The 129,387-nt window shown below is 39.0% G+C and overlaps 7 protein-coding genes across 8 annotated transcripts; 5 read left to right on the top strand and 2 right to left on the bottom strand.

Moving 5' to 3' along the window:
• The first annotated feature begins 15,880 nt into the window (after positions 1 to 15,880).
• chn1 (chimerin 1) lies at positions 15,881 to 27,637 on the top strand. The gene is made up of 7 exons (XM_037790293.1): positions 15,881 to 16,745; positions 18,480 to 18,564; positions 21,892 to 22,065; positions 23,449 to 23,526; positions 24,206 to 24,343; positions 25,908 to 26,013; positions 26,810 to 27,637. Exons 1-7 carry the CDS (start codon positions 16,494 to 16,496, stop codon positions 26,979 to 26,981), a joined length of 1,005 nt encoding a protein of 334 aa, XP_037646221.1. The 5' UTR covers positions 15,881 to 16,493; the 3' UTR covers positions 26,982 to 27,637.
• A 4,297-nt stretch (positions 27,638 to 31,934) lies between these two features.
• On the top strand, positions 31,935 to 40,751 carry LOC119500519 (acetylcholine receptor subunit alpha-like). Its single transcript, XM_037790292.1, has 9 exons — positions 31,935 to 32,154; positions 33,107 to 33,249; positions 33,340 to 33,384; positions 34,017 to 34,126; positions 34,596 to 34,791; positions 35,772 to 36,009; positions 39,584 to 39,807; positions 39,990 to 40,229; positions 40,313 to 40,751. The coding sequence occupies exons 1-9, from the start codon at positions 32,112 to 32,114 to the stop codon at positions 40,439 to 40,441; spliced, it is 1,368 nt and encodes a 455-aa protein (XP_037646220.1). The 5' UTR covers positions 31,935 to 32,111; the 3' UTR covers positions 40,442 to 40,751.
• Positions 40,752 to 42,214: 1,463 nt separating this feature from the next.
• On the top strand, positions 42,215 to 54,607 carry gpr155a (G protein-coupled receptor 155a). Its single transcript, XM_037789268.1, has 16 exons — positions 42,215 to 42,456; positions 43,361 to 43,845; positions 45,520 to 45,919; positions 46,266 to 46,434; positions 46,553 to 46,708; positions 47,108 to 47,191; positions 47,312 to 47,432; positions 47,549 to 47,633; positions 47,994 to 48,084; positions 49,157 to 49,355; positions 50,871 to 50,960; positions 51,119 to 51,249; positions 52,318 to 52,413; positions 52,500 to 52,564; positions 52,735 to 52,872; positions 53,910 to 54,607. The coding sequence occupies exons 2-16, from the start codon at positions 43,413 to 43,415 to the stop codon at positions 54,103 to 54,105; spliced, it is 2,454 nt and encodes an 817-aa protein (XP_037645196.1). The 5' UTR covers positions 42,215 to 42,456; positions 43,361 to 43,412; the 3' UTR covers positions 54,106 to 54,607.
• A 544-nt stretch (positions 54,608 to 55,151) lies between these two features.
• Positions 55,152 to 59,152, bottom strand: scrn3 (secernin 3). Of its 2 annotated transcripts, none has more exons than XM_037789272.1 (8): positions 59,004 to 59,152; positions 57,946 to 58,118; positions 57,637 to 57,818; positions 57,299 to 57,498; positions 56,814 to 57,026; positions 56,557 to 56,719; positions 56,282 to 56,462; positions 55,152 to 56,171 (listed from the first exon to the last, which is right to left on the bottom strand). In XM_037789272.1, exons 2-8 carry the CDS (start codon positions 58,099 to 58,101, stop codon positions 56,010 to 56,012), a joined length of 1,257 nt encoding a protein of 418 aa, XP_037645200.1. In that variant the 5' UTR covers positions 58,102 to 58,118; positions 59,004 to 59,152; the 3' UTR covers positions 55,152 to 56,009. The 2 variants fall into 2 exon arrangements, with proteins under 2 accessions (XP_037645200.1, XP_037645201.1); XM_037789273.1 differs by having other exon boundaries at positions 56,309 to 56,462.
• Positions 59,153 to 59,689: 537 nt separating this feature from the next.
• cir1 (corepressor interacting with RBPJ, CIR1) lies at positions 59,690 to 67,685 on the top strand. Its single transcript, XM_037789270.1, has 10 exons — positions 59,690 to 59,761; positions 62,631 to 62,725; positions 62,968 to 63,041; positions 63,182 to 63,195; positions 63,345 to 63,397; positions 63,498 to 63,546; positions 64,313 to 64,433; positions 65,646 to 65,752; positions 66,047 to 66,132; positions 66,539 to 67,685. Exons 1-10 carry the CDS (start codon positions 59,690 to 59,692, stop codon positions 67,248 to 67,250), a joined length of 1,383 nt encoding a protein of 460 aa, XP_037645198.1. The 3' UTR covers positions 67,251 to 67,685.
• Positions 67,686 to 69,193: 1,508 nt separating this feature from the next.
• sp9 (sp9 transcription factor) lies at positions 69,194 to 72,578 on the bottom strand. The gene is made up of 2 exons (XM_037789271.1): positions 72,260 to 72,578; positions 69,194 to 71,038 (listed from the first exon to the last, which is right to left on the bottom strand). Exons 1-2 carry the CDS (start codon positions 72,278 to 72,280, stop codon positions 69,731 to 69,733), a joined length of 1,329 nt encoding a protein of 442 aa, XP_037645199.1. The 5' UTR covers positions 72,281 to 72,578; the 3' UTR covers positions 69,194 to 69,730.
• A 2,931-nt stretch (positions 72,579 to 75,509) lies between these two features.
• On the top strand, positions 75,510 to 126,496 carry LOC119500649 (obg-like ATPase 1). Its single transcript, XM_037790491.1, has 11 exons — positions 75,510 to 75,643; positions 75,752 to 75,843; positions 82,449 to 82,592; positions 84,238 to 84,365; positions 99,590 to 99,765; positions 103,397 to 103,477; positions 103,830 to 103,927; positions 117,252 to 117,392; positions 117,945 to 118,041; positions 123,469 to 123,591; positions 126,036 to 126,496. The coding sequence occupies exons 1-11, from the start codon at positions 75,629 to 75,631 to the stop codon at positions 126,135 to 126,137; spliced, it is 1,197 nt and encodes a 398-aa protein (XP_037646419.1). The 5' UTR covers positions 75,510 to 75,628; the 3' UTR covers positions 126,138 to 126,496.
• The last annotated feature ends 2,891 nt before the right edge of the window (positions 126,497 to 129,387 follow it).

Below are 129,387 nucleotides of genomic sequence, written 5' to 3'. Positions count from 1 at the left end.
CCTATCTCACAGCAGACATTTGACTTGTCACAATAGGAAGTTGTTATATTAACAATGGCTCTATTTTATTTACGTTCCACTGTGTCAGTTTGCACAATAGCAGCAGGGCTCAGGTTTTTATTGCAATGACCTGTTAATATGTCTGCTTTCACAGGAAAGGAATAGAAAGCAGAGAACATGATATATTGTGTTTTTTCAGATCCTTTTTTTAAATCAATATTTATGGTCTCAAAGTAATCTTGTAGGTTCTCCTCGACATTATTTTAGACACGGTGAATATGGAGATTTGCTTTTATTGATCCACCGTCACAATATTGTCATGCTGATGAGAGCAACTGTGTCTATTGTCTCGGCTTTGTTAATTAGATCAGCCACTATAAAGACGAAGAGACCTTGTTATCCACAGACATAAATTGGTGATCATGCATCATTTACATCTGTTTACGAATAACATCTTGCATGCAAAATAACCCTCAAGAAGACACATTTTATGAATAGTAATTGAAACTGGCAGTCACAGAAAAACGCACATGTAGGAGTCTTAGATTGTTCCCAAAACCTGTGACATGAATGTACCCTTTGTTTTAAATGACATCAAAAGATGACATCTCTTTAAAGCATAACAAAGAAATCTAATCCTTTAAAGTGTTTCAAGTGATTTGGAGGAGTAGGTGTGCACGGAGAATACATTCAAACATTGATCCAAACAGCAACATAAATCAGTTTATTTGATGCAGCATGAGTCATCTTGTTCCTTATTTTTACTCCTTTCACATCTTCTATTTTCATTCCCTTCTTTGGATGTAATTCGATGTAGATCTTGAGTATATGATCCAGTATCTCTCTAAGTAGGACATGCAGTGTATGTAAAGCATGATACAATTCTTGGCACAAAGCACAAGATTAAAATTTGAAAACAACAAAGACATGATCACCATATGAAAAAATATATTGAATCAGTTTTTTCCTCTAATAAACCCGTTAAAAAGTCCACGTTCTTGTCCTGAAATCGTGATCGATAGTTTTGTGCTCTATAATATTTTTCCTTCAGGCAGACAGATTTCCGTGTTGTGATGATTGTTGCCACTGATTAGCAGACTTGCAGCTGCTTGCTTTCACGCCAGCGAATGAATTAATCAAGACAACAAAGACGAGCTAATCACTGTTTTAACATTCCCCATTAAATGAAGTGATGGCTAATTACTGTTTGTGCTTTAAGACAGGCTTTCAGGAAATTTCAAATTGCTTTGAAGTCAGACATCATCTTTGATTGATTTCTAAAAGATCTCTTATTTTAACGTTACACTGATGCTCGCATCTTTTTCCTGTTTGTGTGTACAGAGATACGAAATCCACTTTATTTGGCAGAGCGCAATTAAGTCCTGCCCACTTCGGGGGGGGAAACAATTAATCGCCCTCCATTGACTTTGTATTGCGTGATGATGCCTCCTTGTCACTTTCCTCTGCTAGCAAACAACAGAAAAATGCCTAAAAGCTGCTATGTGGTGGGATGCAGTACCAACAGGGCAACACATAGCTACAGTGTACAGTGTAACTTTAGCTCGCTAACAGCTAACTTGTCTCATCATCATTATAGTTATCAACTGGACCCCTAGTAGACATGTAAAGGATAATGTACAGTGAGCCAGTCATTGTTGTGAAATAAACCCCGACAGGGCGATGAGCCCAGAACCTGAAGGGGTTTATTTCACAACAATGACCCGCTAGCTGTACTTTATCCCGTTTATTACACGGCTACTTACTTAAGAAATCAATAATTTGACACAAAAACGGTTCGCCAGAGTCAGTCATCAGAACAGCGTCCATAGCAACGGTCTGTTATGCATAGCAACAGTCTGCTATAAAGAAATAACAGACCGCAGAACGCCGTGATTGACCAATCAGAATCGAGTATTCAACAAAGCCGTGTAATAAAGGGTGCTAAAATAATCTTTAATAATCCTTTGACATGCTGAAATCAAATGTTTTTAGCTATCTACAGGCATTTTGTCAGCGTTTCTGCCCTGGTTGCATATTGTGCCTCTGATTGTTTTGCCCTCCGGTGAGCGTGGTTTTCAGAGTATGACACATTGCTTTCTCTCTCTATGTACAGTATGTGTTATGAACATTGAACTAATTTCTTCAATAAAGGTACAAATACTTACAATATGTCGGAGTATTTGGCACGTTCAGGGTTAGTTCACCCAAATTACAATAAAACATATTGTCCTACTTCTGTCCTACTATTTCTGCTCTATAGTGTCTGGCCATGCAAATTGTTTTTCTTTACTTTGTCCAGGACTTTAATCTCAATTTTTCAGCCAATATGGACTCAAGAACTCATTAAATGTTCTCTATATGGAATTCAGAGCATATCTATTACCTCCACATGGCTCTCAACATGGTGAAGGCTTAGCCGGCGGGTAGGCACCTTCTTTCTTTCTTTCTTTCTTTTTTTGATACATTTGGATGATCCATTTATCTGGCATAAGTACCCAACAAAGGAGAGATGTTTAGTTCATATATTCATGTTAAAGGATTATCTCACCCAAATTACAAATAAAAACATATCTTGTTTTATCAATGACCAGTTTTCACTGGAATTACTTTCTAACAAAGAAAAAATAACCATGAAAACTGTATTTTGTTGATTATCCAGACAAAGTAACTGGAAAAGACACACTACTATGACATTTTTATATATAATTTCCATGAATCCTACTATAGGAAAGGCATAACCTGCCCTACTCCGCCTCTGATTTGCTCACCATGATATTGTTACCCTAAACATAACCAATCTCACTCCTCTTAAACCTAACCAATCCAACCAATGAAGGCAGTGAGTACTAGCCAATCAGAGGCAGAGTAGGGCGGGCCATGCCTTCCCTATAGCAGGATTCGTAATTTAGCACAGAAAAAATACCACCAGAGGTAATTGAGAAAATATATATTTTTTAATAATAATATTGGAAAAATGACCTTATAAACAATTGTTAAACACTTAAAGTTGGATTACTTACAGGCAATCCGATGTCCACCAGCTGATAGATCATACATATCTAACAGCAAGCATTAAACAGTCAAATTGTTACTTATATTTTTTAGTCAGCAAATCTAACAAAAAAAAAACGTGGGATGTTATAAACAATGTTACTCCATTTATAGTACGTCTGTTCCTGTTAGCAACGGTTCCTGTTACACTCTCCTTGTGTAAACATGCAGCTCTGGTTAATGTCAGCCATGACAGATATTGATCAGTCCAGACATGTGGTGATATTTTCACCCTTTTATTACATTTTGGTCTCTGCGCAAACAAACCTAATGCCTTTCTACTGTGTGTCAAATCTAAAATTGCAGTTTCCCACTATTCCCTGGTCAGGGAAGCAATAATGGGGGAATTAGGGCGACTTTCTCGACAATCTTTCTCTCCACTTCATAAGCCAGGCCTTGTAAAGACTCTGACATTGTATGTCGCAGAGTATGGCCTAAACAGTACACACAGCAGGAAAATGATTCATAGAAAAGGCAAACGCTGTATCTTTATTTTATATGCATCACAATTGTTTTTCTTATCTACTGCATTTCTGTATTCTTCATTTCATCCATTAATAATCAATTCAGCTCCTCGGCTTTGCTGACTGGCTGGTTGCTAAACAATCAGAGCGGGATCAATGTCGGTCCGTTCTGTTCATCATGAGAAGAGGTCGGCCCGAACATTCAGAGAGAGGAGGCCCCGATAATCAAAATGAAAAAATGGTTTCCACATCACTGCCCACCAGGGCGAGGATAGCCGTTTATATGTCAGTTCACATGATACAAAAGTATAAATTGTACATGCATTGTATTCTCACACAGAAACATAAAGTGTTTTTGTCTTAACCTGTAAACTGGGACTGCATATGGGAAGTAAAAGGGGACTACAGAAGTGATCCCTGAAGCACAATGGAAGATATTTTTGGAAATGATGTAACAATGGCAGCAGGCTATCTACTGATCCACATGAAAGAGGTTTTGTTCCGAGTTTTGATGTTTCAGATAGCTGTAGACAAGTAAGACCTTTGCGTCTTCGTACTGAACTTTAACACTGATCCATCATGAGTTTGAGCGCACGTTGTTTACTCATCCGATGGATACAAAGGATGGTAAATTAGCTCTGAGTCTCACAGAGAACGACCTCTGGAGGAAAATTCAGCCCTCTGAAAACAGACAACCAGCCACAGGCAAGCGCGTCGACAATGAGCGAGATTGTCCTTGCTTAACGGCGCGGGAAGAGATTACGTAGAAACTGACAATTTCACATCGCTTTGAAATAAATTCAGAGACTGGAGAATGGTTCAGGGCGATCTTTGCGGCTGAATTACCACTGCAGCAAACTTTCCCTTTCTTCTGCAGTGTGTGTTATGTATTCCCACAGTGCAGAGGACTCATGAAAGAGGTTGGATAATAGCGGCGGTGGAGGGGAGTTCAACCTCAAAACAAAGAGAAACTCTGTTTGAAAATCTTGGCAGATTACATTCGTTAGCTCACTGCTTGTGTAACGTCTTATTGTGGGTATTACATAAAGTGAAGGTGTTTTTGTGTGGACTAGACAAAACAATATTTTTTACAGCTCAAATGATTATTTCTGCTTTTTTCCATCTCTCTCTGTCTGACTAATGCATTTCTGTCTTTGATATGCTAACAGGCTGCGTGGGGAGAGGATCATCCACAGACACCGGTTGACCAGATGTCCACCAGTCGCTCTGCTCTGGGTAATTTTGAATGATTTCATATTCATGGCCTACTGATTTGGAAACGGCCTCGAGCCAAATGCCAGATATAAATACATATACATTCATTCTTAACTACTGGCTTGTTGTTTATGCAACAACCAACGTCAATCATCTTGTCTTTGGCAGCTGCCGTGATACCACAACACTGCAATACTGTTTGACTTCGGTACCTCTGTTAACAATATGTTTTTTTAATAATTAGTTTAATATGTTTGGCCATTATTTCTATTGGTTATGAAAACAGCAACATTGTATTAAAATATCCAACAATAAATTAATAATCCAACGTCCAACAGGACAAGAAACACAAGCATCCAGACAATCAGGTATTAAACAAGTCAGACAGTTCAGACAGATTATCTAAACCACTTTATTTGGAGGTGAAATGAAAATTGCACGCACCCATAATATCAATAATAATCCCTCATTGAACATAAAACTGTGTGTGTAAAACTACAGCAAATACGGTAAATCAAAGTTTGACCAGAAAGGTGGATTGTGAACTTTTTGATGAAGTCAGAAATGAGTTTGACTTTTGGGTTATTTATTATTTATTATTATTAATTAGAGATATGGTGATATACCGGTAATGACAATAACCAGGATATTTAAAAAAATAAATGTAGATATCATGATAATAATACACATATGATAATAATGTCTAAATAATCCAGTGACTCTTTTAAATCACGCTTTTGTACATTTATGTTTACAGACTCTCTCTCCACCTCCCTACACTCATATTTTGAGTGTAATTCATTTGGCAAAAAAGAGATAAAATGCAAAATAAAGCCAGTTAAAGATGACTTTGACTGATAGCATTATTATTATTATTATTTTAAAATGTTCTATATATTGCGATAAGTTCGTTATCGTGAATTATTTTCATTCATTCTTTTGGCCATGATAATCAAGTCAAATTGAGGCACTCGACCAATCTGATTTACTTTATTTTAAAGGTCACAGTCACAGCATCCATCGCTCAGTCAAACTCAGGAAGTCTCTGTATGTGAAAAAGACTCATGCTCGTTTGAAAAGGATTTGCTAGAAGAACTTCTCCATAACAACTTCTCCAGCCTGCACTCATTTGAAAGGTGTGAAAAGCAGAAACTGACAAATAATGAAAAGAATCACACGTACAGGCTTCATTTTACAGCTGATTATAGGGAAGATAGACGACTATTGTGCGATCATGACACGATGTAGCTGTCTGCAGTATGAAACTGTCCTGAGTTCAGCAGTAGTTCAACAGAGTTAATGTTACAGTGAAGCTATCACATGTTTTATGATGACAGGACATATTTGTCATTCTTAGATGATTCATCCTAATGACCTGACTTTTTCTCTGATGCCACAACCTGATTAACCTTGTGCAGAGTGAAATGTCTAATGGATGGATTGCCAAATGTTGTCATTCATGTTCCCCTCAGAATTAATATTAAATTAGGTGACTTCTGACTTTTATCCAACACCATTATCAGGTCTACATTTTAATTTGGTTTATGACCAAAATTCAGTTTAAATAATGCCATTTCCATCAGCCTCAGCTGTACTACTGTACTACTAACAAACAAAACTAAACATGATTAACCTGCAAAACAACAGCATGTTTGCATTTAACTCAAAGCACCGCAGTGCCAGAGCTACTAGCATGGCAGCCCAGTCACCTGCCGGCTTCTGCAAAACACGGATATGTTGTTGGTTTTTTTTCATGTTTTTGCATCCGGGCAGAGCAAGTGATGTATTACAACAAGGGTCGCGCAGGGAAAGTTACGTAATATATGGAGTCGCCATTATTGAAAGTTACGTGGTATAATAATGAGTATAAAGAGCTTGAAAGTCCATAAAGGGTGGGATGGGAGTGGCGGTGGATGGGTCAAACAGACACAGGACTTTTACCCAGGAGACCGCTGTACGTGTAAAACCAAAAGTAAACATTGAGTTTACACTTGTTATGCAACGTTGTTATGTTTGTTACGTAAAATTACGTATCATTACGTAACATCTCGTAACATTATGTAAGAAAGTCCCCTAAGGGCGGTTATTATTATTTATTTACGCCAGTTGCATTGTTGCGGTTATTTCATTACATTGTTACGTTATTATTTTAACACAAACTTTGATCTTTTTTCTAACCATAACCAAGTAGTTTTGTTGCCTAAACTTAAGCAATCGTTTCACAATATTAACCATGTGGAATTGTGAGTTTCTGCAAGCGTGATACAAGGCTGATAAGAAATATATTACGGCTGCCTCCTGAAAGTCGATGAGTCGAATCATTGTCAGTGTCCCCTCAGTCGACTTGAAATTCTTGAAGTCATGCCACCGTTTTTTTTAAGAGGCTAGATCTATGAAGAATTTTGTGCTCTTGTAAACTATTTTGTGCTATAGCAATAGCAAACAATTTAATCATAAAGACATTGGTTGTATAGATATGAATGGTGATGACGCAGAAAAAAAGTCCCGTGGCGCACCGTGGCGCACTGTGGCGCACCGTGGCGCACCGTGGCGCATCGCGGCGCCCTCACCCTGACCCGCCGTGTTAAATCCCCCCGGGCAGACTGCACGAACACCACCGGTTGAGAGGTGTAAAAATATTTTTGGTTCATTATGAACCTGTGGCGGACCGCATTTGACTATATTAATGTGGTCAAAATGATCACTGATATTCAGGCCAATGGACTTTTTGATTGCCAGATAGTCTATATGAAGAAAAAAAAAGAATGAATAGTCAAATCTTTGTACTGAATAGCCAAATCTGAGTCAAATCAAAAAACTCTGATTCAGGTACAGCCCTAAAATATGTTAATGAAATGTATTTTTGGTTCAGAAACATCAACATTCAACATAACCGTGGTTTGCAGAAATGTACAATGCCAAAAAAAATTCTGGAGACTGGGTTGCAACATGGCTATAGATTCATAGTCATGTTACAATGTCCTTATTTAATTTGACAAAAAAAGGAATTTGAAGCTTCAACACAACCAGAAACACAAAGCTGTTTTTAATCTCAACTACTTAATTCATTGGCTCATTTTAAACCAATCTATATTGCCAACAATTCTTGCAATTTTATATACACTTTGGTGATGGCCCAAGCTTTGCAACATCGAGGAGGGCAATAGAGCACCACAAAGGTACACTAACTTGATAAGTCATATTCAGGCAAAACTATTGCTGTATTAAACATTAACCGTAAAGAATGATGTAATATGCTGCAGAGGTGGTGTGAGGCGGCTCTTCACCGTTGACACTTACTGTGATGAATTCAAGCTGACCACAGTCGCTTTTTCTCCATGTAGGACAAAACTACCAAATGTTAGCACCCTTTAGGCTGTCAGTGAACGAGTCATTAGAATGGGGAGTTATTTTTACTCAACTGTCATTCACCGCAGAGGTGTTCGCGTTGCTACTGTCAGGCATTTTCACGAGCTGAGACCAGAATATTTTCAGGGATGATTTTGGCTGCAGGCTAGCTGCACTGACAGAGTATAGCTCTCATAAAATGACATTATTAGGTCTCATTGTGCTCTCTCACTTTTATTCTTTCCTCCTGGTGTTATTTACAAATGCGAGATGCATTTTCTTTTAACATAAACCACCCACTCTGTTGTTCAGAATGCAATATGTTTGCAGTGCAGCGTAGTATAAAACGCACTAATCAAATTATTCATACATCAGCACCTCTAAAATATCTATTAACACCGCCTCCTCATGGGACCAGTCAGCTAATTTGAGCTGGTAAGATAACCAGCAGTGTATAAAAGAAGTCCACCGGCTCAGAAACATTGTTCTCATGGGAACCTGGCACTCTAAACATATGCTGTTCTTTTATAGCAAGTGAAACATGATAAGACACAATATGGTCAGCACTCTACAGGTTTGTGTCCTCTTCAGCCAGAGCAGACAGCCAGCAGACTACTGATCAGAGAGTCGAGCCCTGCTGCCAAGATGTGACTCTGGGCCACCTGTCCCCAAACATTGAAAAATAAAGGAGCAGGAGCAGCTCGTTTTTATACTGAAACATACATTTTTACATTTATTTTATGTTATAGCATGCTGTTTGAGTCTGTGAACACAACTGTCTGTTCACAGGTGGGAAGCTGTTGAGGAATCATGTTCTTGTTGCAGAACTAGTGAGATAAGAGAGACTTTATTGTCATGCATCTATATCATACTTGCCAACGCGCAGTGGTGCCGTTGTTGCGTTGTGTCTGAATACTTTCTGAGTGGTCTGGTGCCATCTGTGTTCATTCAACCATAATGCATGCTGTAACTAACAGGATATGACTGCAAGGCATGATGCAATGGGCCTGAAATGATCATTCAGATTAAATCCAATCCCTGCTGCACACCTAGCTGTTAATCTGGATGTTTAAACGTGTGTGTGTAAATATTCCTTTGTCTTGATTCAAAGACCAGAATGTACCTCTGGTTCTGATGCCTGTTTAGGCAGGACGGAACCTGCCGAAATAAAAAATGTATAAATAAATTACTCGATAAATAAATAAATATGCCATTAAATGTAAATAATATTACAAATAAATGTTGGCATTAATTAATTGATAAAATGTGATATAAAGTGATATTTCTGTTTTAATTTGCTTCTTTATTTATTTAACTTTGTATTAATTCCCCTACCTATCTACTCTTCTATTTAATTTCCCCTTTTTTATTATTTATATATTATTTTATTTTATTTTTTTATGAAAGTTTACATTTATTTATTTATTTTTGCATTCATTTTTTGTATTAATTTATTATTTATTAGATTATTTTATTATTTATGTTACATTTTATCAAGAAATGAATGCCTACACTTATTTTTAATATTAGTTTTGGTACATTTAATGGCATATTTATTTATTTATCAAGTAATTTATTTATCTTTTTATTTTTTTATTTTGGCAGATTCCAGGGACTTCTAGCCTTATTCTCTCCAGGGATGTGGAGGAGTAAGGTACAGTTACATAAGAGGGAAAAATACATAGCTGATATAGCTGCTCTATCCATCCATGATTATGCATGACAGGCGTGTGATGTTCTGCACTCAGATGTTCCTCATTGGAAGCTCATATAGGGAGCTTTTCAAGCATTTGCAAGGCATTATTACTCACACAGGGTTATTTGCAGAGATCTTGATTTTTTTTCTTCTCTTTTCTCTTTTTTTCAGGGGTGATGCAATATGCTGTATTTGAGCCCAGAAAGTCCAAGGCATATGGTAGGAGACGTTGCCTAAAATCTTTACGTTTAAAGACCAGTTACTGATAAATAATTATCCACTCTCGGAAAGAAACAGAATTCCCCAAAATGTTGAACTATTCCTTTAAGAATATATGTGAAAAGCTTCACTGCTGGAAAAGTAAATGAACCCAATCTCTTTATACTCTTTATACAAATTTAACATTCCTTTGCTATTCTGTTAAAACACCCAAAGACTGACCAAATATTTCAGGCATTACCTAAATCATCCTATCCTGTTATCACCACCCTGTTGCCAAAATAGCCGACGCACAATGAGCCATTCATCATGCTCTCAGCACTGGTATTCAGACTGTTGTTGGGGGAAACTGCTCTCTGTAGAGCCACACAGAGATAAAAGACCACTCAAGCCTTTTTAATTATTCCTCACAACCATTTGTCATTCTATATAATACAGTCGTTCTTTATAAAAGTAGGCGATTCCCAAAGTAGATGGCTTTGTGGCAACCAAATTGTTTCTCAAGACAGGATTAATGGCAGCATTTGTACGTGACTGTGGGACCTCCACTAATTTACACAAGTATACAATATAAGTATATAAAGTGATATCAGTGTTTAAGACTATTATCTTCAGGACTGCTGTGTGTAACTTTATTATATTTATGTGTGAACAGAGAATACACATTTTAAAGGTTATGCTGCTCATTGAGAGTGTGAAACGTGACGGAAGTAATGTGATCGCTGATTTGCTTCAACGTCATTGAAGCTCTGAGTCACTGCTTTTCTGACATTTTCAGACCACACTCAGAATCATGGGTTTACTGCCAAGCAGGTTTTCACATGCAAGAAATTTGCTTTGGTATTTTGGTGCATAATAATAACCATAGTGAGAGAAAAGAACAATAATAATAAAAAATACTACAAAAGTCAAGAATCAAATATAAGATGTACAATAAAAATATAAAAGATGTTTATAAAAAAAAATGTAAAATCTATATTTTAAAATAAAATGTGCATTTATATGTGCATATACGTGTGCATATATACATATATATGTATACAGCATATATATATACACATATGTGTGTATATATATATGTGTGTGTGTGTGTGTGCGTGTATTAGGGCTATCAAAGTTATCGCAGTAATAATGCATTAATGCAAATTTGTTTTAACACCGCTAATTTCTTTAACACATTAATGCTACTTGCGATTTTTAGGTTGTAGCAGGCTCATTTTTAGAGCTAGATTGTTAATTGATTTCCAATAATAAATATATACGTACATTTGCATAAAGCAGCATATTGGCCCACTCCCATGTTGATAAGAGTATTAAATACTTGACAAATCTCCCTTTAAGGTACATTTTGAACAGATGTGCGATTAATTTGCATTATTAATTAACTATGGTCAAACGTGATTAATCGCAATTAGATATTTTAATCGATTGACGGCCCTAATGTTTGTGTGTGTGTATATATATATATATGTGTATACTGTGTACTGTATATATGTGTGTATATATATGAATATATGTGTGTATATATATATATATATATATATGTATATGTTATTCTGTACAATGCGTCTATCAGGACTGGTTCAGTGAGCAAATATTCCTCTATATGGATCTTTTCCTAACAGACAGGTAGCAAAGATCTAACCATTGCAATATATTTGTATATATTTTATACAGGTTTTTGCTTCTCAAGAGTAAAATCACACACTAGGGTAAATCCACAGTTTAAAATGCAGCTGTGACTATAACCTCACACTATATTGGGACTGTGTATTGTATCTTAGTGTGTCCTACGTATGTTGTGACCTTGCTGTGTGCATAGCGAAGCGTGGTAGCCGCCTCCCATACATCACTGTCAAAATGCAGACTGTTCCAGCCACATCCAGGTAATCTATTTGTCCCGGTAAAATATGGTGTAATTTGCTCCGGGTTTCTTGCAAGCCCAGCAAAAAAAAAAAGCCACGATTGTAGCTGCATCTTATGCATATGTGGTATTTTCCAGTGCTGGTGGCCAAATGTATGTAGCCTTTCTTTGTCTGTGATTCACATTGTCCTCTTCCCTTCTGGTCCAATGATGAATGATTGTACAAAGGTGTTATTTGCTTATAAATGCCAATATAAATGGCTTCAAAAAATGTTAAAGTATAGTCACTCCTGTCACAGTGTGAAGAAATGCATGACGAGATTCAAATTGCTTGTGCTCATTTCACAAGTTTAATGGCACATAGCTCTACTGAAAGCTTTCAGTGTGCAGGCACCCTCATTCTGACATCAGTCCTCTATATTCTTGGACTCTATTATAACGACTTGGCTCTCACTCTCGTCATCATGCGGTTATATAACATTATGTAACTTGATGATTTGCAGCTTTACTCAAGGATGAGGTTGGTGGATCAGCTGCCTTTTACATTAATTTGAAGTCTTTCAGCATCTAAAACTGCATCTCTAATTTGGCATTTGCTTTGGCTGTGAATTATAACCTATGGATTTAGATTACATCAGCTGTTATTTAACAGTGTTACGTGAGAGATAGAAATCATAGCCCTGAGAGTTCACAGATCATGAGAGGAAATATCGCTGTCCTCTTAATGGGTCTTTGTGTCAGCGCTGGGTCAGCAGTGCATTAGAAGAACATTTCCTTATGTAACAACACTCCTAACCCACAGAAATAGTCACTTCACCAGTTTAAGGGCTCACAAGAGAGTGAGGAAATAAAGTTCTAACGAAGAACATTTTGAGATTATTCAGGTTTCTGGGTTAAATCAGATCAATCTGTTTAATAGAAATATTGAATTGTTGTTTAAATCCCAAATGTGGCTGGATTCAAATATTCAAATAGGTGTTATCGGTTGCTATAAGCAGCATAGATATGGGTCAATAGGGGCCTACTACACCCAATATTAGGTTTTATCATCAATTCACATGATAGAGCACCGAAAGAAGGTATAAAACAACACTACAGTGATCGTAGTAATTATGACAGGAGTACATGGAGAGCATGAAATTCCATATAGGGTGGAGGTTTGCGGCAATAGATGGGAGACAAAACACACAGGTTTCACTCAGGAGACCGGGGTTTGCAATGCATCCCATAGTTGTCTTTGTGATCGCAAGTGAAGTTTCACTTTCACTTTTGAAACTTAGTTATTTAAGTTAATTAAGTGGTTTTGTTGCCTTAACCTAAAGAAGTCTTTTTGTTTGTGTTCAAAATCTAACGTTTCATTCAGTCTTAAAATGTGTTAGAATTAGGGATGTCAAAGTTAATGCGATAATAACGCGTTAATGCAAATTCGTTTTAACGCCACTAATTTCTTTAACGGATAAATGCAACTTGCGAATTTGAGGTTGTAGCGGGCTCCGTTTTAAGCTAGAGTGAAGATACTGGCATCACACGAAACTAGAAACCTAAGGAATCCATTGGTACCAACCATGTCATACTAGCTTGTCAGTAAGAACGCTAAATAACGGTCCAAACTTAAGCTAAATTTTGACGAGGAAAAACTGGCGTGGCCATTTTCAAAGGGGTCCCTTGACCTCTGACCTCTAGATATGTGAATGTCAGCACACTGACACACTGACAGCTCTTGTTTCCTGTTGTGCTTGAGTTTGCCATGTTATGATTTGAGCCTATTTTATGCTAAATGCAGTACTTGGGAGGGTTTTTGGACAATATTTGTCATTGTTTTGTGTTGTCAATTTATTTCCAATAATAAATATATAAATACATTTGCATAAAGAAAGCATATTTTTGTACACTCCCATATTGATAAATAGTATTGATAAGTGAGTATTAAATACTTGACAAATCTCCCTTTAGGGTACATTTTGCACAGATGGAAAAAGTGATTAATTTGCGATTAATCATGATTAACTATGAACAATCATGCGATTAATAACGATCGATTGACATCCCTAGTTAGAATGTGTTTCTTTTAGGTTTCGCTTTCACTTTTACAACATAGTAGGCCCCTACTGATCCACATCTATGGTGCTTATAGCGACCGATAACGCCTATTTAATGCCCTGATAACAGTTGAATCGGGTGCAAGCTCTCACATGTCCAGGCTGGACACCGATGGACATCACAGAGCTCTAAAAGATACTGCTCTGTATACATCCATCCTCCAGAGTCCCATCTCTGGACATGTTTGGGAAACAAGCAAATCAATCAGTGTCAATTAGAGCTGCGTTCAAAGTAAACCACATCCTGAGAGTCAGACTCTCGTTCTGCACTTAACAGCAGGCAACGCAATTACGCTGCAAAACCCTGTAAAGTGCTCAGGGTCTGAGAGGATGAACGGGTGCATATGAAAGACTCTTACTGTCTTTTATCTAGACCACTTTCAGGTGCCCTCCTGAGCAGAGACTTTTCCCTGAGCATGAGAGAAGAGAGCTGCACTGGAAGCTCTCTGTTTCACGTCTTTCATGTTGTGATCCACACCCCATCATACACCACGGTTTGGGATGCCATTCTACATAAGTACACTGATCTTCAAAGCCCCCCTTTCTGCTGTTCATCCTCTCATTTTGATACCTCTCTGCTGAGGTAGGGGGGCTATAACAGTCCTCATTGATTTCTGGAGTCACTTCCTCTCCAGCTGTCCTCTGTAAAAAAAAAAAAAAAAAGGTGAGAACGTTGCACTTTTAACAGCTGAGTCTGAATTAGACTCTGAGACACGGGATCATAACCACATTTGACTTGCAGTGTGAATTACAGAAGCAGGTTGCGGATCCGTTCTCCCACCTCGCTGTAATGATGCTATATTTGATACTTCATTTGCATGCATACAACGCAACGCCTGTATCAGGGAAAAGAAAGAAAGAAAAGGCTCCCAGCTTCCAGACATGTGTTGTTTAATTCTTCATTGTATATTTTATCATAATGTAAGAAGGATGGCATAAGCTGCTGCTGGTAACAGTGAATATTGATTCATAATACAAATGATTAAACTGCATAATATCTTATATGATTTGAAATGTATTGTATAATTCCTTTAGGGTGATGTTTGCATGTTTTATTTGTAAGGCAGGGGCAAGTTAAGTTATATAGCATATTTCTTAACAAAGGCAATTCAGTGTGCTTCACGTGATGCAAAAAAAGACAATTAATCTTTCTTTCGATTATAAATCAATTATTTGTTTGGTCTATAAAATGTCATAAAATGCCAAGATGACGTCCTCAAGTGTTTTGTTTTGTCCACAACTCAAAGATATTCAGTTTATTGTAATAGAGGAGTAAAGAAACCAGAAAATATTCACATTTACGAAACTGGAATCGGAGAATTTTGACTTTCTTTTTCTTAAAAAAATGACTCAAACTGATAAATTGATTAATTTAATAATTGACAACTAATCGATTAATCGTTGCCGCTCAACACAAAATAGGGGAGTCTTCTCAAGCAGAGCATTGGCATGTGATTTTAATCTGTTTTTGGTGCATAAAAATGTCTCAAAGTGGAAATTTCCAAGCTGTTTAAACACTGTGTGGTGGATTATAAACAATGCTCAAACATAAAACTGATTGTTTTCCAGGAGTTGTTTCTATATTCTGTTTATTCTTCATCAATTTATGTTTGATTTTCTCTTAATTTGTCTAACTGCTAAATGTCAAATATGATTATTTTGTTATTTGTTTGAAAACTATAGAGCATCACTTTCTATCAAAGCATGCATTCATATCAATGATCTCGTATTTCGCTTGGTGCTTCTGTGTGTGTGTGTGTGTGCTCATCCTGGTCCCAGTCATGAGACCGGTTTCTGTGGCAACATGATTTTTGAAAATAGCTCGTCTCCAACAGCCCACTGCTGTCGCAAGTTATGCAGGCAGCAGCAGCCCACTCTTGATGCATGACTCATTCATTGCTCATTATCATCCCACTCTCATTTCAATCCTACCCAGGGTCCCCTGCTTGGATATCTGATGGAGATGGCTGTTGTGGGGGGCGGGGTAGTGGCTACTATAAAGCCGACGTATCCACGCTGTGATTGGTTGGTGGGGTCCATTTAATCTGCTGTGACTACTACAGGATCCACCCCTCCACTCCTCCCCCTCACTCTGCCCGCCCTGACGGCATCCATACACAATAGTGTGCTGTCTCTGTTCCAGGGAGAATATCAGCTCTGCACAGGGAGGAGAGGATTAGCGCGACCACTCAGCTCATCTGCATACACGTTCCCAGAGAACCACATGAGCACCCAGGGCTGCACCTCTTTTGTATAAAAACCTGGCACTCCTATCACAGAGGCTCCACTTCATCTACTGTAACTGCTGTGAGAGGATTTAATAAGGACTTTTTGGATTCTTTTTAATTATTTTCACTCTTTTTTTTAATGATTTGCTTTTTTTTTTTGGTCTGTGATGTCTCTCTTTAATTGGGACAATGCAAGTAATATTTGATATAGTCTTGCTCTGAGCATCAAAACAGTTTCCCCCCCTCCCTTTTTGGGACTTTTCCACCGGGGTTGTTCCTTCATCTGGTGTGGGAGACCACAGCACCAGAATGCCATCTAGAGAGTCCTACGAGGTTCACAAGGAAGAGAAGTCCCTGGTGCAAAAGGCCAAGCGAGAGGCCAATCAGGAGGATATTCTGGCGGCAGCTCTGGGGATGAGGATGGGGCCACAGAAACCTCCAGCCACTTTCTGGCAGCCACTTAAACTATTTGCCTATTCACAGCTCACCTCGCTGGTCCGCAGAGCAACGCTGAAGGAGAGCGAGCGGACGCCCAAATCTGACAAAGTCCACAACTTCAAGGTGAGACTTAAAGAACTCTTTATCACCTGTCTCCTGAAACGTTGCTTTAATTTCATCATGTGTGGCCAGAGGGCTGCTTCTCATGCTTCCCTTGTGGGAGATGGGAGGAGGAGGAGGAGGAGGAGGAGGGGGTGAGTGTTACAGAGAGGGAGAGAGGGGATGAAAAACAGAGCTGTTTTGGTCTGTCCAGTGAGCCTTTATCAAAAGAAAATCTGTTGGGTGGTCTGTGGACCACTGCTGTTAGTTTGAGCACCAGATGGAGAGATTAGGCCGATGGAGAGGGCAAACAGTGGAGGAGTGGATCCCTATTTGGCTCTCTCTCCTAGTTTGGCTGGTTAATGGGATGGAAAGCAGCAGGTGAAATATTACCTTCAAGGCTTTCAAAGTGCTGATGCTTAACAATCTATTTCTGCTGCTTTGTTCGCTAGGACTGCTGAATGCTGCATTTCAACATGTTAGCAGTTCTTGTGTTGAAAGCTCCCACAACTGAAGGATGATGAGTGAATTTATAATGTAGAGAGTATCAACAACATCTGGGCGCTAAAACAAGTCTGTCTATTTCAAACTTAAGCTCCCTGACAACTAAAAGCCACATTTATCAAATTAAACTACTCCTACATTATCTTACATTAAATACTATTAAAATAAATGCATTCACCGCCTGTATTTAGATGTTTTTCTTGCCTTTAAACAGAAAAGAAAGACGTGATACAGTATGTATCACAGACCAAACAAAGAGTAATTATATGATAGGGGTGTAGCTATTCACAGATCTGGATCGATGCGACGATCAACGATCCAATATCATCGATGCAAAGTGTAAACATCGATACATATCATCTTTAAGATACGCTTTTCCAACCAATTGCACCTCCTCCCTACAAATTATCAAATCATATTTTAGTTGCTTTTTGTGAGTTGATATAAATGTAAATGATTGTGTTAAATAGTCATATAATATCGTCTAATATCGATCGCAGGCCCCTGAATTCAATCAAATTGTAATCGTATCGTGGGAGACTTTGTGATATCAACAAATATTGTATTGTCGTCCAAAGAATCTATATTTGTATCATGATGAAACATGTGAGTTGCATCCCTATAATAAACAGCACAAATTGGTTAGATACATGTGAAATTGTCATCCTAAGCACAACCATTAATGATGGCAGACTGTCAAAGAACTTCTTAGGTGACCGACGTTTCATGTTTTTTAACACAATGATCAAACTGCACAGTGTTATGATGCCAACCAGAAGCCAGCAGTTTTTTTTTTTACCAATATGGCTTGTTTGTTTGCCTCATCTGCTGTTGACTTAATGCAGGGAAAACAGGGAGAGTTGTGGCTCGCTCTCTCGCTCCCGGAGGCCTTTCCTGATTGGCTGGTGCTGTTGTCACCTGGTGGCGTGTGGCGCTCCCTTCCCTTCACCAGCAATGTGGCCTCCTACTGTTTCCATAGCAAGTTTCCCTGACAACTTGCACCTTAACTCTGGCGAATTGTCACATCCTACTGTGCCATGATGGCAAAACCTCCGCCTGTATTGTCAGTTTGAGGGTCTGTTTGAACAACAATCCTCCTCTGCCTCATTTAAGGTGGCAGCACCTACAGGTCTCCTGGCAGGCTAAAGATGGGAATATGGTGTCAAATGGCTGCAGCTCCCCGTTGTTCTCTCTCTCTGTCTTCTCATTGTACTTCATCACTAATATGTGTCACTGTCCTCCTCTCTGTTGTAGGTCCACACCTTCCGAGGGCCTCACTGGTGTGAACACTGTGCCAGCTTCATGTGGGGACTGATGGCTCAGGGGGTCAAATGTGCAGGTACATCTTGTTCTCAGGCTGCTTCAACACACTCTTATATAAACTGCTTATATGGTACATTCATGGTGTACATAGCGGGAATTAGTGTGTATATGGGTTACTTGGTTTTTAGTGCATCTGGGGCTGGATTATTGAGTTTTAATCGAAAATCCCAACAGTAGTTTGTGGATTAGGGGTTGTATAATAGAGTGGGCCTTATAGCTATGATGTAACGTGTACACTATGTTAAAACCGTATTTTTGACCTACTTTGTTCCTCGCTGGGTTTGTGAATGGAGTTCAAACAAGCAGAAGAATGAGTTTCACCATCAGTCATCACTGACAGATTATTTTTAAAAATCTAAAATTAGCTCTTTATTCTGTTTGGAAATAATATCTACTTTTTTTGTTTTAGCACATGGCTTGGGTTGTTCTTCACATCTTGTTATCATTATTACGATAACAAAGGCTATCTGTGTTTCCACTTCCATGATTTTGATGATGGATAAACATTTGCTCCATTATAACGTAGTAAACACGCAACAGTGGGCTCAAATAATGTGATTAAAGCTCAGTTCTTTGTATTTGTCTAAAGGCATTTTGTCATTATGTGCTCCACAGTGTGACCATATTTTGAAAAACATTCACTTTTCACCAATTTTCACTAGAGTTGCGACGATTAATCGTTTGGTTGTCAGCTATTAATTAATCACCAACTATTTTGATAATGGATTAATCGGTTTGAGTAATTTTTTAGGAAAGAAATAGTCAAAAGTCTCTGATTCCAGCTTCATAAATGTGAATATTTCAGGTTTCTTTACTCCTCTATGACAGTAAACTGAATATATTTGAGTTGTGGACAAAACAAGACATTTGAGGACGTCATCTTGGGCTTTGAGAAACACAATTTTCCACCATTTTCTGACATTTTATAGACCAAACAACTAATCGACTAATCGAGAAAATAATCCACAGATTAATCAACAATGAAAATAATCGTTAGTTACAGCCCTAATTTTCAGTCCTTTATGAACCTTCCTTTACTTTGTGTGATAGATGTAACGTACACACATTGTTATTGTGAGGTAAATGCTTCTGTTGTATTTACCCGTTTGCTTGTCAAACGCTCTGATGAGATTTCTGTTTCGCAGTAGCTGTTGTTGGCATCCGTTTCACATCCCAGAATAGTGCTATAATATAGTCGGATGTGTGTCTTTGATGTTTTATTGATGCAACAAAGTATGTCACACAAATCTGTGGGAGCTCTGGCGTTAATTATTAACGTCTCAATTTCTGAACGCTGACAACAATCAAAAAAAAAAAAAGGCACATATGTTTGGAGCCAGTCTTTATAAACTCTTGTGTTGCCATTCCTTCAGTGTCGACCACAGCCACCAGAATCTAGGGCAGCGAAGTCTCACATGATGCTCACATTTGCATACCAAAAAAAAAATGTTCTCCCACCCCCTTTTCTTTTTGTGTGTGTGAACTGGTTTTGGCCGCGTGCCAGTCAGCCAGCCTCTGCTTGTGCTTGTTGTGCCACATTTCCTCATCAGAGTACGCCCCCCCAGCCTCATCCCATCATGCCCCTGAAGGAAAACAAAGCTGGCATGTCTCTTTAATGAGGAGCAGGGCTCGGAGCGTGGGGAAGGACCTCTGTTTCCACACACATTAAAATTCAGCGGCTTCAACCAAAGAGCTGGGTCAAGCAGCTCAACCCCTATTTCACTTAAATACTTGGTTAAAAAAAAATACAAGTGGTGCGTTTTGTTTTCAGTCCCAGTCAGAAAAGGGACCGGTTTAAACTGGTAACTCTGCCGGTCGACATGGTGATAATGTGCTGATTAGAAATTAGCAACCAGACACCATTAAACCTCTTCTCAGAGCCCTTTTAGCCAAAACGGAGCCGCAGCCTCCTCGCCATAGCAACGGAGTCGGAGCTGACGGTGCAGTAAAGCAGCATCCCCTGTCTCCTGGCTCCCGGTGTCCCTGGGGCCCCTTTCTCACCCTCACCCGCCCCACCTGGGACCCCCATCAGCGTGCTCACATGGACACCAGGAGCTCAACAGACTTGTGTCTGATGACAGGCCGTCCTCTATTATACTGCCTGTCTCATATCCTTAAGAGAATCATCTCTTAGAGTAATTACATTTCTGCCTCAATGCATATAAATGCAGGCAGTGTGAATTTCTCCAGGGATCCATATTAATCTCAATATTGTCTGAGGTCCTCCAGAAGCAGAGATTCTTTGCTTTATTTAAAATTTTAAAAAAGTAGCGATTCTTCTGAGGGATCAAAATGTTATTTTTTTAATGTTTTTGGAATCAAAAAGCAGACCGCGTTTGTCAAATAAAAAAACCTCTTAGAACTTGGAGACGGCTCAAAAGATCTAAGAGCTTGAAGAGCTGCCCCCATTTTAGTCTGGGAAACTAGGTCTAGTGTAGCCCGCAGCGCCTCAATTGCTGCTTCCACAGCCATTGTGTGCGAGCTTGGATTTGGAGAAGAATAGAGCACACAGCAGCAGCAGCGCTCCCTATCCCTCCTCCAGGCCACAGCGTTTTCACTGTTCCTCTAATTCCCTCCATGCGTCTCCGTTACAAAGCGGCGCTGCAGTCTCTCTCTGCGTCTGCTCTCCACGGGCTCCTCTGTTCCCGACAAGGTGAATCCTGCCCTGAAACAGCTGTGCCTCGGGCCCCATCCGCTGTGACTGAAGACTAAACGCAATGTGGGATACTTAAACTGCCATCATGACTAATATGCCATTTGAACACTGTGTGGTGCATCATGCGTCTGAAAATATCATATAGGAGAGAAAGGAAGAGAATTTCCCCACATTTAATAATTATCAAATGCCTGTCGTTTGAATTACTATGAAATGCTTTCATGCAAATTGAAAAAAAGATGCACACAAATATTCCTTGTCATGTGGTTTATCATTGTTTTATTTTACTGTTTTTAATAAACAAATGGCCCTCTAGAGGTGCCTTTGGATCCGTCCAGTGCTCAAGGTGACTTCAATGCCGTGCATGGTGGAGGGAGAGAAGCTCTCCAGTGGTCTTGTGACATTTAGGGGGCAGACATTGATCGAGGGAATTAACACTCTTCTGCGAGCCAAAACACACATGAAACCAGCCAACCAAACCCAAATGAACCCAACGTTGAGTGTGAATTTGCATAATAGTCCTCAGTTCAGAGATAAAACGACTGACCTACAAGAAATCATTTAGTTGACTTTGTATTCTGGTTGACAGATTTTACTCTACAGTATATAGAGTCTTCCTTTTTGACTCTATTCATGAACTAAACCTGCTGTATGTCTCCCTCTCTCTCTCTCTCTCTCTCTCTGTAGATTGTGGTTTAAACGTCCACAAACAATGTTCGTCTCTGGTGCCCGACGACTGCAAGCCAGACCTGAGACACATCCGTAAAGTCTACAGCTGTGACCTCACGACCCTGGTGCAAGCTTACAATACAGCGAGGCCCATGGTGGTTGACATGTGCATACGAGAGATCGAGTCAAGAGGTCAGCCTACGACGTGTGTGTGTGTGTCTGTGTGTGTGCATGTGATTTATATGTGTAGCTTAATTTATTTTCCCCCTAGATGTATATATGTGTTTTTGTGATAAATGCAGTTTAGTTTAAATACAAATTGAATCCATGGGCTTAACCCTAACAGCTATAAAACTAGACTCTGATTTGTTGACAGTAATTGGCTGAGTGGAGGCTTTCTATTGAAGGAGTATAGCTGACATGCTGCAAACAAAGAAAGAAAGAAAGGCTGTAATAATTGAAGTCACTCCTGCATACTTAATGTTGACCTTTAAATGCAGCTGAATTTATAGCATTGAAATATCTATATCTATGTCAATCTGAATTTATGTGGTGTGATTTCTCCTCTGAAATTGTAAAAGTAAATTTCAAGTTTGTAATCTGAGGAACTTTGATATTGGACACATGTTCTATCAGTGAAACCTAATCAAATTAATAATTAATATACAGTTTTGGAAATTGCATAAATTACCCTCTGGAAATGTCCACATTCAGATCGATGATTTCCAAAGTACTATATGTGTTAATAAAACTATGAATTAAGTAGCGTTTTAATTTCCATATTGAGTAGTCAGTAGTGATTCAATTTCATAAATAGGTATTCAATTTATTATATGATCAAAACATTAACTGCCATTCTTTGCCTCCATAAAGACATTTAATAACTATTCTAAATTCATTTCCAGACAGGTCAGGAAACTCTGAAATTATGTATTTTTAGACAATGCAATGTAAACATAATTACTTTTAGCATTTTTAGCTGATATTATGCAGGAGCCCCCTCAAAACGACTCCTTTGAAATGACATTTAAAATTAAGTTTATGGATCCTGTTTACAGTATTTTTCTCTAAATTTATAGTAAACAATCTACAATATATTCTACTTAGTTTGAGGTGTTAAGCGTCTGCTTACGTTACTAACTGACTTAATGTTTTCTGGGCGGGGGTATGACTGAGAGGAGTGATGAGTGTGCTGGTAATTGTGGACGTGTAATGAGGAATACATTACTCTGTTTCCTGCTGCCTTATTTGATTGCATTTCAGTTAAATCACTCAACTATGTAGGAAGCTCATTGCTCCCTCATTGTCTGCCCTCTAATACGTGTCTGTAGCTAAGTTTGATTTATGTCTTTATTATTTTGCCCAGTGATGCAGAAAACTATTTGCATTTGCCCACGTTGTTCCACCGTGTGACATTGTGGGCATTTTATCCTTAATTTCTTATGCATATTTAAGGGTGCTTAATGGTATTTCCCAAATTACCCAAGGTAGTGAATTTTTCTACATTACTCGTGACAGCCCTGAGGGTGTCTGAAAGGTTGTTTTTTTTAATTATTATTATGTTTGTTCCTCAAGGACTGAAGTCTGAAGGCCTCTACAGAATATCTGGATTCACTGATTCGCTGGAAGAAGTCAAGATGGCGTTTGACAAAGGTGTGTGTTCCTTTATAGATTTCTGTCAGCTGATGTTTGACACCACATGCTTTGATATGTTTACATAAGACACACTTCAGATTAATGAGAAAGTGACACATTTGTGAAGGATTACTGTCCATCTGGGAGTGCAGATCCTATCCCGACATGTCCCTCTCACGCAGGGTTTCACAGTGTGGACAGACAGGGGGGTGACCTCAGGGGATACAAACCATGGATGTACTCTCACTGCCTTAAACAGAGCTGTGTTGGGATTCAGTAGTAGACTTAGTGAGAATGAGCCTGTCTTTGCCCAGTGCAGTGTGAATTTTAACTGTAAGAAAAAGCCTGCAGCAGTGGGCTAAACTCTTCTCCAGATCCGCATGTGGGAGATCATCCATGACAGAGTGTCATTCCAGCTCACAGCGCTGTGATGTTCAGTCTGCCAGCACAAGTAGGCCACGGCCTGCTCTGGAAAGCATGCATAACCGAGGGAAAGTCAGAATAAAACAGGCCAGGCGGATGATAGCAGCTACTTTGCAAAAATACAGAGCGAGAGAAGATCTTTTTATACTCCACCCACAGTAACACAATCTCTTTATTCCTCAATTCACACGGTGATGGGAAAGTGTTGATGTCAGCCATTCTTACAGTGTGAAAACTCTTCTCGTCTCTCTTATTCCATCACACATCCTCACAGATGGCGAGAAGACAGACATCTCAGTGAATGCCTATGAAGACATCAATATCATCACGGGTGCACTGAAACTTTACCTCAGGGATTTGCCTGTTCCCATCATCTCGTACGATGCTTACCCCAGGTTCATCGAGGCTGCAAGTAAGTCACAACGAGACAAATTAGTCAGAAACACACCTGTTTCACTTAAAAGATGGCAAACAGTCACTAGTGAGCTTTATTACACGGCTTTGTGGAATACTCTATTCTGATTGGTCAATCACGGCATCCTACGGTCTGTTATTTCTTTATAATAACAGAACGTTGCTATGGGCACAGTTCTGATGTTAGACTCTGGCTGACCATTTTTGTGTCAAATTATTGATTTCTTAAGTAAGTAGCCGTGTAATAAGCGGAATAATGCACAGCGAGCCGGTCATTGTTGTGAAATAAACCCCTTCAGGGTGATTGAAGTGCTGTCTCGCCCTGTTGCAGTTTATTTCACAACAATGTCCGGCTCACTCTGCATTATCCCTTACTTACGTTGTTTGCTTCATATTGTGGTCACACAGTGAGTCACATTACAGACAATAAAGGCATTAGTATTTCTTTATATTTGTTTGCAGAAAATGCTTTGTGGGGCACACATGATAGATGTTAGCAGTATATTGGCCTAAGGAGGGTGGACAAAATAACAGAAAGACCTATATGTGATGAAATCGAATGCAATAACCTCAAATAAATACTAATGTTTGATTTCTGTCAAGACTGAGTCCATAAATATGAACATATATGTATATAATGCATACATTCGTGAGGCCGTAGTTTGCAGGGTTGTTGCGTTGGACTGCACTTTGATGCCAGCACAACCACAGACAGTCCTTTTCTGTTATTTAAAGGAGACATATTATGCTCATTTCCAGGTTCATACTTGTATTTTGGGTTTATACTAGAACATGTTTACATGCTTTAATGTTCAAAAAACACATTCTTTTTCTCATACTGTCTGTCTGAATATACCTGTATTCACCCTCTTGTTTTAGCGCCTGTCTCTTTAAGCCCCCCTCCCAAAAAAGCCCAGTCTGCTCTGATTGGCTTGCAAGAAAACTATGCCACACCTTTGCAAAGGTCGTTTTCAAGCTGTGGGTGATATATTCTAATGAGACTTCATGTGACATAGGAAGGGGAGCCAAATCTGAATGACTTGTTGGATCATATGTTTTCTGATCTAGGCAGCCCACAAACAACTGACTGGGTTGTCTTATTTCACTGTTTGTGAAAAAAATGGATGTGCAAAAGCACTGACAAAGTGAGTTGTTCATGATATGTCTCCTTTAAAACTTCACCTACACAGATTTTATGGTTGTTATTGAGAAAAAGGTAAACATTCATTGGTAATTTTCCTCAGTTGCAGTTTGAACTGAACTGTGAAAATGCAGCTTTATACAACTTTAATCAGCCGATAACTTTCAAAACTCAACACTGACCCTAAGTCTTGAATAAGTATTCAACTCCAATTGTGTCCCCAATTTGCAAAACACAACAGTCAAGAAGACATTCACAATGTTAATTTGCATTAGCCGTCTCAGGCAGCCTCAGACTTCCTCTCAGAGACTAATGGCTTTTATTACCCCGCAGGAAATAACTACATTGATTTCTGCTTGTGTCCTCTGAGAGTGTATCCTGGCCTCTCTAACAAAAACACTTCCTTTCTGTTTCTGTCCAGAGCTCTCAGACGCAGAGAAGAAGCTGGAAGCTTTCCGCGAGTCTCTTGCTTTGCTGCCTCCATCACACAGTGAAACTTTGAAGTACCTCATGGCGCACTTAAAAAGGTCAGCAATGCAGTCGAACTCTGTAGAAGATAAGGGACCGTGTGGAAATTAATAGGAGGAAGGGGTTCCAGAAAAGGGGGATGATTATGTATTTTTTTCTTCTTGATGAAGGGAGTATATTGTAATATATTACTATAAAAAAATTATTTACTATTAAAAAAGTTTAGATTGGACGACACTATCTCAAATTCTTTGCACACTTTTAATTATTAATTGCTAAATAAATTATCAGTCAATAGTTTTATTATTTTTGAGATAATGTAGGAAGGGTATTGCAAAAAGGAGACGGTCCGATATAGGGCTGTCACAAAATCAGATTTTCACTACATGATTATCGTGGCAAAAAGAATTCACAAAATGATCGTTTGAAATTTTGAAAATAATAAAATTAAAATAATGCTTTCAGTCAAATGTATCTTTAACTTTGTTTATTGTGTGTTTTTTCTCTCTTTTTGAAGATAAATTACGCTAAAAATATGAGTGTAGGGAGGTGGAGAGAGAGTTTGTAACCATTAACTGTATATATAAAATAATTTAAGAGGTGCTGGATTATTTACAGAATATTATCATTTGTGTATTATTAGCAGGATATTAATATTTCATTTTTTAATATCACGGTTATCGTCAATACTGGTATATCGCGACACCCTTAGTAATATTAGAAAGAAAAAAGAAAACTAATGTTCAGTCCTCCTCCCCACCAAAATTATTTTCATACATTCCCTAAAACTCTTTATTTCTACAGTCAGTCTATGTTTCTAACTTTTTTCTTTTTTCTTTTGATACATATTCGCAGGGTGACACAGAATGAGAAATTCAACCTGATGAACGCAGAGAACCTCGCCATCATTTTTGGACCCACCCTCATGCGTGCACCAAACCTGGACGCCATAACAGCACTCAATGACATCCGCTACCAGAGACAGGTGGTGGAGGTGCTCATTAAAAACGAAGATGTGCTCTTCTAAACACAAATCAGGACTTTTATAGAACAGCTCTCTAATCATTCTTTTGTGTAAAGACTTGAATGACTGTTTGTATTACATTGATTGATACATTTTTTTTAAAATGCCCTGCGTATGGACTAGTGCTGACCTAACATCTGTCCTCCCCTGTATCGGGTGTGGGCGATGAACTTTACACTTGTACGTACTCTCCCCATTTTTGTCGGGGGATTTTCAGAAGCTGACAGGCCAGCATGCATGGTGCAAGGTCTTTGTTGCTTTGTAGTCGTAACCCAGCATGTGTTGAGATCGTGTAGCGCTGTGATTTTTGCTTTTGTCTGTTCTGTAGTAGTTATAGCCCACATTCCCAGCTGCCTGCTGTGCGGTTTTGTTCTGTTAAACATTGTATAGCTGGATGTAAAAATAAGCTACTGATATTTCTGGGGTAATTTCTATGATGCTGTATTTTTTTATCCCCTCAACGTTTTTTATGTAACCTGAAGTAGTGGAATGAGCCTTTTCCTCTTAATGTGTACACACTGGTGCATTTGCGTGACCTTAACATTTTTATCGTGTTATAAACAGCATTATTTGTGAATTTAATTTTTTTATTGTAATGTTTTTGTACACAACTTGTGCATGATCACTTTAATTTATTAAACCTTACTCTGAGAAATTAAGTGCTTAATGAGTCATCTGATTTACCATAATAAAGATCTATCAAACTGACCCTTCACTAAGCCCCGCCCCAGAACGGCCACTGGCCAATCCTACGTTAGCAACCGTAACTAGGTGCAGGAGGCCTGTCACGCTTTCAGCGGTGTGTATGGAAGCTGCAAGTCTGACAGTAGATATCCTCAAAGTTTAGATTGTCGTATATTTTTGCTTTTCTGAAGCCAAAAACGCAGGAAGAGAATATAATAATAAGCCCCATGTGCGGGCAATATCCTGGCATATTCACATGCTGGGGGTGAAAGCTTGACAGGCCTATATAGCAACATTAACCAATAGGGTGGGGGTAGCAGAAACAAGCTGTAAACACAACTTATAAGTTGGTATGGCAAACATGTTAACAAACAGCTACTTATTTACAGATTTAGCAGACATGGAGCATCATTATCATTCATTTGGAGTCGTGTTTCTGGCCACCTGGCAATTGTTAGTCCGATATTTGCTCTCTGTTTAGCTCTGTTTTTGGTCTCCACCACCTCCTGAGGCTTTAGCTGCTAAATGCTCCACTATGTTCACCAGCTAGTTAGTATCTAACTGTATCTGTCAGCCGCTTTGTGTGAGGGACATTGTGTACTGTCTAAGACCTGCTCTATATTTAAAGCGTCTCCAGATAACTTCTGTTAAGATTTGACGCTATATAAAAATAAATTGAATTGAATTGTAGTTTTATCAGCTTGTAAACATCTGCCTGCTGCATCTTGAAACAACACTATGAGAGTGAAGCAAAACAGCAAAGTTGTGGGCCAGTCAACCAAGACAATGATCCGTAAATAGTTCAAATAGTCATTTAATCCATTGTTAACATACAGCTTATAGCAGCTGTAATTTAGCTTTTGAATGTCAAAGTTTTGTACAGCAAATGTTTCATGACGGTAAACAACAGTCCTACACACGTAGGCTCTGCCCAGAGATAGTGACGTCTGACATGATGCAAATGTAAAGCTGCCTCTGAAATCCCATGTGAACCTCCTTCAGATGACTGTCCCATGTCTCCCTACACCTCCTCACTATCTGTTTTTACTTGTCTTTGCCCTAAAGGATAAGGCTGGCAATATTTTATATTTGTCGTATTGTCAACAAATCACATAAAGTCACAAATCACATAGAGACCAAAACCAACAATTTATTTATCTAACAATACACTAACAATTTATATAGTTAATTACTCTGTTGTATAAAACACCTCAACGTACTGGGTGACATATTCCATCATTATTATTTACTATGCATGGATAATGTAGATTATTTTGTGTCAGTCCCACATACTGCCATAAATGTTCACTAGAGCACCAAATGTGTATTAATCCACCGCTAAAAATAGTCCCCAACAAATGCACTATTTATTCATGTTTCGGTAATGTTAGCTACAAACTACAGTACCTAGCTGTTTTAGGAAATTACTCTGATTTTTTAAATAATAAAACTACATATTTGAGACCCATCTTTAGGGAAAGGGAAGTCAGAAATCATCAAGACACAGACAAACATATTTTGGTCTTTTCATAGGATTTGTTGGCAATAAGAAAGATATACAATAACAGCATCTGTATCCTTGAAAAGGCTAAAGAATATATACATATTTAACACTGCTTAACCCTAGCAACATTTATATTTGTGGCTGCAAGATGTCTCTGGCAGATAGGACTGATAGTCTGCATATTCAGAATGACAGGTTGTGCCTAAAAGCCACACGTCATGTGACTTTACTGTACATAAGCCCCTCTAACAACACATCAGTCACACTGATTCATGGTGAGATTAAAACCAAACACGCAACACCTAAGGCAACACCACTCGGGAGACTGTTAATTACTGGATATATGTGCAAACAATGTCACATTAAATTTATGCATTTTAGGTTTAATTACCCACAGGTAATGTCTTTCCAAGCAATTTCTACGAACCAGCCATGCACAGCCATCAGTGGCTCATTATATGACCAGTTTTGAACTGTTTAGGCTCCGATAGGAGGTAATGGATAGAGTCCTCATGCCACATTTTCATGTTAAATTATAATTTTTTCTGTAGACGTGAGCTTTTTGGTGTGATGATTATTTACATATACAAAATCTGTTTCAGTCGTTCCCTGCGTTTAGGTTTTTTTGCGCTTTAAATTTCCCCACAAAGCATCTGAAAAGCAATCACCGCTTGACATTTAATCACTCGGGTTTTGTGACCACATCACATTGAGTTGATGTAAGCCAAATTCAGACTTGTCTCTGGTGATTGTGTGGCAAAATTGGATTTTCATCCAACCGTTTAGCCTCCCCCGCCATTATTAGCCATTTTAAATATATATCATACCTTCATCATACATCAGGCATTGACTGTGAAAGGAGGTAAACCACACCAATAAAGCTATCGAGCTTTCTATCTTCCAGTCAGATGCTGTGATAACACCGTGCTGGGGTAATGTCTAGCCAGATGCATTGTGCGGTGGATGTGCCTCATTCACAGTAATGAGACTAAATGTGAAAGGCTGTGATCCATGAGATAAGTGACCTTTCTCTGTTGACTGGATGGTAATGCTTTCCTCCCTGCAAACAGCTGAACTGAATACATTTTCAAATGTTAAAATATAAAGAAATATTCAGTTCACCCATGTGAAGTATTTGAAATGGCAACATGTTATTCTGTTTGATATAATCAGGATTTCTTTTGTATTTCACATAGAACTAGATAGATAGATATATAGATAGAGAGATAGATAGATAGATAGATAGATAGATAGTAAAAGAGTCATGAATGCTGCTGCGCTTGGGCTAATGTAAATTTATATTAACAGTGATTTTACATTTTAAAATACTTCCAAAAATATGAATTGCATACTTGGCAACAGTGAAGCCATGTGATGGTTTAAGATAATGAAAATATAAGATTGTCTCTTCCAAGGAATGTTACTAATGCTGTCCAATGTTTGACGTTTCTATATTTATTTTGGGACATCATGTAAAATAAACCACAAACACACATCATAATCTCTTCTATGAAAACTATAATCCTCTTAATCTTCATTGAGGCATAAACATCCAGTATGGTGTCCAGTTTCCATCCACCCCCCCTGCAGATATTACATGGACGCTTTCATTCAGATTCAATGAACATTTAATCACTTACAGAGCAGATATAAACACACGGCTCATATAGTCCTCCAGAGACTGGAATCGTGGCGTGAGCCTTCAAAGTGTTTTAATTAACACTGGACAGAGCATCAAAAGCGCCTGGGACTACAGGTCCACTGAGCAGATACAATGCTGGCTTGTCCCGTGCTACATGACAGACTTGAAGACAGGCAAAGCGGTGCTTACATGGTGTAAATTCAGGTGGCCTGAGTGATTGGAGATAGAGAGGGGGTGGGTTGAGAGAAATCTCTCTTAATTCAGACATTGCCAAAATGGTCATTTGTCCTTAAGTGAGATGAATGAGGCGGGCGCTTGAGTGACTGGCTGATGGAACGGATTCGGGATTTGAGGAAATTGAGTTGCCTGACCCATCACAGGCCCGAAAGGGTGGGGTGCAGAGCAGAGGAGGGAAACATGGGTGTAACACCTGCCCTCCAGCCCCCCACCACCAGGAAACACACAAGGCTGTCTTAAACATCTGCTTTATCTAAAGGCTGGCCAACACTAAAAGACTTTTAGACAAGTAATATTCCTGGGTGTTGTTGCTTTAATATGTTCCTTACAAAATAAATCCTTACATGTTGTACACAATTCCCAAATCTGAGTTATCATAACCTCAAGTTAATGTTGCCTGATCATGCATTGCTCAAACTGACCGAGCTTTTGACAAAACAACCTCACAACAAGCTCCATTCAGTAGCTGTTTCGACTGCAACGCTTGATCTTCCTCAGCAGATAGATATTGATCATGTGATAAGATTTACAGCTCTATAACAGCTACTAAATTGTGTCACCCAAACTAAATGGTCCATCACACATAGGGCTTTTGGAACAAACAGATACAGACATGTGAAATCATTACTCAATGTGTGTTTTCAAGGGGCTCAACATTATTATATGGACCTGTGTATATACAGATTTAAAGACAGCATGGATAGTTTATCACCGATACAAGAAAAAGAAACCGCAAGCCTGCGCTGCGTCTCTTCTCACCTCGAGGTTGTGTGTGGCCAAGTTCAGGATGGGATATTTCAGTGGTGGATTACTGCGGCATGTTGATCTTGTTACAGATGAAGAAGAATGTGGCCCTCTCAAATGACACGCATTGGCAGTCAGTCACTCACATCCGCTGTCGGACAATAACAACGAGGCTGCCAGTGGACAGCTTAGAGCTCGTACACTAAGTCATTTGCCGGTGCTGAAAGAATGTTTTAGGTGGGTCAAACCATTTTAATTCTCAAGTGGTCAACGGGCAGCGTGCTGAAGTTGGATCTTGGTTTTGGATGGTTTATTGGCAAGAATGAATACTGTATTTTTCATTTTTCATCTAGTCATTCTAGCAGGTAAGAACTTATTATTAAAACTAAAGAAATGTGTTGGTAACCTGTGGAAATAAGTGTCTGTCTGCTTTGCTTGAATTACTTTTAGTGTTTAAAAAGTCTATAAAGTCTATAAAAACAATTACCTAACCATGTTTGCATTAATTATGTTTATGTATTGAGACTGCTCTCAGGTCAGTGAAAGCTGATCCAAATCAAACAACAAAACTAATGAGCACATTTTCATTCTGTGCAAACCGGCTCTTTGATTGACAGGGGCATGTGTGCTGCTCTCACTTTGCTTTTCAACCTTTTGTCGGTCTGTCACCACATGAAGTCACCTGCTTAATTATGCTCATGCGATTATTGAGTTTACTGAGTTGAATGTCTGGAGAATCACTCAACCATTCAAACAACATGTTGCCGTAAAATGACCTTTGTTTCAAGGTCAGCTGAAAAGTGATCCTGCTCTGGCTTGTGACGGATATGTAGCAGAAAGAAACATAGGAAACGTCTCTATTAACAACCTTACAGGAGTGCCATCGCATGTTTGAATGCAGTATCTCCAAAGTTAGACCTCAAATAGGCTATATATACACTGTATACACAACGACATACATTTACACTACAGGCCAACATGCGCTTGAATGCAATTCCCTCATGGCTATCTCTGCTAAATAGCCTGGGTATTAAAAGTGGTTCTATCTACTTAAAAAACAACATAGTACATGCACATAGATTCCCTAACACCTTAAGCCTATAGTATGACACTTTTTACGTCTATTTTTAACACATATTAAATGAACTCACCTCAAGTATCAGATGTTCTTAAAGTGATATTCAACTTTGGCACAACATGATAATTTTTCTAGCACACTCAAGAGGCAGCTTGAGGAATATTTAACCTTCTAAATGCCTTCAATAAAGTAACAGCAAACAACAATGAGCCTGTTTGGTGTGTTTTTATTTATTTTAGGTGCTGCCTGGGCCTCCCTTGATGAAACACGCCTGGTCAAAACTCTCTTCACTGGCTACAACAAGGTCGTCCGTCCTGTCAATCACTTCAAGGACCCGGTGGTTGTGACTGTGGGCCTTCAGCTCATCCAGCTCATCAGTGTGGTGAGGTCTCAAGTCACACGTCACATCTCCCCCGTCTGTACTAACATTCACTGTCATCAACTGTCTAAACACATTTATCTGGATTCACAGGATGAGGTCAACCAGATCGTCAGCAGCAACGTGCGCGTGAAACAGGTTTGATTATTTTTGTTGTTGTGATATCATAAAAGAAGAAGAGACACGTCATCATATAACAGAAAGCCTCAATAATGTTGTAATAAAAATAAGTAAGAAAGGGATGGGCAAAAAATACATCTTCATGCTTCGAGCTATACAAATTATAAATGTCCCAAATGTGAACAAATGAATCCTGATGCCAAGAAATTGAATTATATATACAAATATTTGATTTAGGAAATGCTGAAAATACACTATAAACATTTGAAGAGTTATAAACAAATATCTTTTGTCTTGATAAGTAAACCATAAAGACAAACCTCAGCTATACAATAGGTGTACTGCAAAAATACTTTCTTGTACCGAGTATGGAGGACAGAATCTGCAAAAATACATAAATAAATAAATGACTCCATAGATAGATAAATAAGTATGCCATTAGACGAACCAAAATAATATTAAAAATAAATGTAATTAATTAATTGATCAAATGTGACATAAATTGATATTTCTGTTTTAATTTGCTTCTTTATTTATTTATCTTTGTATGAGTTTCCCTATCTATCTACTCTTCTGTTTGATTTTCCCTTTTATTTATTTATATATATATATATAAGTATTGTTCATTGTTCTGGGTGTTTTCTTTTCAGCAATGGAAAGATGTGAACCTGCAGTGGAACCCAGAGGATTACAACGGCATCAAAAAGATCAGAGTTCCCTCCACTGACATTTGGCGGCCTGATCTGGTCCTCTACAACAAGTATGTCACCAGGCTATATTTGATCTATGCCATGTCCCCCTTTTTTATTTCTTTATAGGACCTGTTTTGTTCATTACAATAAGCTCTACGTGACCTAATGCATCCAGACCTCTAGAAACAATTAACACACCTACTGTGTCAGTGATGTTCTGAATCACACTTACCTATACTCCAGTATGCAGTGTGTGAAAGCTCAGATTTCATTAGGCTAAATTTGGACTCTGTATAGCAGGGCCCCCCCCCACATCCCCTTCCTCCTCTCACCATATGCTGCGTCTGACATGCTGCTTTTTTTCCCTGACAACCAGCGCTGCTGCCACAACAGCTCGTGCCAAGCAGAGCGCTGGTTGGCTCTGGTGTGACAGCAGCATGCACGACCCATCCTCAGGCACTGATATCCCCCTGCGTTAACATTTAACTTATTATCTCCCATGTTGATGCTGCTGCCTGTGTTTTTCTGTGCCCGCAGTGCTGACGGAGACTTTGCCATCGTTCACGAGACCAAAGTGCTGCTGGAGCACACAGGAATGATCACCTGGAACCCGCCTGCCATCTTCAAGAGCTACTGTGAAATCATTGTGCTGCATTTCCCCTTTGACCTCCAGAACTGCAGCATGAAGCTCGGTACCTGGACCTACGATGGAAACCTGGTCGTCGTCAATCCTGTAATTCCATTCAGGCCATTTCTTTGGAGGAATAGCTCAACATTTTGGGAAATGTGCTCTCTTTCGCTGAGAATTAGCTGAGAAGATCAATACCACTCTCTTACCTATCTACTGTATATAATATAAGGCTATCAGCACCTCTAAAGCTCACTAGTTAGCATAGTATATCTTGTTTGTTTCATCAGCACAGAAACCGGAGGGGGGAAAACTACATATTATGGTTTTACAGAGGGTTTTTTGTGCCAGACTATTCCTTGGCCGGGAGCAGTGACTTCCTGGAGTCCCATAAAACCAGTTTTTGTACAGATTAAACAAAACAGATATAACATGTTAATTCAGGCTGTTCTCATTCACTGTTCATACTTATACCTACGAAAAGTAATGCACTATAATTCGAATATAACCCACATAATCGTCAGCCAGGACATGCAAGACTGCCTCTAAGGAGGTGACGTACTATAAAGATCAACAACGTCTGCGTAGGGAGGAGGTCGGGGTGGATGGATCGGTCAAACAAACACAGGACTTTCATCCAGGACACCGTTGTTTGTGTCCCGTGTAAAACCAAAAATCAACGTTGACTTATTTGACTTTACTTATATTACGTAACTTATGTACTTAACTAACGCAACATACGTAAGTTACGTAACAAATGTATTTACTTTGACCCAAACCACAACATTTTACTAAACCTATCCAAGTTGTTTTGTTGCCTAAACAGGATACCATATCATATTTGGACCGAGCCAGGCTAGCTGTTCAGGTTAGCTGTTAGAGAGCAAATAAATGTATTTCCCAAAATGTCAAACTATGTCTTCAACAATACAAATTGTGCAAATCGCCACGTGTGAGAAACGTTTACATGATACTTGACTGTGAAAATATATTTGGGCAAACACCACAAGTCCTTTTGAACAACATCTCCAACATTTCTAACAACTTGTCCTTTAATGACCCTGTTTATTGCTTCTCTCCACCAGGACAGTGACCGCCCTGATCTGAGTAACTTTATGGAGAGTGGAGAGTGGGTGATGAAGGATTTCCGCGGCTGGAAGCACTGGGTGTACTACGCCTGCTGCCCGGACACCCCTTACCTGGACATCACCTACCACTTCCTCATGTTGCGGCTCCCGTTGTACTTCATTGTCAACGTCATCATCCCCTGCATGCTCTTCTCCTTCCTGACTGGCCTCGTCTTCTATCTCCCTACAGACTCTGGTATGTTCACACTGATTACACATTTGTTTCTTTTAACTCAGTTAATAGCAGAGAGACAACAAAGAAACAGTGCACAGTTGCTATTTTTCTGATTTTCAAAAAGCACATTCATCACACACAATATATACTGTATAAAATAGCTCTCATAATAATTCTGATATTCTATATGCCCATTGGAATATCTCATCTCATTGTCTTTATATGTGGCCACAATTCATTTTGAACCTTCTAAGCTGCTTGCTACATTAGTATATATGCAGTACTCTACAACAGTTATCCATACTTTATTACACAGCTTTGTTGAATACTCAATTCTGATTGGTCAATCACGGCGTTCTACGGTCTGTTATATCTTTATAGCAGACTGTTGCTATGTATAACAGACCGTTGCTATGGACGCAGTTGATCTCACACTCTGGTGGACCATTTTTGTGTCAATTTATTGATATCTTAAGTAAGTAGCTGTGTAATAAACAGGATAATGTACAGTTAGTGGGTCATTGTTGTGAAATAAACCCTGTCAGTGTTTATTTCACAACAATGACCCGCTAGCTATACATTATCCCTTACATAACAGTATTTGTTCTGTATTTTCCAGTTAGTTAAGATTGTCCTTTTTACTGAAATGCAAATATAACAAGGCATTGTGTTTGCTTTTGTGCTATGCTCTTGAGATGTTTTCCAAGTAAACATCCTGGAATCAAGGGATCTGTAGACTAAATGTAAAGTAATAGTTTGACATTCTGGGAAATAAGCTTATTTGCTTTCTTAGATGGGAAGATCAATACCACTCTATCTGTAGGATAAATATGAAGCTTAACACAGGAGTTGGCTTAGCTTAGCACAAAGACTGGAAACAGGGGGGAAACGGCTAGCCTTGCTTGGTCCAAAGGTATAAGCTCACTGAATAACACGTTACATCTCTTTTGTTTAATCTTTACAGGAACTGTTGTGGTTTTATGGGACTTCAGGAAGTCACTGCTCCCAGCCAAGAAATAGTCTGTAAACTGTAATATGATGTTTTTACACTTTAGTTTCTGTACGGATTAAACAAACAAGATATAAACATGCTAATTGGTGAGGTTTAGAGGTTCTGGTAAGCACATCTTTACCTTTGGACAGAACCAGGCTAGTTGTTAGCCTTGCTGACTACCAGCACCTTTAAAGCTCACTTATTGGCTCACTATCTGGCACCCTCACGGTGACAACAAGACTCCAGGAAATCACCACCGCCAACAAATAGTCCACAACACCCCATGAAACTACAAATTGTCAATGTCACTCTTTTTTCTGATGGATTAAGCAAAGCATTAAGTAAATGAGATATACTGTAACATGGTAATTAGTGAGCTTTTCTGGTAGGCGCATTTTGTTGTCTTTGGACAGAGCCAGGCTAGCTGTTTCCCCCTGTTTCCACTCTTTGTGCCTTGTTTCCTTGTTGTAGTTTCATGTTTGGCCCAAAGACATGGAAGAGGTGTTGATATTCTTATCTAGCTCTCAGTAAGAAAGCAAATTTATTTCCCAAAATGTCAAACTATTTCTTTAACATGGATGACAGTAAGTGTCTGTCTCTCCTGAAATATCTGGTCAAGCACAGTAGTCCAGATGTGATATAGACTACTATGATAGGCTCACCTGAGAAGTACATACAGTAGATGCACTCTGTATATGTTAATTATAAGGGATATGCAAAAAAAAAAACTCTGAAGTGATTACATGCAAATTGTCAAAAAGCGTTCATATCTACTGTGAACTTGCTACATTTTCTTAATTATCTTCATTTTCATAATATGATATGAAAACACAGATATATTATGATATCATGCTGGACAAATCCTAATTCAGAGGCGTCCCTACATCGACTGCTGCAGTTGTGTGCACATCTGGCCGTGTTCCCAGTGTGTAGGTCTGCCTCATTACCCAGGGTCCCTCTGTGCTGTCATGTCTGAAAGCAGGCCTTTGCTTTAATGTATAATACATCACTTGATCCCAGTTTCTGATGTGACTGCTGACAGGAAAGTGTGGAGGAGAAGCCGTTGCCAAAAGATGCTCTCTCCGGGATAACTGCTCTCACTGAGCAACAAAAACAACATGTCTGGCATTTTACTTGTGAAATGGTGTCAGAGTCTGTTTACTTGTGCTATTGTTGGGTTTAGGAACAACAACAACTTACTCTTTAAATGTGATTTGCTGGTGTGTTGCTGCATAAATACTACTGTAGAGGTGGGATCTTGATTGGATGGCAAGGGATAGGAAGTATTTACTCATAGCAACAGCTCTCCCTTGTGGCAATGTATTAAGATTGCATGTTGTTGGTATCATGAGCCAACATACTGTTTAATGTAGCAGCTCCATATTTCCCACTCTGGTTTCAGGGGTATTTATTTCAATGTGTGTTTTTCAATAACACAATTCTATGCAGAAATATCTTGATTATCTTACTGGAAACACAACTTGTCCTCTTTAACTTCATCTATGTTCATTTAGAAACCTTTTTGGGACAGACGTCATGGTCTAAATTTAAGGATTCCCAACCGTTTTGCTTTGTGACCCCTCAAAATTAAGCAATGCTGATTTATGACCCACCATCCTTGGTGTCATATATGTCTACCAGTTGTGACCAGTTCAACTGAAGAACAATTTATTTTTTAAGGATTTTTGATGATTATTTGAGTAAATTGAGTAAATTGAGTCCTCAGGAGGTGATTTTATTTTTCTAGGTTTATTTAAAGGAACAGTTTTATTAGTGTAACATTTATGGGGATCTATTGGCAGAAATGGAATATAATATTAATAAGTATGTTTTCTTTAGTGTATAATCACCTGAAAATATGAATAGTTGTGTTTTCGTTACCTTAGAATGAGCTGAAAAAATAAAATAACTACTTTTTCCAAATTTTAAAGGGACAGCGTGTAGCATTTAGGGGGTTCTATTGGCAGAAATGGAATATAATATTAATAATAAGTATGCCTAAGTATGTTTTCTTTAGTCTATAATCACCTGGAAATAAGAATTGTTTTCTTGAACGAGAATGAGACGTTTATATCTACATAGGGAGCACGTTCTCTTCACGCAGCCAGCCGCCATGTTTCTACAGTAGCCCAGAACAGACAAACCAAACACTGGCTCTAGATGGGGCGTTTCACATTTTCGCGTCGGCCACCGTAGTTCTCCGACATGCTTGGCACACGAGAGACACTGCTAGATGCCTCCAGATCCTGCAAACTGCACCTTTATGTTAATTTGTGACCTTAGAAACAGCACCTGTAAAACAATCACATGTCAAGATCCTTTCAGTAGTTCTTTTTTTTAAAGCTTTTGATCATCACATGAGCAAAATCTATCTGCTGATGAAGATTATGTGCTACTAAATGGACCTTGAGGTGATAGTGTTGTTTCTTTTCTGCTTTCTGGTACTCATCTCACGACCCTTCAGATTGATACTACCCTTCTAATCGTGTCCTGACCTCCACACACCGGTCTAAATATTTGTTACACTGCAAACTGTATATCAGTTTTAGTCTAATTAAAAAGCCAGTATGAGCAGTGAAAATGTTATTTTGTGTCTCCCAGGTGAGAAGATGACTCTCAGCATCTCTGTCTTGCTGTCTCTGACTGTGTTCCTGCTGGTCATCGTGGAGCTGATCCCCTCGACCTCCAGTGCTGTGCCACTCATTGGGAAGTACATGCTCTTCACCATGGTCTTCGTCATTGCCTCCATCATCATCACTGTCATTGTCATCAACACCCATCACCGCTCCCCGAGCACTCACACCATGCCGGACTGGGTCCGCAAGGTGAGCACGAGCATTGATTGTAGCTTGGCAAGTTTGGGAGAACAATCCTTAATATGTTTTTCTCTGTATTATATTGCCATCTAGTGGTAGTAGACAGAATATCTTTATTTTGTATCTAATCCAACTGCTCTGATGCTGTATATTCCTTGACACTGTGTATATCTTTTGTCTTTCCATGACAGGTTTTTATTGAAACCATTCCCAACATCATGTTTTTCTCAACAATGAAACGCCCAGGGAAGGAAAAGCAGCCTAAATCTAATATCTACGGTGGTGATTTTGACATCTCAGACATCTCCGGCAACCAGACCTCCTCTGTTCCCTACCAGTCACCCATCACCAAGAACCCTGACGTCCGCAGTGCCATTGAGGGAGTCAAGTACATTGCAGAAACCATGAAATCAGATGAGGAATCCAACAATGTAATCTTTCTCACACACTGATATGGTTCTTTAATGAGTCTTGCTTTTGTGTATCTGACACATTTTCCCTCCTCTCTTTCCAGGCTGCTGAAGAGTGGAAGTTTGTGGCCATGGTGTTGGATCATATTCTGCTGTGTGTGTTCATGGCTGTGTGTCTCATCGGCACATTAGGCGTGTTCGCAGGCCGTCTCATCGAGCTGAGCATGCTCTAAAGGCATTATGTTTTAACTTCTCAGATTTATTGCCCAATGTGAAACGTAATGATTTGTTTGTTTTGGAGCTGCTGTATGCTGCGTGTGAAGTCTCTGTTTGCTCTTTGGTGTCCTATTTGGGTATGCAAAAGAGAATGTTGTTGTGTACGGTATCCTCAGCATATTTTATGACAGAACAGTGTTGTGTTTCTTTTTTTCAGGGAATATTATGTGTGTAATTGAAATGTTGAATTCATTCAAAAGTAAACTTTGGAATATTTTCCTTGACATGTTTATAGGGAACAACTGAATAAAATGTGTTTTGTCAGTTTTTCAGGGTGATTGAAGTGCAGTGTTGCTCAGTGTCCTTAGTGTATGTCACAATCCTGTCACATTACTCACAAACCAGTTTTATATACAGGGCCACCAGGTATATCTGAGGGGTTGTGAGATGATTAATAGGAGAGGAAAGAAGGAAAAAAATGAGTTCTGAAACACAAATCTTTTTTAAATTTTTGGACTTTTTCTCTAATCTTTGATTTTTGGTGAGATATTGGATAATTTGAGCATTTAATGAAATGAGAAGTTTAGAGGGGGAAATCAATATTTGGTGGAGCTGTTAACAACTCATAGACATCTGACATGTGACCCCGACTACACACTGCTTTTTGTAAGACGTCAGAAGCCTAACAGGTTGGAAACCACTCATTTAGTCTTTCAAAATGTGTTGTATTTTAAAAGCTTGTTATATTATCCATTGTGTAAAATCTTCATCTTAAAAGTAACTAGTATCTAAAGCTGTCAAATAAATGTAGTGGAGTAGAAAGTACAATATTTCCCTCTGAGATGTAGTGGAGTGGAAGTATAAAGTAACATAAAATGGTAATACTCAAGTTAAGTTCAAGTACCTCAGAATTGCACGTAAGTACAATACTTAAAGTAAATGTACTTAGTTACTCTCCACCACTGATCCATTGTTAACATAAAGATACTAATTACTGCATCTTTACCTGAATAAATAAAACATTAAACTCCAATTATGAAAAAAAAATGTGGATGTGAGAACCCTTGTCTCATGACCTGTTTTCAACTGGCTTTTTGTTGGTTGTTTTTACATGCGTGACTCTTTAGATTCTGTGATCTGATTAGAAACCACAGTCTTTAAATTTTGTAAAAGTTTGTTTCCATGACGATTTCCCCTAAAACTTAACAATATCAACACATACAAACATCTTTCACCAGCCAAATACATGCTGGAATTTATGCAAATAATTATATATATATATATATATATATATATATAACTATTTGATAATAATCATATGAAATATTAACCAAATAAATAACTTAAAACAACTGCAACTTACCAAGCAACTCTTCACAATAGTAGCCTATAATGTGCCTATTTTTTTTTCTTGCTAAGGTTGAGGACTCTATGTATGAATCTAAAACCCATTTATATGAAGGGAAGACTGAAGTCGAACAATAATTAAAATATATATAACTATATATATATATATAACTATATATATATAAATACAGTATATATATATATATATATATATATAACCACTACTTGATGAAGGACAATCCAGGACAATTGTGTAAGTTCTCATCATAAAAACATAACGTTTGCATGACGTTTACTGAAAACGGGGTAGTTTTGCCTGAGGTGTGTAAGGTATAATAAGCCCCGCCCCTCCCCCTCCCTGGATAATCTGATTGGTTAAACTGTAAAGTAGAATAAACCCCGCCCCCCTCCCCTCTCTCTAGGTAATCTGATTGGTTAAAATCGCTGTTGACAAATCAGGGATTATGAAAGTTGCAGGGTGGGAACTACCAGCGTTAATGTGTAACACGTCGTATATGTATACACAGCTAGCTAGTCCATAATTGTGTGACTCGTTTTATAACAGTGGAGTAGCAGTATTTACGACGACACAGGGAGTCTCGGTTCACTGACTTAGCTAGCAGGATAACCTCTACTCCTACTGACACATGGTCGGCTACATGAGGAGGCAGGACTGCACTCAGAGGTGAGACACTCAAACTATTGAAATAATCATTGTATAGCTGCATGGTAACAGATTTACAATTTCTCCTAAACGAGGTAGTCATATGTTGTTTCGCTTACCTAACGCCGTTATCTTGTCATCCTGTCACCAGCCCGTTCAACGGCTCTAACGATTTAAACTTCCCCTTTGGCTGTGTAACGGCTATCTACTTTAACTGGCTGCGTAACGGCTGTGTAACGGCTAACTGCTTTAACTGGCTGTGTAACGGCTAACTGCTTTAACTGGCTGTGTAACGGCTGTGTAACGGCTAACTGCTTTAACTGGCTGTGTAACGGCTAACTGCTTTAACTGGCTGTGTAATGGCTATCTACTTTAAAGGTCCCATATCATGCTCATTTTCAGGTTCATACTTGTATTTTGTGTTTCTATTAGAACATGTTTACATGCTGTCATGTTAAAAAAAAAAATCATTTTCCTCATGCTGTCAGCCTGAATATGCCTGTATTTACCTTCTGTCTGAAACGCTCCGTTTTAGTGCATTTTGATGGAATTGCCTTGCTAAGCAAAAGCTTGGGTCCATGTGTACTTCCTGTTAGCTGATGTCATTCTCATAGACTGCAACCAGGAATAAACTGGGACACATTTAGAATGTTTACATTTAAAATTGTGTAAACGGTCTAAATATTGTATATTTGTGACATCACGAATGGGCAGAAATCCTGACAGCTTGTTTCAAATGCAGAGTTTCTGAATACGGGCTGTGTGTATTTCCCTGTGGATTGAGTGTTTTGATACTTTCACAGTATTTATATAGCACATAAGCCTGCTTTATAATAATAAAAAACATGAAAATCTCACTTTTTTATAATATGGGACCTTTAACTGGCTGTGTAACGGCTAACTACTTTAACTCTCCCTTTTCTAGTATGTGGCGGTGCCGAGCAGGACATTAACATGACTGTAAACCAGGCATCAGCATGATGGAGGTACCGGACAGAACCACCAACTTCAGCTCGTCCTATGAGGACCAGGACTCCTCCTCTGCTCTCTCCTCCAGCATGTCCATAGACAAGCTCCTACCGGCTCTCCTGGAGTGCTTCGGGATCATACTATGTGGATACATAGCAGGGAGAGCAAACATCATCACCTCCACCCAGGCCAAAGGATTGGGCAATTTCGTGTCCAAGTTTGCCCTTCCAGCGCTGCTGTTCAAGAACATGGTGCTGTTGGACTTTGGCAATGTCATCTGGCCCTTCCTGTGGAGCATCCTCATTGCCAAAGTGTCTGTGTTTTTCCTTGTCTGCGTCCTCACGCTGGTGGTTGCCAGTCCTGAGAGCCGCTACAGTAAAGCTGGGCTTTTCTCAATATTTGCCACCCAAAGCAATGACTTTGCCCTGGGATATCCCATTGGTAAGTACAGTTTAATGCCTTTAAGCCTATACCACCCACCACAGTGCTTTTCATTCACTGCTGCATCTGTAATCATGCAAGGCAAGGCAAAGCAGCTTTATTTGAATAGCACATTTCAGCAACAGGACAATTCAAAGTGCTTTCATAGTATAAAGACCACACCAGAAATAAACCATTTTAGAATTGGCAAAAATATCACATTTATACTGCATGCAAAAAACTGCATGTGATTATGTGGGTACCCATAGAACCCAAACTATGGAACAAGTTACCCCCTGATATACGCACTGTCACTGACCTACTACTTTTTAAATCTAAGCTCGTTTTTTTATTTAGATTGGCTTTTAATACCTAGTAGTGCTGTGACATTTTCCCTGTGCTTTTTATGTACCCTTTTATGATTTTATGATATGTTGTGTTTTTTATCCCTGTTATTTTTTTATGTTTATCTGAAGCACTTTGGATACCTTTTGGTTATTGTAAAGGGCTATACAAGTTAATGTTGATTGGTTGATAGAACCCATTTTCATTCACATATCTTGAGGTCAGAGGTCAAGGGACCCCTTTGAAAATGGCCATCACAGTTTTTCCTCACCAGAATTTAGCGTAATTTATTAGGAGCGTTATTTAGCCATATGACATGGTTGGTACCGATGGATTCCTTGGGTTTTCTAGTTTCATATGATGCCAGTATTTTCATTGTAGCTTTAAAACTGAGCCCCCTACAACCTCTGAAAGGTCCATTGCGTTAAAGAAATTAGTGGCGTGGCCCTGTGAAAATCGCTATGCCAGTTTTTTCCTCGCAAAAATGTAGCTTAACTTTGGAGCGTTATTTAGCCTCCTTCTTGACAAACTAGTATGACATGGTTGGTACCAATGAATTCTTTCATTTTTGTAGTTTCATATGATGCCACTTACCAGCTTTTAAACTTAGCCTGCTAAGCCTGCTTTTAAAACCTTTTTGACCCAGGCTTGTGCTTCTGTCACAGCTGCATTCTGACATGACAGCACAGAGCAACTTTGGGTAACGCTGCAGCCCAGGGACCTTATGTGTAAACGTTTCTTACACATGAAAAAGTGTAAAGTAAACCAAATTATTTCTGTGAGTCTGGACATCTGTGCAGCTTTGTGTGTATGCAACCAAAGTGTTACACAACTTTCTTAAAGAGGACCTATTATGCCTTTTTTTTTCCCTTTCCTTTAGTGTGTTATATAGTTTTATTTTGTGCATGTAAAAGCTCAAAAGTCCACGCCAAAGGGAGTTACTCTCTGCCAGAGAAACACTGCTCCTGAACTGCCTGAAATGCCTTGCTTGAAGTCCTGCCTTTTCTTCTATAACATGGTGATGGCACCAATTAATACATTTGCATAATACCAGGATTATGCAGGCAGGAGCTCAAACAGAGCGTTTCAGCCAGAGGGTGAAAAGAGGTGCTGCAGCACAGCTGGTATGAAACAGGTATATTCAGACAGACAGTATGCGAAAAAGAATGTGTTTTTTGAACATTAAAGCATCTAAACATGTTCTAATAGAAACCCAAAATACAAGTATGCACCTGAAAATTAGCATAACAGGTCCTCTTTAACTGCTTTTGAGCTGCATCCTCCGACAAGCCAGATGTGCCAAGCAGGCTTTGTTAATATTGACCCATTTGTCTTCATCTTTATCCACAGTTGAGGCCCTATACCAGAGCACAAACCCGGAGTACCTCCAGTACATCTACCTGGTTGCACCCGTGTCCCTGATGCTTCTAAATCCCATCGGATTTGCCTTCTGCGAGATCCAGAAGTGGAAGAATCAGGAAAACCGCCAGCAGAGAAAACTCCTGATCGTGGGAATGGTAGTTTTACAGGTCCTGAAGAACCCTATAGTGTTCATGGTCGTCATCGGCATCATCGCCCATTTTGCCCTGCACCAGACAATTCCTCCCTTCATGGCTGAGTTTGTGGACGGCTTGGCCAACTCTTTCGGGGGAGCAGCTCTGTTCTACTTGGGTCTGTCCATGGTGGGACAGTTGGGGAAATTAACCAGATCCACAGTGGTGACACTGATATTACTCACAACAGCAAAACTGTGAGTGGAAAAAACTTTTACTGCACCTGATGTTTATTTTGTGCAAGAGATGAGATGTTTTTTGTCTTATCAGATTACCTCTTTTCTAATGAGACATGCTCTAGGAGAGTCAGCAGGTTAGAGCTTTGTAAAGTGCTCCCAACATGTTGTTTTGTGCTAATGGTTTGGGTGACTCAGGCCTTTCTCAGACCACAAGCCTTTTACCAAATGGATGACATGTTAAGAGGTCTCAGGAGTGCGTAGCATGATAATAGCTAGTGTATGTAAATATTTTAGTAGCACTGCATTTTTCAGCTAACCCCTCAAATAATGCTTCATAACACCTGCCTTTTGATTTGACCTTCAGGTTGCTGATGCCGCTGATTTGTAAAGACATGGTGGATCTGCTGGACAATAGCAACACCAGCGCATTGAACCACTCAAGCCTCTCCAATTATGCCTTCATTTATGGAGTGTTTCCCACTGCTCCAAGTGTGGCCATCTATGCAGTCTATTATAACGCCGAGCTAGAAGTTGTGAGTTGCTTAACATCTACCGGCCAACCTCCTACATATTATCTGCCATTCAGATACTGAACTGTTCTTTTCTTTGTAACTCATGATTTTTTTTTTTTTTTATTCTGCTGCCTAACAGGTAACCTCTGGGATGGTGATCAGCACTTTTCTCTCAGCTCCAATAATGTACGTTTCTGCCTGGTTACTCACAATGCGTTGGATGGATCCTCAGCTTTTGATGAATTCATTGCAGAACGTCAGCTTTAACATAAGCATAGTGAGCCTGGTTGCACTGGTGAGTCACAACTAGACACTTAAAGTGTGACATATGTGAAATTGTTGTCGGCTATTCTTTTTATAACTGACTTTTTATCGGCTTTATCTTAGCTCAGTCATTTAGAGGATGTGTGGCCAAACAGATGCTTCACTTCCTCATTAATTACCACTTTCGGTATATCTTTTAAGGAACCTGCAACTGGTTGTTGTTGTGTTTGTATTCTGCAGTATGTTATACTTTAATAGTTAATCTTTAGTGTGTCTAATATATGTCATTGTGTTGAATAATGTTACCTTTTGCTTTTAAAAGTAATAACCAGCCAACAATGTTTAATATTAGTTGTATTTAGCATGTGTGCAAAAGTCTTTTTTGTAAGTTAACACAAATCATTTGAAAACAAATTGTCTTTTCTTACAGGTGTGGACAATTGTTGTCATGTTTTTAGGTAAGAAATTCAAGAGGCTACCTCACATGTTCACAATCAACCTTTTCTTGGCACAGGTGAGCACACTTGCACATACTCTCTAAATTGATTTCCTTATCCATTAATTAAATTGACAAGACGTCTGCCTGTCGGTGTAACTTCACATCAGTAAACACCTGTATCTGTATGGTCTCCAGTTTCTAACTTGTATTGGGATGATCCTGTGGAACTTTGTGGTGAAAGAAGACAACTTCGTCGGGCAGGTCCTGACGTTCACATTATTATGTACCTCACTCTACAGTACTTATGTTTGGCCAGGTATGCTGCCTTCCACCCACATTATCTCACAATACATTGCATTAATTCATCTTGGTGAGCTCTGAAATCTGAGTTTGACTGCTAATAATTCTGTAATGTCTATTGTGTCATTTTAGGTTTAATAGCACTCTCTCTTGTGCTCATGAAAACGTATGAGGATGTGAAAGTTTCCCCAGGCGTGTTCGTAATTGCAGGCTGGGGGTGAGTCACTTTAAAGAAGAATGAATACAGAAATGAAACTAAGCTAGTTTGTCTGGTCCATTAAAAAGTCGAGCCACAACCACAATACCTGCCCTAGTTTGTCTGGCACATTCAATGATTGAGCCATAACCACAATACCTTACCTAGATTTGCATACACAAACAGATACCACCCAAAATGATGATCAAGAGTACTGCGGGTGATTTCACAGGGATAATGACGCCTCACTTGAAATGATTAAACAAACTTTTTAAATTCCTGCAAATTTAATCTGCAATTTTGGTGTCATCAAGCTAGTTTATGTTTTACATCTTGATACTGTCAGTGAGTTTGTTGTAAATTGTGTCTCTGTATTAACAGGTTTCCAGCCTTTTTAACTGCTGTGTTGCTCATTTCTGGGGAAAAAATGTCCGACACGATTGACTCAGCATTCTTTTACGGCAAACCACAGGTAACAACATGAGTGGAAATCATTCCTGTTTTTTGCCTATTAAAGGGGACATATCATTCTCATTTTCAGGTTCATACTTGTATAGAGTGGTGCAAGAATGAGTCCTAAAACCTAGAATGAGTTAGCATTTTAGCACTTCTGGTTCCCTTGTCTCAAAGTCAATGGTTTTTTTAGTTAGATGCTTGAAATAAGGTATGTGGTTAACACAAGCTCATGAGATCTTAACATTTTGTTCTATGACATAAAATGCATCACTAAATACCCAACTTGTGAATTTTGAAGCCTTTATGTGTCTTAAAAAAGGCGGTTGCTAACAATTGGCTAAATGAGATTATTAAACGTCATCACGCCGACTCATGCGCCTTTACAGCCTTGTTGTTTATACTCACGCTCATGCGACTGTGAGGTAGTTCTTTAATAGTTCTTTTTACTTCTGGCAATTGCATTTACGCTTCAAAAATCATAAAAGTGGTGTTCATTTGTTAAGATTATCTTGCTGAACAAAACATGCAAGTATCATAAACGTCTGTTTGCCACAGTTTATTTCCTGCAATAATCCAAAACCCATTGGAAAAATCCCATTGGCTTTTTGTTTAGAGAACCAGGGTGATGCTAACTTCCAGATGGGCCTACAAAAATACGTTATTCATGGAGCACTCTATTTTGGGTTTCTACTAGAACATGTTTACATGCTTTAATGTTCAAAAAACACATTCTTTTTTTCATTCTGTTTGAATATACCTGTATTCAACCTCTGTCTGAAACGCTCTGTTTTAGCGCCTGTCACTTTAAGACCCCCTCGTGAAAAAGCATAATCAGCCTGCATGTGACATAGGAAGGGGAGCCAGATCAGAATGGCTTGTGAATAATTTTGTCTGATAGGCAGCCCACAAAAAACTGACAAGGTTGTCTTATTTCACAGTCTGTTTGTTGGTTGGTAGGCACTCCAGATACCAACATGTATGTGCACAAGCACTTCAAAAGTGAGTTTTTCATGATATGTCCCCTTTAAGAACTGTGAACCCGCAGAGAATTACTAAAAAGGCTGCATGTGTTTGTGCTTCTTTGACAGATAATTTGCACCACAGTTATAGTGGCCCTCAGTATACTGCTGGGAGGGAGCTCTCTTGTGTGTCTCAGTAGAGGAAGCTGGGCCCACAATGACCAAAACCAAGAGGGAAACTCTGCAGAGGATCTTGTGACTGAGGTTGAACCAGAAAACCAGACTCTGTTTGAGCCAGTCGTCTCATCAGGAGATCTAAACAACAGAGGTACGTTCTCTCATGGAGACCATTAAACTGAGGTTTTTATCCAACATTTGTTTGATTATGTCCCCTTGGTGACACTGAATAAATACCAAGTGCAATGGTTTGGTGATTTATATCACAGCACATGATAATCACTGGAGCATACAGAGGCAGTTCTGACATCTATCTAAAATGGTTTATCAGTTGTCAAAGCCCAAGTTGAAAGGAAAGGAGAAGCACAATCAATCCAAAGTCAAGACTAACCCTTATCTAGAAGTCGTCTACAGCAAACTGCCACGTAGGCAGTGCAACATCTGTGTGATGTTCTTCCCCTCACAGATTATTTTCAATTACATGAGTAGAAAAAAGCCTCTGCAGTTATAAAAGTAGGAACAAACCTTTTGGGATTGGATGTCATTATTTGGAGGAAACATATCTGAAGTTCCTGATAACGTCAGTTCGTTATTTAATGTAAGTCATGCAACACTGAACACATCGTCTCTCACAAATGATGTTGTCGAAACACATGACCTTTGACTTGTCATTGAGCCTCCATGGCTATTGTTTGTGACTTTGAAAGGAGACGTTAAAGGATAACAACGGCCCTTTTTTAAAACATTGATATTATTCTGGAAGCTATATAACATGATTGAAAAAATACTGCTATTTACTCATGTACGCGCATATTACGAGGCCTCGCCGGGAAACCACAAGGTGGCAGCGTCATCACGGTAAACAGCAACTGCCTGTCAGTGGCAATTTGAATGGAGTATAGAATTTCAACAACATTTTCAATATAAATAAACATGCCGTCACTTTCTGAATCTATTTTATGTTAACAATAAACACCTATAAGAGAGAGAAACTGTGTCATACCTTTCTGACTTCCTTCATAAACTATAATTACTGGAAGATGAACGAAGAACTACCTTGTGGTTTCCCAGCACGCCCTCGCAATATGTGCGTACAAGAGCGAGTTGCACTATTTTTTTAGTTATGTTATTTAGCCTCCAGAATAATATCAATGTTTTAAAAATGTCCATTCCCCTTTTAAGAAGAGGGTGGTTAGGTAAGATTTGTTTGTTCTCCTACTAGGATGTAATAGATGCAAACCAGTTCTGCAAGTGTTGAAGGGAATGTCCCTGTTAAGATATTCAAAACATTGTTATGCCCACAAATGAAATACGAAACCATACTATGTACTGTAAACTAGGGCTGGGTAATATATAAATATTATATCAATATCATAATATCACATAAGTTTTCTTTGTTCTGGTTTTAAAGGCTGCATCACAGTAAAGTGATGTAATTGATGTTATTTTCTGAATTTACCAGACTGCTCTAGTTGTTCTGTTATTTGCCTTTACCCACTTAGTCATGTAATGTACTAGTTTTACTCTCAGCGTCATTATGGTATTAATCCCTATTATTGTATTACTCATATGTGGTATGTACTCTTTGCTTCCAGTGTGAACTGGGAGGACAGTGTAGTAATAATATGGTAAAGAATCATTCCCTCTTTTATCACTTTGTTATCAGCGTGCCTCATATGTGACTGTGCACCACCCCAGCCCATGCCCGACATGATCATCAGCGCCACTATAAACAACGCACCAAACACACTCACAGGTATTGTATTGATAAGCAAAAGACACACATTTACATGCACTACACCACAATCAGTAAAACCTAAACACATCAGCAGAGAATGACCATAACCATTAAAGTATGTACAGCTTCCTCTAAGAGTCAGTGTTTTTAAATCTGTGTTCTGCTGCCACCTTCAGGTCAATGTGAGAACCCCTGCGAGTCCACAGACTGCCTGCTTGTCCAAGTGGAGGAGCTCCAACAGGTTGCAGACAGACAAGTGGCCCGTCATGTGCTCTTATGTCTGCTGCTGACTGTCAGCTTGCTTGCTGTGAGTAAACAACCACCTTTCACTCCCACGGTGACATGAAGGCAGCCTTACTGCCTGCATCATTATATTTAGTGCATCACAAACCAAATCAGACACAAATGGCTGAGCCGTGTAATTTCCAACTCACTCAACTCACAACGGTGGAAGCCTTCTCCAAAGAAACCCATTAGAAAAGTCTTATGTTTGGATTCATGTTTATTGGTCTTAACGGATAAGAAATATATTAAATATGATCTTATGGCATGTGGTTAAATGTGTTTCTGTGAATCTAAAACCTGTTGAAAAACCTGTAAATACACATTTTTTAAGGCAGTTCAGTACATATACTTTTCTGTCACTGGCACTTAAGTTATTTCACTCAACTGGTTCTACAACTTGATTCTGTCAAGTTTCTTTATTCGTCATATGCACAACAATTACAGCAAGCAGTCGTTGGCAATGAAAATCTTGGGTTTCAGGTACCCTTCAACAAAGCTCGTTAGAAATGTATATATAAAAAGGAAAATCACACAAGTAAAAGCAAAATATGAAGATCTGTGAATTAAAGTGGGTTCTATGGGTACCCACGAGTCTCCCCTTTACAGACATGCCCACTTTATGGTAATCACATGTAGTTTGGGGCAAGTCATAGTCAAAGTCAGCACACTGACACACTGATAGCTGATGTTGCCTGTTGGGCTTGAGTTTGCCATGTTATGATTTGAGCATATTTTTATGCTAAATGCAGTACCTGTGAGGGTTTCTGGACAATATTTGTCATTGTTTTGTGTTAATTGATTTCCAATAATAAATACATACATACATTTGCTTAAAGCAAGCATATTTACCCACTCCCATTTTGACAAGAGTGTTGAATTCTTGACAAATCTCCCTTTAAGGTACATTTTGAACGGATAAAAAATGTACAATTAATCATGGACAACCATGTGCATAATCATGATTAAATATTTTAATGGATTTACAGCCCTAGTAAATATATATTTGTGGAAGGCAGTATTTCAGATGGATAAGCTGAATGTAAACAGGATGTAGTATGTTTAGTTTCACATCTCAAATTCTCTCTGACAGAACCTGTCCAGCTGCTTGTGGTTGCTCTTGAATAACATTCCTGGTCGTCTCTACTTGGAGCTGCAGTTCTTCTGTGCCGTGGCCAACTACGGACAGGTTGGTGTTCCAGATACTGTTGTACCAAGACTGTGAGCATTCATTGTCACACAGCACCGGTGTCATGACATGTTTTCTGTTACCAGGGTCTTCTCTCCTTTGCTCTGTTTGGGCTGGACAAGCATTTGATTATACTGCCATTCAAGAAGAGGTAAATAACATTTATGTTCTGAAACTACGCCACACACTCTAGAGCAAAGTTGAAGTTGTTTATACACACAACAGACTGTATGTACTGTGTATACTGTATTATACTATGTGTGTACACACACTACACTATTCTCCATGCATTTATATTGTGTTATTGTGAATGGTGTTTAGGTTATACAGTCTGTGGGGTGGAAAGAAGCAAGAAGAGCAGCCGCAGACGGATTTACCTGAGGAAATCAGGATGACCTGCACCCAGTTCACCAAATACCACAAAGACCAGTGTGTTCATGACATTGTCAAAAAAAGGAGGTGAGAGTTCATCGTCTTACTCACTGCTGCTCTGGCCAGAGGTTGATGAGAAAATGTCTGATGTGTGGATAAAAAAGTCCCGATAGTCATTCACCTACAACAGTACTTAAAAAATCCCCTTTAAAGCTGCAGTAGGGAACTTTGAGTAAATATGATAAAAAGTTAGTTTTATATAACTGTCACTATGATGGTAGTGCACGAGACAGATCTGTGAAAAACATCATGTTCCTCTGCCACCTCCTGTGCTCCTAATTAGGGCTGCACAATTAATCAAAATTTTATCGAAATCGCAATATGACGTACTGCAATTTTTTAAAATCACAATATTTGTTAAAGGCAAAATGTGTGTCAAAATACCACTCTAAAGTACATATTGTGGTGCTGCAGAGATGCCCTGGCCGACACCACATATTCTACAGACTTAAGAAAATATCTTTGTTTGGTACAGATCCCCACAGAAATCACACCTTAATCATTTGAATATGTTTTTCAATGAAAATGAGAATAATTATGTAAAAATGATCATTCCCTTTTTAATATCGCGAATCATATCACAATTACAATATCAGTCAAAATAATCGCAATTAGATATTTTTTAAAAATCGTGCAGCCCTACTCCTAATGGCATTTGCAAGTTTCCTTCGCGCCCGAAGTTAAACAACCAATCGCAGGCGAGCTGGAGTCTGCCGTCTCTGAGCAGCTGTCAATCACTCACAAACTCCGATCAAACAGTCAAACTAGGCAATGCTGATCAAATATGAATCAACATTCTGTTACTCTAATGCCTATTTCTCACCTCACATGTTTTCAGAAACATCTTGTAGTGTACTGTTTAGCTGTAAAATGAGAAAGTTTGTGACCCGGCAGTCATGTTGAGATCAGTTGAGGAAATACCAAGCACCGCCCACCAGCCGGAGCACACTTTCTTATTTTACTCTAAACAGTACCGACTTCAGCTTTAACTATTATTTATTTGCTCTTCTTTTTGTGACTACTCTTATAAAGACCTTTGGGTGAATTCTTCTTTTGACTGTCAGGTGTGGGAAGAGGACTATGGTGGACTGTTTTCTTGGCTGTGAACTTGTGGAGTGGCTCCAGCAGGTGGGCCTGGCTCAGGACCACGGTGAGGCAGTCCTCTATGGGACACGCTTACAGCAGGGCAGCGTGCTCCAGCACATCAAGCAGGAACACGACTTCCAAGACAGCCGCCTTTATTACCGCTTCATGGCATGAGACATAAGGGTCAAAGTCCACATTTCTTTTCTTACCGGAGGTAAATGGCATTTCTTGTACAGTACAGCACCTCACAATGCAGTATTGTGCAGCGCAACGTCCCGGTCAGGTGTTGGAGCAGACCACACCTGACTGTGACGTTGGGTGTGTTCAGAAGTACAACAGACTCGAAACTTTCAAACTTAAAAGGCCAGGGCATAATTCATTGTGTGGAGTTGGTCTTAAAGGGAATTTATCTAACCAACTCTATCACATTTGTTCAGTTTTACATTTAACATTTCACTCACCAAGATAATTGCTGAAATCTTGAGGTGCAGCAACATTGCCAAAACGGTCAGTCAGGACAGGAACATGAGCTGTCACATGATCATACATGTACATTAAAGTCCCAGTTTTAGCCATATTATCATAAACATTTATTTTGAAGTAAAACCTAAAGTGGGAGTGTCTGAAATGGCAGTTATAAACCTTCAATTTGTGGAACACAAAAAACACACACAGCTACCACTTACGACTGTAGGTTATAGTTTAATCTTCAAATTCTAACTGATGTCTACAACAAACAGTAATATTTTAAGATGTGTTAGTTTACCTTGCAAGTTAATATGGTACACTGCTAGTTTATTTACATGTCAAACTCAGTTACTCAGTATTGATGTCGCTGCATCCTTTAATCTGCAATGAAGCTGGTGAGTAAAATATTAACATAACTGAAAAAGACTGATGGCCAAAACTACAAAAAAAAAAGCCAATCTTAAAGGGAGAAACAAGACTTTGCTGCTTTTTAAAGACTTTTTGTAAGCGTTTTTTATGCAGTTAATACATGCACTTGGACTTCCAGTTGTTTTAATTTACCTTGTGTCCTTTTGGGAGCGACAATGCACGAGTCCTCATAAAACAAATTATAGGTGCAGGCAAAAAAATCTTCTGTTGAATGTATTATTTCCTTTACTGGTACATTTCAGAATGTTCTATCGCTCTTCTACCAAAGATACATGCCAAAATTAAAAAAGGGAAGATGTGGTTAAATCTGCATCCATTTTTTAGAGTTTGTTTGAAATCAGTTTAAATGGTGATTTAGTTTCACCAGTTAGTTAACTGGTAATGTAGCATGAAGCATAAGTATTGTAGCTTTGATAAGCTGCAGTTTAACATGACTTGACACTGATAGTGCTTACACTGTTCACCAGGGCTACGTTAGTGGGATGCCAATACACAATTTTAACAAATAACCTGCCAGTTTGAAGGGGAAAAAGCATGTTCCCTGTTTAAATGGTAATGTTAAAATTGGTGTATTCCTGCTTTTTAAAATTAGCAAAAGCAAACTTCCACTTGAAAATTAAAAAGTTATCATTATTAATAAGTGATAACCGTATGAAATGAGTATCAGAACTAGGAATGTAAGAGCTGCTGTAATATTTGAATTTCTCTCAGGTGTATAGTAATATAAGTAGAAAACTAACTCTGCTAAATTATACATTCTTGTGGCTTTTTTAAGTGCAAAGGTTTGTGTTTATTATTAACTTACATCATGTTGAGAAAACTGGTGTAAAAGTTGCCTTTTTAATAAATACTACCTTGTCTGTTGCACACAAATTCTGTCAAAGGCTGCATATTTATGATATGGATTTGTTTTAAAATAAATTACAGAACCCTCAAATCACAGTCTCACGTAATGACTTTGTTCCTTCCCGTAATTCTGGTCGATGATTCGATACATAAAAGTCAACATTGTAGTCCATATTGTACAACATGAGTGTCCTGGGCTGCTTTATTTGTATACAATAATATTTATTAGTATTCAGTTGTGATTTATTATACAAGCATGTTTGTACTCATCCCTGACTAAAGGATCAAATGTATCTACTGCTGCTGTCACCCTGAAGGAGACATGTTTTGTGGTTTCAGCTTTTGCCGTACACATCCATCTCCTCCTGAACAGTGCTTGAGAACAGATTCACCAAAAAATCTGGTTCCTCAATACCATGTGAAAGAATCTCCTCCATCTCTTTCATCTTGTCCTTCTCCAGCTGCCTCATCCTTTCTGTGATCTTCTTTCCCCTGTCCTATAGACAAAAAAGCAAAAATATTATGAGTACATTTTCAGCAGACAGTGACCACACTAAGCCAAGTGACACTTTTAGGTAAATTGCAGGCTGGAATTAAATTGTTGAACCTTGTAGGAGTCAATGATGGCAGCCACCAGTTCATGTTTGACAAACAACATGTGTTTGCGGTCCGGCTTGCTCTGGAAGCGGGGTTTCTTCTTCACGGGGTCGTCTGCACCGTAACTTGGAGAAGTCGTCTCCTTCAGCTCAATAATGTTCTTCACAAAGATGAAAGGTTTGAATACGGACCTGTTTGTGCAAAAGAACAACTTCTTAAATCCTCATAAACTGCTGTTAAAAATGAATTCAAAGGATGCAGCTGAAGTGAGATCAGGCGCTGTACCTTTCAGGGTCTGGAGTTGCTGTGAAATAGTGAACCCCTGGCAGAGCCGGATTCGTGGGTATCACAGACACCATGCTTCCTGCTGACATGAACATGCCCTCCATGTTGATGCCGCTATCTTTATCCCTCAGGATGTCCATCATCGTCTCAGCAGTGATGTGACCTTCAGTACATGAAATGAACACATGAATAAACAGCGGTAGAAGTCATGGAACTTTCTCCTACTGTGTGTCAGTTCTCCACAGTGAAGTACTAACCGTTGCTCTTTTCCAGCAACTTCTTCCCCTCACAGTATCGGCTCCCAGCGGCTTCTATTCTGGCTGTAGTCGTAAAGGAGAAGACCGTGGCGAAGTTGAACTGAGTCTTTCCGTCCCACCAGCCCTGGCTTCGTGCATATTCCCTCATTTCTGGATGCTCCTTGTCTATCTTAGTTGTTATGCCATACTGGTTTGAGATGTTGCGATATCCAGCTAGAAAAGTGTAGAACGAGATGATTAGCCACTAATATTAAAATTGACCATTATTCAATTCAATTTATTTTTATATAGCGTCAAATCATAACAGAAGTTATCTCGAGACTGTATATAAAGTTAGTGACCAGTTTAGGAAGTCTACTTTTCCATGGTTTCTTTGTGGATTTAAATTACATACTTCAAGTTAAACAATAAAGTGCCTTCTGAACTCATTCCATTGCCTTGTATTTCAAATGGACACCTACTCTTACTGTTCTTTTACTGATTACCTTCCACTCTCTCTGCTGCCCAGTGCTTCCCTGATGTCTCCAGCAGCCATGCCTCCTTCCTGTCTGAGATGAGGAAGCTGTTGTGGTAGGTGAAGCCGCTCTCATCCTCCATACAAGATCCTCCCTGGCCATATTTCTCCAGCATCTCAGCAATAACATCCACAGCTTTCTCAGCTGTATCAGCTCTCTCAAGTCCAATCCTGGTAAATTGTAGAGTCACAGACACAAATTTATTCTGAACTGACAACCAGAATAAACTAAATTGTTTCTGGTTGGTACTATGTCATTCAATTTTCCTTTGCAACTCAAGTTGATGGTAGACAAACAAGGGGCTTTACCTGAGCAGATCCATGCCGAGAAGAGCTTCGTCATCATCTGCACTCTCTCTGCCCCACACTGCTTCATTTCCAATGCACACTTGATGCTCATTTGCGCCCATTTCTGCGCCCCACAGCCATGCTGGTTTGCTCAGCACAACTGCATAAGTGTGGGCAACCTGCTCAATCTCTATGTATGTACACTGTTCACAAGGGGGAAGAAGACACAGGGGGAAAAACTCTTATCCAATGGCACTTTCACCAAGGAGCAGTCACAATGTGGTAAAATTGAAGGGTGGAGGGCAATAACAAGCTGTCTGTGTCATCTACCTCAACCTTCTCCCCTGCAGCATAGTCTCTGGCAGGAAAATACACCACCTCCTGGACTTCATCACAAGGCCTGTCAGCGTTTTTCCCAAAGATGATGTATTGTCTCTCAGTGGAGGGGGGCAGAGCCACAAAGGTGTCACAGGAGGATGGGTGCATCTTGAACTACAAACTGGCTGAGAGTTAACAGAAACAACAATTGATTGGATGGGTTACATTACTCATATTTAAAGGTCCCATATTAAGCTCATTTTCAGGATCATACTTGTATTTTGTGTTTCTACTAGAACATGTTTACATACTGTCATGTTCAAAAAACACATTATTTTCCTCATGCTGTCTGCCTGAATGTGCCTGTATTTGCCCTCTGTCTGAAACGCTCCGTTTTAACGCATTTTGACGGAATTGCAACAGAATTGCGTTGCTAGGCAACAGCTTGGGTCCATGTGTACTTCCTGTCAGCTGATGTCATTCACATACACTGCAACCAGGAAATAAACTGGGACACATTTAGAATGTTCACGGTTAAAATTGCGTCAAGGGTCTAAATATTGTATATTTGTGACATCACAAATGGGCAGAAATCCTGATAGCATGTTTCAAATGCAGAGTTTCTGAATACACGCTGTGTGTATTTCCCTGTGGATTGAGTGTTTCGACACTTTCACAGTATTTATATAGCACTTAAGCCTGCTTTATAATAAAAAAACATGAAAATCTCACTTTTTTATAATATGGGACCTTTAACCAACAGATTTTATGAGTTATCTCAGCATAAGCAGGCAATGCACTTTGCAATATCTTGAATACATTTTATTGATATGGAATCAGATTTAGAGCGAAATATAATTAAAACAGTTATAAAAACATTAAAGATTAGAAAATAAAAACAAGCTAAAAATGAAAGCTAGGATAGAAGCTAAAATAGAGTATAACACACAAGAGTAAAAGCTCTAGTGCAGCATAGGATCATTATCTGGTTTAATAAAAGGCAGCAGCAAACAGGAAAGTTTTAAGCTTTGAATTAAAAGAACTCAGAGTTAATAATAAGGTGATCTTACCTATGATTTGCTGGTCTTACCCTCTTACCCTCTCACTGCCACTGTAAGTTTCATTTCTGTTTACTCTGAATATCTTCTTCTTCTGTGGTGTTTATTGGCGGTGGACATACCAGCTTAGAGGTGTACCATCGCCACCTACCGGACTGGAGTGACACGCAGTAGATTGGCTGGAAAATACATTTAAAAAAATAGTAAAACTAACAAAACAAAAAAATAAATTTTCTCAAATATTTCTGTTGCTCTTAGGATTGTGTATTCCCAGCAGATTCCCTTCTGGTCTGAGCTCAGATCGGAAGCTCACCATCTGGTGGCGGTGATTCACCAAACCATCATTAAACCTTATAGAAGAAGAAGACTGAAGTCAGTTTCATATTCATAGTTAAACCAGTTGTAGAATAACAGCTAAATAGATCACGTCTGTCTATGAAGCACTTACACCTTTTAACTACACGAACAAAACATTTTAATCTACACATATTGATGTGACAGGGTGGTTTTGACAACGATTAAACGCATAAACTGGTTTAACGCTTAACTGACTTCACCGGCTCCCCGTCATCACACCAACACAGAACCATCTTCACGCAGACTGGTTTGTTGTCATGCGGAGGAAGCTAGCTGCGCTCCGTTAGCAACAACATAAACGCTCCTCTCTCCACTCAGTGTGACACGATAGGTAGTCAGCCATGGGGAAGTCGTTTGCTAATTTCATGTGCAAGAAGGACTTTCACCCTGCGTCGAAGTCAAACATCAAAAAGGTGAGTGAACAAAAGATTAGCCTGCTAGCTAGCGAGCTATGCTAACGATGCTAGCCCAGTTAGCTGCTTAGCCAGAGCTAACAGGATTCACTTTGATAATTACTTGATATACATTGTTGACAACAGAGTAGTTTTGTGTGTTAATTATAGACAAACTACCTGAGACTGTTAGCGTAACGCTACATGGTTCGTTCTCACTGATAATAGTCGGTAACGTCAAGAGCTAAGTGAAGCTACAGTCCATACATCCTTACATACAACAGACACCCAATAACTATCTAAGTCAAAGGAAACATATTAAAGGCATGGGGCAGTTGGAGGCACAAGTTGCAATAATAACCATATAAATACATGGGATTATAGCAATAAAAGCCAACAAATAAGAAACAATGTATGAGAACAACATATCTTAAAGTTCCTCTGAATAACAGTCATTTAAAATGGGTATGGTCTGTGTTCAGCAGCTTAACAGCAGAAGGGATAAAGGACTTGGAGTGACGATTTGTTCTCCTTAAGGGCACATTAAGAGACGTGTTTAATCCTCTGAGCAAGTTGCTTCATTGAAATATCCATATTTCATAACAAAAAGCTTAATGTTGTATTTATGCTCCTGTGCAATATATCCTTGATGCAATATACACCTCAAGTGCAACTACCTTTGTTTATATTTATTTATTACATCTATTTTACAAGTGCAACTACCTTTGTTTACATTTCATTTATTACATCTGCCCTACCTATTTTACAAGTGCAACTACCTCTGTTTACATTACATCTATTTTGATATTTTATACTTCTAGTGTAACACTTCTGTTTATATTTATTTATTACATCTACCCTACCTATTTTACAAGTGCAATTACTTTTGTTAACATTTTATTTATTACATCTACCCTACCTATTTTATAAGTGCAATTACCTCTGTTTACATTTTATGTATTACATCTACCCTACCTATTTTACAAGTGCAATTACCTCTGTTTACATTTCATGTATTATATCTACCCTACCTATTTACAAGTGCAATTACCTCTGTTTACATTTTATTAATTACATCTACTTTACCTATTTTACAAGTGCAATTACCTCTGTTTACATTACATCTATTTTATATTTTATACTTCTAGTGTAACTTATGTTTACATTTTATTTATTACATCTGCCCTACCTATTTTACAAGTGCAATTGCCTCTGTTTACACTACATCTATTTTGATATTTTATACTTCTAGTGTAACACTTCTGTTTATATTTATTTATCTATTACATCTTCCCTACCTATTTTACAAGTGCAATTACCTCAGTTTACATTACATCTATTTTTTATATTTTATACTTCTAGTGTAACACTTCTGTTTATATTTATTTATTACATCAACCCTACCTATTTTACAGGTGCAGTTACCTCTGTTTACATTACATCTATTTTTATATTTTATACTTCTAGTGTAACACTTCTGTTTATATTTATTTATTACATCTACTTTACCTGTTTTATTTGCTTTATAACTGGGTGTGTGTTTTACCTGTTATATGTTTTATCTGCCTCGTTTAGTCTTGTCAAGTATTTGTTTTAAAGCACTGACCAGAAGTGGCAACTGTGAATCTCGTTGTATTTAATACAATGACAATAAAGCTTTCTATTCTATTCTTACACACAAATGTTTTATATGAGTGAGAAACCATATTCCATCCTTAAGTTTGGCTGGAATAAATCAAGATACTATTAATATAATGCTCTATGTCCTAATATTTTGGTCTACACAAACTAATGTTGTTGATTGTTAATGTGATTTAATGTGTACATTATTAGTATTGTCTTGATGGACTAGTAGTGTATATCCTTTTAATGATAATTTGCTCTGAGCCCCTCTGGTACATATCAGTTATCCAAATTGATATTGTCTGTTAGTAAGTAAGTAAGTAAAGCTTTATTTATATAGCACCTTTTAAAACACACCGTTACAAAGTGCTTCACACACAAATGAAACATCAAACAAAGATGAAAACAAGGGAAAATTACAATATGAAACACAGAAACAATGAGAAACAGATCCAACAAAAACAGACAAACACACATGTGGATGAGGCCTATAGAAAAGCTTGCTATTATTTATATATATATATATATATATATATATATATATATATATATATATATATAAGAAGCCGCTTAAAACCATCCAGAGATTCAGCAGCTCTAATAGATTGGGGGGAGGTGCTTCCAGAGACACATTATAACCTCTCAAATGTACTTTACAAATAAATAATATAAGTATTGACTTCAATGTTACTCATTAATTAGCTTTAGGCCTGTAACTAACAATGATTTATCTCTGTTGATGAATGTGTCTGATAACTCTTGATTAATTATTTGGTCTATAAAATATAGAAAATGATGTAAAATGCCCATCGCAATTTCCAAGAGCCAGAGTTGATGTCCCCAGATGGCCTTATTGTTCAACTAACAGACCAGAACCTAAATATATTCAATTTACTACAATATAAGACAAACCGTAGCAGCAAATGTTAACATGCTGAAACTAATGTTAAAAAGCTGAAACCAGCAAAAATAGAGTGAAGCATGTATTGGTTAAAGTTGTTGCTGGCTGCTGGCAATTTTCAGATGATCTACTAATGTAATGTTATTATTCAGTTAATTGACTAATTATTTCTCCCTTTTTAAGGGGTAGGTAGAGGGCAGAAATTGGGTATAGTGCACTCAAATTGAATGCCTTTGTAGCCAAGTTACTTATACAAGCATTCATTCATTCATATAAGTATTGTCAGGCAATTAAGCTGACCTAAATGTTTGGGAATGTATGGAGAAGTATGTGTGCAGTAATCCTCCTTTTCACTTTATCTTACAGGTATGGATAGCAGAACAGAAACTCAACTTCGAGAAGACGAAGCAAGAAGATCTTATGCAGGCGTACATGAAAGAGCAGGATTCTTACAACAACAGGTTAGATAAATGCACAGGTGACATCTCGTACCTCCTTAAAAACTGCTCTTTTAATATCATGTATTATTATTTTAAACATCTATTTTTACTGTGTAAATGTCTCAGTAAAAGGAAAGGTTTTTATTAACTCAACATTAACTTTAGCAACACTTTCTTAATACCTCCTATAACTTCACAGGTTATAAATGTTGATAATCACCAATTTAAAAACAAAAATAAACCTGTTGTTTTCTCATCTCTAGGTTGTTGATGGGGGATGATCGTGTCAAGAATGGCCTCAATTTCATGTACGAGGCTCCACCTGGAGCATCCAAAGGTAAACGATCACTTGAGCCGGGCAGCTCCGATCCCTACTAAATATTGTGTTTAATTCCAAACACCTGATTCTCAAGAAAATTAAGCTTAACATTTTAATACTTGTTTGTTTTTTCAACATAATTGCCTTCTGTTCTGAAGAGGAAACAAAAGAGGTAAAGTAGTGCAAATTATGAACCTATACAATTCCACAATATGTATACATGTTCTGCATGTCGACTTTGCTTTACATTGGTCTCCACTCATTTATAACTAGAAAGGTTTACATACTGAAATTCATGATGAAAATGTGTGTGTTTTCCAGGAGGGGGAAGAAGAGTACAAATTTGAGTGGCAGAAGTCGGCTCCTCGAGAGAAGTAAGTATTTGATTTTTATACACAGTTGCATTTTCTTGGCATGTTGTCCAGCATTCTTTCAGAATTTGTATTCTCTTTAATCCTTAATTTTCTCATGTAGATATGCGAAGGATGACATGAATATTAGAGATCAGCCATTTGGAATCCAGGTGTGTGATGATTTTTATTTATTTGAAGCATATAGACTGCACCAGTGATTCACAACCTGAGGGTTAAATCTAAGGGGGTCACAAGTTAATCAAAAGATTAAGAAATAAAATGAGACGTAAATTTCAGATTATTTATTTTTTCTTGTGAAATGCTTTCATCTCCTCCGGTACACATAGTGACACGTTGTCCATACTGAAGCCATAAGTTCACATCGCATGTAGACACTGATTTGTTTTTAGGGGTCAAAATAGGGCTGGGCAATATGACAATATATATCGTCAAAACAATGTAAAAATGTCTATTGTATATTTTTTCTACATATACATTTGTTTCTATTGTGATATAGACTCAGCCTATATTTATTTCTATTTTCTCTCTATATTTTCACTTAAAACTGTTCTGAACATTTTGCTATACCAGAAAACACGCTATATCGTGATATATATCTTTATCGAGATATGAAATTACCTATATGGTTATAGAAGATTTTGGCCATATAACTCAGCCCTAAGGTCAAAAGCTAAAAAGATTAGGAACCACTGTTTTATTAGATGTACTGTGTATGCATTATTGAACATTATAAAGTTTCAAAAAGTAAATCGGAGCTTGTCGTGAATTTAAAGTCTAAGACATTAATGGAATGGATTTTGCCTTATAATTAGGTTGCCATAATAAAAAAAACAATTTGTGGAGTATTGTTTTGTTTAAATTATTCTGCATACACCTCTACAATTTGCTGTAATGTCTGTTGTTGTTAACTTCCAGGTGCGCAACGTGCGATGCATCAAATGTCACAAATGGGGCCATGTGAACACAGACAGAGAGTGTCCTCTCTACGGGCTGTCGGGTATCAACGCCAGCTCTGTGGCCTCGGAGGAGGCAGCAGGTAGAGTACATACAATAATGGTCTAAAACGGACATTTTAAACACCTTCCTCTGCAGTTTCTTTGTTTATCAATGTAATTAATTGTTGATTTGATATGTGTGTAAACAAACCACTACCATTGTTATATACATATTTTATACTGATGCTATTGAATTAAACAGGAGTAATTAATTGAAATAAGCATCAGCATATAAATATGAAGATAATAATAAGTGATCAATTATCAATGCATCACTTGAAATATATAATCATTGCAAGTTTAATTGATATGTGGAGATTATACTTTCTGAAATAATGTTAATATGTTTTAGTTAAAAATGTTTGTTGTTAGTAGAGCTGCAACGATTAATCGATTAGTTGTCAAATATTAAATTAATCGGCAATTATTTTGATAATCGATTAATCTGTTTGGGTAATTTTTTTAGGGGGGAAAAAGTAAACATTTTCTGATTCCAGCTTCTTAAATGTGAATATTTTCTGGTTTCTTTGCTCCTCTATGACAGTAAACCGAATATCTTTGAGTTGTGGACAAAACAAGACATTTGCGGACGTTATCTTGGGCTTTGGGAAACACTGATCGACATTTTTCACCAATTTGTGACATTTTATAGACAAAACAACTAATTGATAAATCAAGAAAATAATCAACAGATTAATCAAAAATAAAATGAATCTTCAGTTGCAGCCCTAGTTAGTTATTCAATGGAAAAAAGACATTGGAATACTCATGGTTTATAGTACAATAGAACCAGAATATCTGTGCTGCCCAATATTTGTGGCGAGTGTATTCGCTTTAGTCTGTCTCAGACTTTGCAGCAGGTACACCTACTGTATCTCTCCTCTCGGGTTTCAGCTGGAGCTCCCAGTCTTGAGCTGATTCTGATTTCTGCAATCAGCGAGTTGAGTAGTAAAGTAATAATGTTTACCCTGGGAGAGTCCAGTGCAGTCGGTGCATGGTGTTGATGGTGGAGTGCTGTAATGGTCCCCTTCCTGTGCCGGGAGAAAAATATGTAATTATTGTGTATTCTGATTCCTCTAACTGCTGCTTTGGCAGAGAATGATATTGTATGATTTGCTCAGCCGGAAGTGGAGTGAGTTGATTTGATGTCCCATTCTGTTAACAAAGCCGCCCCTGAAATTCCCACTGTGGAGATAGTGGTTGGCATGGGTTTGACATCAATGGGACTCTGAGGCTGTGATTTGTGCTAACAGGTCCGTCGATGCACCCCTCTGAGTTAATGGCGGAGATGCGAAACAGTGGGTTTGCCCTGAAAAAATGTGTCCTTGGTAGGAATGCTACTGTTTGTGATCCATCGCAGGTAATTGTCTGTCTCGCACTCCCATCTTTGCACACATAGGACGATATACGAACACGCACACACACACATATATACTACCCTTCAGAGAGAAAAGACTAACTACATATCTTTGATATGTTCCTAGCATATATAAATACTGCCGTTATTGGGGCAACTTAACTCAAGTGAACAGATTTGATTAAATAAATTGTATCATTGTTTAAAGGTGATATATTTAAATATAAATTTGCTCAAATTTGCCTTTTGAGAGTCCTATTAATCTAAATGTTTTTTTATTTCAATGTGCTTTTACAGGAATATGTTGCCAGCGAGGAAGAGGAGGATCCCGAGGTGGAATTTCTGAAGTCATTAACGACCAAGCAAAAACAGAAGCTCCTTGGGTAAAAAATGTAGCACAATTTACAAATGTTAATGTATGAAAGCTTCAAGGAGTAAAACAAAATTAGGATTATTTTTGTAACAGTGTTTGAATATTTTGAGCCTCATACTGATAAGAGTAAGCTCAGGGGAAATCCTGATAGATGATCTGATGAATTACTAGTGTACTGTGGTGTTTTTTTAATATTTTTTAAAACCAAAAACTCATGTATTTGTAGCTTAGTATATACAGTATAGTATATCAGGTGTAAAAAATCTGATGATATTGCTTTCGATTTTGATGAAGTATTTTACATTCCTTTGCTTAAACGTTAATGTGATTCATAGACTTAATTATGGTCATATTATATATTTATTTGCTGCCCTGTTGGAGAATGTTAATTGAACATTTGTGCTCCTGTTTTACAGAAAACTTGATCGCCTGGAAAGGCAGAAGGCCAAAAAGAAGAAGAGCAAAAAGCAGAAGAAGAAGAGCAAAAGAAAACAGAAGAAAAAGCATGAAAGTAGTGACAGCTCGAGTGACTCCTCCAATAGCAGCAGCAGTAGCAGCAGTGATAGTGGCTCCGATTCAGACAGCCATGGCAAGTTCAAGAGCCAAAAGAGAAAGAAGAACAAGAAAAAAGATTCCTGTCGGGATAACAGCTCTAAGAGCGAGCGGCGAGTCAAGAGTCAGAGAAAGGCCTCCTCTCACAGAAGCAGGTCACGGAGCCCTCACACCGGACAGAAGCGGCGTGAAGAGGAGTCCGGAGATTATAGACAAACAAGGACAGAGAGGGGAAGGAGCAGGAGTGGAAATCGCAGCCCGGAGAACAAGATCAAGCTGGAGGGAGGTCAAGAGAGAAAGAGATACAACAGCAGGGACAGGCAGGGACCTAGCAGCTCCAAGTCTGGCTTGGACAGAAGTAGGAGCCGCGAGAAAGGCAGGGAGGACAGAGGTAAAGACGGGCGTCACAGTAGAGATGGGGAGAGGAACAGAAGTAGCACAGATGGAAGGAGAGGCAGAACAGCAGATGGGAGGAGCAGAAGCAGGGAAAGGCGGAAGGAGAGGGAGGGCAAGGGAAGAAGTAGGAGTAGGGAGAGAAGAGAGAGGAGCCAAGACAGAGTAAAAAGAAAGCACTGACTTGTTTGTGTTTCTGTCCCTCTTACAATATACTGGTATATAGTCTTCTTGGTAATCAAAGTGTCCCTCTATTTAAACAGATATTGTGCAGTAGGTCTCATTTTTCTCCAGTAGAGGGAAGCAGTGGACAGAGAATATGTGGCTGCCGCTCATTGCACCCATGTGTTGTCTTGTACTGTATGAAAGGCTCTGAATTAATTGATTACCATTGGAAGCAATTAGCAGCTATGATCCGTTGATGGGAAAATATTGGACTCATTTTAATGGTCAGTGAACCGCTGGAAAGACCATTTCTGTCGCTGCAGTTTTTTTTCATTATTGTGTCTTTTTGGATATATATCCACATTTTAAGATGTAATGCTTAGACGGCTGTTGATTCCTAACAAAAAAAAAATCTGGACTTTTTATTTCTGATTAAAATTTTAATCATCTCAATTGAATGCGTTTGTTTTGCGATGGAATGAATGAATGTCAGCGTGTAAAATCGGATGAAAATGTAGATTTGTCTGATTATATTTACCGCTTGTGTATTCCCACTAAATACTAAATTATATTTAAGCTCTGGGCTCCTGATAACAATTATAACTTTTTATATATCATGTTTCAAATTTTTTTTAGGCCGGTTTCCATTAATGACATGGCACAATATGTGTTATCACTAAAGCTGTGAAATACGTCCTGCTGGTTTTTGCGGGCGTCAAACAAACAAATATGTCCAAATATCCAGCGTGTAAATAAATACAGTTTATACTAGAAACGAAACAAAAACTGCACTATATTTTAATATAGGGGAAACTAGAATTTGAATTATTTAATTATTTAATTATTACCTAAATTGAACAATTCAATTGTCAGGCCTACAATTACACATTTTATTTGGCAGATTATTATTTTTATCTAAATAAAAATATTAATTACATTTTATATCAAAAACAGATTTACTTGAATTCTTTGGCGTCTAAAAATTTAAATTTCATTTTTTATTTTTTTAAAGTGTTGCATAGGTTTTTTTTTTTTAATATTTTGATGAAATTCAAATTGGCTATTTGGTAGTTTTCACTATCTGTCCGTTTCCTTGAAGCCGCTGTTGCACAAAAGGAAATGGAAATAATTTCCCTCTATTGCCTTTTGGTCAATTTAACATCCTCTTCAAAAAAAAAAAAGAAAAAAGAGAGGGTGTCTGGATGAGACGTGTTCCCAGTCAGTCCTGGACTCACGCTGTAATTATTCCCCGGCTTTTCTCTTTGAGAGTCGGACGCTGCACTGGGTAAGCACAAAGAAGTCAGAGAGCATCCTTGAACCCTTTCAATACGAGGCCACTGATATTCAAATAACACGCAGGAACCATTTGACTGCACTGAGCAAAAGAGCATTTCAAATTCAAACATTTGCATGTGACTCTTTGCCCCTTTTCTTTTTCTAAAGTTTTAAAAAACTGTTCCCATAACATCTATGTGGCTCCTGGCAAAAAGAGAGAGAGACGCCACATCCTCAATCTCGCTCCATCGATTGGTATGCAAATGAAAGCAGTTAATTTGGACAATTAGAATAAATATTCAGGGACCTTTTGTCGTCAAACCCCCTCGGAAACCCCCCGATAAAGTGAAACTGAACAAAAGATGTCTCGGAGATTAATTAGATATTTGATAAGACACGAATCCCTAATCGCAAATACAAGACACATGGGGCTGCGATGTGCTCCAAGTCATAATTAATACCATTTAACAAGATTTTCATTTGGGCATGAAATGTTTTTTTCCGGGGCATTAAGCATTGATTTATTCCATAGGGGGGAAATATAGTGAAAGTCAACGTTTTATAGATGATTTTAAATAAAAATAGCCTCACGCTTTAAAATAAATTTCTAAATTAAATATTTTGTTAGAATTAAAACCTATAACACAATTAAACCAAAAATATAAAATCTGCATCACACAATTACAGCCTTTTTTAAAGATGTTTTAATTACGATAAAATGAAAGTCTTATACGTGTGACTTTATACAGGTAAACATTTATATATAGATATTTTTTTTTTTAAGCAAAAAAAAATAAAATGGTTAACCAAAAAGTTGAAAAAAAGCTGTGTACATACATATCCACAAAGTGCGTCGAAAAGTAAACTTCCTGTTTTTTTTTTCCAGGATACCAACACGAATAAAACAATCATTAACATTTACATGAAAATAACACAGAGTTTTAGTCGTCAATATACAAGATGTGACTCACATTGTCCAACCAAAGTTCAACAGGTTTCTCTCACCTTCAAACATTTCATTTTTCCAAGTTGCCACTTAAAAATCCCCCAAAGGCCTTACAGCAAATCACTGTCTTTAGATGGATTTACGCATGAAATACGCATGTTGAGAATATATTTTTTAGACTTTTTGCAACTTCTTGAAATATTTTCTCCTTTTTTATTGTCTTTTCAAATAAGACCCGTTTTCAATGTGCATGTTTTTGAATGTTTTTTTTATGTCATTAGGGCTCATCATGAGGAGACGGATCCTTAACAGTGATTCTTGGGTTAACCCCATCCAAAATAAGTTCAGGAGACTCAGACCTCGGTGTCTCCAGGTTGCTGGTATCGGTGTCACTGTCGCTGCCCTTTTTGCTTCCTCCTCCACCGGCCGTGTGCGTTTTGATGTGCTTGCTCAAATGGTCACTCCGCATAAAGCGCTTGTTGCACACCGGGCATGCAAACCTTTTCTCTCCGGTGTGAGTGCGGAGGTGTCTCTGCAGCTCATCGGATCGAGTGAACCTTTTGCCACAGAAAAGCCAGTTGCACACAAAAGGCCGCTCTCCAGTGTGCCATCTCAAATGCGCTTTGAGATGCGAGGTTTTCCCGTAGACTTTACCGCAGCCCGGTATGTGGCAGCTGTGCAGGCCCTTCCTGCGCAGGCTGGCTCCGGCGGGTCCTAGCCGCTCGGCCTCCTGGCAGTTCGGACAGTCACACGTGGCTCTACCGGAGTACCTCCTGGAAGACCTCGAGGAGCTACTTATTCCTGAACTGCCCCCAGAAATCATGGCGTTGGCGGCTGCTGCAGAAGCGTCTGTGTATGTTGGGATGACTGTTTTGAAGCCGTCTTGTGTCAACAGGTGCTGTCCGGTGGAGAGTAAGTGAGACGCGGTTGGGCTGATTCCGGTGGAGCTGAACGCCGAGTGCGTCAGCGAGGAGAAGTCCGGGTTGTAGCCACTCAGCTGGGAGTGGATTCCTTGAGGCGTGCCGGTGTGCAGAGACGTCTGGAGGGTGCCTGCAGGATTTTGCACGTCCAGCCACGAACCAGGGTTAGTGTGCACATCCCACCACGAGGATGCACCGTTGTCACCGGCGATGGTGGAGTGGAAACCGGACTTGTACCACGACTCGTATGGGTGCGCCATGCCCACACGCGGGTATAGACTCTCTGCAGAAGTGTGCACTTTGGAGATAAAAGCTGACTGTCCGGCGTCTTGTGAGGACACGCCTGCAGAGTTGGAGAACAGACCGCTGTACTCTGCGGTGGAAAACGCAGAGGATGTTGGGGATGTCGAGGCTAAGCAGAAGGCGCTGTTACCGGAGCCTCCGGTGGGTGTTAGTCCTGACGACGCGCGGCTCGTTGCTACCGTGAAACCGGGCAGACTGGAGCCCAGGTTGCAGCTGGAGGAGGAGGATCTCTTCCACGGGTGAAATCCACCTTTGGAGAAAGCGCTGGAGTCTGGTAAAGTTGTGAGAGGACTGGTGTTGCCAATTTTGTTGCAGGTTGCAGCCAGCATAGCTAGAGGTGTAGTTCCAAACCGTGGCTCTTCCTGCAGAAAAACACACACAAGAGTTGCACTTAAAAACAGGTAACAACAAATATTGCTTCAACATTTTTAGTTGGATGTCTTGGAAAACAGACGGCTGATTCGAAACAAAACAAGACTTTAACAAATAACGCATAACTAATTATTATTAAAAGTATAATTTAAGCTATAAGAAGTTTGGAGAGAGTAAAACATAATGCACAAGTAAGAATGATTTACAAACTTTCTCAGAATATTAACTGCGTCAGACATCTGCTGTGGGTAAAACACTGATCTAGATGCCTTTATGTGCATTTAACTATTTCATTTTTAATAATAAATAACGAGTAAAGTAATCGTAATTAACACAGAATTAAATCATAACCGCAAACTTGAAAAGCAAGCATGTTTATGAAAGCAGCAATCACTTCTGGAAGTTTGGAGAGATTAAAACATAACGTACAAGTAATAATGATTTACAAACTTTCTCTCAGAATATGAACTGCGTCAGACATCTGCTGTGGGTAAAACACTGATCTAGATAGATAGATAGATAGAAACTTTATTGATCCCGAGGGAAATTCAAGTTTCCAGCATCACAGTTCCATAATTTATATCATATTGACAAATATTGCAAAAAAAAAATAGTCAAAACTTATTTTGATTTAACACCAAATATTTGCAGGTTACAGCTTCACAGATACAAAATGCTTCCTCTGTATCATATCATAACATTGTTTATTTTGACTGTTGGTAAGACAAAGCAAACCAACTTGTGAAATTCACTTTAAGCTCAGATAACACTATAAAGGTGGCACAAAAACATGTTAATAAAAAGGCAGTAAAAAAAGTTAGTAGTGCAAAGTACAAAAAAAATATACCAGATATAAAAAATACAAGGAGATGAAGAAGAAAACTGTTAAAACTGAATATAGTGCAGAGTAACAGCTGTAATACACGACTATTAAAAAAGTGAATATAGTGCAGAAGAGACTGTTAAAAATAAATATAGTGCAGAAGAGACTGTTTAAAGTGTTTAAAGATGCCTTTATCTGCATTTAACTATTTCATTTTTTATAATAAATAACGAGTAAAGTAATCGTAATTAACACAGAATTAAATCATAACCGCAAAACTTGAAAAGCAAGTTTATGAAAGCAGGCAATCACTTCTGGTTTGCAGAGGAGCTGCAATAACTTTTACGCACAACTTTTACGCACAAAAATCACAAAGTCTCGGACTCACCCCAAGTATAGACGTTGCCATATCCAGGGTATCTGTGCTGTGATGAGAGTGTTTTGCGATTTGCAATGCTGTATACGGCTCCAATTTTGCTGCAGAACTTGCACCGTGTTTGACTGCAGGTCACACGGTTTCTCTCTTGGCTCGCAGCTCACCAACAACTACCTAGTTGTAGAGAGCGCCTTCTTTGAAGTACAGCTGGCGACGACGCGCAGCCAATCAGATGACCTCATTCATGGCTGAGGATGAAGTCAGCCAATCAGAGAGCCGACCGCAGACAGAAACAACCAAAAAACCCCGCCGTCAATCATCATGTTGTGCAGCCTTCTGCTTCCACACTGTCATACAAGACACGATTTGGTATTTTTTTTTTAATGCATACAGTTATTTTTATGTATTCTCACACGAAGAGCTCAATGTCTCCTTTTCATTTGCAGAATTTGCAGAGTTGGCGCGTCAGTTTCTCCACGAGGTAAGCTTTTTCCTCTCATTTTTAATAATGTGGACTGTTGGTGTCTGATTTTTTAATATTCAGATCATGCGCAACACGTCATTGAGAAATTGTCGCTATTTAAGCACATAGTATCCTGGACAATGTGAGGGTGTTGATGATGTCTTTATCAGAACAGTGCATGCTGCTGTGCGTTAGGCACTGCACAGTTAAAGACAACTGGTGTTATATGCTCTATATCTTAATTTCTTTATTCTGGTGTTCATATTGGAAAGTCCCAGATGGTTTAAGTTTAGTGAAGAAGTCCAGAAACAGGCCATGACAGCACTTCTCCAATAACCGCGGTTAGATCATTTACTGAGTAAAATACATGAAGGAAAAACAGATTATTACTGGATCAACTAACCTACAGTTTGTTTACCTCCAGCCAAAAAAAAACAAACATCTGCGCACATGTGTGTGTGCGGTCGAGTTCACGCGCGGCCGTGCCATCCGCGCGCCTCTCTGCTTACTTGGTGCAGGTGAGGGGTTAATTAAAAATGACAGCTTGCTTTATCAGTGTAGTTTTAAAAGTATTTTACAGGCGGAAAAAGTTTCCAGGTGATGTCTGCTGTATAAGGCCGCCAGTCATCTCCATTAAACGGCTTTAACAGCAGCCGTCTTGCATCCGAGAAATAAAATGTAATCACCCATTTATTAAATTGTGGACAATTAAAGAGGATGCAACAATTTTCCCTAAACTCACTTTTTCTTTTAATATCACAATTCAATAAGCCCCGCATATCCCCATAGCTTGTTAAAACGCGCAGGGATAATGGCATAATGTAAAATTGACCTGCTCTGACGTGAACCATCATCCCTTTTAAAAGTTAAAGCAATTTTCCCAGAGAAAGGCTTGACCGAAAGATGTGCATTACAGTATTCAAAAACGCTGCAAATAATGCTCCATTATAGAGAGGATGAATGCTGCCAGTCAACACAGGTGCAATTTGTTCAAATACTCTTTCTTTCTTTTTTTTTTTTTTGCTTTAAAACCACCACCTTTGGAAGGGTGAATAAAAATCATCCTCATCAAATACTGAGCGCTGCCAAGAAAATTGAATCATTTTTTTTAGCAATCATAACAATTTGGCAGAGTGCTGTTAACAGTATTAAATGTCTATTCTACATAAACAAAGTTGATTGTCTCTAAAGAAGTCATATTAATTTGAGTGTTATTTTTTTCTCAATATACCTTCATAATAATAAAAAATCGGACATTAGATTTACACTATAATTAAGTTAATAATTATATTAAAAAATATATATATTCACAGTCATCTGTCATTTGTTCAAACATTAATATTCTTGTGTGCATGATTATTTGTGTAGTAGGCTATTATATCTTAATAAGGAGCAGTGTGACCGCTCAGAACAAAGAAATCTGCATAGGAATCACAGTCTTTATGCACCAATAAATGTCTTTTTATATACTGCAACTTAAATTTATATGGAAGGAAATGTGTTTTTCAGATTAACCTAGAATAATAAAATAATAGTGATTTTTTTTCAGACGATGTTTACTTGGGACAAAGGGGGAGAACATGATCTCGCCTTGTCATTCAAGTGAGAATTTTTGAGTTGAATCTGTAATTCTGGACTCCATTCGTGAGCACTTCTCTGTGGCAATTAGGAGCCTATTACAAGCCATTAGATTGATCAATGTACCTTAAACAATGGGAATGATTTATTTGGTCGAACAAAACGCTCTGCATCTATTGTGATGAGTCTAAGTGGGGGTGCATCCATCAACAAAAGATAAATGATTAATTCAGACCTATTCATTTGGATTCTTTCTACAAAGCCGGCCCCACTTGCCTCAAATCCAGATTATTAGAGCCTCATTTTCTGCGTGTTAAACCAGACAGGCTGCTGGATTTGGGCGATGGTTTCTGGTTGTGCCCCTGTGTGCTTTAATTTGTATTTCTGCTGAGGGAAGTTTATTTGAGGACATTTAACTAATTGTTGTAATTTCGCGGGCTCATGTGGCTACACCTGTTTCTCTCAAAGGGGGGGTTGGAGGCAACTATGAGTGCAAGGATGTTTTACTTTATGTCTGTGGCGCTGAAGCTGTGCAGTGTTTGTCTTACGATTACACTTCAGAGGAAGCTCATTGAATAGAAAAAGTGTGCACAAGTGTGACGATTTTGTCAAGATGCTGTCACTTAAGATATCTTCCTTTTCTTACAGATATTTTTGGGGTTGTAAGATTTATTCTGTTCCATTGTAAAATGCAAAGATGATGATAAAAACAGTATTTTTTTCTTTGTGTCTCATCTGCCATTTCCCAGGAGTTTATTCTTGCACTTTAAGGTTGCCTGGTCATTGTTTATTTTAGTGGCAGGTAAATAGAGACAACAGCATGGAAATAGAATTGATATACATTCACTGTGAACTAAACTGCTTGACAAAAGGATTTATTGCTGTAGGAAGTCAATAAGCTATACCACAAGAGGAAATGACAAAATAGCTCGGACCTGTCAGTATAGAGACACAACTATTGGATGTCTTCTGTTAGACGACTGTCAAGACAAATGATTCAGATGTTAATAGAAAGCAGGCAGCTGTTGACAACACAGTCGAGCCTCTGATAAAGATTAACTACGCTTTCAATACACACATTTCAAGCAACAGTTCTGTGTAAGATTGATCTCTCAGCAGCTCATCAGCCTCCATCGATACTATCGACAGCTAAATTTGGAAGTACAGGTCAGCCAGCCAGCTCACAGTGTCAACTTTCATTTCCAGAGGCTGCATGTTCTATTTTGAGCGCGGGGAGCGAGCCAGTTGAAGTGCAGTCGACTGGTTACATTTGAGGACTTAGCTTAGCACATTTTCTGTCAATGAATGTGGTGTTTTCCCTGAGTTGGTGAGAGTGGGAAATGGCTCCAAAGAAGGTGCAGGTTATGAGGAAAAGCTCCATTCAAAAATGAGCAAGCTTTGTAGATTATGTAATGGCATTTGGCTCGCTCTGACTGCAGACATCTCCACATTGTCTTTATTAGGGAAAAGGAGAGGATGCACTGCAGCTACCACCACCGATTGGAAGGTTTGGCACTTCATTGAAGATAGGCGTTGTTGGCCTGCCCAATGTTGGGTAAGTAAAGGGTTTTTATTCACATACACAGTGTCACCATTCACACTGCATGCACCAGCATGTGCTTTGTCCATGCCTGCCTTCCAGGATACCATAAATATAAACGCATGTAAGGCAAGATGTAAGCTGAGTACAGTAGAATGCATGACTAAAGAGAAGAAATAAGATTTAAAGAGGACCTATTATGCTTTTGTGCTTTTTTCTTTTATTGTGTTATACAGTTTTTTTGTGCATTTGAAAGGTGTGCAAAGTTACAAAGCCCAAAGTCCACGCCAAAGGGAGTTACTCTCCCCCACAGAAACACTGCTCCTGAACTGCCTGACGTGCCTTGCTTGAAGTCCCGCTTTTTCTTCTGTAACGTGGTGATGTCACCAAGTAACACATTTGCATAATACCTGCCTAGTGGCTAGTTTGGCACGCCCTCAAACAAAGCTAGTTAGAGTGGAGCTGGAGCGGAGAGAAAAAGAAAGCGTTTTTTTTAACATTACAGCATGTAAACATGTTCTAGTAGAAACCACAAAGACTAGAAATACACCGGAAAATGAGCATAATAGGTCCTCTTTAAAGAAACATTGTGAATTTAGATTTACAACTTCAGACTTTGAGTTGTTGGAGTTTCTCCAAAAGGAGCTTTCCCACTTTATGCATGCCACACTTTATACTGAAACAAGCAAAATGACATGTAGCCTGATGCAGAGGAGTGTTTCTAAGGCTGTTAGGTGTCTGGAACCACTTGTTCCCTACCAGCCAAAGATCAAATCCCACAAGAGCTTCGTCTTTCCTTCCCGACGTCTTAACTTTCTGTCTGTCTAAAGAAAAGCGTGTGAGCTGCTCAAACTTTTACAAAATGCTTCACACATGACCTTTTTTAGGGTGTTATGGCAGACGAGTGTTATGAGGGTAAACCTGTGACCTCAAAGAATTGTTGTACGTCAAAAATCATAGTTTTAATAAAATAGTTAAAGAGGCAGTGTGTAGGATACGGCGGCATCTAGTGGTGGGGTTGCAAATTGCAACCAACTGAAGCTTCTCCCGTGTGCCAAACCAAGGCCTATAGAAGGAGGCTGGGACACGGGTGGACACGGGTCTTGGGTTATGGGGTATGATACATGTGCAATGTAACTGGAGCTGCGGTCGTGCGTTGCGATTGGCTCAATTTCGACGAATGCTGACCAGATTTTACTGCGCATGTGTTGTACACCCAAATATATGACTCGTTGATGACTAGCTGACCTTTGACCGGTGCATGAGTGATAAGTGGGTATTTAAAACCATTGGACAACAGGGTTCGTTAATGCTTTTCATTCATTCTTCTCTGCATTCATAGTAGCGTGGTGGGTTCATTCTTGATTGCTGTCATACAGTTTTATACAAATGTAGATGGATCATAGCACATTCTCATCAATAAGATGTCACAGAGATGAACTATTTTCTCTAATTGAAAACACACTGCTGTGATGATAAAACCCACATTCATTAATCCAATAAGGCCTGACCTGAGCGTTGATGACTATTGACCTAGCCTCTTTCAATAGGCCTTGTGTGAAAGTGTAGGAGAACTACGGTGGCCAACGCAAAAACGTGAATGTCCCTATAGAACCATGTTTCTACTCTCCGTATATAGATATATATTGAGATGGTTCTGCCTTCCCTGGGAGGTATCAGACAAACCACACAATTGTACTTACAAAGCTAAGAAAAAGAAAAAAACAGTACAGAAAATAGCTTTTATTTTGAAAAGCTCGTGTATCGTTAGCATGCTTCTTGATGTGAGTGATGTTTGAAGGTGCGTCACCTGCTGAGGCTGCACGACCATAATGAGCTAAATAAGTAATTGCTTACTAAGCTACAAAAGCAGCAAGGACTTTTTACAAAGCTGCATGCAAAGAAAGAAGGAAATGTAAGTGTTAATGTTTACTTAAATCTTTTGTTAATGGAAACATTACTACCCAAAACAGTCAGTCCTGTACAGTTCAAAGACTCCTGCATATAATGTAATTTTCTTAATGATATGCTGTTTGGAGTGATTTTCAGTATAATAAAAGCTGAAAAATAAGTGCATAGTATGTTTTCTATAATTTAATCTAGTGATAAAATAGAGGTTATGTCAACAATCTGGGTTTCTCGTGTGCCCCCCCAGGAAAAATAATAAACCTCTGTTCTAAGGTAACAAAAACACAATGATTCTTATTTTCAGGTGATTGTACACTAAACAAAACATACTTACTATTAATATTATATTCCATTTTTGCCAATAGATCCCCCTAAATGTCACACACTGTTCCTTCTAAATCCTTTTAGAATTTATACTTTGAGTTTGTATCCTTATTAGATTTATGAATGTGGGTTTTATCATCACAGCAGTGTGTTTTCAATTAGAGAAACATAGTTAAATTCTGTGTGACATCTTATTGATGAGAATGTGCTGTATGACAGCAATCAAGAGTGAACCTACCACCCTACTATGAATGCAGAGAAGAATGAATGAAAAGCATTAACGAACCCTGTTGTCCAATGGTTTTAAATACCCACTTATCACTCTTGCACCGGTCAAAGGTCAGGGTACATCCTAGACAATCGCATAGTGTAGACAGTCAAACACAGTTACTATCACGCATTCATTTATCTGGTAATTTAGAGTTTCCAGTTCACCTAACCTTCATGTCTTTGAAGTGCGGGAGAAAATCTGAGGAACCACATCACAAAGTGAACGCAAACACAGGACTCTCAGTACCACTGAGCCACCTTACAGGTCAGTCTCTGCTGCAACAAATCATACACCTCTATTATCAACAGAGACAGCCCATTTACTACAATAAATGGATTACATTTGTAAGGAAACTATGAAATTCACTTGCGTGTTCAAAGCAGCTTTCAGCTTTCATCAGTCAAACACTACACCTGCATGAAATAGTACTTTTTAACATGGCTTTTTGCCCGTAGTTTCTTGAATCAGCTCCCAGTCTCAGGTACAATCAGTGCAATGACAATGATTATGTATAACAACTTTTCTACATTTTAAGATTAATCAAATCATATTACAGAAAAAAAGCATACATAGTTTTACAACTGAATGGCACTTTAAAAAGGTCCAGCATGGACATGGACAGCATCGTAAAAATACTTGTTATGTTTTCTTTTTCATTGATCTCATCTCATTCTTTTACATTTTTTTTTGCAACTACAAGAATAATTCTAATGTGCAAGATATGCTTTTGTGTCTTGCAATTTGACATAACCTAACTAATTTAAATCTCTACAGCACAACAATCTAAAGGAATGCAAGCTGAAAACGCAATGAGAGGATGTCTCATATCTTGTCTCTTTCTTCCATATCAAATGATGCTATTATATGAGTGGAGAAGGAGGGCGAATGTATATTTTTTTAGGTGTGTTTGAGGAGTATATGTAAATAAAGTTAAAAATTAGCACCTAACAGTGAAATTAAAGAGACAGACAGTACCTTAAAGACAAACCTAAAGACAAAATTGGCAATATTCTTCAAAAACATTTGTTATATTTGTTGAAATTCTCATTACATCCTGACAGCAATCAATAAATCAAATGCTATGACAAGAAAAAAATCCAGCATTTGTGCATTGCGCGTCACCAGAGTCTTCTGCAAGCTGCTAGCTTGACAGCTGCGATTACTAACAATAGCCATGTTGGTTGTTTACGTTCATTAAGATAATTTCAGGGAGGCCTGAAGGGACGGAATGTCAATGATGCCGACTCGGCGACTTTCTTGCTAACGAAAGTAGCTCGACTAGCTGAGCTAGATTCTTAAGATAACTAACCCTAGCTTTAAGGCATAGACAAGGGAAATGTGGAGTATGTAAAATCTATGTGATGTGTTTTCAAATTCTTGTCGGTCAATAAATCAATATAATCAAACACAATTAATTGAAGGGAAGAATAAAAAAAAGTAGTTGAGGAATATTTCAATTCTGAAATATGAACCTGAGAGTCAAAGAGTTACTCAGCCTTTCAGAGCTTTTTATCGGTGAGGTGGACAACTTGACAAGAATCTGTACTACATGGCCACAGTGTGTGTTAGCAGGCTGACACACTGTCTGCATGTCAGACTTTGTCAGACAAATCCACCTTGTCAGCATCTACCTAGACCTTCAGCAACACCAGTGACAGAGTGTAATCACAGGGCAGAGACCCTACATGATGTTCCTGTAGCCCCGTTTGAGCCACAGGAAGGGCCTCAGTGATAGGTTATCTTCTGCTCAGCCGACAGGCTCTCATCTTTTTTGCAGCTTCTTAAAACATTTTATGAGTCATTCACAGCAGAACAGTTGTTTTCAAGTCAGCTGGAAAGTTTTGTATGAGCTGAAAACAGCAGGTTTTGAAGGGACAGAGAGGCACATGATGCCAGTTATTGTACTGATTCAGTTTTTTGAAGAGGTTTGTGCTTTTTTTTGTAGTGTGTTTCAGCTGTGTTTTGCTAGATTTCGGAGCTTATTGCACAAAGATCCACTCTCTCCAGAGTCTAGTGTCTTTATTTCTTACCCCAGCAAAACCACATTTTCTTTCTGGTATAAGAAGTAGAACTCATTGAGGTTGTGGCCTGCCATACCACATTTGTGTCAAAGCACAACTTGCCAACCCTCTCATGGTTTCCTCATGAATGAACCATGTTGAAATGCCAGCCTGCTGTTAGTTGGGCGTAACTGACCATTCTTCACACACATGGGAAACTTGAGAGTGTGATTCAGCCAATCTTGCAGCTATTTCTACACTAATACACCAGCACATGTTCTCTTTCTGCTCAAAGGCACAAAAAAGTTTAGTCATGTCCATTTAACCCCTTATTGGGACACCGTAAAGTATGCACAGTATATGGCTTTATGACTCAAGTTGAGTCATTCTTAAAACTCTCCACAGGTCACCTAGACTGAAGTTAATTTAACGGGTGCCTTTTGCCTAGAGCATCTGTCTGCCTTGTGTAACTCTTTATGCACTTGTGTGTCATGTCTGTATATGTTTAGGCAGCAGATGTAAATGAAGAATCCAATGTGAACAGTTAATCTCTAAATAACTACTTAAAGGTCCCATAACCCCATTTTAATATACTCATTGAGTTAATATATATGTGTATATATATATATATACTGTATATATATATATATAAAGAAATTAGTGGCGTTAAAACGATTTTGAATTAACGCGTTATTATCACGTTAACTTTGACAGCCCTAATTCATTCACAATCATTTTTTTGGTCTGCGGCATTCCTAGTCTTCCCAAATCCCAGTCCAAGGTTTTAGGTTCATATTTGGCCCAGTCATCTATATGTCTCACCTCCCTATAAAAAGGCGTTTCTACCACCCACCAGTGGAAAAACCAAAGACTGTATAAAAGAAGTGGACGTAGTCACCTCGACGTCACCCATTGGTTTGTGGACTGCCGTTTTTGGCCTTCTTCATCTTGGTTATTTGCAACCAGAAGTGACACGAGAGGGTGGCGCTGTGTACAACCGAACGCTGAATAAGACATTTTTAGGTGACAAAATAGTTATAATTAACTTTCATGACCTGAAAACACACTATGAAAGGGTTAAAGTTGTAAGACAAAAACACAGACAACTCCCATACCGGACAACGCCGTGGTAGCAACCTGTCAATCACAAAGTAGCCACGCCCTAAAGCATACCCTGCTTTATGGTCTATTTAACTCTAAATGGGACCATAATTTACTAAATGAACATCATGCTGGTTTGAAGAAGACTTGAAACTAGCGATTTAGACCATAAACTCATGTTTACAATGTTTACTGAGGTAATAAATCAAGTGAGAAGTAGGGTCATTTTCTCATAGACTTCTATACAATGGTCTGGCTGCAAATAGACATCACTTTCCCCATTGACCAGCATCTTTTGTAAGTAAGTAATTTGCTGTGAAATTATATCATTAAGAACTTTTTTTACACTTGATGATGGTTGTGTTACTGTGGGGTGTCTTTCTTTTTCCCCCAAGGTGACCCAAGAATATCCTCTATCCTCTATCCTCTATATCAAGTATGTTAGAGAAACAATTTAGCTTTATATAAGGAATTAATGCATGCACTTTAGCAATCTTGAGCAATTTCATGCCTATAGGACTTAACAAACAATCATTTCAATGTGAAGCACCGAGTGAGGGGATAAAAATGGAAAGTCCTGGATTATAGTTAACTGCCATGCCATTATTACTCTTAGACACTTGCCATTGTCTGTAGATTTTGAAGTACACTCGAGCTGCTTCTTGTGCCACAGAAAATAAATCGCTCTGTGATCACAACATGGGGCGGCGTTTGGCTGATCCCGTTCAACATCTGAGATCTATCAGAAATGTAATTTGCCCCTCGATTCCGTGTACAATTGATCTATTATGGGATTATCTGACCTTGTAATTGGGCAAAGTATTTCATAGAGTATTTTTGGTTCAAGCGCTCAAATATTCAATCCATTTGAATAACCTTTTCCTTCTTTAGCAGAAAATAAAGAAGCCAATCTTGCATAATTTACTGGAGTGTTTCAGTATGATACTATCGAACCATCAGGTTCTGCACGCTAGCACTTTTTGATGGATTGACCTCACTGCTGTTTTTATTTTCAGGAAGTCGACCTTTTTCAACGTGTTGACAAAGAGTCAGGCTGCAGCTGAAAATTTCCCCTTCTGCACCATTGACCCAAATGAAAGCAGAGTGCCCATTCCAGATGAACGCTATGATTTCCTCTGCCAATTCCACAAACCTCCCAGGTATGGGGTCTCATCGTTGACCTATTATTCACACCTCAGATCTGTAGTCGCTGACGGTCTTCTTGCAATGGGTATGAGAAAACATATAACAGTGTTGTTGACATGTAGCTGCCAGTTCTGTATGATGTGTGATTGCTGCTCTCTTCCGAGGTTTTCTGTTAAGGAAAACGCTGAAGCATCTGAACCTCCCAACACCTGGTTATAATATACATTTATAGAGGCTGTTAAAGCAGGCTGAATTCAGATTTGCTGGGCTCTACTGACAAAGTACTAGCGAGATATCCCTTTTTGACTGACAAGAATTGGTATGTTGAATAGAAACACTACGCTCCTGCTTTTCAAAGAGCGGTATGAATCTCACTAGCATGCTTGTCCTCAGTTCTGTCCAACTTATGCTGTATATGCTTTATACTGTAACTTAAATACATGCAGAACAGATTCCACTGCTATTAATTAATAAATACACCTGCAACCATAAAACTACAAACAGCACAAGGATAGAGTGGTGCAGGGATGATGTATTTTTGTAGGCCAACCAGGAAGTTAGAATCCCACTGGTTCCCTCGACAAAAAGCCAATGGGATTTTTCCATTGGGTTTTGAATTATTGCAGAAAATAAACTCTGTGACAAACAAACGTTTATAATACTTAGGCGTTTTGTTCTGCAAGAGAATCTCCACAAATGAACACCACTTTTAGGATTTTTGAAGTGTGAATGCAATCACAAGAAGTAAAAAAGCTAACGTTATGCTATAAACGAACTACCTCACAGTCACATGAGCGCGAATACAAACAATGAGGCTGTAACGGCGGACGAGTCGGCGTGATGACGTTTAGTAGTCTCATTCAGCCACTTGTTAGCAACCGCCTTTTTGAAGATGCATAAAAAGCTTCAAAATTCACAAGTGTAATATTTACTGACGTATTTTATGTCGTATAACAACAATTTAAAATCTCTTTATCTTGTGTTAAACACAGACCGTATTTCAAGTATCTATCTACAAACCAATTCAAAAAACCTATTGACTTCCAGACGAGGGAATCAGAAGTGTAAAAATGTTAACTCATTTCCAGGTTTTAGGACTCATTCATGCTCCACTCTATACCTGTCTACCCTACCTTTCAGGATAAGGCTGGCGATATTATACGTAATTGTAATTTTATATTATTTTGTTACATTAAAAAATCCCATGAAAATACCAAAACCAGCAATGAATTGATCTTGTAGCATTGTTTATTTTGAGTCAATGCCACATATATCGTCCTGCTGCCGATAATTCTAGAGCACAAAATGTGTATTAATGCGCCACTGAAAATAGTCCCCAATAAATGCACTCTTTACTCCTGTTTGAATAACATTTACTAGAAATTGCAGTACGCATTTTACAAATATGGTGGAGCAATCTATTCAAACTACCTTACAATCTAATGCAGTACAATACAACAACATCACAAACTACAGTCTCAAAAAAACATTGTTTTATTTGGCACAATTCAAATATCAAGTTTCACAAACGTAGAACTATTTACAGGACTGTTATATTGGATTGCAGCACACAACACAACGGTTACTATTTTTGTTAATATAATATTGATAATGTTTGATTTGGCTGATTTGTTTTTCCTTTTACTTTCTGGGTTGCAGCAAAGTCCCAGCGTTCCTTAATGTTGTTGACATCGCTGGCCTGGTGAAAGGTGCTCATGCTGGCCAAGGCTTGGGAAATGCCTTCCTGTCTCATATCAGTGCCTGTGATGGCATCTTCCACATGACACGTGAGTCACATGTGGAGGGTTGCTCTCCCTCATTCATATCATCAACAAATCACAGTATTTTATACTGTTGCTAAAGCAGTTGGCAACATTTGGTCACACTAAAGAGTTGTGCTATATTTGCAAGTAGGGCATCTTGTGTGGTGCGTCAGGATTAATGAAGTCAGATCAAACCTCACATTCTTACCGGGAGGCTCCCTGAATGTGAATCACAGAAGTGAATGAGTCTCTGCCGCGTTTCACACATTCAGTAGCATATTCTGAGGTTTGGAAACATAACAACACAGTTCAGAGGGAGCACCACATAATATTGATTACATAAATTTGTGTACAGTGGAGGTAAGTTATATTTAGTATGATCAGGAAAAATGCCACAATATTTGTTCTGATTGGTCAAAAGTCTTGAAATTTGGTACTTACATACTTTGGGTAAGTATCTAACGGTACAACTTTGAAATTTGTAGATCAAATGAAAAATCACACTTCTATTAATAGTAAAAAAACTGACTTGATATTCAACTTGTTATGAGTTCATAGATGCCAATTACTTGATTGTGCTCCTTGCAGTTTCTGAGATACAGACATTTTCTTTGGGCACATGGGACAACTGTTTTTTCCTAAAATATAATATAGTCTAGGGCAAAAACAGTAGTCCCATAATGACAATAACTCACTTTTCAGCCAAACGGTTTGTCCGATTTATGCTTTAGGAAAACACAGAGAACACTCTGTGTTCAATTTAAAATTTCAGGGCGCATAAACACATTGTGAGGGTGAAGGTTTCCTTTTCTTTTCCTTTTTGTTTTTTACATCCTGCATACAGTTCTACTAATGAATATGATAATAAATACTATTGCCACTGTTTATAATACTGTTGACAACAATGATAATGGTAATGATAATACAAATCATGTATATTTGGAATGATTCGATATACTGTGACTCTGTGACTTTGTGAATGTGCAAACGTGATATATATATTAGCAAATTATTCCCATTCTGTCCCTCAGTGATCTCTATAAAACAGATTCTGCATTCATATGTAGAATATGTAGGCAACAAGACAAGATTTTGGTATCAGAAGTGTTCTGGTTTTTGTTTGTAGTCCGAGTAGTATTGACCAATCACGTTCGAGCAGGCTTTGGTTGAATGCAGGAAAACAGTCCGTGCGGAGAGCAAAAGAGACGGAACGCATTGGCCGAAATGCAATCTCTAAACCCAGCGGCTATCGTCTGATGATGATTTAGCTCTTTATTGGTTTAAAATGAGCCTGTAAACTGGCTACTAGTGAAACAATCCGGTCGTAAACGTCGTCTCTCAACTCCAACTCCAGTCTCGCATCTCAAGTTGCTAATCGGACTGTAAACAATGAGCAGAGCATGGAAAAGGAAGTCTTCGCCCGGATATCCACTGGCTACACCGTAACCAAAAATATGGCCTCTTGCCCTCAGAGGCTTATCTATTGCCAGAAGACGATGGGTTTCAAATACCTTTCCAGGTCTCCCTCAAGTTTCTCTGTGTCTCTGACATAGTCTTTGTCTAACACAATTAAAGCATTACACGCTAGAATAATTCAAATTACAGCAATTGAAATGAATGCAGAGGCCCTTTTAAATATAGCTGAATTTGTTTACTGATTGTATGCTGTTATTGACTTTCCCAATGTGTGAAAAGAGCTCTGATTAGAGAGTCGGTGGTGGCAGGCGTGGATCGTCCGGAGAGAAAGGGTTAAGATTGAGGCCATTTTGCTATATTGTTCCTAAGTTGTCTCTGTGTATCACTGACAAGTCTATTACTTTTGTCCCTGCACAGTTTTCAAATAGCTTTTGACTCTGTAGTTTGTGAGAAGTGGAAGACCACCCACTGTAAGATGTAATGATTTACAGAATAGTCCAGACATGTGAGGTGAGATAAACAGGTCTGATGTCAGTTCAGTTTTAATGAAAACCACTCATGAGGACGCATTTTAGCCTTTGCGCGTGTCATTTGTACACCACGCAACAAAACTACAGTAACATCCGCAGTTAGGTTTAGGCAACAAAACCACTTAGTTAGGTTTAGGAAAAATGGCATGATAGGCCTTAAAATAAATTCAGAAACTTCAGAAAGTACAATACGTACAGAAACAACGTAACCAACATCAAAATATGTTAAAAGTAAAGGAAAATGTACAGCGAGCCGGTCATTGTTCGCGTCGGGCTGGACCCCAGAGGGGTCTTGCATCGCCCTGAAGGGGTTTACTTCACAACAGTGACCCGCTCGCTGTACATTATCCCGCTTATTACACGGCTACTTACTTAAGAAATCAATAATTTGAGACAAAAATGGTCCACCAGAGTCCGACATCAGAACTGCTTCCATAGCAACGGTCTGTTATCGGCAACAGTCTGCAATAAAGAAATAACAGACCGTAGAACGCCGTGATTGACCAATCAGAATCGAGTATTCAACAAAGCCGTGTAATAAACGTCACTAACGTAGCTTACAAAACAAAACACCGGTCTCTAACACCGGTCTCCTGGTTGAAAGTCCTGTGTTTGTTGGACCCATCCACCTCCCCTCCCACCTTAAGCCAATCTTTCTCACTTTTTACTCTACATCACTAACTCTCAGCGTAGCATATTCATGTGGATGCATTTACATTGCAGTCAGTACAGACTACATGGCGTACAAATGACACGTCTAAAGGAAGAACGGTATTCTTATTACAGCTTTGGTCTTTTCGTGAGATTTGACAGTAAGAAAAACATAAAATATTATCAACATTATTCTTTAAAAGTTTTTCATATTTTACATTACAGTGTTGGAGAATGTCCAGAATTAATCTTTTAATTTTCTTGTGATTTGCTCACTTTTTGAGATACTAATGTACATGATGTGATACTGTATTTACATTACTTATGTGGGTTACATGTATTTTTAATATCATTATGTGCATGGTTAAAAACGCCCACAGTTCCTTTGATATGGGCCAAATGTATATGCCAGATCCCAAACCCAACTCTTTTGTTTCCACTCACACAAAGAAGACAAACATCCTCAACAAGCATAAATAGGAAGATCGAAAGCTTCTTCTGTGTGTGTGTGTTTACATCTATCTGCTTTGGCGTGCCATTGTTTCCACTCTTCCTTGGAAACAATGTGGTATGTTTCACAAGTTAACCATTACACATAGTTGTATTTTGTATTGTAATTATATCTATCTGGTGTCAGGCAGACTGCAATGCTGAAGCCACTACTTTTATATAGCTTGATTATATGGTTGTGGGGGTGGATCACACTCTTTCGTGTCTGGAGTGGTATGTTTTTTTGTCTGGGAATTAGCAGAAGGGTTTATAAAGATACTACACAGAGACGCTCAGCGTTGGTAACATCAAACAGTGATTGTGAGTGCAAACTGAGGACACATGCAATTGACCTGAGCCTGATGAAACCGAGTGTGGAAGTCATCAGCCTTGATTTTCTGCCAGTTCTGTTTTAGTCTATGGTCTTTTATTCCATATAATGGGATACATTCATTTGTTTAGAAGTTGTGAAATTTGAGAAATAGCGAACAGCAGGTTTTTACAAAGGAGGAATAGGTTGCCACGTACATCTTTTTTTAAAGAATCAACTTTTACTAGAGAGAACTGGATTTTCCATTTGATGTCTCAAAATTCCCCCAGTGGTGTGCACGTTATGAATATTTTTCAACCCCTAATGACTTTGAACAGCCTGTGTAAACAGTGGATTTGCTTTCAACAATACCTTCCAACAACTATTAAGGCGCATGATGACATCCTGAAAGCTGATTCTGTTGAATAGCTGGTGTTCTCAAGTCTCATAACAAAATGGTTTGCAGGCTAAGTGTTCCCAGTGCTTCTGCAGTGACTGGAACACCTCACTGTCTGAGACAAGACACAGACATGTTCTACTTCATCTGCTCTTCTGTTTTCCCGCTAGCAACTCTGCCAGCTCACCTGGCCTTATTCCCAGATGTTTGGTTTCCAGCAATTAGATGTTTGAATGCTCACGCGTTGTCCCCCTCATCACTGCAGGAAGGCTCTGGTTCACTTCTAATGAAGACTTATTTACGGTTGCACGACACTCAGGAAGAATCTAGCCTTAAGATACTGCGGTAAAGCACATTTAATCTTTAGGGACTGGCTGTGGTTGTGGGCAGCCGACTGGAAAGTGGCTGTTATTTTTGGCGTAGACTCTTCTCTCACTGTGATATTCATGCTTTCAGCACCTGAGCACCTGGTTAAGTTACGGCTCTTCTCTCTCCTCTACTGCCTGAAGCAGACACTGGAAAGTTCTCCCATTTTATAAAATAATGGTAGACGTTTTTAGGGAAATAAAACCTGATCAATTTCATGTGATCTTTTCTGTAGAGCAATAGAGATGTTGCATTGCTGTATCCTTTATAGAGCTGAAACATTTGGTGTATTAATCAATTAAAGCCATTTCTCACCAGTGTGATGCAAAAATGCGGTGTGGAAATGACAACTACAGTATGACAACTACGCACACTGGGTCTGGTGCGAGTTATCCGCGCTGCCATGTTCTATTTTCGCAAGTTTCTTAGGAGTTTCCTCCTAAATAGTGCCATGTCCACTCCATACAACAAAAACCTAAAACTAAACGGACCCCAAATGTGATGCTAACACTAGCTGTTGTGACTAGCCTTGTTCCATGACCAACATATAAGGTTAGTTGTGATAGAAGGTTACAAGTGATCTCAAGCCATATATTGTCCTTTTGTTTGGTTGTTAAGGTAGTAGTGTTTGGCGTACAACATTGGGTGTTGAGAAGGGAACGGACCATTGTTATTTTGCAACACTAGTAACAACGATAGTCTGAAAAATGTCCCATAGGACAGATAAAAGCCCATTGTCTGACAGTCCGTGTGATTTTTTTTTGATTTTTTTTTGGATGAAAATCTGTCCTTGTTGTGAAACAGCTTTTAGTTGATTGAAAATTAATCAGCAATTAATTAATTGTTTAAGGCATTTTTCTAACAAAAAGCTCAAACAGTTGATGGTTCCAGCTTCTCAAATGTGAGGATTTGCTTCTATGATTGAGTTTTAGACTGTTTGTTGGACAAAACAAGATGCCACCTTGAGCTCTAGGACAGAGGTTGTCAAACTTTTTGGGGCCAGGGTCCCCTAACAGTGTAGACATTTTTTCCAAGGATCCCTTCATAATCATAACAATTAATCATAATTGACAATCGTAATTAAGCTTACTACCATTTGTACTCTTAGCAATTGGAACTATTTGTGTAGTAAAACTTTTTAACATAAATACTTCAGATCTGTTTCATAGTGATAAACAGAAACACATTTCAATTTGAATCATATTAATACCAATGTATCCAGACATTTAAAATTTCCAGTTTAATGCTGACTTTCAATAAGTGCTTCAACTTAAAAACAATGAACGTATTTCTCATTATTCAAATCATTGGCAGAAAACTCTGAACAAATCATAATAGAAGTTCAGTGTTGCAAAACACATCATAGTAATTAAGCATATTACTTCAGAACATTTTGATGGGAATATTTTCATTAGAGTGAGTGAAGTGACTGATTCATGACAGATTGACGTAATGTGTCACAATCATATCAGATATTGTATTGGCCCAAAGCTAACGTGGGCGGGAGTAATGGACTAAATGTGCTTGTTTTATTGGTGCAAATGGTCACCATCTGTAGACATGCACTTTTTGATGATACAGCACAATTTCATAATTAACTTTAATATTGCCGTTGCTTAGCAGCGGTTTTCTCTGCCATGTTGAAAACACAAACTCACGAGTTTCATTTAAAGGCACCATTATATGTCTTCCCGTGAGACCGGGTTGAAGAAATTGTAATGGACAAAGTAAAGTTCCCTGATGTTTTATTAACCAAACAGTTAATTGATTAACTGAGAGGAAAAATTGGCAGATTAATTGGCAGTGAAAATAATTGTTAGTTTCAGGTTAAATTATTTGTTTTATATTGTGCATTGATTGCCGTCATAATAACCACAGAATGCTAAATAACACCAGTGTTGGTATCTTATGTCATTCAGTGTTGTCAGTGTTCTGCTTATTCCAGTCAGACATACAGACACAGACGCAACAAACCTGCAATGATCTCTATTAAGAGAGTAATTCACTGTAAATATAAACAGGGACTTGTGCCTACAGCAACTGTAGCCGTGGTAACAGCAGTTTGTACAACATCTAACAGTTGATTTGCAGTCTTGGATACCTGGAAAACACCTTCTTAAAGCGCCACGGTCGACAGACTGTTGACAGACTTATGGAAATATTCATCTTTGTGTTTTCCAACTAATTATAAATGAGGACATAGGCCTATATTTCACTCCTGTGTATAATTATTATTCATATAAACAAACATAAGGAATAATTGTTAACTGCATCTGAAGTGTAACAACTTTATTTAGTTTGATTTAGTTGCTGTGTGTTAGTTTGTGTATCAAACACTTTGGGAGTGTTGCGAGGTGCTAACGGTCGGTTTCAGTTTTTGGTGTTGGGGCTAATGTGATCAAATCAAAGTCAGACAACAACAAATTGACCACTTTTGTGCTTCTCCAGAAATCGGTCCTATAGTCACTCACCTCTAAAAATGTTCACAATTTAAAGAGCTCTAATATCCTCAGTGACTTCCACATGAATCATCATTATCCGATGAATATCCGAATCTGATGATAAAGAGTGAGTGATTAAACTAGCTGGCTTCACTTTGCTGAATCCGGCGGGACGTTGTATTTGTGTTTGGTTATTGCATCATTCAAACGTCAGCCCACACGACACTAATCGCTTATAGTGAACAAATCAACCTGATTGTTGAGCTGCAGGCGTTACTGTATGAACAAACTGGATTGACTATTCAGACAGAGATGATTTATGGCCAACCTGCCTCCTCACTGACGCCAGTAATGGCTCGTCTCCAGGAATTCTGCTTTATCACTCACCAACTCACAAATTCTCAAACTTGACAAACATCCCAAACACGTCACCCACCCAGCCCGGTGGTGTGTGCGACTATCTAAACAGATCAGGCAATGAGTGAATCTCTCAGCAATTCAGCTGCTCAATCAGTTGTTGCGTTGATGTATTAATTCACACATCCAATAACAACTATTAAAAATGTAATTTTTGACAGAATGATTGTTTAAAGAGAGAAAATTCCTCCCAAGGCCTACAAAAGTGTACTGTATTTAGTGGTGCTAAATATAACAAAAACATATATTCTACACATTTACAAAGGTAGGACTGTGACATGTTTTCATAATAATAATAATAATAACTTTATTTGTATAGCACTTATCTAAACACGGTTACAAAGTGCTTCACAACATGCATGAGACTAAAACAAAGATAAGTAACATACAAAATGTAGTTACAATGATAAAAACAAAAAAATTGTGACGTGATGTTGTATGTCCAACAAATATTAAAATTACAGAAATTACTATTTCACTAATACTAAACTACTCTGAAGCCTGTATGAAATATTGTTTTCTGCTCATTTTTGTCAAATAAATACTTATGATGAAAATTAAATTATCAAAGAGAGAACATACGCCAAGACATATGGCATATTGGCTTTTATTAAGACACTACGTTTCAAATTTGTTTAAGTAGTGCTATTACACTGCAGATACTGGGTATACTGTGGCATATACGTGTCAGATTTCTTCATATTGTGTCTTCATCTGTTTTTTTCAATGTTCAGCCATGGTCTATAGCAAAGTAAACTGGTTTATAGGAAGCAAGCGACCCACTTCCCACACCACACATGGACAAAAATACACTGTGTTGTACAACAGTCTCAGCTGGGTCCTAGCACCTGCCCCACTGTTGTGTCTTGTTATGCTTGAGGAAAAAATGGCAATGTTGCATTGCAAATCAGTCAGAAAAATAAGCTTCTCTGTGCTTTATGTTGTTCTTTTATGTTGGTTGTTGTTTCAACCAATACGGTATTGTAAAGCTAGATCATTTAGCTGTGGGGATCATCCTCCCTTTGTGTGTTTTTCGGGGCTGTGTTGAGGTGCTGTCACAGCATTTAAATGAGCATTTTGCTTCAGCGAGAATGAAGAGTTTTTGTCAGCCTCCACTCATCGTGGATGATTAGAGCAAAATGTCTACCCATCTTGACTGGAGATCGCCACAGCTCCAGATAACATGCCCGGTGATTGAAGGTCGCAATATTTTGAATTCTAATGGGGCTGCAAGATGAATTGCCTGAAATAGACTGTAGAATCTTCCTGCTTCCTCCTCGTGCCCCCCTTGCCTGTCCGCTGTGAAAAGAACCACTGGGAATGGCGAGGCCCGATGATCATAGAATTATTGGACGGTGATTCTAAACCCTTCAAAGAGGAGTTGCTATGGAGATCTCGCTCCAAACTGTGAAATGATTCACCTTTGAAAGGCTGGAGGGCCTGAAAGCTGAACACATCATTGTTCAGGTGGCGGTTGGTTAGGAAATTGCCGGTGCCTGTGCAATCAGCAGCACTATAGTAGTTAAGGATCTAAAAAGGTTTGTTCTCTGAATGATGTGGGACAACAGTGGTGTGCATTTGGCGGTTCCTTTCAATCAGGGCACTCTTTTGCTCCGTGGTTTAACAAAATAAATGGAATGACAGAGGTTAAGCTAATTGTAAGGGGGATTAACACTGTTGTTTTCTGTCAGAGTTCATGAAAACCGGAGCCTCCCCAGTGCATTCACTTTTCAAGTGCACACAGATCAGGCTTTCCCCTACCATGTAGTCTTTTTTTCAGTCACTGATATCCAACATTTTGGAAATGCACCTTTAATACTCCATTTGGTTTGAGACACTGCAGTTGACGGTATATGACATAGGAATTGGAGACACCTTGTGAGGTACAGATATTCATACTATCCAGCACTGTGATTTCACTGTGATCTATTTTGAAAGATGGGATCATGTAGAAAACATGTTTCGGTGTTTCTCTGAAGGGCTCAAACCCACCATTTTCGGGTGTCAAACTTCTTTTTAGCAGCCAATGTATTTGCCATAATTCACACACGCAAAGAAATAAGGCTGAATATGCCACAAACTCTGTTACAGAAGCAGCGTTCTTCAAACTGCCGTCAATTTCATGTATCCCAAAATGAATGTCAAGAAGATATTTCCTGAATGAACATAAATACCCTTGTGTGCATTGCCAGTGTTTCTATGCAGGGAAGACATCCATAATGTGCTTTTTCCTGACAGACTCATAAAATAGCTTTTACTGCTCTGAATACCAGGAGAATTACGGCACTGAGTTTGCATGAACATTTTAAAAGCAGCGCGAGGAATGCAAGCCCTTTAGATGTGCTCTTACCCATCTTGCATGTGAAAACACGCACAGGAAGTTAGAAGTCAATGAATACTGTAATTTAACTGAATTATGTTGACCACATATCCTCCCAGGTAGCAACATCAGAGGAAGCAGCTCAATCAGTATTGATCTTGACTCAACTCAGATGACTACCTTGTCTGTGTACCTGACAAAAAAGTAATGATATAAGCTCACTCGAGCTCACTTGGTGGTTTTAGTTGTCAAACTTGTACAAACTGGAAATAATTAAAAAAATGTTTATATTGAAAGATAGGTTCTTAAATGTATTGCAGTGACATTTCGCATTGTGAGGTTAATATAAATAACAGGGCTGTCAAACGATTAAAATATTTAATCGCGATTAAAATATTTAACCGCGATTAATCACATGATTATCCATAGTTAATCGTGATTAATTGCAAATTAATCACACATTTTTTATCTGTTAAAAATGTACCTTAAAGGGAGATTTGTCAAGTATTTAACTTGGGAGTGGGCAAACAGGCTGCTATATGTAAATGTATGTATATATTTATTATTGGAAATCAATTAACAACACAAAACAATGACACATATTGTCCAGAATCCCTCACAGGTACTGCATTTAGCATAAACAATATATGCTCAAATCATAACATGGTAAACTCAAGCCCAACAGGCAACAACAGCTGTCTGTATGTCAGTGTTTTACCCCAAAACTGCATGTGAATATCATAAAGTGGGCATGTCTGTAAAGGGGAGATTCGTGGGTACCCATAGAAACCATTTGTCATTCACATATCTTGAGGTCAGAGGTCAAGGGACCCCTTTGAAAATGGCTGTGACAGTTTTTCCTCAACAAACTTGTGCATACATTTTTTGAGCCTCCTTCGCAACAAGCTAGTATGGTTGGTACCAATGGATTCCTTAGGTTTTGTAGTTTCATATGATACCAGTATCTTCACTCTAGCTTTAAAACTGAGCCCGCTACAACCTAAAAATAACAAATTGCGTTAAAGAAATTGATAGCGTTAAAATAAAAAAATGTTTACACGCTATTATCACATTAACTTTGACAGCCCTAAAAAAAAAAAAAACATTAACAAAGTCACTAAAACAAATTAGTTGTCTTTCTTTCTAAATGTTTTTCATTTGTAAATGTCAGTTCGTGGAGTTATATCTTCTCAGGCTGCACCAGCCTGCAGTGCCGCTGTAAGTCCATAATTTTGCAGAGCTTAGCCTGATCCCTAATCAGGCCATTGAACACCACTCACCCTCTAGAGACTAATCCTTTTGTTCTGTCAATAATGGAGCACCTGTTAATAGTGTCTTCAAAACATACACTATATTGAAATGAAGCAGTAAAATTAGAATTGTGAGACAGATGTGACTCCTGAAACAGGGCCTTTCCAACCTCTTTCTTCTTTTTTTTTGTGTGTGTTTTAACTGTCTTGCATGTGGCTTTGTGTGGCGCCGCAGACTCATAAGAGCCGTCTTCACAGAGCCCTACCCAGACCCAGTTGTTAGAGGACTAATTGTGGAGATTGCCCCCTCAGATTTCTCTCCTCTTTCACCTCGTGCATTTGTTCTCCAGCTCTAAGCCTTGAATGGGACGGCGGTAAAGTAGATGTGAATGTTAAATTAGGCGAAATTAATTAAAGCAAATTACTTTGGAATACGTGGCAGTCAGGGGAGAGTGTCAGCTGATGACTAAATAGTGAGTGATCAGCTGCTGCTGCTCTTTGAAAGCCTCTTTGAAATTTTGATTTATCAGCTTTTTATTAAGGATGTACAACAATAGTTAGAAACCTTTCGATTACTTATTTAAGAAAGTAAGAAATGTGTTATGAAACGATTGTGCTTGCTTTAGGTGTTCAAACATTTGAATAAATGGACTGACATATAGTCATTTCTCATGCATTCATTAACAGTGATTTATACCAATCATGATTGGTTTATTAACCATGTGAACCTGTTTTAAACCTACATCGTAATTGTTTATAATATATGTATATTCTTGCATCTAACAAAATGATTACATTGCATTATATTTTCCGAGTTCATGCAGGCACAATAGCAAATTTTCATTCCAATCAGTGCAGAACAGGGAGCTGGTAAATTGGAGCAGCAAAACAATAATTCCACTGATTAGCCCCTTTCTGTGCGGCGTAAGTGAACTGTTTATACTGTGGAGTACCTCTGCAAGAGGAGAGGAACCAAAACAGCCTGATTAGGCAAAGAGTAATTGGATAAGTTCATTTCACCATGAGGACAACGCACAGGATGACAGCTTGCACAAAAGTCTACAGCTTCTGTTGACTAGCATGAGTAATAAGACCACTGGTATAGGAGTTTTGGTTGTCTATCATTTTTGTTGTTGAGTTTTGATGCTTAGATGTGACTGATGAGTGATGCTAGATTGTAAAAGCCCTGCCATTTAGTTTCATGGAAAATCAAGTATGTGCCCCTTCTTAATTCAGTAGAAGAACAAGATATAATATTCTGTGCGTGTGGAAAATCACTGGAGGGCTTCATATTTGTTCTGTTTACAATTTAGTGTCCATTACAATTTAAAAACACTCACAGTTGGTCTCGGAGGCACTGGCTCTTATTAATGAACAAGAGTCTACAGCTATGCTGACGACTCTGTGATACTGTACTTTGAGCTAAATGCTCACAATGCTAACATGCTGATGTTTAGCAAATCATGTTTACCATCTTAGTTTAGCCTGTTAGCACGCAAATTACAGTTCATCTTATGGGGAACAGAAATGTCTCAGCCACTTTGAATGTTATAAGCTGATTGAATGGGTGTTATCAGTCTCATAAATATGGGTTAGAAGGGGCCTGCTACACCTACTAGTAGGCTCAGAAGGCCGTTATCATCTACAGTATTGACATGGTTGATCACCAATACGAATACAAGAAGACGACGCCAACCTCTAGTGGCTGTAGTGACAAAGCCCGTTTGGGGTGGCGGTCGGGGGCGATGAATGGGAAAAAACAAACACAGGACTTTCACCCGAGAGACCGCTGGTCATGTCCTGTGTGAAACCACGTTGACTTATTTTACCGTACTTTTGTTACGTAACTTACGTGCTTATTTTAACACAAACCACAATCTTTTCCTAAATTGTACAAAGTAAATTAAGTTGTTTTGTTTCAATTCACAAGGTTAAGTTTCACTTTCACAACATGGGAAGTGCAGGTTGGCCCCCCTGAATTATTAGTGTGATAGGGATAAGTAAAGGATAATGCACAGCAAGCCGGTCATTGTTGTGAAATAAACCCAAATGCACAACGACCCGCTAGCTGTACATTTTCCCGTTTATTACACAGCTATTTACTTAAGAAATCAATATAATTTGACACAAGAATAGTCCGCCAGAGTCCAACATCAGAACTACGTCCATAGCAACGGTCTGTTATACATAACAACGGTCTGCTATAAAGAAATAAAAGACAGTAGAACGTCTTGATTGACCAATCAGAATCGAGTATTCAACAAAGTAATAACCGCTGATTACGCCCATTAAATCGTCTGATAACGGGTGGGTGAATGTCTACAAAATGATATGGCAAGCCATCTAGTAGTTGTCGAGACATTTCACTCAAAACCACAAATGTTAAACTCATGGTGGCACTAGAGGAAAAGTCAGTGGACCACCAACGTTATGACAATTCATCCTGTGGGGACCATGAATGTCTATACAAAATTTCATGGCAATCCATCCAACAGTTGTTGAAATATTCAGTCTGGTCTAAAGTTAGTGAAAGATCTGGCTTCATCTGCAGACAACCAGGACATTTATCTGATTCGTGGAGATATAGGTGATAACTTTACTGTCCTGATAACTTCATATGCAGCTCTCCAAAGTATTGTCTGAATCCCATGTTGTGTGTCATCACGACAACAACACGCAGCTATGAATCATCAATATTTCCTACATGAATCACAGTTGATACTTGTTGAGAAACGATGTGATGAATAGTGTGCATCATTTCAGTCACGGTTTTATCTCGCAGGTCCACACCTGTCAACAGACCTTCACTGTTCAGGTGTCAACACGTGAATATTGATTGTTGATAACCTTAAGCGACTCCACCATGCACATTCCAAACATAGTGTCCCTCAACACAGTAATACTTAGTCATCATTCACCTGACATCCACTTCCCATGTTGAATGAGACGGCATTCCCATTAAGCCCCAGTGTGAAACTTCCTGAGTCACTGTGGACGGATTTACAAAACATGTGAAGCCATATTACAAATCCAAATATGCTAGATTTATATAAGTACTATTACTAATATCTAACATGAAGGTCCTCCAGTGGTGGATTATAACTACTCAAGTACAACATATTTACACATATTTACATTCCATACAACTTTATACTTCTGATATATATATATATATATATTTGTATATATATATATGTATATATATGTATGTATATATGTATATGTGTATATATATACATGTATGTATATATATATACATATATATTTATATATGTATACGTGTATATATATACATATATATATATACACGTATATATATATGTATATATGTATACATGTATATATATATGTGTATATATATATATATATATATGTATATATGTATACGTGTATATATATGTATGTATACATATATGTATGAATATATGTATACAAATATATACAGGACATACTGTATACACATATATATACACATATATGTGTATGTATGTGTATATATATATTTACTTTTTACTCCACCACATTTATTTGACAGGTGTTTTACAGATTGAGGTTTCATATACAGTATATAATAGTTCAAAATGTGACTTACTTATTTGCGTCAGTGAAAATTATCCAATGATGTAATAATAACAGTAATATAATATGTAGGCTAATAGCATTACAGGGACAAGGGACATTTTTCCAAATGCTAATTATGCTTTTATTTTCAATGCAGGACTTTTACTCAATGGAGTATTTTTATGTTGCAGTATTGCCACTTTTACTTAAGTAAAGGATCTGAATCCTCCCTCTACCACTGAGGTGCTAATCCCCCTTTTATTTGCAAAATTAGTGTTATTATGAAACAACATGTGCTCCAACTGTATGGGGTGTAAATTAAAGAACATATATTGCAGTCCACTACAGTTGCCCCTGGCGATGTTTAAGGCTGTCACTCTCATGTGACAGATGTACACCCGTGTCCCCCCTCCCTCCCTCCCTCCCTCCCTCCCTCCCTCCCTCCCTCACCCTTACCCTCACCCCCTCCCTCTGCTGGAGAATCAGTCCTGAGAGCCGCTGCTTGCTAAATGGTCTGCTTCAGAGCCTCATTACCTAATCACCAGCACAGCCAAGATGGCTAAGACGCAAATGATTAGTGTAAGACTGTCATCTGTGGTCTATGATTGTTGACATTTTTCTCTTAAATCCTACTCACTTTTGTTTATTTCTCAAATGTTTTTTAACTTAATGGCTAATAGTTTTAAGACAGAGGGGCACAAAATGCATGACCAGACACTCCCCGCTTCATGCAGATTGACACACAAGCCTGTTTTGCTGCACTTAAAGCCAATTTTAGTGGAACTTACTTTGACACTGTAAGCTGGTTTCTTACAGTTCTGACACTTTCACACCGAAAAGAAATATTAAATATATTCCTGAGTATTTTTATTGTATTTGTTATGACTTTCCTGTGACTCCCACTGTGCTTTTTCATGTGGATGTTTATTTTTCCCCCATATTCTCTGCAAAAAGCTAATGATTTTTTGGGCCAAATCTAATCACTGTTTCACATTCGATCTCAAGAAGTCAATGTCATTGATTCTGTGGCTCTGATTCTGTTGCATGTACTATATGTGTTTTTATTCTATACGCTCTCTCTGTGTGTTTTGTCGCTGCAGGTGCTTTTGAGGATGAGGATATCATCCATGTTGAGGGGACAGTGGACCCGGTGAGGGATATGGAGATCATCCACGAGGAGCTGAGGCTGAAGGATGAGGAGATGATCGGCCCCATTATTGACAAGCTGGAGAAGACGGCCATTAGAGGCAGTGACAAGAAACTCAAACCAGAATACGTGAGTCAATGTCCCAGCAGGCCCTTTGCTCCCCCTCACAGCAAGGCACAAATAATAACCCTCCCACACACATGGCCAAGGAGAAAAAAAAAAAAAAAAAAAGAGTATGTTTTTTTTTTAATCTCCCTCCAATAGGTCTCACCCCTCCCCCTGCCCCATTTTTTTCCCTTTCTGAGATTGAAAGTGATCAGGGGTCAGGGGTTTTCTGCTGTAGAAATCATTAATAGAGAGTTACTTATTCAGCTGCCGACCCTGGGTCACAGCACTGGGCTAATGAAAGTGTTTCCACACAGCTCTTTTTTATCTAAAGTAATACTCAAATCATGGCACAGCTCTCGCTCATGCTTGTACACCTACAGCAGCTCAGGAAATTGTATAAGGCCATACAGCGGGTGACATATATGCCAATACCTCGCTATGAATACCGTAAATGTTTAGAATATTCTTTGACAGAGGATTTCCTCGGTTGTGTGCAGTGAGGTTCAGGGCCAAATACAGGGTAAGATCAGAAAGGAAAAAAAAAAGATCTACATCCTGGATGTCGGATTCAAAATGTATGTGGATGCATTCAGATGGTCATATTGTTAAGGTAATGAGGCTGAGCAGGCAACGTTGGCAATGATTTGGTTGTAAATGTCTCAGGATGCCCTTCCATCATCGGAGCAGGATAGGATGGGCTCGCACGCGAGGGGATCTGGCCTTTCACTTGGAGCGGCGTGCCCAATTTCAGGCCCCGACACACCGAGGCTCTGACCACTCATTACACTAACGAGAGGGGCTTTTTCACCTGCTGCAGAGGCCCTGTGTTTGGCTGGTTCCCCTCAGACTACCCCCCCTCCCCTTTGCAGCCAACAGCACTTCCCCACACCCCTGTAGCCCCACAGACAGGAGCCATTCAGGCTAGGCAGGTGGCCGCTTACGCACATAATTGCTAACAATTTTAGGCAATGAATAAAAATGATACATTACTTGTCAAAGGTTGTGCACACGTCGGCAAGTGAAATCTATAGAAGACCTCTTTAGATGGCAAAGAATGGTGCTTATCAAAGGCTGCAGCGAGCTTTTAGATGGGAGGGATTGTGTGATTGTCTCACAGGCTGCGCCTGGCGTTTGACACGCTCAGCTGTGCACAGACACACATACATGTTTATGTAAGCGTCTATATGCAGAATATATGCATCAAGACTAAAAATGTGCAGTTTAAAAGAAACAACAGTGCTTGTACTTTTTTTGTGTAGAACCAAAGCATGCTTAAAAGGGAAATTCTGTGTAGATGGTGATTACTTCCTTAGATTTTCCTCTTTACTGAGTAATTTGCAAGACCTTTGAAATTTCCATTGTTGCACTCAGTTTCCTATAAGCACTGCGGGTCTTTATGTGGCCTGAAATTTCATGAGCAGGAACTGCTTTTATCCTGCTTGTAGTGGATCTACACAATTATTTTACCATTTAGATATCTCCCTATTGTCACATAGAATACCTGATGTGATGCGAGATGTTGCACAATTTACACCTATAGAGCTGGTTTAGTCGATACAATAGTTTACGTTAAGCTGTGTCCTAAAAATCCTAAATCTGTTTTTTTCTCACATTGTATATGTTCTGTCAGTGGAAGTGAAATAAAACTACAGTAAAACCAACTAGTGATTTGCTATATGAAAAATATATATATATTAAAATGATGCGAAATTCTTGAGTAATATGACAAAACCACCCAAATATCTATGTTGCAAAACATAAAAATTAAAGTGCAAAGAAATGTATGCAGTGTAGGAAATGTCCTTTACATTGTTACTACTACACAAGGTGTAGAAACACTCACTGTGAGAGAGAACTACTGTGTATATTGGTATATAATTATGCTGTATAGTGTAATACCTTGTGCATGCGCTCCTAAAAGAATAATGTTGAATATTTGGAGTTTGTGACAAAAATGAAACATGAAGTGTTTCGAGGGCATCTTGCTCCTTTTTTTATGCACTTCCTGCTGAAACCGGACATTGAGGAACACATAAGGACATGATTAATATTGTAAACTAAAAAGGGTATCAGTTAGGGGGAGGAATGTTGTTTTATGTAGGGGCCAAAATGAATGGAAATCAAACCTGTGAAGGTTCATACGCTCACTGCTGCAAATCACAGCTGCCATTTGAGAAAATTAGATTTTGTCAGGAAAAAAAAAACAAATCAAAATTTTTAAAATGTATTGTAAAATATTATATTATGGTGAAAATTTCCTGAACAAATGAAAAAGTCACTGAATTTCTCATTCTGTTGAATCCATGTTCATGCAGCAAGCAGCAGCAGCGCAGGGCTCATGTGTATGCATTATTAGAAAGATTTAAATCCATTTTTCCGGTGCTGTGTTTACAAGAACAATGTTTCATTGCTTTTGTCCGTGTGAATCCTCAAAATCCCTATCCTTACAAAACAATAATAAGAAGCCGGCCCACCAGCGGCGCTTCATGGTGGCAGGCATATGTGTTTGACCCCTGTGGGACCTATATGTCTTTTATTAACACCTGCCTGTTAGAGGAGCGCTGCACGGCGGCTGCGAGCTGATGAGGGAAACCTGGAGCGGGTTCAGCCTGTGTCACTGGCCGTTTGCTGTTTCCATTTCACAGATGATTAATCTCTCTGTGAAGACTTGGGACGGCGCGGGCGGAGTGTATGCAGCTCTTCCTGCGCCCTCTCCCGCTGGCTGCACTCTGGCTGCCTGACTAAAAGGCCTTTAGAATTCCTGTGGAGAGAGATGTGCAGAGAGTGAATGCAGCTGGCTGGGGGTCAGTGTGTGGAGCTTTTTCTGCCATTGTGTAATTGAGGCTCTGGCAGGATTTTTTTCCTCAGTTCTTTCAAAAGGGAGTATGATTGTGAAGTGCTGCAAGGGTTTGGGGAGGGAAAAGGAGGTAGGGGGAGTGTTGCAGGGGGTGGGGGAGTTTTTATATGAAGGGGGAGGTCAAGTTGACAGGAACAAAAAGAATGTGTTCCGCTAATTTCTGTGGGGCTGGATCAACAATAATAGGCTCAATTTCTTTATTACAAATTTTATAACTACCTCCCTCCCATTTTCCCACCCTTTTCCGCTTCCAGATCCTGTCGAGGCCCAGTCTTGCCTGTGGTCTCAACCCACAAGTACCTCAGTAATGAATGTGGCATACATAGCTGGAAATGCTCAATATTTTCTCCAGAAGAAACAGTGAATAATTAGTTCTGTACCTCACTAGTGCTTATTCAGTATCGCTGCATTCTGCAAAGTGCCCGAGGAAGGACCAATAATTTACACCTAACTAACCAAGTTCCAATTAGTTCCCCCGCTCTTTCCAATTTAGTCTCCTCTCTCTATCCTTTTCATTAAACAGTCCCGATGGAATATTGATGTTCAAAAACTGCGACTCTGAGCGAGACACCCCAGAAGGCATTTTGTCGTGATTTAAAGGAAGGAAGGGGGTCTCGTGCATGCCATCCCTGTCAAAGCCAGGCCACTCCTGCTCGAATGCGAGCGCAGCCATTGTTCATTTTGGCATCAGGATGCCATGCATTTAGGAAATAATTACCCCATACCCTGCTGGGTTTATATTCTTTTTCATCTCCTTTAATGGCTTCTTGTTCATTCTCTTTTAACCCCAAACAGGACGTTATGTGCAAAATCAAGAGCTGGGTTGTGGATGAAAAGAAACACGTCCGCTACTATCACGAATGGAACGACAAGGAGGTAAGCCTTTGATGTTACAGTCAGATTTATTAATGTCATTTATCTTGTTAATCTTTTCATCTGACCTGAAAGTACAACTGCTGTTTCCCCCCTCTCTTTTCGTCTTTTGTGCAAATCCAAAGTTAATATTATGCACAGCCTTTTGTTGCTTGTATTTTGACATTACTTTTGTACAAGCTAATGACATCTGGCCGTGCTGATCTTAATTTAGAGGCTTTATAGTCGCTCCCCACAGCGCCTATACACCAGACTCTAATTTGATTTGGCTTCACTCGTCTCTGTCTGTGCTGTCCTCAAAGGCTACTTTGGAAAGTTTGGATTCTCACTTCTTCTCTGTCTGTCTCTGTCACAGATCGAAGTGTTGAACAAATACTTGTTTTTGACGTCCAAACCGATGATTTACCTCATTAACCTCTCGGAGAAAGACTACATCAGGAGAAAGAACAAATGGTAAGTCATTAATCATCCCCCCAGAGAGCTTTCCTTCTACTTGTGTACGGAGTTGCATTGATTTCTGCTAACTTTGATTGAATCTGCATTTCAGCTATAAAACGTGTGCGTGCATGCGCCTGCGTATGCATGTGCCGGGGGTGAGAGAAGTGTGTGAGTTTGCCTCGCTGACGACTGCGGTCTCCTGCTGACAGAAACGGTCATATCTTTGTGAGAGGATCTGCCTGGAGGTGGCACTAAGTAAGCTCTAACACAACATCCAGCTCTGCAAACCCCGACCAGACTCTGCACTTCATTAAGCACATACTCGCATATGGTCCCTATTTTCCATCAAAATTTGTCATATCATATGGAAGGCTTTAAATGACAAAAAAAACAAAAAACAAACACGTGTACATTCAAAGCCAAGCTAGTAATTAATATCATCTGGAGTCAGCCGATAAATCAGAAGGATATGAATATTTTACGATTTTACGATGTAAAAATATTTCTTCTCCAAATATTTGGTTTGGTCTTCACATGTTGTTGCTCAAGTAGTTTTACAAGCGTCACTTTACAGCCTTGAAATTCCCACAGATCACAAAGAGGCTTTGTTGATGCACAGTGGGCTGAAGAAAAATGTGCTTTTATTGCTAATATACAGGGATTCACGCTTTTTTACTCTGCAGGTGCAACACTATTCATAATGCGAACTTACTAAGGATGACTTTTAATGCACGAAATAAAATTATTCGCTGTGTTTCCAGCTCGGTTCTGTCAAACACACTCTTTATAGTAATGCCATGTGGCCACACTGAGAGCAGATTCTGTTGTTTTAGACATCCATTATATCTGAAAGGGCTACTTTTTCCACACTGCAGCCGTTTTGTCAATAACACCAACTTGTGGATTGTTATCGCACTTTTCCAATTGCCCTCTAGGCTTGTGGTGTCAGTCCTTACAAAAATTTGATTTTAGTGCTTTGCTTGGCAGCGTTGTATTACACGGGAAGTTGTTTACCTATGACTGTTTGTTAAAATGTTCCTGACACGAAAGTATGAGTGTCAGACGGAGGGATGGGGGGGAAGAGAAGCTCATAAATCAAATGATTCATGGCGTGTGGTACATCCGTCATGAGTAGGAAGAGGGCTTTTTTTTTTTCTCATGTTGCGTGTGTGCGCCTTTTTTTTTTTAACTGTGTGAAACGCAATAAATCTCAGAGCGTTTTAAACAGCCAAACAGTAGTGCTCAGGTGTCCTGAGGGCGCCACGGTGAACAATGCCGACATCAAAGTGCTGATGTTTGACAAGTGATGAGTCACTTCCCTTGTCCAGAGAGGAGCTCACACCTGTATGGAGATGATTACAGGTAGATCTCGCTGGCCCTAATTGTACAATAAATGCTGCTCTCAGCCCTAATGGCAGCTAGTCTGCAGCGGAGACGCCAGACTGCCATTTGGCTGTCGCCATGCTCCCCGTGTTTTTCCACCGGCACAGTTGAGATGATGATACGGTTAAGGACTATTCAAAGCAAACAGCAAGACAAATTGCAATCTCAGCCTTAATGTGAGGAGGAAAAGAGGGCGAATCCTAGAATGAGGCAAATAAGCCAATCTCATCTGTGTCTCTCAGGACATCCATTCAGACCGTTTCACAGGCTCAGTTTTTTCAAGTTGTTTTATATTCTAGGTGTTTTCCTCGGTACCTGCTGCCACCCAGACTTTATGTTAATGTTATTCATTTCAGCAGCATGCTTCACAAAACACTATTTTATGAGTTTAATGTATGTAAGTTAATTGATTTCATTATTATCGCAGGTTGTAGAGACACACAGTTGATTATTGCTGTAGCTTTTGTCTCACATGGGAGATTGCAGCAGCTTTATCAAAGTTTTTGTGTCTCCAAAAACAATTGTTGTCCATTGTTAACCAAGATCATCTTGTTTGGAGTATGGGAAGCACATACCAGGCTGCCCTTGTTTAGACAAGAATACACAGTATTAGCTTCAGCAAGCCATCATTAATGGAGGGATCAGACGAGGAGCGAGGCCTCCTTTCATCCCCAGGTTCTCTGCTGGAGACAGTACATCATTTACTGTTGAGAGAGAGGAGCACATGGCTCCAATCCTATACAGTGCATGTGTATGTGTATGAGAATGCGTACATGTGCATGTTTGAAGTCTGTTTCAGAGGCGACTCCATGCTCATTTGGATGCTGGCGTAATTGCGGTGCGGAGATCAAAGGAGCGCTGGCCGAGTGATGTTCCAGAGGAGACTTTACCACACAGCCCTCTCCTCTGTGCAGAGGGGGCCGCCTGCTGCTCGCCGCTCCCCTCTACCCCTCTAACCATGCACTGCCCCCTGCACATCCCCGCTCGTAAAAAATGATTAAGGCCGCATTTGTCATGTGTTTATGACTGAGAGGCATTGCGTGATAGGGAATGGCATCTACAAGAGTCTATCAAGAGGCTTTCTCCTCGTTGCTCGGCGTCAGTGAGCTGCCTGGAAGACTTTTTCTCTGCGCCACGTACCGTATAGTTTGTGTGTTAGAGAGGGTCATTAGAGCGCTGTTGATGATGTGGTGTGGCTACAGCCTGCCCAGTGTTGGCGTGTTTTCACTTGTCAGTTAAGTTATTGTTTGTTTTTGCAAGCTTGTGGCCTCGCCGTCTTTATCAGTCTTTTTAATAGGTTTGATATCAGATATTTATTCGATCCTCCTCAGAGAACTAAGAGCAGTAAAAAGCAGAATACTCCAGATATGCTGTGGTGTTTTTCTTTCTTGTCATTTCTATTTTTTTTTTCCATCTTTTGGACAATGTGCATTAAAGTAAATTGGTGCCTCTTAAGTAGATGAGTTGACCTTTAAGGAAACCACTAAGCGTGACCTGTCTGTGAGTGCCTCTGCCGTGTGGGTTCTCCTGGTGAGTCTAAGAACTGCAGGGTACTATTGGAGCTTTTATTAACTCTGTGTGTGTGCGTGTGTGTGTGTGTGTGTGTGTGTGTGTGTGTCTGGTTGTCTGTATGCAAGTGTGTGTGTGTGTATATGTACGGACATGCGACGGCTTCCTTCTCTCTTTAGTCTGTATAGACGTTCTTTGAGTCTCGTTATTACACATTCAAACCTATTTTGTCTCTTTGAACGTTGTTTGCTCCTAAATGTGTGCTACATTAGGTACCTCTGTCTTTATGTTTTGGGAAACCACAACTGAAATACTTACATACCACAGCTGCTCTTCCAGTCAGCCTTTTTAATCATCTTTTCTTTTTTTTTCCTGCCACAAAGGCATGAATCGATCTTTCATAATTAATTCCCCCACATATTTTTCTGTCATGGTGTAATTCAGAAAATCATATGCCATGCTCATGCTCTCATCAGTCATCTCTGACTATGATGTCGAAAAGACAATAATCAGTGTGTCTCAGCACTTCGGGAGACTTGTGTTCAACAAGTCCTCGTCCGGTTTGATCTGCAGCGAAAGGCCTCGTTTCATGATAAGGTGTCGTTAAGAAAGACACTGACTGTGTGTTCCAATACCCATTAGGGCTGTCAACGAAAAAATAAATTCTTAGTCGACTAACACACGTACGATTTTTGTCAACTAATCAATTAGTTAATCTTATCGACTAAGTTTCTGCACAAAGAATCACACAAAAGCACCACTTTAAATCTCGTGTTTACCAGAGATGTTTGTAAGTTTCTTGGAAATAAGTCATTCAGCATGAAAAAAGCATAAGAAATGACTAATCGACGAAAGAAATCTTAGTCGACTAAGACCAAAATGACTTATTATTCAGCTAATCAACTAAGAGGGGGCAGCCCTAATACCCATACTACCATAGTATTTAGTGTGCCAGAAAAAGATTTAGTATGCAATGTTATGACGAAGTTGTATGTCCCAATTGTATGCATACTGCATGCGTACTTTGTAAGGGCAGCTGCAGTACATACTAAAAGTAAAAAGAAAAAGTATGTGATTTGGAACGTAGCCTGACTCAACCCGTGTCCACTTTACCCATTAGAAGTTAAAGGATATGGTTGGAGATATTCTATATTTTTCTTACAGTCAACAAAAGACCCAACACCAACAATGAATTGATCCTGCAAAGTGTTGTCTGTGTAGCCAAAGCCTGATACATCTTATTCCCCTGTGCCATAGAGCTCCATTGTTCTCCAAAATCTATTAAAAACACATCAATGAACCGCACTGTTGCACATCGACACTGTTTATTTTGAGTCAATGGCTACGTTCCAAATCACATACTTTTTACTTTTAGTACACACTGCAGCTGCCCTTACAAAGCACATACTATTGAATGCAGTACGCATACAGTTGGGACATACTACTTCGTCATAACTTCGTGCTTTGAGCTTTGAAACTCTTGCTCATATATCCGCTGCACAGAGGATTGTGGGTCAGGATAGCCAGAAATATTGCATACTGCAAAATACTAAACATTCTGACACACTAAATAGTATGTTAGTATGTGTATTGGAACGCACAGGGTCCCACATCCTGCTGTCATAAGTACGAACAGACAAAATGTGTATCAATCCGCGGCTTAAAATAGTCCCCAACATATGCAATGTGTACTCTTGATTGAGTGATGTTTGCTTAAAACTACAGTGCCCAGCTGTTTCAGGAAATCCTTTTTAAAGAATTAAACTATACATCTTTGACACGTTTTTATAGGGATTTATTGACAATAAGAAAAATATAGTATAACATCAGTGTAATCCTGAACCTCTGGTGAAGTCTCACTACAGGGACTAATGCACTGAAAACATGAGGTGACATCTTTGGTGCTGAAAGTTAAAAGAAATCCAACCGCAGTTAAAGAAGGAGAAGAAAATGTCTTTGCTGAGTCTGATACTCTAGTTGGCCTGTAGGAGGAGCTTTGACAATTAAAGTAAAGGAATCCCTGACAGGAGTTACAGCAGAGCTCATACCTAAGCCTTCTCCACACAGATCATGTGGTAAATAGATCCTTCATATGCTCAGCTTTGGTGTTGACTTGTATTCAGATATATGCATTTTTTTGGTTTTGAAGAAGCCCAGTAATAAGTTAAACATGCATTTTCTTTTCGTGTGATCATTTTGACAAACAGCCAGCCATTTCTGAGTACCCGTCAGAGACAGCAGAAAAACTGAGATGGGGGAGACTGTTATGATTCACTGAAAAGCCACTCCATGAAAGCAGTCACTGCGGCCCACTTCTGCTACTCCAAACCATAATTCCCATAAACACAACTGAAACTTTATTGAGTGCAAAACCACTGGCTCCATCCAAGTTTTTAGGGACTACTATCTGGGGAGTTAGAGTTCCCTTTTTCAAAGCCGTGAGGGGGATATACGATCACTGGCTCCTTTTGGTTTTGTGTTCACAGTCGTCCACTCTCTGCTTGTGCAGTGTGGGATCCTGAGAAACACGTTCCCAATGGTAAGATGTGTGCCCTACTGCCCACAGTTGGTCCTAATGGATGCCTTCAGCCGGCTTTCAATGAGAGAAAACAACAGGAGAGGCTCTATAGTAAAACTGAAACAGATGGTGCTAATAAAGTCCTGTCAGTCCAGTCAGCCTGGTTATTGACTGTCCCCAGTCCAGGTAATGAGAGGACACTGTTGACATGTCACCCCGTTGTCTTTGTTGTGTCCCGGTGGCGAAGACACGGCACCGTTGTTATAATGAGACAGACCCTAAACTTGAAACTAAAAGAGACATTTTGTGCTCTTGTTTGTTCTTTAATGACCCTTCGAGAAATCTTGCTCTCAAAAATCCAATACAGATTGTCACTTCACCCTCATTTATCCGGCCCAGGCCCAACAACGCTAATGCTAAAGTGAGTCTCCTGCAGTTCATGATGTATGTAGACACCTCTGCAGCAGCACAACACGCTCGCTTTCTTCTGAGGGCGCCCTGGGAATTGTTCCCCTGCAAAGTCAAAGTTTGGCATCACAGACATGAAAAGAAACGTCTGCGAGCTTCACGTCTGTCTAATGATACATTTCGGTAGCTTTGTTGAGCTGTACTTTTTATTATCTTTGCGATAAGGTTAAGCCTGAACACGCGTCACGGTGAGTTGCCAGCAGGCTCGGCAGCTCTAATGAGACAAATAAATGAATTTAGTGTTGCCACATACAGCTCCTAAACGCTTATTATCGGGATTATTGTTGAACTGTTGTGAATGGGGGAGAAAATAAAAAAGATGCAGGATTGGAAGGGGACATGATTGGCTGATGTTACATATGTCCTTGATTACCTTCCTTCTGCTTTTATTCTAATAAGTGGCATTCTTTGTACTCCCTAGGACAGCTAGACAGTCTGACACACGATGAGAATAAATATTGCATGTGGAAGACATTAAGCTGTCATCCTGGAAAAAAAAAAAAGAAGAGATGGAGAAATCCGTGTGGTGTTCTTCGGCGCTACACTTTGCCTGCTCTTGTCACAATTGTCACATCTTGATGACTCCCCCCTCTCTACCCCCAACCCCCTTATTTTCTCTCGCCTAGTCAACTGCCGTGAATGACAGCATGGATACCCCATATAGAGAATTATTTTGGGTGATGTAGAATGTACTCCTCTGGGTTACTGTCTGAATTTCAAATGTACAAATACCCTTAAACAAGGCCACAGCTTTGATAAAGTGTTCTCAACAACCGTTCGTAAAGAACAAACTGGGGGGGTAGATGTTTTTTTTAGGGTTTTATCTATCATGTGCAAACATTTAAAGTCGCGAAAAAATTTAATGGGTGTAGTTATCAAAGAAAAAGTTGTTCAAAAAAGCTTGTTACTAGCACACCCTCGAGGTTTGTTTGAGATGTGATGTGAGATGATGCTCTTAATTAAAGCTGCTCCCATTGTGCCGGCGCTGGGTTCTGTTTCCTCCAGCCTGTGATTGCTTTGAAGGCTGAAAGAAGTTCACAATATTGGAGATAGTGTGTATGTGTGTGTGTGTGTGTCTGTGTGTGTCAGATCTCCTTCCTTCTCAGAGACTGATGTGTAATGCCTTTCCATCCGGCCATGGCCACAGGGAGCAGAGAGCGTCTGCACTCTTGTCGCTCAGGAGCCCACCACTGGGAGGATGAAAAGCTTCCCACAGAGCCCCCCGACTTCCCAGCCTCAAAAAGCCACCATGAGCTCATACCTCTCATATCTGTCTCCCTTCACAGAGGAAGCAAAGAGGAGGGTGTTAGTGTGTGCACTGTGTGCCGCAGCATCCCAGCCCTCTAGGATGCTCGTCCCTGCAGCCAGGGACCAGCGAAACAGAGGGGACCCCGGGTTTATTACTTGATGAGTCTGTGAGCTGGCATGCAAGCCAGCAGCTGCCAAGATTTGTGAAATGGCTCAGTGACACATATACGGCTGGTTGGGGGCGGCCCCAGCGCCCTTTGCCTTGGTCCTGTGTGGAGCCGAGGTGCCATCGCGGTAACTGGGAACACCTGGCTCCTAAATTATTTAAGGCTGCCGTCGATCCCTTCGCCGCTCGCTAGGTGTGTGTCGGTGATGAAGCTGTGGCGAATGCAGGTAGTGGATTACTCCTCAGGTCTGTCAGCATTCAATTGCATCTGAAAAGGGAGCACTCAAACTGGAGATGATGGCCCACCTTTTACAGGCTTAACTGGCTAAGCACTCCTAATAAAGCCAACCTGTATGAATGTATGTCAGACGCAGGCCCAGGTCATTGTCTCAGGTAGCTGCGCCCCTGTACTTTAGAAACTCCCATTGTTTTCCCCTCCTGAGCCATTTAAGCAGATCAAAGCCCTGACAAAGCCCAGGGAAGCCCCAGGCATGCGGAAACACAGGAATTATCCCCCCCTCAGGATTCTCACACAAAAAGACAAATAGACTAGCCCCAGAGGGTGGCCCCCTGTGGGACATCTCCATTCAGAGCCAGCCTGTTGTGGAAGCTCCAATTGTTTTTTTGTTCCTCATTTCACAATATGTTGTGCTTTAAATTGGATGTGTTGTAAATACAACAGGCATCAAATCTAAAGCTTAGAACAAATAACATGACATATTTTTCTAGGTGTAAGATAAACAGATTATTTCATATTGCCTTGTTTTTAACATATCAACGTAAACCAAATATAAATGCATGTTTTAGATTGGTTAAAGTTTGATTAGAGGACTATTTTCCCCCTTTTGAATTGAGAGCAGCAGGGAAAGCACAAACATGGCTTGTTCCTCAGCTTTTGTTTGAGCCTTCAAGCCGGTGAATGATTAGCAGAAATAATGTCCCTGTCACCCTTAATCACATTAAAACGTGGTTAACATTTAATTTTTCCCACTTGATATGCAAAAATTTCCACTTGATTTGCAGCAGAGGCCATTGGAATTCCATTATAAAAAGAATAAAAATTTCAGGCATCATTTGTTCAGAGAGGGATATCGAGACCAGAAAGTGCTGAATCTTTCTATTAACCGAGCAGTGAGAGATGGCACTCAGTGCTGGGACATAATGGGAGACTGACAAGACACACACACACAATATCACTCACTGGATATTTGTGTGTGTGTGTGTGTGTGTGTAGCTTAGACTTGTAAAACCCTTTTAAATGTTTTACATGAACTAATATTTTATCTATTATGTCTATTATGGAAGTTCACAAATCGGCATAGAATATTTCCAGTTTTGGACAGTGGTTACCAACCTGGGGTGCATTTGACCCCAGTTTGGGGATAACACATTTACTGTATAATTTATACAAAAAAATTATTTAAAAAGATATATCTTTTTGCTACTTAATTGGCCAAATTATGTTTAAACTAGGGCTGTCAAACGTTTAAAGTATTTAATCCCAATTAATCGCATGATTGTCCATAATTAATTGTGATTAATCGCAAATTAATCACATATTTTTATCAGTTTAGATTGTACCTTAAAGGGAGATTTGTGAAGTATTTAATACTCTTATCAACATGGGAGTGGGCAAATATGCTTTCATAGTGCAAATGTATGTATATATTTATTATTGGAAATAGATTACCAACACAAAACAATGACAAATATTGTCCAGAAACCCTCACAGGTACTGCGTTTAACATAAAAAATAGGCTCAAATCCTAACATGGCAAACTCAAGCCCAACAGCTGTGTGTCAGTGTGCTGACTTGACTATGACTTGCCCCCAAACTGCATGTGATCATCATAAAGTGGGCGTGTCTGTAAAGGGGAGACTCGTGGGTACCCATAGAACCCATTTTCATTCACATATCTTGAGGTCAGAGGTCAAGGGACCCCTTTGAAAATGGCCATGCCAGTGTTTTCTCACCAAAATTTAGCGCAAGTTTGGAGCGTTATTTACGCTCCTTCATGAAAAGCTAGCATGACATGGTTGGTGCCAATGGATTCCTTTCTAGTTTATATATGATGCCAGTATCTTCACTCTAGCTTTAAAACGGAGCCCGCCACAACCTCCGAAAGATCGGCGGCCCGTCAGATTTTTAAGAGGTTAATTAAGAAGTTGTGTTAATGCGTTAAAGAAATAAGTGGCGTGAAAAACGAATTAATCATCTCCAAAATACACAACGTTTTTATCTGATGAAATAGTCTGCTCCAATCCGTATTTGTTGGCGTTTAGCCTTTCAAAAACATCATTTTCCACTTGCTCTCCCACAACAAAGGGAGGCACTGACGAAAAAAGTTGATTTATTAAAAAAAAAGTCTGACTCATCTAATACACTTTATCACTATATTCATATTGAAGATTTTGTTCAAGGATTTGTAATTGGGTTTTTTTTAGGGTGATGACATCAGAAAATATGGAGCTGAGCGGGACTCAGCTTTTCTTAAATACAAGTAGGGGGGACTTAAAGGAAAATAGGTTGGGACCCAATGTCTTAAAAGATTTGGTTATTAAGCAGAAAAGTAATAAACACTGCATAAAAAAATATTCTTAAGAGAGGAGATGCTGATAATATGCCATTGAGTTAACTGGAAACAGTCCTTCATGTATAGAAAACATGATTCTTGTCAATACTTTGATTTTCTCTGAAATATAGATTTACATGGAGACCTTTATGATTTCATGAATCACTGAAAGATAAAAAAAAGAAGCATCTGCAGCATGTTTTACATAAACATTTCCCCAATTTGCACATCCTCATACAATTTCACACAAATAATTGGAAAGGACATAAATACAAATTGCAAAGTGGCACCGGTAGACAGCGGTGAAGTTGACAGAGTCGGTTTTGGGAGCCGTGTTGACGGAGCATCAGAGCTCTTAATTGACAGTGCTTTGTTTCTGGAGTTGAGGGAAGGGGGAGTTTCGTGTTCCCGTGGCAAGGTGTTTGTCTGGTCCTGTGTCACTCAGTGCAAGGACCCAGAGACCCCCGTGCTCATTTGCAGCTCACGTTCTCCGTCTCCGGCTTCACATTATTAAAATCATCCCTCAGCCTTCTACCAAGAGCCTCTTTGTTACTTGGCTGGCTTGGCTCAGCTCTGTCAAGTCTTCACCAATTACAGTCTCAGGTACAATGGTCTATTCAAAGGATCACAGCCCTTGACTGGTGTGGAGAGAGTGATTTGTGAATCATTATTCAGCCGCCTGTAGAGTAGACGCAATACCTGAGGAATGCAAATAACGTGCCACCAAATAGACAGCTGTGCTGCTAAAAGTGACAAACTACAGCTGTTATTATCTCAGATTGGATTTTTTCCCCTCTTGGAGCGCCCGCCATCTCCTGTTTTCAGCTTCTTTTTTTTGGGCTTTGACTAAATGCGTTTTATTTTTCCGCCCTTTATTGGTGAGACGCTGGCGACTACCTTATTGCGGTGGCAGTCAAACGTCAGCGCCACATCGAACAGAAAGGGAAATATTAGGTTACGGCTCTTAATAGATGTGCATCCGAACAGACAGACAAAGTAGCACATGAGGCATCAAATGTACCCTGTAGTGTTATTCTTTCTTGTTGGGAAAAACATCCAATCAAAGCAAAACGGTGCTCTCCCTGTCATATATTGTATATTGATAATCATTAGGTAGGGGCAGTGATATGGTGCTGTAGGTGATAAAGCGGTGACATTGTTATTGGAATAGATGTGGTATTGAGGTGGTCGGGTCCCTCCCAGTCTTTGATTCTTATGGGCTTTAAACAGGAAACTGGGATTACAGATAATGACAGGGACCCCTTAGAATCAATCCAGCCCAGGAGCTCTGTCAGGGCCGCCGTGTGAAAATGGATTTGTGTGATGCTGTTCTTTGAGACCTGTCCAATCCCAGCCTGAGAGCTTGTGGGGCTAATCTCATAATTGCCCTAACCCCCTTGTATTGTTCTGACTGAGAGTTACCATTAAGTGTGAGGATATCTTTGTCCTGCAATGTCAGGTGTCCTGCTGGACTGGAAGACAAAAAGAAAGAGAAAAAACTCAGGTGGTAAAGAGAATGACAAAGACATTTATGAGTAAGGAGACACTTAGCTGTGAGTTTTTCTGGCTTTATGGTGCATGTTTAGAATGAACTCTATTTGTCTACTATAGTAAACGCTTTGTGTGTGTTATGAACTGAATGGAAAGTAGCCTAACTAAGTACATGTACTCAATTTACAGGACACAAGTAAAATTCTGAGGTACTTCAGCCCGTTCGCACGAAAAGGCTTATGAATGACACAATAATGCGCAAGACTTTTAGTGTGCAATATGAACGCCTTTCTTGCTTTTGGCGTGGTATTTGTACACCATGTAGTATGTACAGTCTCGTAAATATGTTACGCTCAGAGCTAGTGACGTTACAAGTTTTGTTTTTTTAGTTATTTCGTTTTTTAGTGACGTGTTTTCCGTACTGATGTTATGTTGTTTCCGTACATATTTTTGCTTAGTTTACGTAATTATTTGAAGCACAACCATGACGTTTAACGACATGTTGCCTAAACCTAAGTGAGTGGTTTTGTTGCCTCAACCCAACTGTGGACGTTACCGTAGTTTTGTTGCGCGGCGTATAAATGACACGCGAAAAAAGGCTAAAATGCGTCCTCATGAATGTTGCTATTTATACACCTTCCCGTGAGACCAGGTTGTACTTGAGAATTTCCATTTTGTGCTGCTTTACATTTCTACTCATGTTTCAGAGGGATGTGTTGTACATTTTACTCTTGCATTTATTTTACAGCTACAGATACATTGCTGACCATTTTTCATACAAAACATGATGCGTTGTCCTCTATCATGTCCTTTAAATCTGTAATTAAGTCCTTTAAATCTTATTTGTTATACACTAGTGCAGTAACAGCCTGTTTTCAATACATATTACATTATTTTGGTACGGGAGTCAACGGTGAGAGACAAATCATTTTTTGATCCCACTTGTAAATCACACATTTGTCAATTTAAATCATAATTTTGCAAATCAAGAAAGTCTGTTTGTCGTAGTAACATTTAGTTTTATGTGAAACAGCTCAGTGAACTACGTCTCTCGTCTCGCATAATAAACCAACACTAGCTAGCTAACTTAGCTATGACCACGCACAAATTAAACATTATCTTACCTAATGTTTTATCCAGTGACTCTCCAGCGGTCTTTTTATTAACCGGGAAGCAAAAGAACAAGTAAGGAAACACAGAGGCATCGTAGCTTCAGAGAGAGAGACGCCACTTACGCCACTTCTGGGTGTGTAGTCTTTCTAATTACGTATTTTCACAGTCCTGATACTTCAACAGTTTTACAACATCATATGTGTGATTCATGGTGCAATTCAAACAGGATCAAAAAATTATTTGTGTCTCGCCATTAAGTACCATACATATTTTTTTCCGAATTTGTGCTGATCGGAAATCAGAGGCCGGAGTTGGAAATGTTCCAGTACAACAAGTCGGAAAACTTAATGGGGTTTGCCCCTGCCAGGTTAACCATTTCTAGCAATGCCCGTTGATAACAACGCATTACACCGGTATTTTGCGCATACAAATACTGTTGCAACATGTTAACAGATAGGAGTTTGACAGTATTGTGTGTACGGCTGATTTAATGAAACACAACTCAGAAATTGTCAGAAATTCCGACTTCCCAGTTAAAATGGAGCGCAGGTCCCGTTGTGGTCCAACGGAACAGGAGGGACTTCCACTCTCTATTATATATATTGGACTTTTACTTGTAAAGAATTATTTTCACTGTGTGATATTGCTACTGTTACTTTTTAAATCTTTGTGCATCTATGCTCTTTCGTATGAGCACGCAAATGTTTAGTCAAACACTTTTATGGAGACAAGTCAGACTCACTGAAATAAACACAGTGTCCTCCAAACACTCATATGTTCAGCTGCTCTCACGAATACACCAGCGGATGACAAATACTTTCATGATAATGAAGTCCTCCAACTGGTTTTGTGGCTGCTGATTTTCACCAGGTTGGTGAAAATCAAGGAGTGGGTGGACAGTCACGACCCGGGAGCCTTGGTGATCCCCTTCAGCGGCGGCCTGGAGAGCCAGCTACAGGACAAGAGCGAAGAGGAGAGGCAGAAGCACTGCACGGAGCACAAGACGCAGAGGTTAATTAGCATTCAGTCTCCCCACACTTTATTATCAGCTGTGTCCTCCATGCACTCCTTTAATTGCATGTGCTGATAGAATAATAAATGGCAGAGTAATTACCATTATAAAGCAAAGGATCCCTCTTCTTACTGAACAACTCAGTCAAAGGGTTTTCCTCTAAATTAAGTTTTTAACTGTCATCTGTCATCTGTAGGTATAATTATAACTTGGGCATTTTGGGGTTTATTGTTCTCGTGTGAAAACCTCTATGGAGAGAAAAATTGTGACAGCAGATGTTTTTTTTTTTTTCTCTTGGTGCAGAACGAGGCATCGTGTTGAATTCTTAAAATGCTAAATGAGTCTACAAGCTTTCTAATTAATCAAAGAAACCATTGGAGAGTTGAATGTCTTATGTGGAACGAAGTGACCCATCTTATTCACTTAATGAGTTTATATTGGAATGAATGGGGCCTTGCCACTGAAGTGAACTTTGTCAAGGCATCGGCGGCAATAAATAATACTTAAACAGTTCAGACCCCTCGATTTAAACTGACATTTCTCTCCACCAGTGCCCTGAGCAAGATCATCAAGGCAGGCTACGCTGTCCTGCTGCTGGAGTACTTCTTCACTGCTGGACCAGACGAGGTCCGTGCATGGACCATTCGGGTAAGAGCCAGCTGCCTGCTATGCACATACAGATGAGTGTGAGGGTGTGTATCGCACGCACACAAACGAATACACACAGTGTCCCACGTTCCACCCTGCTGGCACCCTCACTGATATCACACACTTTCAACTTTGTCATGGTTGTGCTTTAGCTAGTCATTACAGGCCAAGGATAACTTCAATTACTGGTGAGCTGCTGAACAGTGAAAGTGGGGGCTACATTGATTGAGGAGGGCAACAATTGATTTTGCCCATTACGTCCATGAGAATGTTTCCATCCCGTGCAGATCTGCCTGCCCTCCTCCTGCCGCTGGAGATAAGGAGCCGGTGCATTGTGCCTGCCTAATCTGTGTGACGGAGGTTGTCTGTGCCAAAATTGATGTCGCTTTTCATTCGACTGTTTGTGGGCCTTGCAGGGGACTCCTCCTCCCTGTGTGTCTCAGTTTACTGAGCTCGGCCCGCCAACAGCTTTGTGCGACGGGATCGCGGGATTTACATCAATACAGATGTTGGCTTTGCGTGCTGGTATTGTGTAAAAAAAAAAAAAAAAAAACAATCTTGAGAAAATAAAAGGATTGAGTGTGGATATAATATAAAGGTATTTGACTGGTCAGGAGTTACATATTATAAGATCATGCCGTTTAAAAACACTTTTTGAGAGACTTTTAGAAAACTAAAGATTTGGGTTGTATCCTGTCACACTTATATCAGATATTTAATAAAGGACTAGAATTTTGAATCAAACTATTTTGCAGTTCAGAATGTCAGTCCCATAACTTGGATGACCATTTTCAAAAATCATTGCAATTTTCCACACTGACATATACTCAAAGAAACTTGTCGCCAAGTAGATCATTAAGGCTTCGTTCCTTGAATATGAGCTACTTCAGTTTTCACATTAGAATGAAAAATAATCAGGAAATTCTCCAGGTTGTGTCTGTTCAATATCTCTGTTGAATAGGCTGCTATAAATTATGTTAATGTGAAGCAGTAATGCCAGAAATATCAGTGTGTTACAATCATCATTTCAGATACTGATGTGAAAATGTACATTAATCATTAACTTGCAGGAGAAGCTGTTTGTGTTGAGCATCGTTGACAGGACGCAGTCGTTTTTTTCAAGAGGTTTAAAAATCCTATAGATCTTTATTATTATTATTATATTAATCTTATCCTCAAGATGAGAGTGCATGATGGATAAACATCAGTGTAGCTGATATTTCAAACTAGATATTTCAATTTATATTCAACAAAAATATTTATCAATTATATATGTCCACAAGACATTTTTAAACTTAAAAAAATAAGTAATATATATGATTGATTATCTCACAAATATAAGCACATCTACATCATGATGTTTTTCATGTGGCATTTCCAATTTTTTGTTTAGTTGTGTTAATCTATAACCGCCCCCGCACACTGTCTAACTTGCAGTAATACATTTATTTGTGACGTTTCGGTGGTAGACCTTCATCACATCAATGAGAAGTCATCTTAAATAGGGAGTGGCTGTGAAGTCTGGAACCAATCACATTCCCCATGTACGATGGGAAGGCATAAATACCAAACATATATTAACTATATAACAGTCTCTAATATCATACATTGAGTTAGAAAAGAAAAACAAATCTGTATAATAACAGTCAGAAATATACCCCAAAATCCTTACAATACAATGGGCAGTAACCTTAAAATTAATGCTTAAAGACCCAAAGGATAAACTGCATTCTCAGATATATTTTCAAATATTTAATTTATAGATGAACCTGTAGGGATACACATACATGGCAAGAATAAAATCAACATCAATAAATCTATAGAACATCTCATAATAAGCACAACAAGGCCTCCCGTAGTATCAATGTATGCATATGTTAAATAACAACAATCAAATGTATCTCTACCTATCAGGACTGCATACATTAAATAGAGTATAAATGGACCCTACAGGCCCTGTTCTGGATAATTCACCACTAAAACAAACATGCTAAGTTAATTTAATATTCCTGAAGCGCAATATAGATTGATGTATAAAGGAGGTGAACGCGACTGGACAACACTCGCTGGAATAATGATGCATCGATCCGACTTTTTCAGTCTTGATACAGATAGCGATACCTTGGCTTTGGGTATCGTCCGATACCGAATACCGATCCGATACCAGAGTTTAATTAGTAAGCTGTTTGCCTTGCTGTGTGGAAGTGACTGGGATCATTCATTAATGTGTAAGGCAACATCAGGCTGGACTTAAACATTGCTTTCCTGACTTTGTAAAACAAAATGTGACAAATAAACACATAGATATAAATGTACTGAATTGTAATTTATTAAAATAATGGTGTCCAATACCAGATCATTCCATTGTCACCAATACCCGATCCACCTATTTGGGTCAGTATCTGCACGATATCAGTATCAGTATCGATGCATCCCGTAAACTGGAATATGGTCTGAACACCAACTATAGGTCAATGGATTTATCACAAAAACGAATCATAAGTCAAAAATGTTTTTTCCCATTATAAATCCCTTTGACTGCATTAACGGCTTTAACCAGTTATCTCATAGGAGGACATCTCCAGTCTTGTGATGTTGGCCCTTAAGTGACTCTTAACTGTTTCAGGTTTTCAGTCACAATATGCACCAATAATACAGGAATTCACCGTGTTACGGATATCAGCATCTGATATTTTTTTTGTGCAATGTAAGAAAAATACAGACTCAGTAATCCTACTGTGTGTCCTTTCTTTAAAGACCATTTGCTTTTACTACTTTGTGTACAAAGGAGAGAAAGAGTAAGTAAAGAAAGCGAGAGAAAGGGGAGGATAACATGCCACAAACCCCTCCTGGTCAGATATGAACACAGGACATCACTGTTTTACAGTATGAGCCTCAGATCGCCTGCCAACAGGATGCCCCATGCTGATACTTTAGACAAATCTTCATCAGAAATGCAGATTTTATTTCTATGATGCACATTGTCCGTATTCTTTTTCCACTGACTGGATCAGAAAATTATTTTAGTGTTTTAACGAACAGCCATCTTAAAACAGACTAATTTAAAAATGATTTGATGTGAATATTAAATGTAATCATGACCACACAAGTTTGTAAACATGACCTTTTGTGGTAATGATGGTTTCTCAGACAGGCCAGAGGCGGAAGGTGAGCTCACTTCCTTTTTTTTTTTTTTTACACAGGACACATTACATTCTAGTCGGATGACATCACCGGGCTTAGCCGCATCTCAGCATGACTGATGTCCTCACTGTTTACAAAAAAAGTCCTGAAACACTTCAAAGGCATTTTCAAAAACACGCTTGTCCCCGTCGACATAACTGATTACAGTCAGCCTTGATTGTGTGTGAGAGGCATTTAGTCAGGTAAGCATCAGTGAGTAACTATATTAAGCCAATACATCTTGCATTGTAAAAACTACACTCAGTAATGTCGCGTTCCTAAGTCCTTTAACATGCTTTATTAGGCAGCCTCGAGGTGACCATTATCTATCAGCCTGCTCTGCATAGCTCTTAACTAGGACAATGTGGATCTCTTGTAATGCTCCATATGAAAAAAAATCCCCTCCCTTAATCTATTTTTCTCCAGATAGACAAACCTTGATGCTGATTAATGGTAGTTAAACTCACAAGCACTCCGTCAGTGAGATTGCAAAGAGATGGTAATGTATTAGAGTCATTAAATACGCATCATTCTTTTGGCATGAAATATGTTGACCCCAACCTGATTATATACATAATTAAAACTGCTCAACAGTTCCTGAGCACAGAGCTGCGGAGCATAGAGAGAGAGCAGGTCGACAGGCAGGAGTCATAATGATGCACAGCAGCCACGTCACTTATTTGGGTCATTTGTCATTTCCGCCCTGCATTATTTCAGTGAATATAAATTGCACATTTTATCAGTCTTCGAGTTTTAAAGAGGATTCAAGGTACAAAGAATTTATAAAACTAAATTGTTATTTTGTGTTTTGTAATTGACATCTGAAATATCTTTAGGGGCAGCTCTAAATGTAAGTTTTGAGGATTAAAATCATTATTCAAAGTAGGGATGCACCGATCTGACTTTTTCAGTCCCGATACCGATACCTGGGCTTTGGGTATCGGCCGATACCGAGTACTGATCCAATACCAGTGTTTTATTAATAAGCTGTATGCCTCACTGTGTGGAATCGTTCTTTTATGTGTAAGGTAACATCAAGCTTGACTTAAACATTGCTTTCTTAACTTTGTAAAACAAAATGTAGCAAATAAATACATAGATATACATTTACTGAATTGTTTTTATTATTAAAATAATAAATCGTACACCGGCAACTTGGTGAAAAATCTTCAAAATTTTCAGGAATTACAATTCAAGTGTAAACCTTTTTGATGCAGCAATAAATTGGTCAAAATTTAAACAGGAATTCAAATTTCATTATATAATGTATATGGTATATAAACATAGCATTGAATTGAATAGATCGGCCCCATTGTCACCAATACCCGATCCAGCTATTTAAGTCAGTATCGGCCTGATATCCGATCCGGTATCGGTATTGGTTTATCCCTAATTCAAAGTCTATTAGAGCTGCAACGATTAATCGATTAGTTATCAACTATTAAATTAATCGCCAACTGTTTTGATAATCTGTTAATCGGTTTGAGTCATTTTAAAGAATTTTTTTTTTTTAATTTTCTGATTCCAGCTTCTTAAACGTGAATATTTTCTGGTTTCTTTACTCCTCTATGACAGTAAACTGAATATCTTTGAGTTGTGGACAAAACAAGATATTTGAAGACGTCATCTTGGACTTTGGGAAACACTGATCGTCATTTTTCGCTATTTTCTGACATTTTATAGCCCAAACAACTAATCGATTAATCGAGAAAATAATCAACAGATTAATCGACAATGAAAATAACCGTTAGTTGCACCACTAAAGCCAATTTAAAGACATCAAAATCAGCTTCACATATTCCAGCAGCCCTGTATCTAGCACAGTGAAGGTTTGAAATGAATTTGAATGACCAAACTGCTGTGCCAATGTAGTAAGGCCTAATGCAGTGAGGCCTGTACCACCCTGGCCTCTCACTGCAACACTGGGTCTTCTTGCTGTCATGACCAGAGAGCCGAGCGGCGACCCACAATGAGGCGAGATTGCTTGGACAGAAATCAATACCACCACGGAATGGGAATCAGAAGGCATTGATAGCAGTGCCGGGTCCTTATCGGTGTCCTGGCTGCCCTAGGGCACAGCCGAGTGGAAAGCTATCCAGAAATCAGGACTGAGGCAAGACTGAAAACACCCCCGAGTGATGCTCACAAACGCTATCGCCCTATCAAACACCATGTCGCTCGCATGCTGTAATCCATCTTCTCCAAAACAATTCATTTGTCCTCTCTTTTCCTTCCTCGTGACAGAAAGGAACTAAGGCTCCACAGGCTGCGGGGAAGATCCACACCGACTTTGAGAAGGGCTTCATTATGGCGGAAGTAATGAAATTCCAGGATTTTAAAGAGGAAGGCAGCGAGAACGCTGTCAAGGTGAGCAGTCAGGGTGCCAGAGGAGATGAGGGGAAGTCTCCTGTGATCAGTGGAGCTGACAGTCACCACACAGCTCCAACTGCAAACTGCTCTTCACCTTTACTCAGGGGAAGAAATTACTGCACACACTCCAGCACCACTCCTGACAAGCCAACTGATTCTGGCTCTAAACACTGCCATTCTGCTCCAGCTGTGCATATCTTTATCACAATGTGTCTTAACTGGCTGATGGCAGCTCTTGCTCGTGGCTCAGCACAGTCGCTCGGAGGCAGCACTTCGTCACCTCACCAGGCATTTATCAGATCTATAGAGTGCGCTGTTAGCTCAGAGCTCTCCTTTGCCAAATCCCCCAAGCCACTGCGAGCATGTGACAGTGATATAAAGCGGCAAGTTAAATAAAGTGTGAAATTCCTCAAATAAGGACTGTTTCATGGATGGGTAGCGCAGAAATGTGACTTGCATATCTTATTTTTATGATGGCCAGTGTTTGTTTTTGACCTTTTTAACCGGGGGTGTGGGTTGTTCATGTGCACACTCCTGTCAAATGTAATAACTGATTTCATGGTGAATTTGTGAAGGCAATAACTGGGCGCCAACTACAGCAGGTACTTTGCAAAATGCTTAAAAATGCTTCTCCTTCCCTTTTTTGTGATAAAATTTTATTGGTTTTAAGGATATGCATTGGAAATTACCAGCAACAAATATTGCATAAATTGAAAATAAATAAATTATATTAAATAAAATAAAAATAATTACTTTAAAGAAATGCATTGGAAATAATTAACAAAAAATGCATAATTCAAAACAAACCATTAATTGAAAAAATTAATAAATAAATCAAATAAAAATAATAAAATAAATACTAATAATGATAATACCCTACCCCTGACCCCCCCAAAAAATGGGAAAGAAATGCTTCTCCTTCCTTTTTTTGTGATAAAATTTGATTGGTTTTAAAGATATGCATTGGAAATTATTAACCAAAAATGTATAATTCAAAACAAAACATTAATTGAAATACATTAAAAAATGAATGAATAAAAAAAAATAAAATAATAATTAACTATTTTTTTTTTAAATTGAAAAACAAAATGCTTCTCCTTGCTACTACAAATGTTGTTTTTAGTTTGGCATTAATTTAGTTTCATATCAGCAAACTGTAATCTGGTAATTGAAGGTACAGAGTTAATAATCCGTTAATCAACGCTGTAGGACATCTTTCATATCAAAGATGCTCTTTTTTACACTTTAATTTCTGCACAGACACATTTAAAAATTGAATTCTCAGTTAATTTAATTAAAGTAGAAGTTAAACCTTGCTATTTGTGACATTTGTGAGCAGCAGCTGTAAGCCATGCTGTTACAATCCCACTATCACCAACCATCAACTCCATGTGCCCACTTACAGACTCAACTAATGTAATTATGGTGACACACAGGGACCTGCGGGGAAAGGAAGCCCTATGAAAACATTTAAATCTCTTTACTATTCAAGCCTTTTTTTTAATAAGTATTTAGAATTTAATGCAGCGGCAGTGTATTGTCCACACCCATCATAAGCTGCAAACAGAGGGTGAAGCGTGCGGGTCTCTGGGGAGTCCCACCATTGTTATCCGAGGTTCAGATCTGAGTGTCAGGTCCTTACTGCATGCTCTCTTACTAATCCCTTCTTGGGCCTCATAAGAACATGGAGCATTTCTGACTGTGGCATTAAAGTCGGTGCTATTTAATGCCAGTTGTGGGAATAGGCTGCCTGAATGGGGCCAGTGTACGGGGATATCACATTATTAGTAATCATATCTGCTTAAGCCAAGCTTGCTGCTCCAGATGGCTGCTTTCAAGTGCAAATGAACCAGTTAGACGTGTCTGGTTTAATACATACTCAGGAATCACAAATAGCCATTGATTTTTTTTCCCTGTCTCCCTCTCCATCCAGTGTTTCTGGTGGTATTGAGCTTGGATTAAATGGTCTCCTGAGCCTTTAAAGGGACATTGATTCTTCTAATTAATTGTGCGCTGTGCAGAACCAGAATGCATAAACCTGTCCGTATTAGCACTTCAAGTCAATTATTTTTGAGTTTGCCGGGAAGGAGAACAAACACTTGACTGTATACAAAAGAAATGTTAGAACTTATTTTTGTTTCCTTGAGAAGTTTGATAGCGCTGTAATCAAAGACTTATTATCGTTTTGTGCTTGTGCACATGAAACTGAAACGAGCAGAGGAGAGGATTATTCACTCAGTGGGAAATCAGGCACCCCTTGAACACAACATGGATGCAAGTGTGTGTGTGTGTGTGTGAGAGAGAGAGAATATGACATTTGCAATTAAAGTAGTAAAGTTATTATAGGTGGTAAAATAGATTGGATACTAATTATTTATTTACAATGTACACTGTTATTATGTGCTCTATTGTTAATTTGTATTCTCTTTGTTATCTTACAGGCAGCGGGGAAATACAGACAACAGGGCAGAAACTATGTTGTTGAAGATGGCGACATCATCTTTTTCAAGTTTAACGCACCCAATGCACCAAAGAAAAAGTGACACATCTGTTTGTTTACATAACTGACTGTGCTTGTTACCCTTTTTTTCTGTCTTTGGCCTGCCACACTCTCACTTTCTGTATTGGATCAAATCCCCCCTCTGATCCAAGGCACACAGGTTCAGTAAACTCTGACAGCTTTGCTATTTAAGATCAGGATCGGCCCCCCACTCCAAATTGTAGCAGCATTTGAAGGAGCATATTACTCTCCAGATACCTCATTAATCTCCATCACGGGTGCCAGCACTGACACAGCTGACAGCGGGGACAATGCCACCTGCTCTTCTCCCCCTTCTGCAGATAATGCATGTTTTACAGTAGCCCAGATGTCTACACTCAATAAAACATTTGACAAAAACCAGTCTGTGTGTGTTTTGGGATGTCTGTATTGAGTGGGAAGCTGCATGGGGATGGTGATAGCGGTCCTGCCGACCACTGATTAGAGAATTAAAAGACACAGCTGACATTGACTGTAGCGGAGAGGGGACAATTATAATTAAATCTGTTAAGTGATGCTGATTTTAGAAGGGCACATGCGGGATGCAGGTGTTTCGGCCAAAAACAACTGGTCAGTTTAAATGATTATTTGTAAAGTGATTGAGTTAACCTTTCGTTTGCAATTTTAATTTATGATTGATGAATATGTGTGTCAATAGTTTGTTTACAGCTTCTTCCTCCTGTCCCGGAACAATGAATGCAAATACACACCTACAAATAAATAGAATTAGAGATTCATTCGAACCCAAAAAAAGTCCACATTTTATGATATTCTGTATAGTATGAAAATAGAGGTTGACACAATCCACAGCCAGAAAACGATTCCTGTTGTCTGAAGTAGTGTTTTTCTCGCCCCTATACTTTGTGTGTAAGTGTTTGCGAAGCGTTTATGCTGATGGAATTGTATGGCTGCTGCAGCCGCCGTGCTCCAAAGTAAGATTGTATTCTCCGTGGGAGTCCGAACAAAGAGCCGTAGATCAGCAGCGCTTTGGTTGAATATCTTGTAACCATTAAGGCTGCAGAGAACAAAATGGCCTTTTGATGGGAACAAAAAAGATTGAATAAAAATGGTCATTTTGCAGAGATAGTATTGCATATCCAAGTTTTGGAAAGGAGCCGAGCCTGTGCTATAGCACCACAAAGCACAGTGTTTGTCATGGAAATAAAGTGGATTATAGTCTTTAAGGTTTGAGATCAGTGGCAAAATATAGGATAGTGTTTATTGTGGTTAGATGGAGCGAAAGACGGACGACAACATGTGTATAAAATAACATTAAGCTTGGTAGCTTTAGCATTAACCACTGATTTTAATCACTTTAAAGACATTTCATGCAGCAGCTCTCATATACTGTCCTCTATACGACAACAGGCTGTTTTCAGCTCACTGTTTTCTAAGTGAAACCATACAGATCCTCTGGAGAGCACAATGGGGGCTTGAGACAAAACTGTTTTTGCATTCCTCTCGGAGTAGCGGTGGTGGTGGTGGTGGTGGTGTTGGCCAACCTAAACTCCACACAGAAGATTACTCATCTGCTGTAGTTTTGAGTTGACGAGTTGTTCCCAGTGGTCTGGGTCGTGGAGTATTTTGTTTTTCATAAAGTGACAATAAATCATCTCAGAGCGAGTAATAAAGCTATTTAGAAGCATGCAGATGTTGTATAGGAACAAAACACCATAACAAAGTCTCTTGTTCTGTGAGTGCTTCCTTAAAGGGGCTGTTTTGGGGGTTGGATGCTAACAATCTTGCTGTCACAGGAGAGACAAGAATTAATGGATTATAAACTCATTGGATGTCTTGACACAGCCCGTTCTCATTCCCTTGTAAACCCATCTGCGTCAATATTAAATGCTCAGGGAGAGTGACGTAGTTTAAAGAGCGAAAGAGAGACACAGTGCGGGCGAGAGGGTTTCATCCAACACCGCTGTTTGTCACGTTACAATCAGCTGTTCGTTTGTGTCCCGTGTTCACAAGGTTCAGTGTCATTTTCACTATACAAACATACTTTTAAGCCCAACCATAAACCTAACTGTTGTGGTTTTGTCACCTAAACCTAAGCAAATGTTTTTGTTTACTTCACAACATTAAGCATGTGTTTACTGCGACCAAAAAGTGACGCCGAGGGGTCTGACTCGAGATGGAAACGTGTTGCCTGAAACCATGGAGCACATTTTGAAGTATTCATGCAAACATAAGCACCATTTAATCTGCATACAAGTATTCATAAACATCAGGTGGTGACGTATATGCATTGTTAAAGAAGTTTAACTGGTATAACCTCTAAGTACATGTAATACAAAACAAGCCCAGTAATGTGACAGATTCTCTGTTGGTACAAATGTTCTGTCAGCACCATCAATCAAGCGGTGCCACTCTGCCCGGAGGCAAACCACAGCGGCATCAAACCAAGACGGGCAGAGAGTGGAGAGCTGGCTTTCAAACACACACACCCAGGAAAACAGACAACTGTTGTAAATCACATGCACACCAAAGACTTTTGAAGAAATTATAAAAAGAGGAATGTATGAGTTATAACAAATAAACATATAAATAACTGCGCCGTTTTTCAGAGCAGTTACAATGCACCAGGGACTGTGTTGGGAAATTCAATGGTTATTGTAAACGAATCGTATCATTACAGGGAGGAAATTATCTCTATTTCGGATGACAATGAAGGTTGCCATGTTGTAATTATTGCTATTGTGTGACTTCTCTGTCTGACACACGCACTATATACTATACACAGAACAAACGTGAAGACAATATAGAATCAGGATTTGACTGAAATAACACTTCATGCTCATTTATGAGAGTTTATGCAGCGATTTCCTCTCGTTGGTGTTATCGTGATTTTGATTTATTGCTTTCTCTGTCAGAGTGATAAAACACTCAAACACTTAATGTTGAGAGACAATAATGCCATAAACAGCTCAGAGGAGTCTCAGAAAGAAGTGTTTAAATCATAATCTAAGATGACAAATTTAGTTTTTGTTTGCATCTGCAGTTCCTATTGCATGTGTCTGAACTACATGAAAGTGTTATCTGTGCTATTATAGCATTTTTTGCAACAAGTTTGCAAAATGATTTATGCATTAAAAATGTTTTTTTTCTACAGTAAATGCCATCACACTCATGAACAATCAGCCATGTGATGTACAAAAACAACTCCTATGTAATAACCCCATAATACCAACTCACCTTACTGTACATAGTCCAAGCAGGCTGTGCATACTGTACATAATACACTCAGTGGCCAC

Source organism: Sebastes umbrosus, chromosome 13, assembly GCF_015220745.1.
Source record: "Sebastes umbrosus isolate fSebUmb1 chromosome 13, fSebUmb1.pri, whole genome shotgun sequence".
Taxonomy (NCBI): domain Eukaryota; kingdom Metazoa; phylum Chordata; class Actinopteri; order Perciformes; family Sebastidae; genus Sebastes; species Sebastes umbrosus.
This window is presented reverse-complemented; position numbering and strand designations above follow the sequence as displayed.

Excerpts from the sequence above, each read along its gene's own strand:
- chn1 (XM_037790293.1), top strand. The coding sequence starts at position 16,494 with ATGCCATCTAGAGAGTCCTACGAGGTTCACAAGGAAGAGAAGTCCCTG. Across the intron at positions 22,066-23,448 it reads ACGAGAGATCGAGTCAAGAG|GACTGAAGTCTGAAGGCCTC; the intron begins GTCAGCCTACGA and ends TTGTTCCTCAAG. Across the intron at positions 23,527-24,205 it reads CAAGATGGCGTTTGACAAAG|ATGGCGAGAAGACAGACATC; the intron begins GTGTGTGTTCCT and ends ACATCCTCACAG.
- LOC119500519 (XM_037790292.1), top strand. The coding sequence starts at position 32,112 with ATGAATACTGTATTTTTCATTTTTCATCTAGTCATTCTAGCAG. Across the intron at positions 34,792-35,771 it reads ACCTGGTCGTCGTCAATCCT|GACAGTGACCGCCCTGATCT; the intron begins GTAATTCCATTC and ends TCTCTCCACCAG. Across the intron at positions 40,230-40,312 it reads CAGATGAGGAATCCAACAAT|GCTGCTGAAGAGTGGAAGTT; the intron begins GTAATCTTTCTC and ends CTCTCTTTCCAG.
- gpr155a (XM_037789268.1), top strand. The coding sequence starts at position 43,413 with ATGATGGAGGTACCGGACAGAACCACCAACTTCAGCTCGTCCTATGAG. Across the intron at positions 45,920-46,265 it reads TTACTCACAACAGCAAAACT|GTTGCTGATGCCGCTGATTT; the intron begins GTGAGTGGAAAA and ends TTTGACCTTCAG. Across the intron at positions 47,433-47,548 it reads CAGTACTTATGTTTGGCCAG|GTTTAATAGCACTCTCTCTT; the intron begins GTATGCTGCCTT and ends GTGTCATTTTAG.
- scrn3 (XM_037789272.1), bottom strand. The coding sequence starts at position 58,101 with ATGCACCCATCCTCCTGTGACACCTTTGTGGCTCTGCCCCCCTCCACT. Across the intron at positions 57,027-57,298 it reads GGCAGCAGAGAGAGTGGAAG|CTGGATATCGCAACATCTCA; the intron begins GTAATCAGTAAA and ends ACACTTTTCTAG. Across the intron at positions 56,172-56,281 it reads CCATCATTGACTCCTACAAG|GACAGGGGAAAGAAGATCAC; the intron begins GTTCAACAATTT and ends TTTTGTCTATAG.
- cir1 (XM_037789270.1), top strand. The coding sequence starts at position 59,690 with ATGGGGAAGTCGTTTGCTAATTTCATGTGCAAGAAGGACTTTCACCCT. Across the intron at positions 62,726-62,967 it reads CAGGATTCTTACAACAACAG|GTTGTTGATGGGGGATGATC; the intron begins GTTAGATAAATG and ends TCTCATCTCTAG. Across the intron at positions 65,753-66,046 it reads CTGTTTGTGATCCATCGCAG|GAATATGTTGCCAGCGAGGA; the intron begins GTAATTGTCTGT and ends GTGCTTTTACAG.
- sp9 (XM_037789271.1), bottom strand. The coding sequence starts at position 72,280 with ATGGCAACGTCTATACTTGGG. Across the intron at positions 71,039-72,259 it reads TGGCAACGTCTATACTTGGG|GAAGAGCCACGGTTTGGAAC; the intron begins GTGAGTCCGAGA and ends GTTTTTCTGCAG.
- LOC119500649 (XM_037790491.1), top strand. Across the intron at positions 75,844-82,448 it reads GTTGGCCTGCCCAATGTTGG|GAAGTCGACCTTTTTCAACG; the intron begins GTAAGTAAAGGG and ends TTTTATTTTCAG. Across the intron at positions 118,042-123,468 it reads TCCGTGCATGGACCATTCGG|AAAGGAACTAAGGCTCCACA; the intron begins GTAAGAGCCAGC and ends TCCTCGTGACAG.